General features: G+C 43.4%; 2 protein-coding genes across 4 annotated transcripts; one reads left to right on the top strand and one right to left on the bottom strand.

The window, feature by feature from the left end:
• The first annotated feature begins 10,665 nt into the window (after positions 1-10,665).
• Positions 10,666-86,164, top strand: arhgef19 (Rho guanine nucleotide exchange factor (GEF) 19). Of its 3 annotated transcripts, none has more exons than XM_052039620.1 (16): positions 10,666-11,140; positions 46,541-47,155; positions 58,938-59,369; positions 61,451-61,583; positions 62,098-62,171; positions 63,084-63,331; positions 64,079-64,239; positions 66,162-66,314; positions 66,646-66,775; positions 68,516-68,590; positions 69,020-69,109; positions 70,607-70,770; positions 76,837-76,995; positions 80,146-80,228; positions 82,143-82,247; positions 83,261-86,164. In XM_052039620.1, exons 1-16 carry the CDS (start codon positions 11,086-11,088, stop codon positions 83,416-83,418), a joined length of 2,835 nt encoding a protein of 944 aa, XP_051895580.1. In that variant the 5' UTR covers positions 10,666-11,085; the 3' UTR covers positions 83,419-86,164. The 3 variants fall into 3 exon arrangements, with proteins under 3 accessions (XP_051895580.1, XP_051895578.1, XP_051895579.1); XM_052039618.1 differs by having other exon boundaries at positions 63,018-63,331; XM_052039619.1 differs by lacking the exon at positions 10,666-11,140 and adding an exon at positions 21,514-21,641 and having other exon boundaries at positions 63,018-63,331.
• A 3,082-nt stretch (positions 86,165-89,246) lies between these two features.
• Positions 89,247-106,934, bottom strand: si:ch73-15b2.5 (rho guanine nucleotide exchange factor 19). Its single transcript, XM_052039499.1, has 12 exons — positions 106,858-106,934; positions 106,522-106,605; positions 105,218-105,459; positions 101,840-102,000; positions 100,792-100,944; positions 97,226-97,352; positions 95,025-95,099; positions 94,035-94,127; positions 92,983-93,134; positions 91,845-91,991; positions 91,179-91,244; positions 89,247-90,248 (listed from the first exon to the last, which is right to left on the bottom strand). Exons 1-12 carry the CDS (start codon positions 106,898-106,900, stop codon positions 90,230-90,232), a joined length of 1,362 nt encoding a protein of 453 aa, XP_051895459.1. The 5' UTR covers positions 106,901-106,934; the 3' UTR covers positions 89,247-90,229.
• Positions 106,935-131,023: the final 24,089 nt, after the last annotated feature.

The raw sequence follows: 131,023 nt of genomic DNA, 5'->3' as shown, positions 1-131,023 counted from the left end.
GTGAACCAAACTGTGCAATGAGACAGTTCTGATACGCACAGGAATTTCTGCCTCTTTATGAAATTTATTTTTAATCTTTTGTACTTGTAGGGAGGTTATTTTCTCTTGCTTCATCTCAGAGGGCAGTTATTAGTTGGACCATAATGGAACAAGCTAACTGTTCAGAAATCATTGGAGATGAAATTTCTTTAATGCTGATTAGTACTAATGTTTACACCTTGATAGAGAAAGCAGCAATCTCTTATTTTGATCAAGTTGCAAGTCAGTGGGGGAGGCAACAGAAGACAAAACATGGAAAAACTGGGCAGCAATTATAAACTACAACCTTAGGGAAAAAATTCCATGGGGCAAATACCACATTTGTGTTTATTGTTCTTAGTGCTGCAGCAGGTATTCTGGCTGTTGGAGTGCATGATGCCATAGTTATCCCAACTGTGCATGGTGGCACTGTGGCACAGCTAGTAGAGCTACCTGGGTTCAATCCTGACCTCGGGTGCTGTCAATGTGGAGGTTGCCTGTTCTCCCTGTGACCACATGGGTTTCCTCCATTTGCTTCGCTTCCATCCTAAAAAGGTGCGGATTGGTAATTGTCCTTTGCAAATTGCCCCTAGTGTGTAGGTAGAACCTGGTGTGAGTTGTAGAAGCTGGGTTTATTGTTGAGAGTGCAAGGAAAGTAGGTTGCAGGCAGGATTTGAGAGAGAATGGGATTATTCTTGGAACCAGCGGGATTTGATGAGCTGAAATGCCTCCACCTGTGTCATAAGGAAATAGATTAAAAAATCTATAAAGCACTCAATAGTTCATTACAAAAGACCACATACCAGAAAAGAAGTGCTTAACTTTCTGTTTATGACAAGTTTCTGGAAAGGTACATTAGCATCCAGAAATCCTTCAGTCATCATTAAATTGTTCAGCATCTTGAAACTTGTTTTGCTTTAACTTTATCTGGATAAATAGTTTAAATATTAAGCAGTGGCCTGCCTTTTGAGGTGATAGGAGGATATTATGATAATAATTAAAGAGATTGACAGGAACAAAATTGGGTTATAATAGTCAGTAGATCACACTACTTTTAAGCTTATTAATAATTTATCAGAGTCTATTGTCCATCAGTCACTCTGGACAACCACCTTTGATAGCATGAACGTAAATATTGCTTGCAGAGATTCCTCCCACCTTCTGCTAATATAACTGGAATGATAAACGGAAACTGCTGAGCACTTCAGTTACAAGATTAATTTTTCCTTTGCAATTCAAACCATTACCTTGGAGATGGTATCACTGACTATCAGGTTCAAGTGTGGAAGCAGTAATGGTGTCTCATCCCAAACCTACATGTTAACTCAGTAATTTAAAAGCCAAATGTATGCAAACTCAAACAGAAGGAAAACTGCAGATTAACATTCAATTGTTTGTATGGATAAATGCAATAGAGTTTATGTATATGGATTTTTGGAGAATGTCCAATAGAGTGTCTCATTGGATGTCTTCTACCAAAAATTCAGGTGTATAATGCAAAAGGGGATGTAGCAGTATGGTGATATTTGTTGTCAGATAGAAGCTGGAGAAATGGGATAAGTGAACCTTATTTAAATTAGAGAATGAGGACCTCAGGTGAGCCCTGGATCCACTTTTACTCTTGACATACACCATTGATGAGGCTAGAGGGAACGGAGTGAAATACTGAGATGTGTTTAATTGCATGGCACACCAGATCTGCTGGTAAAGCTGCTGCCTCACAGTGCCAGAAACCCAGGTTCTATCCTGTCCTTGGGTGCTCACTATGTGGAGTTTGCATGTTCTCCCTGTGACCATGTGGGTTTCCCCAGGTGCTCCAGTTTCCTCCCACATCCCAAAAACATGTGGGTTAGTAGGTTAATTGGCCACTGTAAATTGCCCCTAGTGTGTAGGTGAGTGGTAGAACAGTGGGAGTTCATGAGAGTGTCGGGAGAATAAGGAACCGGGATTAATGTGGGATTAGTGTAAATGTGGTCGATGGTCGGTACAGACACAGTGGGCCAAAGGGCCTGTTTCCATGTGGTATCTCTATATAAACAATATAAGATTTGTCAAGAGGTGAGGAGGATGGTGAAAGTGTCCAGAAGTGTCAGGGCTGGCTGGAAGATTAGACAGGCAAGTGGAAGATGTAACTTACTTCATAAGACTGTGAGGTAATACATTTTGTAAGGGAAACCAAGGAATGGAGATTTACAATGGAGGGTTCAAATGGGCAGAGAACAATGAAGTGAGAGCATGGAATGAGAGCCATTCTGAGGTTTATAGACGACAGCATTAAATATACAAATAAAGAGATAAGAATTTTTGTTGCCTTGGGCCATCCATTTTAAACAAATTAGAGCATTTAGCTTAGGTTCACAAATTGGGCCAAGGGTAAGAAACTGTATTTATTGAGAAAGATTTGGTTTACTTGAAACTATTTGCATTGGAGTACAGATTGCCCAGAGAAGCTGTAGGAGACCTTTTCTTTGTGTTTTGATTAGGGAAAGGCCATTTTGTCTACAAGGGGAGACGGTGATGAGAAGCTAGCAATTTAAAATTGTCACTGAGAGATTGAAGGCGGACAGTAGGAGAAATTGCTTTGCACAGAGATTTGGAGCATGGAATGCTTTGTCATAAAAATTGATTGAGTTAGAGGCTGTTGCATAATTTAAAGGAAATGGATGAATATTTGAAGCATAGGAAAATTTAAGTCTATTGGGAGAAGGCATTGCAGCAGAATTTGCTTTGAAATGCTTTTTAAGATAGAAGTTGTTTTTAACAGACACATTGAGCTTAATGACCTTGTTTTATGCTTAAATAGCAACAGAGCTCAGGCATCACCAGACACTGCCTAGCCTCAGCTTATCTGCTGCTGAAATTCTCCTCTATGCCTGACTTATTGCTGGGCTTAGATATTCCAGCACTCTCAAAGGTGTCCCCCAAAGTTATCTTTGAGCGCATCCAAAATTATCCACTCATCCACTCAAAATTATCCTTGAGCTCTTCCAACATTCAGTGTGCTAACTCACACCCAGTCCCACAAGCACATCACCATTCAATTTTAAAATTCTCAAACCCAACTTCAAATCTGTCTGCAGTCTTGACCCTCCCTATTTTTTCCAACCACTTCCAGTCTTTCTAGCTTCCAGGAACTTTATGCTCATCCGTATTTGCCCCTTGCACATCCCTGTTATCTCTGCCATTAGCACCAGTTCTCAGTTACTTAGGCTTCCAAACTCTGGAATTACTTCCTAAACTTCTCAGTATCTCTATAAATAGATCTCTTTGTCCCAGACTTCACTTACCAAGACATAGAAGGAGGCCATTCAGCCCATTAGGTCAGTGCTGGGTCCCAGCAGATTAATCCCATCTGCCCCATTGACTCTTCTTACCTCCTGTACCCCTGCAACTCATTCTCACTCAACTCCCATTTAGTTATTTTTACCACTTGTCTACACTGAGGGGTAATTTACTGAAGCAGTTAACCAGTTAACCTACCAACGTGTCTTTTGGATGTACACAGAAAGAGGATCCCCTTATGTATTGTAGTGTCAAACTTCCATTTGGAGCACTTGGGACATTTTATGTAGATGCCGCCTAAATGCAAATCATTGTTGTTGCATTTTCTCTCTGTCCTATAAAGCAGTTGTTAGTTATCCCCAATTCTATGACTGATAAGGACAGCGTATACACACACACACACACACACACACAGGTGTGTGTGCATACACACATATGCCTGTGCTGTGAGTAGGTCTGTGTGTGAGGCTGTGGATGAATGTTGTACAATTTGAGAATTCCCAGGAGTATCATGCTATGTGTGAAGGTTCCAATGAGTATTACACATGAGTGACCTATACAGTGTAAGGATTTCCTTGAGTGCTGTGTAGTGTTTGAAGATCCCTCTGAGTGTTCTGCAGAGTGTAAAGGTGCACCTGAGGATTGAGCAGTGTGAGGATCCCTTTGAGTGTTGTGCAGTGTTGGGGATTGTTGGGAATTCTGTGAGGGTGTCAATGAGAATTATTGTCTATTGCATTTAAATTTGTAAAATTATCAAACAACAGGTAGCTAGTTATGCTTTGCTGCTTAGATGAATAATGTTAGTAAGCTGCTCACATACCATTCTTTCGAGTGTAATTTTGGAGAATTCCACTTATGTGTAAACCCTAATTAAATTCATGTCACATCAGAAATAATTCCAGGGCACTCCAACGTAACTTCAGCACACATCTTCGAATGGAATGCAAGGGTTTGATTTAACAAGGTTGCTGCTGACAGGCAGCCCCAGAAGCAGTGGGTTTGGGATAGAGCTCAGTATAAAATGGAGCAGGAGTGGCATACTCTGCCAGGAATGTGTTGCGTCAGGTCTGGTGCAGCTGTCGGTTTTACTGCCTTTGCTACAGGCAAGTCTGCACAAGCTCTGCTTCTCCTGCACAGGAAGGGTGTATTGCAGGTCAAGCTACGTTCTCTTGGTGGCTTGATGGGTTTATCATCATCTGACGTTCTACCAGACCACACAAACCAGAAGATCCTGGGCTAAATTGTGTTCTGAACTGCGTCAGCCAGGGGTGGGGGTGAGGTGGACGGAATATGGAACAGGCTTCAATGTCAGTGGGCTAGGGTTGGAAAAACATCAGTTTAACTTCCCTTTGCTGATCATTATCCAGTGACTCCTGCAAGAGGTGAACGTTAAGTGAAGGTGAAGTCAGGGTGGGCAGTGATGAAGTTTGTAGGAACTGTGTCAATCCCAAGCTTGATCTAGAATGTTTTCGGGGTCAGGAATATTTTTGTTTCAATGATTGAAGCATCAGCAATCTGTTCATTCTGCTGGTCCTTTGACTGAATGCACTCATTTCCTCCAGTGCATCATGATCCAGACTGGAGGCGCTGTCCGGCGCTGAGAGTGGCCTTACCCAGTTTACTATGGTGAATGCTAATGGCTGCCTTGCTCTGGCGTTCATGTTACTGCCACAAAATACAGCAGCAGATGTGCCCCCACATTGGTTTCCAATAGCAACACCAAGTGCAAGGTCTGAGTCATCCTATATCCGTATGCTAATCTACAACCACAGAATAATAAGAGTAAAAACAGTAAGAATTAGCCTCTTATCTAAACTGTAGATCCTCAGCACAGACACAAGCACTCACACTTACCCCATAATGAACAGAAATGGGAGCTCTGGCTAATTTTAATTCTGCTATCATTGTAATATTCCAATCGTCACTCCACCTATGATCAACCAGACTTGTTGGACTTTCACTGCAAGATGTCTGTAAGCGAATCCTGATGACTGGCACATTCCAAGGTGTGACAGTATGTGCTGAGGAGGCACTGAAGGGCTAGTGGAGAAGGACCACAACCTAGGGTCCTGTCATCACTAGACCCTGAGGGGCTGGGCCCTGTGCAACACCTTCTCAAACACTTCACAGGTTCGTTGTTTAAGGAGGAAATGAGAGTGACTTTGATGCATAGCAAAGGAATGTGTTGAATTGGTGGAATAGTGAATGTGGAGTAAGATGAGTACGGATTTATTTATTATATATATATTAAGAATAAAGCATGTATTTTAAATAATAAAAAGAGAAGTACAAGCTGGGACTCCCATTCATGAAACCTCTCAATTACTCGGGCATTGAATGGTGATCATATTAAAACAAATACAAATTACTCTGGGATGCAAGGGACTATGAGCTGGCCTAGAATTTGATCAATTCAATGGTTTTATTGAATTTGTGAAGGATAGGTCATACTTGATGAAACGGTTTGAATTTTATTTGAAGAGATGACTCAAAGTGGTGGGCAATGGATTATTTCTAAATGTTGTTTGAATGGACTTCCAGAAGGCATCTGATCAAATCCCTCACGTGGAACATTTAGCCGAAGTTAAAATGCATGAGACTGAATGTAGTTTATTGACCCAGCCAGGAAATTTGGCTGAGTGGCAGGAGACAAAGAATATGGATAATGAGCTAGCACTTAACTTGGTAGGAGGGTGTTACTGCTGTGATCCAACAGCAGTCTGTTGGCCCACAGTTATTCATCAATTCATTATGTGACTCAGATGACGGGATAGAAAAGAACACATGCACATTTGTCAATGACACAAAAGGGAGATGGCACAGTAAGCAATGTAATTGGCAGCATTGTAATACAGAGGTGTTGATAATGTGTGCATGTACAAAGCTGTAGCAAATAGATTTAAGCATGGGGAATCTGAGGTCATTCTCTACGTACCTTCCTAATAGTAGAACTAGTAAACGTCCAATCATAAAAACATCAGAAATAGGAGCAGGACTGAGCCATATGACCACTGTAATATGCCGTCATTCAATAAGATTACAGCTGACTTGATCTTGGTTTCTACTTTCTTGCCCAATCCCCATAATCTGCTCCCAGATAATCACAGTCTTCACAGCTCCCTGGAGCAGAGAATTCCAAAGTTTCTTGAACCTCAGAGAGAAGATATTCCTCCTCATCCCCGGCTAAAAAGATGATCCCTTATCCGAAAATCATGCCCCCCCCCCAACCAACCCCACTTCTACATTCCCCCAAGAGGGGAACATTCTCTCAGCAGCAACTCTGACAAGGCTTCTCAGAATCTTCCATTTCCAGTGAGTGCAGGAGTACAGGCTGCTCAACTCTTCCTCATAAGACAATTCAGCGGAACTTCTCTAAACTTCCTATGATGTAAGTATATCCTTCCTTAACTAAGGAGAGCAAAACAGTACTGAAAATTCCAAGTTTTGTCTCATTAATGCCCTGAACAACTGAATCAAGACTTCCCTACCTAATGCATTAAAGTGCCAAGGACAGGTGCAAATAAGTAACCTAAAAGGCTAATAGAATGCTGGCGTCTATAACTAGCGGACCGGAGTACAGGGTTGGGGGGCTGGGGGTAGTCGTTGTGCCCCAACTAAACTAAGTCTTGGTTGGATCCCACCCAAAGTTTTGCAAGCAATTCTGGGCTCCACACCCTAGGAAGGATAGATTGGCCTTGGAGGGAGCGCAGCATGGCTGACCAGAGTGATAGTTCAACTCCATGTATACCCTGGAATGCAGAAGGTTAAAAGGGGCTTTGATTAAGATGTTAAGGAAAGTTGGATGGGTAGATAGCAAAGAACTTTTTCCACTAGTTGATGGCATAGTTAAAAGACTAGAGCCAGACCTTTTGAAGTTAGGAATCACTCCTACATAAAGAAGGTGGTAGAAATTTGGAAATCTCTTCTGTAAGGGGCATTGAGAGATTTTGTGGGGGAAAGGCAGGGAAAGGGAGTAAATCACAGATTAGCCATGATATTACTGAATAGCAGAACAGGTTTGAGGGGCTGAATGTCCTCCTCTTTTTCCTATGCCTATATCATCGTGATACTGAAACTCTTAAATGTTAACATTGAGAAGTCAATAGTCCCTCAACAAGGCCAACCCTGTGCAGGTTCCTCCAATTATTGCTATGTTGATAACAACAAAAATAATGCCCTTTCACATTGTGCCTTTAACATGGATAAATGCCCCAAGGAGCTTCATGGGAGTGACTGTTAACTGACATAATATTATAATTGCAGCTCAGCAATATCGTAAGAAACATTAGATCAACCCTTTAAAAGCTATCTGAGCTGTTGGATTCAGTGACAATTCTCAACAGCCCTGTTTCTAGGATCTACTGAGGGGTCACTGCCTTGATTTACCCTGTGGTTCCATCACTGACCTCTGGAAGCTGAGGCTTCCATTGAGATTTGCCAGTTTGCTCTCCTAGAACAGCCAGGTCCATGTTGCCGCTATCAGCCTGAGCAGCTCTGCCTGGCTCTTCCTGTTTGTTATGTGGTGATGTGAAGGATTTGGCTGGTACCCAGTCAGCAGAAATGAATCTGTTGGCTGCCTGTTGGGGCTTGTACGAGGAGTACAGGCACCTCTCTGCTATTTAACATCAATTCCCAGGAACTGGGAGATAGAAATCCAAGCATTTAACGTCTGCTTTTGAATCCAGCCTTTAATGTTCGTAATGCGCTTTTTAAACTATGAACAAACTTTTAATAAGATGGTCCTCTGCATTGTATTGGTACGTCCGATCTTCACACACGTATGTCGTGCTAGACTTCCATTTCGGGCAACCGGGTTGATGACAGGATGGATTCATTTAGAATGCAATTAAATCAAATCTCCATTTAAATATCTGTGTCCAGAGAGAAGGAGTGGGGCAGGGGGTAGGTTACCCTGTTGTTAACAGGCAAACCTGAGGTCACTCCATGTTCCACAGCATTGTTGGGTGTTGCTGCGAGTTATTCAGAGTTACTCACCATTACACACTTAACGTTGCATGGCATCACTCAATGAGAAAGGATTTAATCTGGATGAATGGCGTTGCTACAAAACATAAGATACCATGAAGGAATGATATCTAGAAGTTTTATGGATGCAGCTGAGATCATGTCAGACTCTCAACCCATTGCATGAATTGCAGGCCTGGGTCCAGATCCATCATGATACCCCACAGCTCAAGAACTGAGGCAGACTAGCTTTGCCCCCTCCCATGGAGATATTCTGCATCAAACAACAAAAATCTGATGGAAATTATGAGCAGTACAACATTATCTAATCTGGTGCCCATTCCTAAATGCACGTTCCTTGTCAGTTGACATGTTGAGATCTATACCACCACAGCTCAAGTGCCAAACCAGGATTGCCGAAGTCTCTACTAAATAGGCTGTGCAAAATCTTGAATCTGGATACTTACACATAACTACTTCCAGAGCTTTTATGCTAGTAACTGCCAAGCAACATTTGAAAGAGTTGGCCTCAGCTATCTCCTGCTCCAGCTGGTTCTCATGGGACAGAATCAACTAAAATTCACACCCCATGTGGGCTTAAGACAGCAGCACTCAGGGCTACTGTGTGCTAACTTGACTCAGTTGGTAAACTATAATTCCAATCCCTACTCCTGTACTCTGGCCCATTGAACAGATTGACACTTTGTTACAGTACTGGGGTTGTCAGAGCTGCTGATTTATGCATAAGATAATAAACTAAGTCCCTGGCTGGCTGGTCAGGTAGATATAGCCCCATGAGAAAAGGGGAAGGAGTCTATTTCAACTTTATCATAACGAGATTGATGGACTATTCATTTTATTGGTAATTGTGGAATATTGCTGTGCATGCAGAAACAACTGTGTTTACCCGTTTAACAATAATCAGTGTATTTCATTGCAGTTCGTTGTATGTGATCACAATAACATTGCAGACATTGCCCCCATTTCTCTGGGACAGCAGTTCCTGGATGTGACTGCCTTTGTCATTCATAGGGCCTCTACACTGACCTTTTGATTCCCTGCCTGAAAAGTCATGTCCCTTTGCTTTGCACCATCACAGGAACAAGAAATAGAAACAGCAGGAGGCCATTTGGCCCCTCGTGCCTGCTTGGCTTCAATAAAGTCATGGCTTACCTTTCGGTTCCGTCTGCTTCCCTCTTCCTTAATGCCTCGATTCCCTTAACACCCAAAGATGTCTACCTTGAATACACTCAGTGACTGAGCCTTCACAGCCCTCTTCCAATGATTCACTGCTGTCTGGGTGAAGACGTTTTTTTTATCTCAGTCCCGGATGGTTCAGCCGGTAGTTCTAGACACCCTGCCGGGGGAAACATCACCCGTGCATGAACGGTGATAAACCCTATCAGAATTTTGCTTGTTTCAGCCTTCTAAACTCTAAAGAGTATATAATCTGGGGATTGATGGGGTGTGTGGGTAACATAAAATTCGAGTGTAAATGGGTGAAAATTGAAAAAAAACTGCAGATGGAAATCTGAGAGAAGAACAGAAAATGCTGGAAACACCCAGCAGGGCAGGTAACGTCGCTGGAAAGAGAAACAGTTAATGTCTCGGGTCGGAGACGCTTCATTGGAACCAGAGTATTAGTGTCACTGGGTGTTTGATGGTCCGCACAAACTCGATGGGCCGATAGTCCTGTTTCCGTGCTGTATGACTCTATGACCTGAGACACTAATTGTCTCTCTATCCACAGATGTGCCTGACCTGCTGAGTGCTTCCAGTATTTTCTGTTTTCATTTCTGGGGTTACTGTATTTGATTACAAATGAAGGAATTCCTTCACTCCCAGAGTGAGACACATCCTGACTGGATCTGCAACTTTCCACGATTTCTAAATCGAACCGAGTCCCAGCTCTGGCGGCTCACATTTAACACCCGCGAAGACTGCAGCTTCCTCGGAACTCTGCTGAATAAAAAGGCACATTTTTCGTAAAAAAAAGCTAATATGTAATGTGGTACATTCATGAGGCGTCGTTCGCAGTTCACCACAGATTATGTTCATCCTGTACGGCACATGTTAGACTCAGGTGCCTGTATAAAAGAGCGAAACGTTGATTAAGCTAAACAAAAACAGTTTATTAAATTAGAATGGACAGTTCGAGTGTGAGACCAGACAAGAACCAATCTCTCATGAGCTCCTTCCGCGTTGTCATGAGCGCCACGCTTCACAATGTAACTCTCGGGTGTCAAGTCTTGTTTGGTCTGAACGTCTTCAATGATCCGATTTGTCAATCGCGGCAGTATTTGTTATTGTTCCGCACTTATTGATCAGAGGTGGCGTCGTTTATTATTTATTTAGGCAAATTCATTTGCATTATTTACATTGTCGCATGTGGGGATTGGCTCCAAACTAGCACTGAATATTACCTGCAGATTGTACGTTAACATAACCTCTCTTCTGCGCGCACTGCTTCACACCAGTAGAACTTGTTTCAAACACTTTAGTGGGAGGATACAAGGCATGTTAGCACAGCACTCTCGTCTTGCGCGCAACCCGGAGAGTGAGAAAGAGCTCCTTCAACAGTGCTTGACGATTGCCCGGGGCAGGGGGAAGCTTCCCTCGCAGTCAGGCAGCAGGTGCTGAGAGCACAGATCTTGCGAGTCTGTCGATAAGGAATGTCAGGGTGTCTGCCGAGAGGTGGGCGAGCCGTTTGTTTCGGGTTTCAATCCTTCTGGTTTTCTGCTCCGGCGACGGCGTGTATGGGGACTTCCAGCGATTGCTCAGGAGTTATCAACGTAACCAACCCCGGGCACCCCATATGAAATGGACTTGGAGCACAGGAGGATTAGACAAGGCAGGAAACGACAGCGACTAAGAGGTAAGCAATCAATGAAGTCCGCTCATTTCAGTTTAACCTGTTGCGGGGAAGTGGGTTACATTTCTCCGGCAGGTAAAATATTTCCATTCCGGAGTCGTCGGCACTGTAACCCAGACAAGAGCATGTTGGTCGCTACTTGACTGTGATTCATGTGAGTGAGCCGTGTTATTTAGCCAGCTCATGCCCTTGTGAAAGCTGCAGCAGTTCTCTTGGGGAACTGATCTGAGTTTGTGCTGCGATTTATGCAAAGTGTTCCTTTATTTCAGCCGCAGCTAATAAAAAGCCAAGGCAGAGAGTGAGATTCTTGAACACCTGGTTCAGGTAGTCGGTGAACTCTGTCAGCTAATTTTCACCTCCATTCTGCATTCAGGCTATCGGAGATTCAACATAGCTGAGTGAAATTTTCTGTAAAATTTAAATGATTTATTTATTCACATAAAATAAAACAGCCAAGTTTGGAGGTAAAGGCTGAGATCTGGGGAGATTATTGGGTTCTATCATAGTTCTGAAAGGTAGCTTCTCTCGCTCAAAAACACCAACGCTTTTGTTACACAGCTGGGGTCTGACAGGTAGCCTCTCCACTGTATAAACAGAACTTGTGTTACACTGCTGGGGTCTGACAGGCATTTCTCTACTGTGTAAACAAAGCTTGTGTTACAAAGCCGGGGCCTTCCAGGTAACCAGCGGGTCGAGCAGATTCATTGTTGCTCCAGATTCCAGCATCTGCAGTCTCTTGTGTCTCCTTCCAGGTAACCTCTCTATTTGTACAGAGACTGTGTTATATGGCAGGGATCTGACAAGTAAGCTCTTCACTGTATAAACAAAGCTTGTGTTAAATGGCCAGGGTCTTCCAGATAACTGCTCCAGTGCATAAACCAGAGCTTGTGTTACACAGCCAAGGTCTGACAGTTAACCCCACCAAATGTACAAAGCTTGTGTTATATGAGCAGGGTTTGACAGTTAACCTCCCCACGGTACAAATGAAAAAAAAACTTGCATTAACCAGCAAGGGTCTAACAGACAAACTCTTCACTGTACAAACAAACCTGGTGGTATACAGATAGGTAACCTCTCCACAGTATAACCTGTACTGGTGATACATGGCCAGAGTCTGACAGGTAACTTCTACCCTGGATAAGGAGAGAATATGTTTATATGATGGGGGGTTGACAGGTAGCCTCTCCTCCGTATAACCAGTGCTCTTGTAGTACAGTCGGAATCAGAGAGGTAAACTCACTCCTGTCTAAGGGACAAGGGTTGGAGAACAAATGTTTCCTGTGAGTTGTGATACAGCAGGGCTCCCTGGTTTGATGTCAGTGCTGCCATGCCACCATAAGTTGTGATATTATTACTAGCATCCCTTTTATACTTCACCTCAATCAGTGATGCCCCTGAATTTAATGCCCCTGGCTTGTACCAATGGGAGGTGAGTACTGAAAAATAATCTGCCCCATTCCTGCTCAAATTCACCTGCCTGAACCAGTTGCCTGCCTCAGGTGGGGCTTTCTATTTGCCAACTGGAGTCCTGGAGGAACTCAATGGCATTTTTATGGGGAACTGAAAGGGCCAACCCTGGTGGGTGAAATCTCGATACAGAGCAAGAGATTCTCTTGTGATCTCCCTATTGTGTCTGGTGGGGGGGGGGGGAGGGGGTGTGGGGAGCAGGCTCTGGAACTCAGCTGAACAGACTCTTTCTCCTTCCCACCCTCACAACTTACTTCAGTATTGGCGACAACCTCTGCCGTGCAATTTTGACCAGCCCAAAGCTCACCAGCATCCACCCTCTGCCCTGGAGGGTGAAATGGGATGTAAACACGCCATGGCTGTTAAAATGAGCTCACAGCTCTCATGTTCAGCAAGTCTATTAGCTGTCCCTGGGTGCTGACATCCACCCTTGAGTAAGAGCACACTCTTCTAACGTGGGGTTACATCACTGGCAAAGCAACATTCTGCCCTCATCTCACATTGTCAGATCAGTGGCAGGGCCTCTGCCTGCCTGGCTTTCATCTTGCAAAGATCTCGTTGGCTGAGGGTCTGAACTCTCGGCTGAGTTTAATTAACTAGCACGATCTGGGGTCTGAACTGAAATCTTGTGAACCTGACCAAGGGGCATCCCAGAGCATAAGCAGCTGAATTTGCTCCATAAAGAGTTGCTTTATGAGGTTTTGCTTCACCGTGATTGAGTTTTCACTAATCCTTGCTGGTTTAGCTCCTCCCGAAGGAGAAACTGACTCAGAGTCTGACTCATTCCTCACTGCATTTAATCAGTGTATTAATTAAATTGCTTGCCTTGTCTGAGATGTCCCTGTGAAACAATAGGAATTGCATCGACTCTATTGTGGTCCCGTCAGTGGTGGGGCTGAACAGCTTCAGATCGAACCAAGATTGCCAATACCCAGGGTGACTTTTACCTGTCTATTAAAAGGAAATGTAAAAGTAGCTACTGGAGTCAAAGGACACAGAAATCCAGTAACAAAACCAAAGTCACAAAGCAAGTGTTTTAAGTTCCTTTCTGCAGATATGGATTTAATTCTATTCAAACTATCTTCCTATTGGATCTGCTGGGTTCTGAATTATTTGATCTTTGAATGTGAAATTATTTGACCTTTTCTTCTTGATTCCCCTCACATCTATTCTTTACAGTGCTGCAGCCGTGACCATGGGTTGTGATAGGTGCTTTATAGGTGTAGCCTCTTTCTTGGTAAATGAAAATCAGAAAACTGCAGATTCTGGAAATCTGAAATAAAAACAGAAAATGCTGCAAACACTCTGCAAGTCAGGCAGTATGTGTGGAAAGAGAAAAAGAGGCAATGTTTCAGTTAACTCTCACTTCCCATAGATGCTGAGTGTGTCCAGCATTTTCTGGGTCCATCTTTCTTTCATTTTCTATCATCAACTCCTTGCAGAAGTTTAACTACCTTGTTTTCCCCATGACCTTGCCAGTGACAAGATTTTTAGATCATCAAGGAATCAAGGAATATAGGGTTAGTGGAGGTACATGATTCCACAATAAAAGATAACTTAAGATCTGATTGAACAATGGAAAAGCCCCAAGGGGCTGAGTGGCCTACTCCTGTTTCTACTTCTTATGTTCATATGTAATACAAATGTTATAAAATGGTTTTAAGGTGCATGTCAAATCCAAGAGTTTGAATTTTGCTTGTTATTGAATATCATGTTATCCGGACTGCCTTCCATTTCAGGAATATCACTAACTTCCTAGTGTATTGTCTGACCTGAGTGGTTTGGATGCTGTAGCATTTCCATCAATATGTGCAATTGCTTGTCATCTTTATTCTTACACTTGCTTTCCTCCAAATATCTGCAATCATACAGCAGGTGACGTGACTTGAGTCACACAGGGGCTCCCCAGGTTACAAATGACCTGAGTTACGCAAGGCTGATGCTACGCAAATTCTCCTATACATCTTTAAAACAATTTTCATGGTAGCAATAATAATAATAATAGTAAATTCTTTCATGGTATTCATTAATGACTGGATGCAGTATATATTCCATTAGTTTAACTATGGGTAGTGGTTGGGTGCATATTCAATGAAATGAAAGGATTTATAGCAAGTGTATGTAAAGCAATACAATATGGTTTACTGTAGAAAGCTGAAATTTCTTACTTACAGAGAAATCGGCTTAGGGACAGTCCTCGGGAATGGAACCCTTACATAACCAGGGGACTGCCGGCATTGCAATCATAGAAGAATTAAACTCCTCTGTCTCTTGGCCCAACTACTTTAACAAGTGGTAACCTGACACTACTTGCCTTCTAGATGATCACTAACATTTAACAGATATTTGATAGATCAAGAGATTTCTTAAAACTTCGTGTGCCGCATTGTTTATGTCATTATGATGTTATCTTGGATTCTTATAGTATATGTTGCTTCTTCCATTGATTCCCTATGAATATCATATTAATCAATTCAACTGTTTCAATCAAGGGTGAACTGTTTCCTTGATGTATTCCTCCCCTTCCTTGGGTTTTATTCAGGGAGTAAACAGGGAGTATATAAATAATATAGTGTCAGGATAAAGAGGAAGGGGCAAGTCTGTTATCAAATCAGAACAATGCACACAAAGGACATTGTATCAGGATGAAAATAAGCAAGCTTGAAATGTGGATCATGTGGTATGACCAGGAGGCATCACTGACTTGTGTCTGCAAACAGGTAGGTGAATATTTTCTGGTATAAGGTCTTTCAAAGGACAGGGCAATTGGGAAAAGAGCAGTAGAAAGAGAAACAGTGGCGCAGGCAGTGCCATGGTGCAGCAGGTAGTGCAACTGCCTCACAGCTCCAGCAACCTGGCTTTGATGCTGGTCTCTGTGCAGTTGCACGATTTCCCCAGGTAGGAGGGTTTCCTTCCCACATCCCAAAGACATGCTGGTTGGTAGATTAATTGGCAACTATAAATGATCCCTGGTGTTGGTGGGTGGCAGGAGAATCAGGGGGAGTTGATGGGCATGTAGAGGGATTGGTGTGGGAATAGGTTTGGTGGGATTGCTTTGAAATCTAGCAGAGACTTGATACCATAAGAAAATATGAAATGTGGAATGGGATAGTATACACTGGAAATACACTGGGTAGAAAGGAGGAATGGAAAAAAGTAGCAAGACATTGGTGGGACATCTACAAACTTCCTGATATGAATGAGAAAGTAATGTGAGGGATAAGTACTGAAATTAGTTGTTGCAAAAGCAGATCAGTTAAAACTGGAAACTGCTACTTTTATATTGACTGAGTGAAGTAGGATCGCTTTAATCAGACAGGCATTGAATTCTTGAGTGTATTTGAGACTACTCACTGAATAATATGTTCTTAAACCAGTAAGTGGACAAGCCATATGAGATGTAATGATCAGTAATGAGCAAAAATCAGTCAACAACCTAACGGCAACCATTACAAGATGTCTAGGGGAGAAATGTGAGTCATGATCAAGATTTCAGAACAGGCCGAATTTTAAGAAATGTCACAGAAATTGTCCCCAGTTAACTGGCCAATTGTGTGAATGGAAGCATAGGTGGCACAATGGCACAGTTAATACAGCTGCTGCCTCACAGCCCTCAAGACCCGGGTTCAATCCTGAACTTGGGTCCTGTCTGTTGGGAGTTTGCATATTCTCCCTGTGACCATGTAAGTTTCCTCTGGGTGGTCTGGTTTCTTCCCTCATCCCAATGACATGTGGGTTGGTAGCGTAAAAAAATTGGCCAGTGTAAAAAAATGCCCCTAGTGTACAGGTAAGTGGTAGAATCTGGGGGGAGTTGATGAGAATGTAGGGAGAGTAAAAGAAATGGGATTAATGGAGGATCAGTGTAAATGGGTGATTGATGGTCAACGTGGACTCAGTGGGCAGAAGGGCCTGTTTCCCTGCTGTATCTCTCTACGAATAAACTACATTTGTAATATTACATTTATTTATATTTGTTTAACCAACTTTCCACTATTATGGAAATAAAGTACTGGTTAAAAAGTAGAAAAGATTTACTAAGGTGAGATCAGAAGGGAAAGGTTATACTTATCAGGAAAGATTGAACCTGAGAAGAGAAACTGGGGACAGTGTTGAAAGAGGTCTTAAATTTTCTGTAAGGGCTAGGTAGGATAGATGTTTCCACTTGCAGTGGAATGCCAGAACCAGGAGCCATAATTATGAGATAATAACTAATATGTTCAATGGAGAATTCAGGAGAAACATTTTTGCCCAGGCACTGATTAGAATGTGTAATGTACTATCACAAGGAGGAGGCGATTAACATGGATGTATTTAAGAAGAACTTAAACACAGGAGAAAGGAATAGTAAATTTTCTTGATGGGTTGGGATGAGGTTGCCTGTCAGGAGCAAAAAACACTGGCATAGATCTTTGGGCCACATGCCTGTTTCTATGTTGTAAATATGATGGAGAGTAGGAGGTGCAAACATTAATGATGAAATCCACCACTGCCTTCAATCTGCTAGCACAGCCTTCAGTCAGCTGAGGAAAAGTGTGTTTGAAAATCAAGAGACAAGCCTAAAACTCATGTTCTCCGAGCAGTGGTGGTCTCTGCCTTCCTATATACTTCTGAGACCTGGACTATCTGCCACCAATGTTTATCTTCGCAAAATCCTTCAGACTCACAGGAAGGATGAGCAAATTGATGCCAGTGTCCTCTTCCAGGCTAACTTCCCCTGCACTGAGACCCAAATAATACTCAGTCCATTCTGTTGGGCAGGCCATGCTGTTCACGTGCCCAACACCAGACTTCTGACACAGACACTCTGTTCCCGGTGCATCATGGGAAGAGATTACCAGGCAGATAGAGGAAAAGATTCAAGGATGTCCTTGAAGCCTGCTTGATAAAATGTAACATTCCACTGACTGTAGGGAACCTCCAGCCCAAGTCAGCTCAAAAGAATACCTGGGATGGCATTGAGAACCTTGGTTCCGTGCGTCAGGAGCACACTAAAACTCTGCATAAACGGCAGAAGGAGCACATCACCTCACTAACTCCCCACACATCTGCCCAACCTCCTGTCCAACTGATGAAAGAGCTTGTGGTTCCCACAGTGACCTCATCAGTCACCTAAAGATCCATAAAGGAAGCAAGTCATCTTTGATCACAATAGACTGCTTGAGAAGAAAAGGAGGTGCTTAAATGTATTTGTTACAATATGCATCTATGCAAAGGGGAAAAGATATATTCCTGAAATTAAACAACCAGGGCCAACAAAACAGGTGAGGGATAGGATAAAACTAGAGGTGCTCTTAAGAGCAGACTGGGAGAAATGCATGGAACAACAAGGTGATGCAAATAAAATAGTAAGAGCTGCAAAAAGGGAACGCAAGAAAAAAATGTGTGCATTTTATCAAGGACAATGATAAAGGTCTTTTGCAATGTATTAAGAGAACATAGATGTCTAAGATTAACAAGAGCTTCTTAAGATAGAATAGGTAATAACTGGTAATAAGAAAATGGTAGACTTTCAAAATAATTACTTCATGTCAGTCTTAAAAATGGATAAAGTACCAGAGATACAGAGAAATTAAAAATAGCAAGGGAGTGATGGAACTTACCAGAGTTAATAAAGGTTAAAAAAAAGTAATGGAGAAAATAATGGATTTCAGATAGACTAATTTCTGGGACCTAACAATTTGCATATAATAATTTTATATAAAAAGAAGTGGGCAATTTAGTTATGATTTTCCAAAATTTTCTTTATACTGGAAATTGTCCAATTGGATTGGAAAATTGCCAATGACACTTAAACTTCTGAGAAAGATAGGAAAGGTAAAATGGAAAATTATAGACCTGTTAGCCTAAATTTTGTGGAAAGTTACTAGAATTTGTTACTTGAAATGGCCTGACCCAGCACTTGGACTAACATGAACTGATCAGAAGGAGCCAAGATGGATATGTAAAGATTAGGTCATCACTACCCACCCCAGCTGATTTTTGGAGGTGTTCACAAGGTGATGAATAAGGGAGTGAATATTGTTGTTGTTCATAAGAGCTTCCAGAAGGCATTTGATAAGGACCCTGGAGATGGTGAACAGAATTGCAAGCATGTGATATTGATGTGTGTTCGGAATTGGTCAGACATTAAGAGATATAAAATAGACACAAGGAGATATACAATAGATGTTGGCAGAACTTGGGAATCTTCTCCAAAAAGCTGTTGAGACTCTAATTTTATTGAACAGCTCAAAGCTGAAGAATTTTTGTTTGGAGTAGGAAAAGAGAATATGGAACCAACTTAGGAAAATGAAGGAAAAAAGACAAGTTTATGGAACATCTTGATATTGAAAGGCCTGGATAGAGTGGATGTGGAGAGGATGTTTCCAGTAGTAGGAGAGTCTGGGACTAGAGGGCACAACCTCAGAATAGAAGGATGTCCCTTTAGAACAGAGATGAGGAGGAATTTCTTTAGTCAGAGGGTGGTGAATCTGTGAAATTCATGCCACAAGCGGCTGTGGAGGCGGAGTCATTGGGTATATTTAAAGCGTAGGGATTGATAGGTTCTTGATTAGTAAGGGCATCAAAGGTTACAGGGAGAAGGGAGGAGAATGGGGTTGAGAGGGAAAAATAAATCAGCCATGATCGAATGGCGGAGCAGACTCGATGGGCCAAATGGCCTAATTCTGCTCCTATGTCTTATGGTCTTATAACAGCTTTCATAACATTTCAGAATTTTGGAACTGTTGTTACAGTTGGAAATGTGACAGCCAATTTGTGCACAGCAAGATCCCACAAATTGCACTTTGGTCGTGAAATATTGGCAGGGCCCTGGGGATAACTCCCTCATCCTTCAATAGATGCCAAGGGATCTTTCTTACTTACCTGAGAGAGTAGACAGGGCCCAAGCTTAACCATTCATTTGAAAGACACCACTTCTAAACTCGAATCCACAGGCAGAGCTGAGTGCATTACCAAATGAACCACGGCCAACCCTATTAAAAGTTACAATATGTTTTAGAGACTGAATAACCCATTCCAGTTCTTGTACTTCTATTGTTCTTGGGGACACTTTGATTGTGTAGAGTTCTGTAATCAAGATCCATTCATTGCATGCCTACTAAGTTTCATTCTATTGTCTGTGGAAGTGTACCTAATGTGGTTAGTTTCCGATCACAAGATTATTTAAGGCTCACAAGACCCAGTGTTTGAAATGATCTCATGGTGCAGGACTATGGTTGGGCTCTTTCCATCTGCATGCTAATGTCTGTCAAAATCACAAATATCTCCCTATCGCAGGCATTGGAAACAAAAGTGTAAAAGGTCCCTTGATAAACAGCAACTATTCAGTTTTTCAGATGAAAACTGAAAGGCTACTGGGAGGGCTACAGGAAGGGCTACTGAAAGAGCTACACCAAAGGCTGTCAGTGTGGATCTCCAGATCAGAAGGGACTTCTCCTGGTGCCATTATGCGGAAAATCAGTCTTTGAGCAGCTGCTAGCTTGTTCAGAAGTGTTTGGCATCCAGCCCTACCTTGAATGCAAATCCTGCATTGCCAGCACAACTAAGTCATTCTGTACCAGGACACAGGCTGGTGCGGTGGATTACACATCATCATTACTCCTAGGATCCAATGTGTTTAGGGCTCTTTCCACTGTCAGCTGGAATAATTACAACTAAAATACTTTGAATTAAAGAAGAAACTGTGCACCAGGATAAGCTCCTTTTCTGTGAACGTTTCCTGCATTTATTCTGGATATACAACATGCAAGTTTTGAAATCTGTGGAACATTTCTAACTGGTTCAATTCAGTTTTTGGTGGAAGTGTGCAGGGAGTATGTCAGGATAGTTCAGAGAAAATTTCACCTATCTGATCTTGTGCTGTGCCTGATTTGGGACTCACTGACAGGGTAGTGGAGAGAGATATTTACTCTGTATTTAATCCACTCTGTACTTGATAGGGCAATGAAGGACAAATTATATGGTTATTCTGCATATAACCTATGATGAGTCAGGCACCTTGGACCTTGGAGGTCCTAACTAAGTAAGAGTATTTGGGGAAATACTCCTATACTCCATAAAACCTTATAGTATTGATGGAGTGATAGAGTACAGGTGTCTGACATTAAGGCCAGGAGAATCTGTCAATCTTGGTAATCTAGCCACTGAAGCTCAGGCCAATTTGTGCTTATATTTGTTATCAGCTGCTTTGTCCTGACTCAACTGTGTAGGCCTGAACATTTGGAAAAGATTATTTTTAATAGTATTGCCTCATTGATGGATAAATCCTAAATCATAACCCTAAAAGAGACAATTCAATCTCTCAAACCACTTGTGGCTTTTTTGGAATATGTACAGACTTATATCCCACTCTTTGTGGAAGACCCAACACTCCATGGCATGGACCAATTGATCTAGACAGGACTTGGATATCCCTAGTGTAAGAGAAGCTTCATTTTACATCCAGCCCATCCTTTGGACTCCCCTATCTGAGCTGGCTCCAGGAGGATTGACTCGTATCCCCTTTGAGGACAGTGTAGATGAGACTTGTTGTATCTTACACATGTTGCATTTAGGAGTATCGCATATACAGTAAATGTGCCATCTCCAGGCCCTTTCCTAAATGCTCAATTTTACTTTTCAAATAATTGTCCTCTTTGTCTTTAAAAGGAATTGTTTCTACCACTGTTTCTCTGAAGGCTTTCCATGCCCTGACAACCTACTATCTAAACCAAAATCATGGTCTCATTTTACTCTCCTGTTAGTGATCTTAAACGTATCCCTATTATTTCTATTTTTCCTCTCAAAATTTATATAATAATTCTATTATAAATATGAATACCTCTGTCATGTGTCCCCTTAACCTTTGTAGTTTTTCATGCCCCATCCCTGGGATCCTCACGGTAAACCTTTCCTTTTTATTCATTCACAGGATGTGAATGTCGCTGGCAATGCTTGCACTTATTGTTCATTCCTAATTTCCCCCTGAACTGATGAGACAGTTAAGAATCAACCGCATTGGTGGGTTGGGCTTGGAGTCATGTGTAATTCAGACCAGGTAAGAATGGCGGATTTCCTTACCTGAGGACGTTAGTGAGCATCAATGTGATAGTTTCATGGCTACCATTACTTAGATTGTCTTCCTTAAAACTCCATGTTTATTTAATTTAACTTAAATTCTCCAGCTGCTGTGTTGGGATTCAAACTCCTCTCTCTGGATGGAGGTCCAGGACTGGCTGCCCATCCTGTAATCTAACAACTACCCTGCTGTACCTGTTCTGTCCATTTTCTCCATGGCTTTAATATTATTCTTAAACTAGAGCACTCAAAATATTCAAATTGTACTGGAACATTTAACATCGCCTGTTTGCTTTTTCTCCTATTTATAACTTACTGCATCCTATGCACTTTTTTTCAGGCAGTTTTGTGCATCCAACTGCTAAAGTTTGTTGCCATTCCACTCCTAATTTTACCATTGTGTATACTCCTCCCTATTCATCCTTTCAAAATCCAGTGTCTCATGTTTCTCTAGATTATAATTTAACATTGTCTGTGTCCTGTTGAAATTTCTTATAATCTTCAAAATTAATAATTGTCCCTATTTTTATGATTGTTAATATACCCAGATGTATATTCATTAAGGCAAGGGATCTAACACTCCTGAGAATGGCACTCTGCCAATACAAAGACCTTCCATTAGCACCTACTCAACTGGTTTCACTCCTTTGGCTAGCTTTTTATATTTTTTATTATATTTTCTTTTAGTTTATATTTATTATATATTGTTTATTATTTCATTTGTTTAAGACATAGAAGGGGGGTATTTAGCCCCTTGAGTCTGTGGTGGCCCTCAGAGCATTGCCATTGATTGCACTCCCCCTGTAGCCTATACCTATTCTCACACACATGCCCATTAACACTCTCCAGATTTTCCTGCCACCCAGCTACACTAGGGACAATTTACATTGATTATTGCCCTTCATCTCCTCCATCCACTCTTTATTTGTACTTGCCTTTCAGTTTTCTAACCCTTGTGGTTCAGTTACTACCACTTCCAATCCTGAAGTGGAAGGCAGTGGGTTTATGTCCCTTCAGAGATGTGACTATGTGGATCACATATCTGCACAAGCACTAAAATCTCCCATTTCCTCCTCCACCTCTGCAACATTTCCATATTAAAATTCTCACGTTTGTTTTGGGATCCTCTGTGGCCTCACCCCTTGCTACTTCTGATCTCTCCTTCAGCCCTACATTACTCCAAGATACCTGGACTCCAGTTCTGGCCTCTGGATCACCCCAAACCATTGGCAGCCTTACTTTCAGCAGCAAAAGCCCTAAGCTGCCATTCCCTTCCTAAACCTTTCTGTATCTCTAACTCTTTTACCTCCTTTAAATTTCTCTTTCACTGCTTTGACAAAGCCTTTAGTCATCCGTCTAATATCTTCTTATGTGACGTGATCGAAAGTTTTGTATGATACTGTTTCTATGAAGCACCTTGGAATACTTTTTTTTATTTTAAAGATGCAATAGAAATACATGTTGTTGTTATTGAGCCCAAAATTTCAGGCTGGTTTTCTGGTCATTACTGAGATCCTGCCTTTCAGTTAGGTTGAGACTTCTGCTCTCTCAAGTGGATGTAGAGGATCCCAAGAACAATTATGAAGCAGGTATGGGGGTTAAAGGCAGTGTCTTGGGGATTATCCCTTGATCAACATCATTAGAGAAAAAACTGACTATTATCATATTGCTATTTGTTGGAACTCGCTGAGAGCAAATTAACTCTTGTTTCCTACATTATAACAGTGATTACACTTCAAAAGCACTTAATTGGCTGTAAAGTGTTTTGAGAAGCCCTGAGGTACAGGGACTGGTTGCAATAATTAGGAAGTTGGTGGCATTTATTTGCACAGAGGGCCTGTGTTATAGAAGCCTTTGAATTTGCTGGAATCCAACTTGATCATCAAATTGCAAAATTTAGTAATTTGTGTTGCTTATCAGATATATAAAGGCCCAAGTTGTGTAAAGGAATTGAGTTGGAGTGAAAGGTACTATATTTTTCTTTGGATCCCCCCCCCATATGCTGCTTGATCTTCTATTGTTATTTCTGCATATGTGCTGTGTGATATATTTTAATATTAATTTATCACTACAGTGAAGGAACAGCTTTATCCCTGCATGCAAATATGCCTAATTTGTTCTCCAATTATCTCCTAACATTTTCCGTTGTATCCACATTACAATGTGCAAATTTTTAATTCCAATTTATCTAACCTCATTCCTCTTTTAACTCACTGGTATTCTTGTTCTAGTTTGGTATCTTTATCCTTTTTCAGGTCTTTTAATGAAACCTAATTCTATTCTTTGCATTGTTGCCTGATGCTCCCCAATCCTTCACATTATCCACTTGTCTCACTTTGCTTTGTGCATCTGTTTCTAGCACTGCCTCTGTTCTTAATAGAACTTAAAACATACCTGATGTGGCTGCATTGTGGAAGCTCCTCCTCTTCTTTACCACTTTAATTACTTTATTGAAATCTTTCTTTGGTTAATTAAGTTCCTGCTGTTATGGCATTTTCTCTAATTTTTACATACCTGTAGCTCTATCTGATTCCCACTGTTTGGTGCTCTGAAATTGTAGCTTCCATCTTTTCTAAATAAATAAGTAGACCTTTTGCATCTTCCCTGATATCAATGTTATGTTCCAGTGCTCTATAAAAATCTTGGATTAATATTGCAGTCCTTCCATTGTTTGCATGCCCAAACTCCTGAATATTCTCTGACTGGGAATCTGCTCCAGCCATCCCCCATTTGGTTTTATACTGTAATACCCATAGGTTTATTTCTATCTGGAGCTCACCAATTTTATTCAAAACACTTTGCATATTTCCACAGTTAGAAATCAAACTATCTCCTTTTTGTTTGCCAATCCTCTTTGTATTTGGTCATTATTACCACTGAAACCTTCCCTGCTGGTACCAGTTCTTGTTGCCAGGAAGGCTCTTGTCACATCCTTGCCCAGAAGAATGTTCACCTTTCCTATAATTCACCACACTGTTTCAGGAATCTGAGTCATTCTCTTCTATGACATCAGCTATTTGTTTCACTGATAAATGTTTGATATCTAGAAGCACTGCCTTTCAATTTATTTGTATTTTCTAAGACATTTTTCAAGAGCTCAGTTAAATTTCATCTTGAGTTTTTGATTTAATGTGAACCACAATTTGTAGCTGTTGCATTTCATTCTTCAAAGTGTTTTGTTCCTACTCTGTGATATAACATTCCCATGTAACTGGTAAAAAATGTCTCATTCAATTTTTCTAATCTGTATCTAATCCATGCTGTATTGACTGGGGAGTCCTTGAGTCAACATTGATGATAGTTTCAATTCCCTCATTGACATTTTGAGCCCAAAAGTAACATCTTACTGAATAATTGCTTGAAATATTCTCAGTGCATTAGCAGTTCATTCACTAAGTCACTGGCTGTAGCGAGATACCTGGGACAGAGAAGGTGGCAGATTTGGTCTTCCAACAAGCCAAAAGTTAAAGATAATTGACCAATAACTTTCCAAAGTTTACTGACACAGCTGCCAAAAGGCTGATGACACAAGAGCAGCCTTAATTATAAGTCTACCACAAGGGAAAGCCAACAGTTTTCTCGGAGTTTTGAACTTAGTTATTCCTTCAGCATTCTTTTACTCATATTGAGGAAATAAAATAAAACTTAACTTGTACTTCTTTCTACACAGAAAGAGGCCATTTGGCCCAGTGAATCCATTGCCAATTCCCAGGGGAGTGTCCCATTTCCCCCTCCTTATTTCTCTTTATTCCTGCAACATATTCTCTTTCACACAAACCCATCAACTCCCTTTTGATTCTTTGTTCAATTAACCTATGTTAATTGCAGTGGCCAATTAACCCAGCAGTCAAATATCTGAAGAGCAAAACTGGTTCTGCATTTGGACAGATCTGTGCACATGCTGCCCTCAAAGGCTCTGCACTTTTTTATGAAACATTGAAATGCTTTGGCTAATTTTAAGCAATTCAATATTTTTAATCCGAAAGGGAGAAAATTATGGTTAGAACTGCTGTTAACAGCAGATCAAATTGTACATCACTCTCCAATTATTAATTTCCCACATTTATTTTCGTAATCTCATGTTCAGTTCAGCAAGAGCTTTCTGGAGCAAAACACTATGGAGACAGTCAAAGAACTGTCTATCTTGGATCTGGTAATGGGTAATGAAGCTGGTTTAGTAAAGAGCCCCAGAGTAAAATCTCTCCAAGGAAGTACAGCGTGATAGAATTTTGTATTCAGTTTGAGATGGAGAAGCTTGGGTTGAAAACAACTGTGTTTAATTTAAGGGATTTACAATAGGAGGATAAAATTGGCTAACATGACTGGGCAGATTGGTTAGCAAAAAGACTGTAAGCAAGCAGTGGCAGACATTTAAGGAGGTAATTCATGACTCTGAGCAAAATTATATCACAGTAAGGAATAAAAATTCTAAGGGAGGAATGAACAAACCATGGTTAACCAAAGAATTTAGAGTATATTAAGTTGAAAGTGGTAGTTTAGTGGTAGACCCAAAGGCTGGGATAAATTCAAAAACAAGCAAAGGAGGAGAAAAAGGGAAAGAGAATAAAGAGAGAGAAAATAAGCTACGAGGTTAACTAGAGAGTAATATAAAAAACAGACAGTAAGAGCTTCTTTAAGCAAATTAAAAAAAAGAAGGGAGAAGCCACCTTAGAGAACGGGGCTGGGGAAACAGAAATAGGGAACAAGGCAGAGGAGGTAAACAGATATTTTGCATTGGCCTTAATGGGAGAAGGTGCAAAGAACATCCCAATAATATTTAATAATGCTGGGGAAGGATGAACTACCATCACCATTACTAGAGAAATAGTCTGAGGAAAACTAATGGGGCTAATGGCTGATAAGTCCCTAGTTTGGGTCACTTGCTTCCTCAGCTCCTAAAAGAAATGGCTACTGAGATAGTGGATGCATTAGCTGTAATCTTCCAAAATTCTTTAGATTCTGGAGAAGTACCAGAGGATTGGAAGACTGCTGATGTGACACTCCTATTCAGAAAGAGAGGGAGTGGGTGGGTGGGAGAGGGAGAGGGAGAGAGAGAGAGAGAGAGAGAGAGAGAGAGAGAGAGGGAGAGGGAGAGGGAGAGGGAGAGGGGGAGAGAGAGAGACAGAGAAAGAAAAAGCAGGTAACTGTAAACAATGGCCAGACGTCTATTGGAAAAATATTGAAATCAATTATTGAAACATATTTGGAAAATCATGAACTAATCAAACAGAGTCAGCAAGGCTTCATAAAATGGAAATTGTTTCTGACAAATTTATCAGAGTATTTTTAAGAAGTCTCGACCGGAACGGATAAAAGAGAAACGTTGTGCAGCTGTTTTTGAATTTCCAGAAGATGTTTGACAAGGAGGTCTCATGAATGGTTAATTGACAAGAGCCCATGGTGTTGAAGCATGGATAGAGGATTATTTAACAGGCAGGAAAGCAATGAGTAACAATAGGGGGGTTATTTTCAGGTTGGAAACTGGTAACAAGTAGAGATCACTTCTGGGACTGCAACTGTTTACAATACATATCAATTACTCGACTCTTGCGGCTTTTGTGTTGATGGACAGAAGTGAATGTACAGTTCAGAGAAAATTCACTAGGATGATCCCGGGGGGGAGGGAATGTCCTACAGGATAAGGTTAAACAATTTGGAGTACGACTCATTGGAGCTTAGAAGAATGAAAGGCAATCTTATTGAAACAGTTAAGATTTTTAGGGGGTTAGACATGGTAAATGCTGAGAGGGTGTTACCTCTCCTGGGAGTCAAAAAAAAGGATCTAAGAATAAGGCGGTGCCCCATTTAAGACTGAGATGAGGAAGAATTTCTTCTCGTGGGTTGTGAGTCTTTGGAACTCCTTGACATAGAGAGCTGTTGGTGGAGAATCCTAATATTTATGACCGAAATAGAAAGATTTCTAATCGGGGGTAGGGCAAGAAAATGGACCTGAGAAGTATTAGATCAGCCATGATCCTGTTGAATGGAAGAGCAAGCTCAAGGGATGGAACGGCCAACTCATTTTTCCACTTTTTCATGTCTTGTGGTCTTTCACAAAGACTGTGGATCCTGTCCATATCCTCCACAAAGGCTCTCTTTCACCAACTGTTCTAGTTCCTCCCTCAACCCTGCTCTTCCCTGACTGCTCCACTTCAAGTCAGTTTAATAATCCCTTCATCCAATGTCGAAATGACACTTTATTCCAGCATCCTTTTCCACCTGCCACTCTTCTTGCCAACTTCCAGTTGAGACTGGAATGACTGCCAACTTGTCAAATCAATAACTTTTCAAAGCCCTCCAGTCTTCCCACTCCATATCTTGACTCAGTTCACACTAATACTTCTCACTCACCAGGTTATAACTCCCTGCAAACCCATTTCCTCTCCCACCTGTAACCCAAAACCACCCTTCCCCCAATAGTCTTCTGTTAAGACTGATGTCCTCCTTTCCTCTCATATTCTCAAACACCACTCCTGGCTTCTCCCTTCTTCTTCCCAATGAAGTATAACTTTAGCTCCCCTTTCCTTCCCTTCCAATTTCTCCTTTCTATGCCCCTTTAATTGGCATCCATTTTTCTCATCTGTTCTCTTTCATTTTGCCCCCCTTCTCCTCCTGCAGTTACTAAAGAAAATGATTCTGATTATTGCACAATAGAAAATATTTTCCAATTCCTGTTCTTGTGAAAATTTTTGCTTGCAGTAAGCAGTGGACAGAATCACATCCACATGTGGCTAGAGCCTGGGGATAAAGGAAAAGTCTAAAGTAGACCGGGTTCCACAACACTGGTGCATATCGTGCTTCATTTTCCTCCCCATCTCTGGACAGATCATGATGCTGATCACATCAGTTGTCAACAGCAGGGAAACTTACTAGCTAAGGAAAGCTGTTGGAACGTGTGTAGGATGTGGCACTGGGCCAAGAGCAGGCAGAGAATATTGAGACACTCAACAGCCCAGGACCTTTGAGAGTGTATGTATGAATATCTCAGTTTCTAGTTCAAATGCCATGCTCAATGGAAAGAATCCATGCATTATGATACTGAAACACATAGACTCGAATATCTTGGAGCACAACTTCTGCCTTTATTGTATTACTGAATCCTGGTTAGGATGGTGTAGTCAGAACTCTGGGTAAAGAGGAATAACTGATTCAGGGCTCCCCTTCCTGATTGCTATCTGCTCGAAGGTATTGGGAATGCCTGCTGGAATGATGCTGTTAGACAGGATCATCTTTTTAGGCTTCCCTGCCAAACCTCAAATTTTATTTTTGCTCAGTTATGGGCTGAGGCCCATTCATGCAAACCCAGAATTTACTACGCATTCCTAAGCGCCCTTGAGAAGGTGTTGGTGAGCTGTTTTCTTGAATCATTGAAGTCAACTGGTGAATGTAGTCACACAGTGCAGTGGGCAGGGACTCCAAGGCTTTGCAGAAGGAATCACAATATCTTTCCAATTTGAGGTAGTGTGTAGGGAAGAAAAAAAGTGCAGGTGGTTGTCTTCCCAAGCACCTCCTGTCCTTCTAGGTGGTAGAACTTGCAGGGGCGGGAGCTGTGGTTGAAGCAGCCTTGATGAATATCTGCTGTGCACTTTGTTAATAGTGCTCAGTGCACTCACAGTGGAGGGACTGAACGTTTGGAGTGGTGAACAGACTGAGATTCCTGCAGATGGCTTTGGCCTGAATGATGTTGTGCACTTTGCCTTGATGGAGAGGCGCTTTTACTTGCTATTTGCCTGCCTGTGGAAACCTGCCCTATTGCTCCTACGTGCTTTAATCTTTGGCAATGTCCCATAGCAACACCCAAAGGAAGTGCTTAGGAGCACCACAATAGTAATAAATTGCATTTATATGGCATCTTTAAAATTGTGAAGCATCCCAGACATTTCACAGGAATGTAATCAGGAAAATCTCGTTACCGAGCCACAGGGCAGGAGGGCAAGAACTTGGTCTTGGAGATAAGTTTCAAGATGCAATAAAGGGAAAAGAGGTGGAGAGTGGAATAGGTTCAGAGAAGGAATTCCTGAGTTTTCAGACTAATCAGGTGATGGCAGGTCAATGTTGGCTAAAGGAAGTCCAAAATGTACTGATGGCTGGAGGAGGGCAGAGTACCTGAACTGTTGGAGAAGTTCAGAAGAAGATGAGACCATGGAGAAAATATTGAAAACAAGACTGAGATTCTTTTAATTATTTTGTTGGTGGACTATAATCCAATGAGTCCTAGGTGATGGGTGGTGTGAGTTATGATAAAGGCAGATGAATTTTGAATGAGGATGAAACTGCAGAAAGTGGATGATTGGTGGCTGTAACTTTTCCAGTGTTGAATATATCGTAATTGTTATGTTTGGTCACGAGCAACATGTGGAAGAGGGCTTGTGAGCAGCAGTGACAGAGACAGGCGATGTTAGCACAGAGAAAACATGTATATGAAGATAGTGTGGAATTGGAAGACTGGGTCACAGTCATAAAGGGTGCTGAACCTTTATAATTCAAGCAATGCTCTGCACTCTACACTCCATACCCCGCTACCCTAAACACCTCCTTCAGAACATAGAATGTTAGTACAGTACAGCACAGGGACAGGCCCTTCAGCCCATGATATCTGTACCGATCATGATGCCAAATTAAACTAAACCTACCTATCTCTAGGTAGGTTTATTCATGTGGATATAGAATGCACATGATCTATATCCCTCCATTCCCTGCATGTTAATGTGTCTGTCTAAATGTTTCTTAAATACCACTATTGTGTCTGCTTCTACCACCACCCTTGGCAGTGTGTTCCAGCCACCTACTACTCTCTCTGTAAAAAAAACTTACCACGCATGTCTCCTTTAAACTTTCTTCCTCTCACCTTAAAGCAATGTCCTCTAGTATTTGACATTTAAACCCTGGGAAAAAGACTCTATCTACCCAAGCTATGCCTCTCATAATTTTATAAACCTCTATCAGGTCTCCGCTCAGTGTCTGATGCTCCAAAAAAAACAATCTCTGGATTGTTTCTCTGATTTGTCCAACCTCTCCTTATAGCTAATATGCTTTAGTCCGGGTAGCATCCTGGCGAACATCTTCTGCACCCTCTCCAAAGCCTCCAGTAATTCCTTCCTGTAATGGGGTGACTAGAACTGTACACAATACTTCAAATACGGCCTAACCAAGGTTTTATACAGCTACAACATGACTTCCTGACTCCTATACTCAATGCCTCAACCAGAAAAGACAAGCATGCCACATACCTTCTTTACCACCCTATCTATGCTACCTCTCTTCTCTTCTTTAAGACTTATCTCTCTGACTTTCTATTTGATAATTAAGTTATTGTTGATCTGCATGGCAGTCACCTCTCCCTTATTGTTTTGCTTATGATAAGTATCTAGCGAATCAGGATAATAAAACAAAATCTCTGCTTGGAATCATTGGAAAGCCAGGCCTGCTGGGCTCCACTTCAAGATGATCTAATTTATCTGTCTCTTTTTTAATTGATAACAGCAGTAATTTATGGTAGTACAGGTCAGAGGTCAGCATTGATAAGGTAAGATAAGACAAGGTATCTTTATTAGTCACATGTACATTGAAACACACAGTGAAATGCATCTTTTGCGTAGAGTGTTCTGGGGGCAGCCCGCATGTGTCGCCACACTTCCGGCGCCAACATAACATGCCCACAACTTCCTAACCCATATGTCTTTGGATGTGGGAGGAAACTGGAGCACCTGGAGGAAACCCATGTACAAACTCCTTACAGGCAGTGGCCGGAATTGAACCCAGGTCGCTGGCGCTGTAATAGCGTTACACTAACCGCTACACTACTGTGTGTATCTCACACAAGTGTGTTTCTTCACCATCTCATCGAGAAGTTAGTTTCACTGATCTCCACCATTTGGGTTACAACTGTAACAGTCTGAGGACATACGGTTATTGCACAAACTCCCTTTGAAATTTAAAATAATGCAGAACTGCTGGAAACACTCAGCAGGTCATGCTGCATCTGTGGAGAAACAGAGTGCATATTTCAGGCTGATTATTTTTCGATTACTGTTCTGATGGGAATGTTTCACAAATGGACCAAGTCTCTTTTGAAGTATGATCTTTACTATCATTAACTAAATGTAATAATATAACTCTAAGTCGTGATAAATTACTAGAGAATTTGTGGGGGGTCTCAGTGGACAGAAAAAAATAATGCACTATTAAATTATCTCCAGGCAATAAAAATCCTCCTTGTCTAAACTTGTGTGCAGATCAATTATATACAGAAGGAGGAGATTTTCAGGATGCCAATGCAACACAGGAGAAATCAAGCTCATCTTAACAAAGCAGACACAGTCCAGAATTCTTACAACCTGCATCACTGAGTCCCTGGGACCACAGCCTCTTGAACAAGAGCTGATTTCTCATGGAGTTCCTAGTCGGGTGAAAATGCAATTGGAGATCATGGAAAAGATATTTATTTTTTTTACTGGCTGGGCCAATGGGAAGCAGAAATTCACATGATAAAACCATGCCAGTCCCAGACATGGATGTGAGTTATTAGGTTTGAGGGTGCTGCTTTTGTTTAGTAACCAGGGAAATTGCCCCAATAATTCCAAATTGCTCACGAGAGACAGAGGGGACACATGGTATATGTTTAAAATGTTTCATAATGTGCTGTTTTGCTGTAAGAAATTCCCCTGTTGTCCTGGGCAACAGCCTTCCTTCAACCAACACAACAAAAAGCAGAATCACTCATCATTCATCTCACTGCTGGCTGTGGGATACAGTTATGTACAAAATGAATACTGTGCTTCTATCAACATTATTCTGGCATTCAAAATCATACACTTACAAAATGTTTTGAAAAGGTGGTGCAAAAATACAAATCAACCTTTAACTTTCTGTAGCCCAAATTTATGAAATTATCACTAAGGCAGCAGTATCGGAATAACAGTGAGAAAGATCCTAACTTATAGTAGCCTTTCTTACCAAAAGCCAGTTTGGATGTGGCCAAGTCTTAGCACAGCTTTGGTCCAAACATGAATCCTGGAGATAAGGTGAGAGTGACTGCCCTTGACATCAAAGCAGAATTTAAGAACCATAGAACCATAGAACAATACAGCACAATACAGGCCCTTCGGCTCACCATGTTGTGCCGACCTTCAAACCACACCTAAGACTATCTAACCCCTTCCTCCCACATATCCCTCTATTTTAAATTCCTCCATATGTTTTTCTAACAATATCTTGAACTTGTCCAACGTATCAGCCTGCACCAACACCCCAGGCAGCGCATTCCATGCACCAACCACTCTCTGGGTGAAAAACCTCCCTCTGACATCTCCCTTGAACTTCCCACCCATTACCTTAAAGCCATGTCCTCTTGTACTGAGCATTGGTGCCCTGGGAAAGAGGCACTGGCTGACCACTCTATCTATTCCTCTTAATATTTTGTATTCCTCTATCATGTCTCCCCTCATCCACCTTCTCTCCAATGAGTAAAGTCCTAGCTCCTTTAGTCTCTCCTCATAATCCATACTCTCTAATCCAGGTAAATCTCCTCTGCACCCTCTCCAACACCTCCACATCCTTCCTATAATGAGGCGACCAGAACTGGACACAGTACTAAGTGTGGTCTAACCAGAGTTTTGTAAAACTGCATCATTACTTTGCGGCTCTTAAACTCGATCCCATGACTTATGAAAGCTAACATCCCATAAGCTTTCTTAACTACCCTATCCACCTGTGAGGCAACTTTCAGTGATCTGTGGGTATGAACCCCCAGATCCCTCTGCTCCTCCACGCTGCCCAGAATCCTGCCACTAACCTCGTACTCCGCCTTGGAGTTTGTCCTTCCAAAGTGTACCACCTCACACTTCTCTGGATTGAACTCCATCTGCCACTTCTCAGTCCAGCTCTGCATTCTATCAAAATCCCTCTGTAAGCTTTGACAGCCCTCCACACTATCCACAACACCACCGATCTTTGTGTCATCTGCAAACTTGCTAACCCACCCTTCCACCCCCTCATCTGTCATTAATAAATATTACAAAAAGTAGAGGTCCCAGAACCGATCCCTGTGGGACACCACTAGTCACAGCCGTCCAATCTGAATGCACTCCGTCTACCACATCCTTCTGCTTTCTACAGGCAAGCCAATTCTGAATCCACACGGCCAAGCCTACCTGGATCCCTTGGCCTCTGACCTTCTGAAGAAGCCTACCATGTGGAACCTTGTCAAACGCCTTAGTAAAATCCATGTAGACCACATCTACTGCACTACCCTCATCAATCTTCCTGGTCACCTCCTCAAAGAACCCTATCAGGCTTGTGAGGCAAGATCTTCCCTTCACAAAGCCATGCTGGCTGTCCCTAATCAGTCCATGATTCTCTAAGTGCTCATAGATCCTATCTCTTAGAATCCTTTCTAACAGCTTACCCACCACAGACATAAGGCTCACTGGTCTGTAATTCCCTAGCCCATCCCTACTACTGTTTTTGAATAAGGGGACAACATTCGCTACCCTCCAATCCTCCGGTACAATTCCCGTGGACAACGAGGACTCAAAGATCGTAGCCAACGGTTCAGCAATCTCCTCCCTCGCCTCACAAAGCAGCCTGGGGAATATTCCATCAGGACCCCGGGACTTATCTGTCCTAATATTTTCTAACAGCTCCAACACATCCTCTCTCTTGACATCTACATACTCTAGAACATTACCCCTACCAACACTGCCCTCAGCGTCATCAAGACCCCTCTCCTTGGTGAATACTGAAGAGAAGTATTCATTGAGAACCTCACCCACTTCCACAGCTTCCAGGCACATCTTCCCACCTTTGTCTTTAACCGGACCTACCTTTACTCTAGCCATCCTTTTGCTCTTCACGTACGAGAAAAAAGCCTTGGGATTCTCCTTAACCCTACTTGCCAAAGCCTTTTCATGTCCCCTTCTTGCTCTCCTGAGCCCCTTCTTAAGTTCCTTCCTTGCTACTCTATATTCCTCACGAGCCCTGTCTGATCCTTGCTGCTTACACCTTATGTATGCTGCCTTCTTCTTCCTAACTAGTTGTTCCACCTCCCTTGTCACCCATGGTTCCTTCACCCTGCCATTCCTTCTCTGCCTCACCGGGACATGTTTATCCCTAACATCTGCAAGAGATCCCTGAACATCGACCACATCTCCATAGTACATTTCCCTTCAAAAATGTCATCCCAATTTACACTGTCAAGTTCTCGCCTCATAGCCTCATAATTCGCCTTTCCCCAATTAAACATCTTCCCATCCTCTTTGCTCCTATCCTTGTCCGTGACAATACCAAAGGTTATGGAGCAGTGGTCGCTGTCCCCAAATGCTCACCCACTGAGAGATCTGTCACCTGACCCAGTTCATTACCTAAAACTAGATCTAATATGGCATCCCCTCTAGTCGGCCTGTCAACATACTGTGTCAGGAATCCATCCTGGACACACTTAACAAACTCCGCCCCATCTAAACCTTTGGCACTCAGCAGGTGCCAATCAATATTTGGGAAGTTGAAGTCTCCCACGATAATAACCCTGCTATTTTTGCATCTTTCCAAAATCTGCCTCCCAATCTGCTCCTCAGTATCTCTGCTGCTACTATGGGGCCTATAGAATACTCCCAGTAGAGTAACTGCTCCTTTCTTATTCCTAACTTCCACCCATATTGACTCCAAAGAGGATTCTTCTACATTATCCACCCTTTCTGCAGATGTAATATTGTCTCTGACCAGTATCGCTACCCCTCCTCCTCTTCTCCCCCCCTCGCTATCCCTTTTAAAACACTGAAAACCAGGAATATTCAATATCCATTCCTGCCCTGGTGTCAGCCATGTCTCTGTAACAGCCACAATATCATAGTCCCATGTACTTATCCAAGCTCTCAGTTCATCACACTTATTCCTGATACTTCTTGCATTTGAGTAAATGCACTTTAGCCCATCCACCTTTCTACTTTTATACCCTGTACTCTGCTCCTCCTTCCTCAAAGCCTCTCTACCTGTTAGGTCTGACTTTTCCCCATCCCCTTCTTCCTCTGACCTACCCCTCTAGTTACCATCCCCCTCGCTAACTAGTTTAAACCCTCCCGAACCACCCTAGCAAACCTGGCTGCTTAAGTGTGGCATCAGGGATCTCTGGTAAAACTAAAGTCAAAGGACATCAAGAGGATAACACTCCTATGGCTGGATTCATAACTTGCACAAAGGAAGATGGTTGTTGTAATTGTAGATCTTTCATCCCAGCCACAGGACATTACTGCAGGACAGTGTCCTGGACCCAATCATCTTGAGCTGCTTCAGCAATGAAATCCATCATAATATCAGAAGTGAGGATGTATTCTGATGATTGCACAATGTTCAATCCCATTCACAACTTCCTAGAAAATGCATGCCTACAAGCAGCAAGACCTGGGCAACACTCACACATGGGCTGATAAGTGGCAGGTAACATTTGCACCATAAAGTGCCAAGCAATGACCATCTTCAATGATCGAGTGGTCTAACCATCTAACCTTGATGTTGATGATGAGAGCCCCACCATGAACATCCTGGGGGCGGGGGGGAGGGTCTTCACGGTTGACCAATAACTCATCTGTGGCTCCTGACAATCCAAATCTTTTCTAGCATGTGGAAGGCATGACTCAAGAGTGTGAATGAATACTTTCCACTTGCCTGAGTGCAGGTCCAACAACTCTCAAGATGTTTAACATTACAGTACAAAGAAGGCTACTAAACTGGTATCCCATCTACTGTTCTAAACATTCATTCCCTTCACCATCAGTGTTTACAGTGTGTACCATCTACAAAGTATACTGCATTAACTCACTGAGGCTACTCCAACCCATGGCCATTTAAAGTGGTCCTGGTCCTGTATTAAATAGCAAGGGGCAAATTTCCTTCATCTTTGATGGGGGCCATCCTTGGATTGTATATATGCATTACACTATGAGTGATCTTTGCTCAGAGATTTGCCTCTATGATAACAGTGTTGGTAGTACCTTCTGTATCTATTCCAAGGGATTCTGGAGTGGGTTAGGGTTAGGCCCCAAATTCTACATATCCAGCCATGAACCTTTGGTATTCCAGTCGGCATAGTCCAGGGACTTCAGGCGTACTTCCTAACTACTGGGTTGACCTGCTTAAATTTTGGGAGATTGGAAGCTTAGAAAGGACATTTTCTTAGTGGATTTGCCTCATTGAGGAATGAATCTAAAATCAGAATGCCAGTCAGTCATTATTAAGGTTGGGATTTAGTCATGGAAATCATGGATACCATGATTTTTTACTGATGCCATGATTTTTACTGCCATGACTTTTAAGAAAATCTCAATTTTTAATTCTGTAGTTTGAAGTTGCCCAATGGCCTTATTACATAGAAACATAGAACATTACAGCACAGTACAGGCCCTTTGGCCCATGATGTGCCGACATTTTATCCAGCTCTAAGATATACTGTATCTAAACCTTCCCTCCCATAGCTTCATGTGGCTATCTAAGAGTCTCTTAAATGTCCCTAATGTATCCACCTCCACCACCTCTGCCAGCAGTGCATTCCATCCACCCACCACTCTCTGTGTAAAAAAAACTTGCCTCTGCCATCCCCCTTATATCTTCCTCCAATCACCTTAAAATTATGCCCCCTCATGTTAGCCATTTTCGCCCTGGGAAAAAGTCTCTGACTGTCCACTTGATCTATGCCTCTTATCATCTTGTACACCTCTAAGTCACCTCTCATCCTCCTTCGCTCCAAAGAGAAAAGTACTAGCTTGCTCAACCTATCCTCATAAGACATGCTCTCCAATCCAGGCAGCATCGTGGTAAATCTCCTCTGCACCCTCTCCAAAGCTTCCACATCCTTCCTATAATGAGATGACCAGAACTGAACACAATACTCCAAGTGTGGTCTAACCAGAGTTCTATAGAACTGCAACATTACCTGGAGCTCTTGAACTCAATACCCCGACTAATGAAGGCCAACACGCCATACGCCTTCTTAACAACTTTATCAACCTGTGCGGCAACCTTGAGGGATCTATGGATGTGGACCCCAAGATCCCTCTGTTCCTCCACACTACTAAAGAGTCCTGCCATTAACCTTGTATTCTGCCTTCAAATTCGATCTTCCAAAGTGTATCACTTCACACTTTTCCGAGTTGAACTCCATCTGCCACTGCTCAGCCCAGCTCTGCATCCTATCAATGTCAGTTAGAATTGTTGCAACTCTGACAATGATACTAACATAATGAATAAAATGACAAATATCAACATGAAAGAGCAATCTGTGTGATAGTTGTGTGCATGTAGATACATATATGTGCATGTTATCACTTCCCATTACTTTATCCTCCCTTGGTCAATTTTATATGAATATATTATGACTGCTCCAAGATTTAGGTCCAATTTATCTGGGAGACCCTCCTAGCTCAAGTTATTATCAATGCAAATGGATCATACAAAGATACGTATTAAAAGGAACATGACTGTACACTTTGTAGATGGACCAAACAACTCAGAGTCTTCAGGATTCTGTTTTTATATAGGGTTAAGCTTGCATTTGTTAGAATATAAAACCCCCATTTATCACCCTGATCTGCATAACTGTGTTTCTGTTGCTAACTCTTATGTTTATGATTTACTCTTGATAATGATAACAGAGGGGAAAGGTTGCTATCTGTCCAGGGGAGTGGAGTAATGGAACCAAAGCGTATAAATACTGAAGGATGACAGATCATTCAGATGGAGGGGAGTGGTGTGTTGCCCTTAGCTACAGCCCAACAAATTGTGTAAGGACAGTGTAAAATCCCTGCTCTGTGCTTCTGGGAAGTTCCCAAACATGGAAACACTGACCAGAGAAAAGCTTTGTCAAAGCTTTGCTTTATCATTCCACATTTTGAAGTCTTCCACAGCCGGTGGGCACTGCAAGGGCCAGAATAAATAAATCAATGAGGGTTTTTGTTTTAAATTTCAGATTTCCAGCAGCTGCAGATTGCTTCATTTTCATTTACTGCTGGAATGCCACCTTGAACGAAAACGACATTTTAATTTGTATTAACATATTGTTTGTGAAATAGTTCAGTGTGGCAGAGTGGCACATCCTCAATTGCCTAATATCTCCAGTGACCTGGGTTCAATCCTGACCTCTGGTGCTCTCTGGGTGGACTTTACATGTTCTCCCTGTGACTGCATTGGTTTCTGCCAGGAGCTCCAATACATGCTGGTTGGTAGGTTAACTGATGACTGTAAATTTTGCCCCTAGTGTTTAGGTGAGTGAAGAACTTTAGGGAAGTTGATGGGTATATGGGAAGAATAAAATGGGATTAATGTAGGATTAGTGTAATTGGGTCAACAAACAATCTGCTGGAGGAACTCAGTAGATCAAGCAGCATCTGTGGGGGCAAAGGAATTGGCGACTTTTTGGGTCAAAACCCTGCACCAGTCCTGATGCAGGGTTTCGACCTGAGATGTCAACAATTCCTGTCCCGCCACATATGCTGCTCGACCCACTGGGTTCCTCCAGGAGATTGTTTGTTGCTGTAGATTCCAGCATCTACAGTCTCTTGCGTCTCTAGTGCAAGTGGGTGTTTGATGGTCAGCATGGACAAAGTCATAGTCATACAGCTCGGATACAGGCTCTTCAGCCCAACTCATCCATGCTGATCTAGATGCCCATTTAAGCTAGTCCCATTTGCCCACTTTTGACCCATATCCGTCCAAACTTTTCCAATAAGACCATAAGATATAGGAACAGAATTAGGCCATTTGGCCCATCAAGTCTGCTCCACCAGTCGATCATGGCTGATTTACTTTTCTCTCTCAACACCTTTCTCCTGCCTTCTCCCCGTAACCTTTGACACCCTTACTAATCAAGAACCTATCAACCTCCGCTTTAAATATACCCAATGACTTGGCCTCCACAGCCATCTGTGGCAATGAATTCCACAGATTCACCATCCTCTGGCTAAAGAAATTCCTCCTCATTCTCTGTTCTAAATATGGTCTATTCTGAGGCTGTGCCCTCTGGTCCAAGACTCTCCCACTACTGAAAACATCCTCTCCATGTCCACTCTATCCAGGCCTTTCAACATTCAGTAGGTTTCAATGAGATCCCCCCTCATCCTTCTAAACTCTAGCGAGTACAGGCCCCCAGCCATCAAATGCTCCTCTTACGTCAACCCTTTCATCTCTGGGATCATTCTCGTAAACCTCCTCTGGACCATCTCCAACACCAACACATCCTTCCTTAGATATGGGGCCCCAAAACTGCTCACAATACTCCAAATGTGGTCTGACCAACACCTTATAAAGCCCCAGCATTACATCCTTGCTTTTATATTCAGTCCCGTCCATGTGCCTGCCCATAGAAGGTATGTTAAAGGATGTTTCCATTAGTAGGAGAGTACAGGATCTGAGGCCACAGCCTCAGAATAAAGGGACATCCCTTTAAAACTGAGATGAGGAGGAACTTCTTCAGCCAGAGGGTGGTGAATCTGTGGAATTCGTTGCACAGAAGGCTGTGGCCAAGTCACTGGGTGTATTTAAGGCAGAGATTGATGGGTTCTTGATTGGTAAGGGGGTTAAGGATGGGATTGAAAAAAAATGTCAGCCATGATTGAATTGCAGAGCAGACTGGATGGGCCGAATGGCCTAATTCTGCTCCTGTATCTTCTGGTCTTGTGGACATTTGGACTTGGTGAGCCAAAGGACCAGTTTCCCTGCTGTATGACTCTATGATTATAAAATTATTTTGGAAAAGAGAAAGAACAACAGCCGTCACCTGATCTCCTCGGTCTGGGCGCCAGGATTTGCAGAAGGCGCTGATTTTCCTGAGAGAACTGTCAGCGGGGGAGCGAGGCTCCAGATGTCGCTCTCCTCTGTCTGACCGACGCCTCCGGGCGTGTGGGGGCGTGCGGATGCTCATATCAAAAGTAATTTTACACAAGTTCTTGTCACAGTTGCAAGATGTATAAGGTAGGTGTTACGTGTAAATCAGCAAGTGCTGAAATGTTCTTACAAACCAGTCCTGCTCCTTAAGTACTTCAGAATGTTTCGATCATCAGATAAAACATCTTCCCCTTTTCTCAGATTTGGCGCTGTTTTTCTGTCAGTGGAGCTCATTCAGAGAGCTGGTCACCTTGGCGAGGGGCGGACCGACTAATTTTTGCTTCTTTTAAACCGTACCGAATCATCTGAGAGCTGAGCCAAAAGTGTGGTAAATGAAGGCTCATGAAATTAAAAGAAAAGGGGCTTTGTGGATAGGTGCCATTAGCCTGGAGAGGAGCACCACACCCGGTCAAGTCGCAACAGGTAGCTGCGTGACCCGCACCGACAAGCCCGCGCGGAGCAGATGTGGCGCAGGAACCGACGGCGAGGCGAGGCGCGGCTGGGGAACGCGGCGGGCTCATTCCCGTCACTCATAGGACCAACGTCAGCACCTGGAGGCGGACAGTTCGCAACCCCGTCTGAGTTTAGGAAAGGCTGCTTACTTTTCTGGAGGAGGTGAATTAAAATTACTGACTGGTCGCTCCGCCTAGTTTTGGATCACATTCTATATTCCTTACTAATCCATTTGCAACAGTTCAAGTTTCTTGTCATAGGCAGACATACACAGGGTATAAATGCCATGAATAGTTAGCTTTCTGCAGCAGCAGCGCAGTACATTACAGGCATGACAAACAGAAGTTCACAAAAACTTAAATTAACATAAATTACACATAATTTACACGGCAAAATAAGCATAACGACACAAGTGCAAATTGAGAGAGAGAAAAAGGAATATAGTCCCAGGTACTCTTAGGGTTTTGCAGGTTGGTTCAATAAACAAACTTTATTAACCCATATCTTCACCCAGGTGATCAATTTACCAGTCCAGTGGCTCAGACTACAGCTTGAATGCTCATAATAATGGTGAAACAATGTCAATCTCACTGCCTTTAACTTTCCACCATTTGGATCCAACTTCTCCACAGTCCCTCTTCATTTAGTTCCCAAATGACACATTTCCTTTTCTGCTTCTCCATTTCTTATTTCTCTCAAAGCTTTATGCTCAGAATAGAATTCCAACCAAATGACCACCCTTCAGGTGTGATCATGGACCGTGGGTATACACAGGATCCCTTCCTATTGCTCATCCATGCCACTCCTCAGCCGCGTCACACGTGTTAACACTGATGGCTCCCAACTCCATCTCATCATCACCCTTCTGGAATCCACCTCAGCCTCCAAATAAGCTTTTCTTCATGTGAGGAGCTTGTACAGATTGGTCCTTTACTCGCTAGAGTTTCAAAGAAATTCTTTCACTAGGATGTTACTGGGACTGGAGGACTTGAGCTATGAGGAGAGACTGGATAGGCTGGGGCTTTTTCCCTGGAGCATAGGAGGCTGAGGGGTGACCTTATAGAGATGTATAAAATCAAGAAGGGCACAGATAAGGTGAATGGTCACAGTCTTTTTCCCAGGGCAGGCGAGTCTAAAACCAGAGGGCACAGATTTAAGGTGAGAGGTGAGAGATTTAAAGGGTACCCAAAGAGCAGGTTTTTCACACAGAGGGCGGTGGGTATGTGGAACAAGCTGCCAGAGGAAGTGGTAGAGGAGGATGCAATTACAATGTTTAAAAGGCATTCCGACAGGTACATGGATAGAAAAGACTTAGAGGGATATGGGCCAAATGCAGGAAAATGGGACTGGCTCAGGAAGGCACCTTGGTTGGTATGGAAGAGTTGGGCCAAAGGGACTGTTTCCATGACTCTAAGAATGAGAAATAATCTCTTTGAAGCATTCAAAATTCTTATTGGTCTTGGCAAGGTAGATATAGGGGTAATGTTTCCTATGGCTGGAGTGTGTAGAACCGGGAGTCACAGGGTCATGTCGGCAGTTCAGGACTGAGATGAGAAATGTCTTCTCGAAGAGGACAGTGAATCTTTGGAGTTCTCCACCCAAGAGGGCTGCGGTGGCTCAGTCACTCATTATATTCAAAACAGATCAATAGATTTTTAGTCATTTATGGAATCAACGTTATGTAGGAAAGTAGCGCTCAGGTAAAAAGATCCGCCATGATCTCATTGAATGGTGGAGCAGGCAAGAGGCCTGAAATGGTTTTGCTTCTCTTTCATGTGTCCTTGTGTCTATTGGACACTTGAGCAGAAATCTCAGGTTTATAAAACTCAAGTTATTGTCACCCCTTCAGAAACTTTCCAGCCAAGGTCAAGTAACTCAACCAATTACCACAGAGTCTTACCAATGTGCTTCCCAGGAGTGATATCAAATGATACCAAAGATGTTAGGATAGATGATTAAACACTTACTCAAAGGGGCAGGCTTAAAGGAGCATTTTGAATTCACTGAACAGCTGGGCTTAGGAATTCCAGAGGCGATGGGCCAAATGGTTGTGGGCATGGCTGCTGATGGTGGGTTGATTAAAATAGGAGATGTGCACCAGATCAGAATTGAATGAGTCCAGAGATCCTGCGGGGTTATAGAGCTGGAGAAGAATACAGAGGTAATGGTTTACAGTGCCATGTACAGATTCAAAAGGAAGGGTGAGAATGTCCAAATATACGCAAGACTGGACAGCAAACAATGGGAGCCAGGACACGGGCCAGAGGTTCAGATGAGTTCAAGTCCATCTGTGGTGAAAAGTGGGGAAGCTGACCAGAGGAATGTCAACTCAAGAGGTAACAAGGTGTGGAGTTGTGTTCTGAGCTGAGATGTGGTGGAGCTGGGTGATGTTACAGCGGAGAAAGTAAGAAGACTGAGAATCACAAGTGTGCACAAAGTCTTGGGAGGCAGCAAAAACTGCTTGATGGGATAGAACAGTATTCACCGAGAGCCAGTACCTTTTGTTACCTCTAGACTTGACCATTTCAATACCCTCTTGGTCAGCTTCCCTCTTTCCATCCTGCATAGATTTGAGCTCATCTAAAACTCTGGCTCCTGACATTCTGATCTGATCATTCAAACATCAGCCCAGAACTTGCTGACCTGCATTGGCTCTTACTCCACCAATACTGGAATTTACGTATTTGGACCCTTGTTTTTAAATCCTTACATGGCCTTGTACCTCACTATCCTCGCATTCACCATCAGCTCTACAACCTTTCAGGAAGGAAGGCATCTGGGGAGAAAAGTCATTAAAAGGCAATTCATCCTTATCTAGCTGGACCATGTGAAGCCCTATTGGGTTTTGCTGTCATCTGCCATAATAGCCCAAGATCATCCTGGATTGAAAAAATATATCCCCCATCTTCTCTTTAGATGATGCACTAAATTTATGTAATCCCTCTTAAAAGTTCCAACCCTTGCACCCTCTGCCCTTGCATACTAGAGCCCCTTCTCCAACCTAACTTTCCTCTCCAAACATTTTAAACAGGTTATCAAGTCCTAAGTTTCTGCCCCTCATTCCTGTAACTCCATGTTTGAACACCTACTTTCAGGTTTTAGCCCTGCCATATTGCTAAAAGATCTTTATCAAAGTCACAAATGATATCCAGTGTGGCTGTGACATAGTAAACTGTTCTTCTTGAACTGTGTGTGGTGTCCGACATTTGACTAGCCTCGCTGAATTCCTGTCCTCTGTTCTCCAGCCGGTGGGACTTCATAGTCTGGTTGCATTCCTATCTATCCAGTCATGGTCAGGAGACCATCATAAGCAGGTTCCCATTCCTGCATTCTTACCTCTAGAGTCTACCAAAAGTCCATAATTGATCCCTTTATCTTTTCACTTACATTCAGCCACTCAGTGTCATTGTACAAAACCACACTGACAGGTTCCATGCATGACTCCCAGCTCTATATCATCAATTAACTGTACTCCCACAGTGCCTTACATTTATTACTCTGCTTCTCTGACATCAAAGTCAGTCAAAGTTGAATTTATTGTCATATGCACAAATACATGTATGCACAGGTGCAATGAAAAACTTGCTTGCAGCAGAAACAAAACATTCATAAGAAAAACATAAATTAAACACAGTTTTTACAAGAAAGAGCAGCATTAGAACAAAAAAAAGTCCTGTATTGGATGCACAGAATCGTTTCCAATTAATTATTAGCAAGATTGAAGCCACAGGTTTCCATATCCATTGTAGTTTCTGTTACCCAGCCACTGGCTTCATCCCTCGCCTTTGCTACTGTCTAAGGCTGAAGCTTGCCATTCTACCTGAGTTCAGTTTCAGACCCTGTATCCTGTCCATTGCAAAGAACATTTGTTTCTGCCACTATAACATCACCTTCTCCTGCCTCAGTTAATTTGCTGCTGAAATCATCAATTACTAACAATTCCAATGTTCTCCTGACCAGCTTCTGGCCAAACCCTTATTGCCCATGTGAGAATCCGGATCATCTCATTCATCTCTCATGTCTGTGTTCATTGCTGTTCTGTTAAGCAATGGCACAGTTTTAAAATTCACATCACTCCATGGTCTCAATCTCTCCATGTCTGTGTAGCATCCTCTAGGCCCATTACCCCCCAAAACCTCTGTGCTCCTCTAATTCAGACCCTTTGCTCATCTCATATTTAATTTCCCCTACTTATTATGATGCAGGAGGCTGTTCGGCCCATTGAGCCCATTTTGGCTACCAGCAGAGCAATCCCATCAGATTACTTTTTATGCTGCAAATATTCACTCAGTCAAGCAACATTGGTGGAGAAATGGAGTTAATGTTTCAGGTCAATGATCTTTCATCAGATAGATCATTGACCTGAAATAATAACTTCATTTTTGTCTCCACAATGTTGCCTGGCTGCATTTCTGCTTTAATTAAAATTATCGAATGTGACATGATATTAGATTTTATTTGATAATGTGACCATGAAGTGCCTGCAGACATGTTACTTTGTTGAAGGTAGATGTGATGTGAGAAGATGGGGAGGAGCAGTGACTTATTTCCCCTTGAAGCATGCATGTTTATCTCATTGTTAGAACGACACTGGAGGGTTGAATACGGTGACGCAAGAGCAGGAGTTCCTTGGCAGTTAAAAATGAAAAGGTTGAGAGGGGGATAAAGGCCAGAAGGGCTGGAGGAGGAGGAGGGCTTGAGGCAGGAGAAGGGGTCATCAGTGGGGGGGTGGAGATCCTTGCCGAAGAAATAGGCGTGGAGGTGGAGGTGATGGAAGAAGAGCTCAACGCTGTTTTTGACCCAAAACGTTGACCCAGTTCACATGAAGGGACTCGACCCAAAACGTCAACCGTCCATTTCCCTCCTTAACTGTTGTCTGACCTGCTGAGTTCCTCCAGTTTTATGTGGGTTGAATATGGTGGCTGATTATGGGAAATCCAGATTTATTTATTGTAGAAAAATATCCTTTGACTTGAAACAATCAAAGCAAAACAATGGTTCATCCCTGCATGCCATTTCAACAGACCCACAGCCTGCAACCAGTGATAAACCTGAACAGAGCTCAGTCCCATTCTGATGAGTGCACTTGTCCTGGTAATTGGATTCATTCTTGTTTTTCTGTTCTCCGGCATGACTTCCATCAATGCCTTTGGATCTGTGTGTTGGTGGTCATTCCTGGTGGAGTGCACCTGCTGGTTATATCACTGCACTGTGACTTCCTCTGATATCCGTTCAAGTGCATTTTCTAATGTGATCAGGATAAGGAGGGGTGGTGGTACTGGACTGGGGAGATGTTGAGGAGGAGGGAGGGAGTGTGTTGTGAATTCTTGTCTCTTACCTCACTGACTCACACATGCTGAGCTCAGCTGTATTGCCCTGAGTATGAGCTCAAGCTGCGTTCAGCTGTTTGAGCAAAATCAGTCCTGGGATCCTTAGCCTTCATGTGGGGCAGTTGAATGAAGGTCACAATGTGTTTCCCCTCTGAAACTGTTGCTTTGTGATATGTGACTGACTTTCTGTTGGTTCTGAATGGAGTTTTTCATTGACATCCTGCAGAGATGCACATTTCCAATGGCGAGGAGATGGAAACCCTCAAGGACAACCTGATGGACACACCCTGTCTAAAGAACCACTTTGCCATTTGCCAAGAGGGAAGTGTCTCCTTTAATGAGCCGACAGAGCTGATGCTGAATGGTAAACGGAGGAGCAGCCTTGACCCGCCAAGCAGCGAGGAAGGGAAAGAGAAGGATGAGCAGGAGCCTAAGGCCCAGAGAAACCCCGGTACCTGTCTGTTCAGACAGCAAGGATTGAGACCCAAGGTGGATCTCACGAGACAGTTGGCCTTGCCGCTCAGTAACTGCGAAACCCAGGTGGACGCTCAGCTCCGACTCAACGGGGGCCAAGGGACTGCAGAGAGCTGGGCGCAGGCTGACGTGGGTGAGGACAATACAGTTGTCACATCAACTCCGGCAAGCTGCTCGCTGTCCGGCCGCCAGATCGTGGGCAAGGCCGACAGCTGGCCGCACCAGCGCCTACCCACGGACAGCAGCTTCAGCACTGCCTCCAAGAGTGACTTCTCACTCAACATGCTGCTGGCCGAGGTGGAGAGGGATGAGGCGGGTTCCAGGCAGAGGAGACCCTCACAAGGTTCGGACCAGGAGAAAACTGCAAGTAAATAACATTATTTTATTCTGCTTTCTTCTCTCTTGTTACTCCCACCACTGATTTTCTTTTCATAAGACTACACACCCTTTGATTGTCTTCCCTGCAGAGTTGAGACATTGGAAGACCACAAGTATGGCCTGGAATCCAGGTCAACAGGTCAGTTCCCGAGCGACCCGTTCCCTGCCTCTTCCTGTCATTGAAATTGAATCAGATTGTTCTCTTTGTGGAGAAAGTCAAAAATAAAATTCACAGGCTGGAAATCTGAATCCCTCTCTACCCTAACCTCGCTCACAAAATTATCCCACTGTGATAAATGTTCTTTGATATGAAACGTTAACTCTGATCTGCTGAGTGTTTCTAGCATCCTGGGTTTTTATTTCCGTTTTCCCAATGGTGTTGTATTTTACTCTGAGCTGAACTTCTGATCCACAGATGCTTCCTATCACCAACACACCTGTATCCACCTCTGTAACCTCTCTCAATTCTGCTCTGCCCACAGTTGACATGGTACCTGGACCCTCCTCCAAGCCTCTAGATTTAATTCTCTGCCAGCCTCTCTCCTTCTTTGACCTGTGACTTGGAGCAGTAATTATTACCACTATTCATAACAGTTCATAACTTAGTGCAGGAAATCCCATACCCAATGCCGCTACGTGAAACAGTTGTCCCCCACCACTTTCCTACGTGTTTACTTATTAACATTTTATTAATTTATTGGGATCTGGGTGTTGCTGGCAATGCCCGCATTTGTAGTCCATCCCTAATTGTACCCTGTGTAGGTATGTTTGTTTTCACCTATTCCCCACATATTTACATTTATAATCGTTAACATTTTATTAATTAAAAAATATTCTGGGAACATCCACTGAAACTCCTATCATAGCTGAAAATAACTCAAAGCAAAATTCTGTCACTTTGCCTTATTCATTGTGAAGTGTGTGTTTCGCCTTGCATTTGGCCTGCAACCCCCATATCCTAAGAACAGGAATGCAAAGGTAGTTCCCCAGGCTGAAAGCTGCTGATCTCCATCATCCCCATTGTAGAGGGAGGTACTCTGAATGTCCACGTTCATCCACCCATTACCAGTGGCAATCTCCAACCTTCTTCCCGGAAGAGAAGCAACAATATCAAAGCAATACTGTTAAAGGAAGCTGCTCCTGGCTGTTAGCGTGTATCAGTGGGAACATTGTACAGTGTTGGACCTTTTATTCTTGTATCTAAATTAGGATGGCAGATGGAGAAATTGTGAAGCTTGTGGTGACAAACCATGGGCCAAGTTGCCTCATACCATCAGAACCTTTAAGGGCTACAGGGTTTCTGCTAATGGGTGTGTGGATTTAACCAGAGGGTGTCTGTTAATAGATCTCAGGGAGAAGATTGGTTCACAGCTGTTGGTTTCCTCAATAGGGGCCAGAGAACCATTCCTAATCACTCTGAAAATGTGTGTGCTGGAAAGTGTGTAAGAGATTATATCATAGAAGGGCACACTTGGATTTAGCTGCAACATGACAATACTCACAGATGTGAAAAGTGTCCATTTGGACAAAATACTGGCAAACACCTGCCCTGTGTGGAAAACAAGTTACGGAGTGAGAGCAGGCTAATGACATTAACTTCTCCCATGCCTTATTGTTTGTGGGCTCCAACTAATTAATTCCTTCCCATAGACCTGCCATGGACATTAAACCATCTAAAGTCCTGAGGAGAAATTCTGCATAACTACTTCTTTGGTTACTAAAAAAAAGGGATAATTCTGTTTTGTTTAGTAACCTAAGGTTACTAAAGTAAAGATTAATTTATCTTTACATTTCCATGATTTCACACTAGCCTTTGAACTCTAGAAATGCTTTTCCTCAGCTCCAACTCTTAAATCCATATGCATTTATTAATGGACCTGCATTTTTCCGGGGGTCTGTTAATAATGGTTTATGTTGAACAAGGATAACAAGAGAGCCCAACCTGTGCTGCCACAATGTTACATTGTTTTTACTGGTGAATAGATTTCAAACCATCCATCCAATAAAGCCACGTACATCATCTGGCTCCAGTGAACTACCTTGTATACAGTGTGATCAGGCCAGAAGTTGCATAAGGATCCATGCAATGTATGCCTTCAAAATGTGCATATGAAAATAGGTATATGACTATGGACATAATTACTTGTGTGCCGGTATTTCTGTTCTCAGGTTTTAGCGTGTATGATTGTATGTTTCTGTATATGTATGCATATATATGCACCAGAATACGCAGACATGGATGTATGATAAACAAACATATATGCATGTAAGTCTATGTTTGCAACAACAATTTCCACAAAAGCATGTGTGCCTGGTGCATTTGTACATGAATGTTTTTGCCTATATGTGTGAGTGCCAGTGCATGTTTGGATCAATCCACAGTGCATATGCCCAGCGGAACATGTTTCTGCATATGTCTTCATTGGTGTGTACACATGCATATCGATAGGTATATCTGTGCACTTGCCTAGGTTTACATGAGTGTATATGAGAGCACCGATTACTGGAAAAGCAATGGGACCAGACAACATTCAGTTGTGGCTCTGAAGACATTCTCAGAATTGGATGTGTCTCTAATAAAAAAAACATGCTGCTGGAGGAACTCAGCAGGTCAGGTAGCATCTGTGCCAGATGCTGCTCAACACACTGAGTTTGTCCAGCAGTTTATTTTTGCTCCAGAATCCAGTATCTGAAGTCTCTTGTGCCTCTAATCAACTTGTTCCAGTTGAGCTCAACACTGGCATCTATCTGACGATGTGGGAATTTACCCCATCCGTGAAAAGTAAGACAAATCCAGTCTGGCTAACTTTTGCCCAATCAGTCTACTCTCAATTACCAGCAAAGTGATGGAAATGCGTTGATAATGCTATCAAGCAACAATCACTCATCAATAGCATGCTCTTCAGTGCACATTTTGAGCTTTGCCAGGATCTCTTAGCTCCAGACAACATCACAGTCTTGTACCAAGCATGCACCAAAGGGCTAATTCCTAGGGGTGAGGTGAAATTTATTGTCCTTGGACATCAAAATAGAATTTGGCCAAGTGTGGCATTCAAGGAAGCCAGGTGACACAGAAGTCAATGATATTCAATCATTCCAGTGGTTGGAGTCATATTGTGCACAGGTCAATCATCCCGTCCCCAGGATATCACTGCAGGAATTCCTCGGGATAGTGACCCAGATTCAAATATCCTCAGCTGTTCCATCTATGGTTTTCCTTGCATAATAAGGTCAGAAGTAAGGTTATTTACTGATGATTGCAGCCTCTTCAATTCCATTTCCAACTCCTCAGGAAGTAAAGCAGTTCATGTTTGTATGCGGCGAGACCTAAAGGACATTCAGGCATGAACTGATAAATGGCACGTAACGGTTGCACCACATAAGTGCCAGGCCATGTCTGTCTCCAACAAGAGAGAGTCTAATCACCTACCCAGAACATTCAAAGATATTGGCACCATTGAGTTCCCCAATGTCAATATCCTTGGGTAACCATTGGCCAGAAACTCAGGTGGATCAGCACATAAAAACTGTGGCCACAGAACAGGTCAGAGGCTGGGCATTCTGAACAAATGGCTCACTTTCTAACATCCCAAACTCTTCCACCATCCAGAAAGCATAACTCATTCGAGTGATGGAATACTTTTTACTCACCTGGATACGTACAACTTCAACAACATTCATTTATCTCAACACTGTCCAGGATCAGCATCCATTTATCACACTGAGCATTCATTCTCTTCACCAGTGGGTATTGAGGCTGCAGTATGCATCATCTATTGCATTTAGTTACTTGCTAAGGCTACTCTGACAGCAATTCTCAAACCCATGACCTCTATCACTAAGATGGATAAAGGGAACAGACAGAACACCACCATTTAGAGCTGCCCTTCCAAGCTGCACACCATCTTGATTTGGAAATATGTTGCTCTTCCAGCATTACTGCTAGGTCTAAATCTGGAAACTCCCTACTCGATAGCACTGTAGGAGTACCTTCAACAGAAGAACTGCAGCAGGTTATCAAGGTGGCTCACCACCACCTTCTCAAGAACAATTAGGGACAGGCATTAAATGCTGGCCTTGCCAGAAATACCCACATCTTGTAAAACGAATAACAAATGTGTTCTTTAGTGTTTCTGTGAGCCAGAATATGTATGCACACTTACACTGATGTGTTGACTATCAATATATGTGAATGCCAATATGTGTATGTGAGTCTGCATGCAAGTATGTGACAGTGTGCACTGTATTATGCATAAGTGTAAGCATATTTGTGCTTATCTGAGTTTACATGTGGAAGTGTGAAAGAGTGATTGTAATTGAAAATATATGAATTTAAGTAGCAGGGAAGATAAACAAGAGTCAGTGGATGGCGTGTAATTGGATTTCCAATAAAACACGTGATAAGGTATTACATGAGAGGTTACAACAGAAAGTAAGGGCTCATGGTGTTGAGGATAATAGCTTGGATGGAAGATTGGGTAATATTCAGAAAATAGACTAGTGATAAATGGATCATTGTCAAGTTGGCAAGCAGTAACTAGTTGGGTGCCTCGGGGATTGGAACTGGTGCTGAAGTTACTTAACGACTTTGATGAAAGGACTAGGTAACATTTTCAGGTTTGCCAGCGACGCCCACAAGCATCACATTCAGAGATAAGTGGGGAATATGTTGTGAGGAGGATCCAAAGAGTATACAAAAGCCTATTGACAGGTTATTGAATGGGCAAAAATATGGCAGGTGGTGTACAATACATCCTCACATTCCCTATGTAATTCATGTAAAAAGCAGAATATTATTGAAGTGTCGTAAATGTTGGTGTTCAGATAGATTTGGCTATCCACTTAACAACAGAGTGTTAGCATGCAAATGCAGCAAAACCAGGAATATTGGCCTTTATTATTGCACAAGAACAAGGACATCTTTGTACAGGGCCTTAATGAGTTGAAAGCAGGAAGACTGTATCTAATTTAAGGAAAAATACACTTGACTTGGGTGCAATGCAGCAAAGATTGGTCCTGGGATGAGGAAACGTAAGTAGGGTTTGAGTTTATTGGTTTTTATTTTTGGTTTAGTGTACTTTGTTTTCTCATTTTTTTATTAGTGTGTGGCAAAATCATTATATTTGGTTATAAAAATATCATCAATGGGATTTATACAACTGGTTCGCTGTGTATCATGGAGCCTTCTTCAAGAGTAATGGATTTTTTAATTATCTCTTTACCTGCATTCCCTCTTTACAATATTTTTATTAAATCCACAAAAAAAATACAGAGTACGTGCATCAAAAAAGAAAGTAAAAATACTACTGAATACATTGTGTTAAATCGTACTTAGGATTACAATACTCTAAATCAATAATCACATATAGTAGTTAGTTAATAAAGGAAGAAAAAAAATTGAAATATTTTATTACAAAAAAAATCTACCCCCACTACCAAAACTCGAAGCTGTTAGATAGAAGAAACAGCAAGGAAAAACCTTAAAAAAACGTAACAGTGTCAGCCAATATCTGCATTTTAGTCCCCAAATCAGAGATTTTGAAAATAATTCAAAAAGGGTCCCCACAGGGTTTGGAAGTCTAGGTTAGATTCAAAAAGTGAATAGCGAATCTTCTCTAGATTCAAGTATGACATAACATCCCGTAACCATTGAACATGCGTAGGCGGAGTAGCTTCCTCCCATTTAAGCAATACTGCTCTCCTGGCTATAAGAGAAATAGAAGCCAGAATACGTAAATCAGAAGCCTTCAAAGTTATATCTTTTTCTCCAACAATCCCAAATAGTGCAGTCAAAGGATTAAGTTTAAAAATTTATTTTAAAAAGTACAGAAGAAGTATGAAAGACCTCTGTCCAATATTTTTTAAGGCTCTGACACGTCCAAAACATGTGAATTAAGGAAGCCACTCTGTTATTGCATTTATCACAGTAAGGAGATATTGGAATAAAAACAGGAAAGTTTATCTTTAGACAAGTGAGCTCTATGGACCACTTTAAATTGAAGGAGAGAATGACGAGCACATAATGATGAAGTATTAACCAACTTGAAAATTTCATTCCAAGTTTCCTTGGAAATTGACATCTGCAAATCTTGTTCTCAAGTGTTTTTAATTTTATCTAGTGGCACCTTACTCATTCCTAATAATCTGTCATAAATATTAGATATTGAGCCATCCTGAAAGGGTTCCAAATTAAAAATTACATCTAATAAATTCTTATCAGGACACAAAGGAAAAGAATGTAATTGAGATCGAAGAAAATCTCTAATTTGTAAATATCTAAAAAAATGAGTTTTTGGTAAATTATACTTGGTAGACAATTGTTCAAATGAAGAAAGGTTTCCTCCAACAAACAGATCTTGAAAACAAGTAATACCTAATTTGTCCCACTCTTTAAAAACTACATCAGTCATAGAAGGTTTAAAAAAGTAATTAGAGAAATTAATTTGCATTCCATTGCAAATTAATGTAAAAAAAACACCCTGGTAAATACTGGTTGTGAAGTTCTTTCGTGAAACAAAAGTGGGCAGGCACGGTGGTGTAGTGGTTAGCGTAACGCTATTACAGCGCCAGCGACCTGGGTTCGATTCTGGCCGCTGTCTGTAAGGAGTTTGTATGTTCTCCCCGTGACTGCGTGGGTTTCCTCCGGGTGCTCCGGTTTCCTCCCACATTGCAAAAAAGACGTACGGGTTAGGAAGTTGTGGGCATGCTATGTTGGTGCCGGAAGCGTGGCGACACTTGCGGGCTGCCCCCCAGAACACTCTATGCAAAAGATGTATTTCACTGTGTGTTTCGATGTAAATGTGACTAATAAGGAAATCTTATCTTATCAAGCAGCTCAGCAAGTGGCCTGTCCACTTGATTCAGTGTGGTCCCAGACTACACCATTGTCCAAACAAATTCATCACTGATCCTTTTGTTTCATTTTGGTTAAAGATTCACCTGCAGTCACACCTACATTGGTCAAGAAGCTGAGAGTGGACTGTTTAGTTTCATGTGCAATCCACTGTATAGGTGCTCTGAAATTCAACAACAGGTTTCTTATTTTCATAAAGGAAGCTTCTATGGGTCGCTTTCCCCCTTATTTCCCTGCAGCTGACATGCCCATCAACTGCCCGTTTTTGATTATTCTCATCTACACTAAGGTCACTTGCAGTAAGGAGTAATCTACAGCAGCTAATCAACCCAACAGCACATCCATGAGACGTGTGAGGAAACCAGAGTCCCCAGGGAAAACCCTCACAACTCTAAGGAGAATGTGCAAACTCTGCATAGACAGCACCTGTGGTCAGGATTGAACCCAGGTCCCAGAAGTGTGTGGCAGCAGTGTTGCATTTTTGCTGTGACTCACAGAAGTGACAACTCTGTAAGGTTTACTGGCTAAGTTAGGCCTTCCTTTCATTATTCCTTTGGCAAAACCTGCATTTTCTTCCATGTAATCATGAACACTGTTTTCCATCCCATCTCTGCACTTTACTATTTCAATCCTTCCACCACTGTCACAACACAATTTAACAGCATTGTTAAACCACAATTTAACAGCATTGCCAGTTTTCTGTCTGCCTGTTTTGAAAGCCATGTGCGGTGTCCTGAAAGCAAAATATAAAATCTGCATAGTTGACATTTGTTGCTGGTGTGGAGTTTTATTGGCAGATATAAGATCTATTTTTCCTAGTAAGATTTTGGGGTGTATTTTCCCCTCTGACTTTTTTCATCAGTTAAAACTGAAAAATTCAAGCCCTACTTATGTAGAATAATGAAGACTGTGCACACTGGAATTTGGAAGAGTGAGAGGTGATCTTAACAAAGTGTATAGGATTCTTTTGGGGGGGGAGGTGAAAGATTAGATGCTGAGGTGATGTGTGGGGATGTCAGGAAACTAGGGTTGCCCATTGGAGTCCAAGATGGTGAAAGATTTCTTCTCAAGGTATGTGAATCTATGAAGTTATTTATCCCGGAGAGATGCAGAGGCTGAGCCATTGTTTATTCAAAGCTGGGTTAGATTTTTAGACTTTAGGGGAATGTAGGGTTGTGGGGAATGAAAGGAGAATGAAGGCCAATGATCAGATTAACCATGACCTAAGTGAATGCTGGAGCAGGCTCCAGGAACCATATCACCAATCCTGTTCCCTTTTCATGTTTTATGTGTGCACAAGGTTTGACAAGGTGCACAAAAGTGTATGTGTTGTAAGTTGGCTGTGGGAGTATTAATGGGCACTGCTTGAGGGTTTGGTGATTGATTTGTGCAAAAGGCTGGAGCTTGTGTGTGTGTGTGTGTGTGTGTGTGTGTATGTGTATGAATGCAAGGTGGAGTGAGTGTGAACTATGAGGTGATATGTTTGTCAACATCTCTATTTTTGATTGTATTTAACAGTTGCTATTTTGAGCCTTCCACTGTTGTGCCATATGCCAGACATGGCTTTTGCTGACTGTTGCCACAGGAATGGAAAATTCTTTGGAGGAATCGTCCCACCTTTACTTAAATTTTGAACAATTTCTGGTAGGCTAAATGTTGCCATAGTAACAGGACATTACTTTCAATGTTTTCTTAAGCTTACTTTGAGATCTTTCTGCATATGATGCTTCTGATCTCTTTAATCCATCTGGTACCCCTCACAGAGAGGAGGCTAGGTGGTTCCATCTAGGCCAAGAGCAGATTTTCACTAAAGGTGAACCTAACAGTGATTTTTGGAGCTTCTGGTGCAGCCTGGCTGTCTGGTGGGAAAACACGACATAGGTTGTCTTATTACCCTAATAATTTGTTTGTGTCTTATTCATTTTATGTCCAAGATTAAGCTACATGAGGTGCAGTTATCCCAGCTTCCATAGTGAAATGTAAAGTAGCCTTTTAGAAACCAACTATCACACTGGAAAATTTTCTTTATTGTGACTGTGCACAATCTGCTTGTGAAATGGAACTCATTGAACCCGTGAGCCCCAGCCTCTAACGTTTCTTCTCTTATTTCTATGAGAGATTCTTGAGCAGCACACTGATTTGGATTGGTATCCTCTTCAGAAAATGATTGAGGCACTTGGTCAATGCCTTAATCCTGGTCAGATACAGCCTTTCTATTTATTTTTCCTATCAGGTGTAATCACAACAAAATGGTCCTTCTAAAAAGGACAAAGACTTCTATGGATTTCTTGCTGATCCATTCTCGTATCCTCATACCTGGATATTATCCTATCCCCCCGGTCCATTCCCTTCCCACCTATGTTCATGACACATCACATGCTCTCCAACTCTTCCATAGCTTTAAGTTCTCTTGCACACACAACCTTATCTTCTCCATGGACATCCAGTCCCTATATACCTCCATTCTCCATCATTACGGCCTCACTGCCCTCTGCTTCTTTCTTGACCAGAGCCACAACCAGTCCCCTTCCACTAACACCCTCCTGGCTGAACTTGTCCTCACCCTAAACAACTTCACTTTCGATTCCTCTCACTTTCTACAGACCAACTCTTTCTCTGCTATATTGACGACTGCATTGGTGCCACCTCTTGTACCTGTGCAGAACTCGACAGTTTCATAATTTCGCCACAAATTTTTACCCTGCTTACCTATTCACATGGACTCTCTCCGACACCTCTCTTTCCTTCCTCAATCTTTCCATCTCCATCTCAGGAAATTCCTTATCCACTGACATCTTCTACAAATCCACTGACACCCACAGCTACCTCAATTACATCTCCTCCCACCCTGTCTCTTGCAAGCATGTGATCCCTTTTTCTCAATTTCTCTGCCTCCGCCACATCTGCTCCCATGATAAGGATTTCCACTCCAGGACATCTGAGATGTCCAACTCCTTTTCTAATCGGGGCTTTGCCCCGACTGGTCGAGAGAGCTCGCACCCGTATCTCTGCCATTTCCTGCACCTCTGCTCTCACCCCCACCCCTCCCAGACCCAACAGGGATAGGGTCCCCCTTTCCTTCACATTTCATCCAACCAGACTACATATCCAACACATCATTCTCCACCACTTCCGTCGTCTCCAACGGGACCCCGCTATCAAGCATATTTTCCCCTCCCCACCCCTTTCTGCCTTTCACAAGGACCGCTCTCTTTGCAACTCCCTAGTTCACTGCCAGGAGAATTCCAAGCACAAACTGGAGGAACAGCACCTCATTTTCCATCCTGGAACCTTGCAGCCTAACGGCATGAACATTGAATTTTCCCACTTCAAGTAATCCCCACTCCCCTTCCCTACAACACCTCCCCCCAACCATGTTTCTTCTTTTCTTCCCTTTCCTAGCCTATCTCTCTTTTTATACCCCTTTTTTTCCTTTCTCTCCTTACCTTTGACCCATCCCTCGGTGGATCTGCTCTCCCCATCTCCCCTGCACCTGCCTATCACTATCTTTTACCTGCATCTACCTATCACCACCTTGTGCCCAACCCGCCTCCCTTTTTTTGTCCACCTATCACTGCTCTGCCTTTCCCTCCTATATATTGGGCTTCCCCTTTTCCTATCTTCAGTCCTGAAGAAGGGTCCTGAGCCAAAATGTTGACTGCCTGCTTTTCTCCACAGATGCTGCCTGGCCTGCTGAGTTCCTCCAGCATCATAGTGTTTTTCATCTAGATTCCAGCATCTGCAGTCCTTTGTTTCTCAGAAAGTGCACAGCTTGGATGGTGCATTTATTAAGTAATACATTCCCTGGAAAGTGCATTCCTTACATTCATTAAATAATATATTGCTTGAACAATATATTCCTTTGACTATGCTTCTCTAGAACAATGCATCCCTTGGACAGTTCATCATTGGACAATGCATTTCTTAAAATACATTCCTTGGACAATGACCTCTTGCATACTGCTTTCTGCAAACCATATGTCTTTAATCAATACATTTCTTGGACTATGCTTTTCTTGAAGCTTATATCACATCCAGGGATGGCGAGGAGCAGCATGGTGGCAAGATTAGATGAGACCAGGTTCAGGTTGCAAGTAACACACACAAAATGCTGGAGAAACTCATCAGGTCAGGCAGCATCTATGAAGGGAAATAAACAGTCAATGTTTCAGGTCGAGGCCCTTCATCTGTCATGCAGTAGCCCAGAAGAGAGCAAATAAAATGATGACAGAACTAAAAGGTTATGATGGAGAATAAGCTTAGATGCTAAATCTGAGAGAGATTAGAGAAAGAACAGGAGGTAAAACGTAGAAGATTGTTATAGGGGTTGACGTGATAATCACTGAGAGTTTGTTTCCACTGGCTGGAGGATCTGGAACTTGGGAAAATGAGAGGTTGGCCATTTAATAGGAGGTGTAAGCATTTCTTCTCTCGGAGAGGGGTTGGTGTGCAAATCTTTGGGATTCTTTATGCCAGAGGGATGTTATTCAGTGCATTTCAGTCTGAAGTCAATAGGTTTTTGGGCACTAAGGGAATTAAAGAATTTACGGATAGGAAGGGAAAGTGTGTGTGTGAGAGAGAGAGAGAGAGAGAGAGAGAAAGAGGATAAGCCATTACCTAATTGAGTTGGTGGAACAGTCTAGAGGGGCCATGTAGATCTCCCGCTTCTATTTCTTATGTTATTAAGTTCTTTGTAATTTCATTCTCACTCTTGTCAAGCATCTCTGCTTATCTTGCTGTAATAAAGATGCTATGTTAGTTACTGCGGTGCTGTGAAAATTGTGAGATGAAATAACCTTCCTAGATGTGAAGGTTACAACTTCCCATGTGATACTTCTCATATTTCTCAATTATGTTTTGTTTTAGGTTGAAGCTTACACATTGTGCTTTTGCTGTTAAAGCCTTGTTAATTTTCCAGGGAGAAAAATGCGAGTGTACTCAACGGATAGTCCAAGTGAAGAGTCTTTCAGCAGTGGGAGCCTGGACTGTGAATCCATGTTTACAGGGACCCTGTTTGATGATGACTTGAAAGACAATGATTTCCTAAGCCAAAGCTTCTCACTGGATGATGAGGTTGGACCCTTGGACTCTAGTTCTGTTGAGCTCCCACTGGATTCAATGCCTGGACTGGAGCCTGAACCGGAAAGTAAAAGGGAATTAGTTGCCCGGGGTCAGAGCCAGCCCCTCGCTGCATGCATGGAGCAAGAGAAGCGGCGGTTCTCAGCTTCTGAACTGATAAACAGATTGCATCTCTCTCAGAAAAAAGTAGCACAGGCTTTGAAAATCAGTAAGTCCCTGTCAGGAAGATCTTCGTCCAGAGAGAAGTTGACAGCTACCATCTCCCTTGAAGGTAAGGTTTACCTGTAGAAAGAGAGGCACGTCCACTCATAATTGGCCAGAAGATGCAACAGAAAGAAAGAAATCTCATTTGTATGATATACTTATGAATTACCGTAGATTAGATCCAATTAATTATTTGTACAGTAGGAGAAAATGCCAAACATTTTGTAAAAAGCAAGATTTCACAAATCATCAGTGAGAAAAATAACCGACTTATCTTTCTTTTGGGGATATTAAGGAGAGGATATTGATCAGGTCAGTTCTGAATAGTGTCGCAGGATCCGTAACACCCTGCTGAGAAATCAGAGTGGCTAGACGGAGCTGGCAAGGTACAAAGGAAAGTACCTTGCTCAACAACTCGCAGCCTGAGCACTGCACTCAAGTGCTGGCATGTTTTTCTCTGCTGTTCTTTTCCACCACAGTATCCTCCCTCTCCCGCCACCACAGCACTCTTAATTGTAAACACACACGTTATTGATTCTTGAGCACTCCACTCTTCGAATTGGAGATCAGATAACTACTAATTGACTCAAGCATGGAATTTGCAGAAGAAAAGGATTGAGGAGCAATGTCAGCGGTGGTCCTGAGCAGAATTTCTCTGACCTTCTTGTGCTGTGGACTAGAGGGCAGTCAGTGTAGCACCTCTGTTCATTTATGGAGACCAACTACATAAGAGCTGGTACAGAGAATATTAGTTGTGTGGCACTTCCTAAAAATGTTTAATTATCTGGTATCATCCCAGCTTCTATCACCTGACAACATTTTAAATTCTTCCCAAATTGTAAATAGTACTTGTAAATAATAGCCTTGTTAGGTTCCCCAATAACCCCTTTTCTTTAAGCTATCGTACAGTGTGCTTTGAATGATTTTTCCAACAACTTGCCTCCCTTGGCATCAAACTAACAGGGTCTGTGTTTTCCAGCTCTGATATACTGTCCTTTTTGATTATTGATGTCGCGTGGGTCTCTGTCCAACTTTTGGGGATAATCCAGACTTCATCAAGCTATCAGATAAGGGAGACACAAAAGACTGCAGATGCTGGAATCTGCAGCAACACACAAAACGCTGCAGAAACTCAACAGGTCAGGCAGCATCGATGGAGGGAAATGGACAGTTGATGTATCAGGTTGAGACCCTTCATCTGGACTGGTCAAATAAGGGGCATGGAGAGAATCAAGGGGTTTGGGAATTGGGTGAGGAAATGGGAAGTTTCATTATGATGTTATTGAAAGGGAGATTATTGTCCTCTCCTCCTATTTCCTTACAATAATTCCAGGAATAGGAAACTGTAGTGATGATTATTTCCTCTGGAATAGAGAAGATAGGAAAAAGGTTGAATACAGGCAAAGGAGGCTGAGAGGTGATATGCTAGAGGTATGAGATAGGCATGATGGTTAGCATAGATGCAGTGGGCTGAAGGGTCACTTTCTGTGCTGTACAACTCTATGCCTCTATGACACACACAGCCATATTATAACGGATTTGATAAAGCTGAAGAGGAAAAGACTACTTCTTCCGGTTAGTCACCAGGAATCATCATTTTAAGGGATTGAGGAAGAAGGTTGAACGAATTTTCTTGATCGTGTTGTTATGACCATGGGGCAAAGAATACTTTGTTACCTGGAATATCTGAGCCCAAGAACACTAGATCTTTTAAGCACAAATATTCAGAGTAGGACAAGATTTAGCCTGTAGGGAGTGTGGGAGAGTGAATTTGTTCTGCATTGCAGAGAGCTGACCAAGATGTGACAGGCCAGCGGGTCTCCTGTTGTCAACAGTTCCATGTGGGAATGGAATCTTTCCTGGTTTTGTGGACCCACTCACAGCAGATGCAGTTTGTGTCAGATCCAGAGTCCTTAATGATGTTCTTTAACCCCAGTAACAGGTGAATGCCTCCATCTGCATCATTAGTCTTTTGCACAGTTGTCACCTTAAGTTTAGAAATGGTGAGTGAATATTTCCTCTTTTAAATACAACTGTGTCTCTGGTCATCACCTTTGGTGGGTAATGCCAACTCTCTCTCTCTGGGTATGGCAGAGCCTCTTTGCATTCTGGGTAATTCATTCTTCGCTTCTTGCATTTGGTTCTTAGGTAGACGGAGTGCAAAACAGAAGAGTAAATCTCTGATTGCAATCAACAGCAACACGTCTCCAAAGCCACAAAGGGATGGTCTCATCTTTGATAGTCCTCCACCCCACACATGGAGGTCAAGCACTCTTCAGAGGTAAGGCTCGGACCTGGTTTATGCCCAACACTCAGGACTGGCTTATAACCAGCCTCTGAACCTGAACATAGACCAGCTCCTGAGACTGGGTTACGTGCTCACATTGGGAAGGGGCATGAAGATGGTGCTGGGATTGAGGTTTATATTTGGTTGGCAGTGCAAAATGTGGGCAGGAGCTTCCTCAGTGGAATCGAATGCTGGGGACTGACAAAAGGCAGCTGAACCCCTCGCACATTTCGTACTAGTGACCAAGTATGAGTTTCTAACACACACACACACACACACACACACACACACACACACACACACACACACACACACACACACACACACACACACACACACTCCTTCAGTAACTCTCACACAGTCTGACATGAATATCAGCAATAGAAATATCACATATACAGATTCACAGGAAGCTCTGTAAAAACCAAACAGTAAATAAATCAAACAAACACAGTCAAAGAAGGGATGAAGTTAGCTGTAATCTTGATCCATTTCTATTTTTATTCAGGAGAGTGGGGTCAGAGGAGGAAATAAGTGCAAAACAACAGAGAGAAAGAAGGCACTCCAGGTTTCTGATGGGCTGTGAGTATAATAAATCTTGTCTCCATGTTCCTCATCTCATGCTGCCTTTTGACCCAGGAGAGAGATGCTTCCCAGTACCTTTCCGCCTTAACAGATGCTGGAGTGAAAATTCACCCTCAGTTCCTGTGATGCTGCACATTGTCCCCCTCTCTGAAAGTCAGTTCAGAAGTCAAAGGGAACAGAATTCCCAAAGTGGGAAGGATATCCAGATGCTACCTTATTATGTTTTAGTGTGAGTGATTGAGGGCAAATTTTAATCCCATCCATATTTGCTGTGGTTTCGTTTCATTCATGGTGCAACCAACCAGTGACTCCTTTAATTAATTATGGGTTGTGCATGAGTTACGATAGCAGATATTGGCAGGTTCTTCAACCATGGAATGAAGAAGAACCAAATTCACTGAACTCCCAACTCCCAACTGTTAACCTCCCTAATCCTGGAGTAGTGAGGTCAATTGTGGGGTGAACCGAGGCAAACAGGGGGGTCTTTGGGTCCATATGCCTCGGAACCATAGAGGGTACCTCAGTTAACTCAGACTTGTTCACAGTCAATCAGAAGTTAACTACAAAGTGGACAATTGATTCTGATGCAGAGCAGACCAGTTGTGAGGCAATCAGATTCAAAGGAGTATCTGGGATGTTCCAGCAAGACTTGCATTATATAGGCACCTGCAAGATGTTCCAAAGAATTTACAGATGGTTTGAACCCATAACTGAGATCTAAGATGTGAGATTATGCTGGGTCACTAGGGCAGTACGAAGCCCTTGGGAGTTCCACACTAGCTGTTTCAGAGCCTTTCTCTTTGGTACAATGTCTTGATTAGCCTTTGTTCTTGGTACTTACAGATTCACCAAACATGATCTGCAGTGCACACCCCAGTATTAGTGGCTCAAATGGTTCTGTTCCCACAGCAATCCTTTATCAGGAGTACAGCAATGTGGCGAGTGACCGTGAAATCCAAAGGCAGAAGCGGGCAGACACGGTTATTGAGGACGATGATGTTATCCTCCCCAGCAAGTGCAACTCCTTGCCACAGAACCTCTTCCGGTCACAACGGCCTGCCCGGGGGAATGCATTTGCTCTTTGGCAGGACATCCCAGATGTGCGGAGAAGTGGGTTACTGGACAGAATTGGCAATGAGCAGAGAAAGTTACAGGAGGTGAGTGAGCCCTTTCTGTGAAACACTGTTGGCTGGTGCAACTTCATGCAACAGTGGTGTGAATCTTCCCTACAGAAACAAGGCTTCTGAAAACTTCCGTTTCTCTAATTCCTTTCTGATTCCTTTATCTTTCAATTCACATTCTGTCTCTTCCTGTATCTGGATCCTTGCTTGATTATGAAATAAATACTTGTATTGAGCTGTTGAATGCCCAATCCAAAGTCACAACTTTTCCTCTGTCTCTTTCTGTCTTTCAGATTGCATTGCAGAGATTGAAAATTATTGTACAGTTCCTGAGGTCATGGACATTTGACCTGTTGTTGTGTCCAGTCAGTGGAACTCTAGTAGAGACTAATCTCTGACAGTGCATAGAGAAAGGGTGTCTCTTAATTGATCCAGTAAAATTAATATTTCAGAGACTGAACTGTCCCATTGGATTCCCTCGTCAAAATTGAAGCACAAGGAATTTGAAGCATTATGAGAATGATAGTGTGCATTGGCTTCATTGGAACTGGTGCCAAGTCCCTAGGCGGTCTCCCTCTGAAGGATCAGCCTGGGTTACTCTGCTTACACTCCTGCCAGCCAGTCTCTAGTTAACGATGTTTAATGTCCTACTCTTTGGGGCATGTCTTCAAAGGCCCCTTTCTGCTTCCTTCCTGTAGGAGTATGCTCCTGGATTGAATTCCTGTTGCAATGTGTTATCCCCAGTGTAGCTCCATCTCAATTGTGGTCTTTTGTTTCCATTAGGCCAAGTTTGAACTGGTCACTTCGGAAGGATCCTACCTTCATAGCCTCACCATAACGGTTGAACATTTCCAGAATTCCAAGGAGCTCCAGGAATGTCTCAATGCCCAGGAAAAGCAGTGGCTGTTCTCAAAACTGCCTGAAGTCAAGGAAGTCAGTGAAAAGTAAGTACTGCATCAGTGAAAAGTAAGTACTTCAGTGGGAGTAGGACCTGCAGGTTAAACAGAAGAACAGTCCATTCCTTCAGTAGGAAACATCTTTCCTTCATGTGGAACAGACCCGTCCAGATGAGAAACGGGAGGCTACACCTGACCTCAGGCGTGATCCTTGGTGGAGACTTTGTGTGTGTGTGTGTGTGTGTGTGTGTGTGTGTGTGTGTGTGTGTGTGTGTGTGTGTGTGTGTGTGTGTGTGTGTGTATGCACATACTAGTTAAGGCTAGGGGTTGTCGATATTTCAAAAAAGTTGTTTGGTTTTGAATGAAAATCACACTGGCACAGAGCAGATGGTAAACCATGGAGCCAGGGGTACGTGGCACAGATCAGTGGGAGGAAATATTGCAGCAGAGCACGTAAGCAGACTGGTTAGAGGGAGTGGGTCCAGGGCAGAGGGGTGGAGACAGCATTGAGAGGCCTGTGGAAGTTGGTATCAGAAGATTATCAGCAATCCCCTCACCTCACCAGAACATTGTCTGAATAGAGAGAGTGAGAATAAAGTGAGATGTGCTGGTGTGAAGGCCGTTGCACTCAGCGGGGAAGGTTATTCAACATGGAGGAGGAAAGGGGAGGTGGAAGGTTGAGGGTTGGAAAAGAGGGAGAGGTGGGAAAAAGAAGGAAGGTGACAGAGTAAGGGACGGGACTGGGAACAGGAGTGAAGTGTGGAGAGGGATAGAGTTGTGGGAGACAAAGAGAAGTGGGAGGTGATGGTGGAGAGGCAGGGTTGGAGAAAAAGAGAGAGATGGGGGGAGGGAGCAAAAGGGGTTGAGGGAGGAAGAAGATGGGCAAGGAGAAGGGGAGTGGGAGCCGCATTGTCCTTATATTTTAATATTGCTTTTCAGTTCATAATCTAATTTCATAAGGGTTGGAAAGGCGTTGTACACAGGTCTGGTTGATATTGGCAGGGCACAGAACTTGATAGGCTGTGACACACTGCAACTGCCTGGCAGCTCAAAATGTGTTTTCAGAATGAAAACTGAGCAAGTGTCACCAGACGGTCCAGAGAAAGCTGGTCACAGCACCGGAACCACGGATAAGGCTGTGCCAGTGAAGCCACACCCCAGGCAAGCTGGTGAGACTGAGATGACGCTGAGGCAGGGTGAACAGGAATGACGTATCTTCCTTGGTAAAGAGGACAATAATGAAGGGGTGGACTTAAGTTAATTGGTAGATGGGAGTAGAGAGATTTATTTTCCCTCAGTGACTGGTGGAGGTGTGGAACTCACTGTCTGGAAGGTGGTTGAAGTCAGAAGCACTCACCCCTTTTACAAAGGACCTGGTTTACCTCTTGAGGAGCCAAGGAGCGTCTTGGAGGTGGAAAATAAAACAGGCTCTCCCAATGTGCAACAGATAAAACTGGATGGTACAGTGCGGCAGGATGAAGTGGCAGACACAAGGGCAGTGGAGGGCTGACCACATCTGTTGGCAGTTCGACACTAAGGCTGGAGCCATCACCCAGGTGCCACTCAGCAAGAGGCAAGGCATGCAGAGGCTGCCTACCTCAGGTGCCCTAGATGTGATACTGAAATTCTGTTGGTCCCATTTACAGTTTGCCAATATTAATTAAGCTAACACAAAGAATAGAAGTGGGGTGGACCTTCCTCTCCCAAAGATTAATTGAATCATTGATTAGTTACCAGGGAAGGACGTAGATTAGAGTCAATTTTTGGGGAAAGTATTGAGGGTAAAGCTGAGAACTGGATGGGTGGGATTGGGGAATGTGATGAAAAAGACGGGCATCAACTCTAAAATTTATGTTTCATCTGCTGGTCAGATCACACCTCCTTTTTCATTCAGTTTGCTGACACTAACTAATGTCCACAATAGTAGACTGGGTCCTAGCTCGGAACATTTTTTCTGCTCTTGTTCTCAGGTTCCTGCAACAGCTGGAGGAGAGGCTGGAGAAGGATATCTTGAACTTTGATGTGTGTGACATTGTGTTGGCCCACTGCCCTGCTTTCAGGAGAGTCTACCTACCTTACGTCACCAACCAGGCCTACCAGGAACAGACATACCAGCGGCTGCTGTGCGTGTGAACGCTTCTTTCACTGAGTTAGAGTGAGATCCGCCACTGTGTGAGGCAGCAACTCTGTCTATAGTATTGCGTGTGAAATAATGGGAGATCTGGACAGTTCAGTGCATAATTGCCCATGTGGTACAATACCACTAGGAGGTCCCAGGTTTGGTCTGGCAGTGCTTAACTAGATGACATAAACCAGAGCAGACGCAATTAGCCATAGATGAGCAAAAGGGGATATCAGATGGAGTTCCTGGTCCTGTGGGCACTGGATGTGTGTTTTGGAGTCAGTTATATTTGCTTTGTGCTGATGAGGTTATTCTTTGGATCACTATTCCAGGCAGGAGAATCCCAGGTTTCCAGGTATTTTGGCCAGGCTGGAGGAGGATCAGATCTGCCAGCGGCTGCCTCTCGCCTCATTTCTAATCCTACCGTTCCAGAGGATAATGCGACTGAAAATGCTGGTGGAGGTAAAATCTGCACATCACTCATCTGTAAACCACTAATCTGCAAAATCCACGCCTGTCCAATCACAACTCATGCTTTCTCCAAATCAAAAGCCTACAGGTCATGAAAACCCACAGCTTGGGAGGCCTTTTGGCCCATTGACCTTGTGTTGGGTATTTGAAGGAGTTCTCCATTCATCCAGCCCTTTGCCTATTGGATCACACATCTTTACCCTTCAAGCATTTATCTAGTTCCAATCAGAGAGTTAGTTTTGAATTTGCTTTCAATGCCCTTCCAGGCCTCATTTTGGATCATGAAATAATTAGATCAGAAAATATTTTTTTCTTATTTCCTTCAAAACTTATAATAATTTGTAACACCTCTGCCAAATCTCCTCTCCAGGTTCTCATAAGGGTCCATGCCGACCTTCAACCACCCATTTGTTCTTTGCTCTAAGAGTGAACAGACCAGCTTCTCTACTCTCACAACTTAACTGATGTCCATTTAAAAGCCCTTGCCTAATGTCTTCTCATTACTTATTTATTCCCTTGTGGAACGTGGGCATCACTGGCAAGGGCACCATTCATTGTCCACCCCAATAGTACTTGAGAAGGTGGTGGTGAGCTGCCTTCTCTAACTGCTGCAGTCCTTGTGGTGAAGGTGTTCCTACTGTATTGCGGAGGAAACTTCCAGGATTTGAACCCAGTATTGATGAAGGAATAGTGACATATTTCCAAGTCAGGATGGGACGCAAATCGCAGGGCAATCCACAGGAGTTCCCAAGTGCCCACTGCTCTTATCTTTATTGGTGGTAGAGGTTGTGGTTTGGGAAGTGCTGTGGGAGTAGCCTTGGTGAGTAACTATGGTGCATTTTTAGGTAGTGTGAACTTCAGCCATGGTGTGCCAGTGGTGGATGGAGTGAATGTTTAGGGTGGTGAATGGGATACCAATCAAACAGGTTGCCTTGCCCTAAATGATACCAGGCTTCGAGTGTTGCTGGAGCTTCACCTCTCCTTCGTGTAACCAAGATCTTTTACTCTCTTGTTTGATCTCTTCTTCCCTCTGTATTGTTCATTCCTGTTGAGTGACTTCCCCCAACTTCCCTGAGCCAGACCTGGCTCTGGGCTTCTCTCGACCCCCACTTGCCATTCCTCCTTTGAAGGTTGTCAAAGGACAACTGCTATTTCTCCAACATCTTCTGTTTTCACACCAAACTCTATCTGTAAAGGCATCAAATAAAATGGTAATGTTGTGAAGTAAGGCACTGAGAGGCGGTGCACCAAATGTCCCCATAATAGAACAGAAAATGTTGGAAAAACTCAATGGGTCAAGCAGCATCTGTGTAGACTGTAACAGGTCAATACTTCAGGCAAAGGCCCTTCTTCAGAACTGGGAAAAATTAGATTCAAAACAAGTTTTAAGTACAGGAAAAGGGAAAGGAGAGGTTAAAAAGCAAAAGAAAAGGTCTGGTCAAGTATAGGAGACAATGGGCATTGAAAGTGGTGTTGATGCTGGCTAAAAGAAGGTGCTAAATTTGATGAATAACGCAAGATGTGTCTGAAGAAGGTGTAACTAACAGATGGATAAAATCTGAAGGTGAACTACCCAAAGAGAAAACAAAATTTTGGACCTGAAATGCTCTCTCAGATGCTGCCTGACTGCTGAGTGTTTCCAGCTTTTTTCCAGCATCTGCAGTAATTTGCTTTTGGATCCCTGTACCAGAGTGAAGTGACCAGTAACAGAGTGAACCATCTGTATTGCAGAATATACTGAAGCGGACCAAACAGGGATCCCGGGACGAGGAGACAGCCACAAAAGCCTTTGACAAACTCAAGAAGGTGAATGGCTCAGAACTTCAGAAAGCAGGGGGTTTGAGAATGCAGACCTGTGCTGGGCATTTAGGGGGTAGGCAAGGATGGGGGGTCTGTGCAGGATATTTGGGGGGGGCAGAATTGAAGGGTGATTTCAGAGAGGGTCTTGGGAGTTTAGGTAGGTTTTCGAGTGTCAGCACAGAGTGCATGAGGAAAAATTCATTGGTTTTATTAAATTTTCAGAGTTATAAACAAAACCTCACCTGGCACTTGGCACTCGGACAGGTACATGGATAGGAAAGGTTCAGAGGGATATGGGCAAAACACGGGCAAATGGGACTGGCTTGGATGGAAATCTTAGTCGGCATGGACCAGTTGGGCTGAAGGGTCTGTTTCTGTGCTGTGTGACTCTATCATTCAGCTCAACCCAATGACTCTCTTGTTTTCCTCTCTCAGCTCACACAGGAGTGCAATTCCAGTGTGCAGTCAATGAAGAGGACAGAAGAACTCATTCACCTCAACAACAAAATCCATTTTGAGAGTAAGGTAAGCTGCTGTGCACCATCACAATTCTCTTGGAAATTCAGCTCCTCAGTTTGCTGTAGGAACACACTTGGAAGACGGAGGGAGGGGAGAGCCAGAACAGGGTAATCCACAGCCACCCCCATGTAACTTCCATCAGTGTGTTGTTGGCGCAGTACACAAGCGTAACAATTTGTTAATAGACCTACTAGAAGCCAGCTGTGAGGGACATCACGGCACAAGAGCTTTCAAGCAGAGGGTCATACAGCAAGGAAACAGGCCCTTCAGCCCATCAAGTCTGTGCTGACCATCAAGCACCCATGGAAACACATTCCAGTTTATTCTCCCCATATTCCCATCAACTCACCCCAGATTCTACCATTCACCTGCAGACAAAGGGCAATTTACAGAGGCTAATTACCTATGTGCAGGAATTATCTGCCCTGGAGGGTTTTCAGAGGGCAGATCATTGGAGGTATTTAAAGAGGAGGTGGATTTTTTTTTAAGGATCGGGGAACTGAGGGCTATTGGGAACTGGCACAGAAGAGGAGTTGAGGCCTGAGACAGAAGAACCGTGATCATATTGAATGGCAAGGCAGTGTTGAAAGGCCGAGTGGCCTATTCCTAATCCTATTTCTTGTCTTCCTGTGTACCATGTTTCTGGGATGTGGAACGAAACTGGAGCACACTGGGGAAACCCACATGGTCACAGGGAGAACATGCAAACTCCGCACCGACAGCAATGGAGAGCAGGATCAAACCTGGGTTGCTGGAGCAGTGAGGCGGCAGCTCTATTGGCGTGGGCGCGATTTCACATGAGTACCACTTGCTCGATACAAACTGAGACAAAAACTAGAGGCTGAGCAGTGTGAAGAACAGTTAGTGACTAACTACCACCGTTGCCAGGTTGTGTCCCACAATGATATCATGCAGGTAAAACTTGCCTCGACAGTGCAGCCCAGCCTCAATCTCCCCGCAGCAGTTTGTGACTATCCAACCTAGTGGCAAGTGAGGAAGAGGTGGTGGGGAGGCTGGGGGAGGGGGGAAGTGGGGGCGCAGTGGTGGGGGGGAGGTGCTTTAGTGCCTTGGGACTATGCCCAGCTGAAACTGGGTTGCAAATACCCAGTCGATTGCTCAAAGAACCTTTGCAGCTGGCAAATGAAGGAGAATTCAGCCCATTGGGCTGGCACTGGATTTAGATCCATTTCCAAGATCATTTCTCCTTTCCACAATTTGCACTTGGAATCTACAACGGAGTTTGCTCCTACTCTGCATTCCAGTGAGCAGGAGGAAATGTGGTTGAGCTACATTCTGAGCCCAATGGCAAGAAGTAGACAAGACTTCTTGTGAATGCTGCTGATATGATGCCATTTGCCTGTGATGCTTGTGCATATGACAGTAAACTCGACTTTGACTATGGCTTAAGTTTGGAGTTCTTAATCACTGGATCGCTGAATTTGGCGGCTTCTCTCTCTCTCTCACTCTCTCTCTCTCTCTCTCTCTCTCTCTCTCTGTCTCCAGATTTTCCCACTGATCTCACAGTCCCGGTGGTTGGTGAAGCACGGGGAGCTGACTGAGGTGGATTCACAGACCAATAACACGGCAGGGTCAAAGTTCAAGCTTTCCAACAGACCCATCTACCTGCACCTCTTCAATGATTGTCTTCTGCTCTCCCGAAAGAAGGAGTAAGTGCACTTCTGTTTTTTTATGTTTATCCATTTTTCAGGACCTGGACATTGCTGTCATGGGCAGCATTTATAACCCATCCCTACTTGCCCTTGAGACAGCGGTGGTGAGCTGCCTTCTTGAATCATTGCCATCTTTATAATGAAGGTGTTCCCACGGAGCTGTTGGCACAGTGATCCAGGATGTGAACCCAGCGATGATGAGGCAACTGTGATATATGTCCACATCAGGTTATGGGTGGTGGGTGGTGTTCCTAAGCCCCTGAAAGTGATCTTGGTGGTAAAGGTCATGAGTTTAGTAGTAGTCTGGGTGAGGAACTAATAATGTTGTAGGTTTCTTGTCACTCTCACAACATTATTTCCATTTTTCCTTGCTTTATAAGGCCTTTTGGCTTAAAAATACGATGATTATTTGCACCACGTGATGCAATTTTTAGGAAGTTAAACCTTTGTGTAGATCACAAAATCAGCAATTTTACCTCCAGATCCTTCAAGTGACATGGGAAGTGTATGGACACGTCCTGTGATTTCCACTGATGTGTAACACACCTGATACAGTTCTGTGATTTTGCATCATTTTAGCACTGTGCCAACCCTTTCATGCAATGCAAAGCTGGCCTTTGTGTGGTCAGGCCTGCTTTGCCAAGGAGAATGGCTCGGGGAACCAGTTTTTGGTGGCTTCGTACTCATAGATGTCATAGAGAGGTACAGCACGGAAACAGGCCTTTCGGCCCACTGAGTCCATGCTGACCATCAAGCACCCATTTTTATACTAATCTTATCCTGACTCATTTTATTCTGCCCACCTTCTAATCAACTCCCCCCCAGAATCTCCATCTTACATGCTGGGGGAAAGTTACAATTAATTTACCAACTGCTAATTTTTCGGATGTGGGAGAAAACGGGATCAACCAGAGGAAACCCACACAGTCACAGGGAGAATGTGCAAACTCCACACAGACAGCATCAGAGGTTAGGATTGAACCGAGGTCACTGGAGCTGTGAGGCAGTGGCTCTACTGGCTGCGCCCTCTGTGGCCACAACTGCTTAAATTACAAAACTAATCCTGTTGACATCTCGCCCTCAGCTCCTCCCGCTTGGGTTGCAAACCTCTAACCCAACTGTGGGCCCAACCTTCATCACCCACCCTAACCATAACTTTTCCTTCAATGACCTAATGTGACCCTTAAAAACATTCTTCCCCCACCTTTCCCTCACAGAGACTCTGATCCACTGGAGACCAAAGGCCACATGAATAAAAGGTTGTACAGTGCAAGGTGCGCAAAGCCTAATCTATAACCCTCACCATTTTGGCACTCGTGTATTAATGGACTATACTGTTCTTGATTCAACTCGCCACCCACACTCATCCTGTAACCTTTCTTACCTGCTGTGGCACCAGCTGTCAAAGGCATTGTCATAGAGACATTTAAAACAGTTTACATAATTAAAATGTATTAAAATTTAGTTTAAAACACATTTAATTACTGCAATTAATAACTTAGGGATAATATTGGATCCAAAGAGGAGACATAAATTGGTTTGAGAAAGCAGAAAACCTGAGGACCTGGATCAGTTTAGAATGCAACAGGAGGAGGACCATTGGATTAATGTAGAGGGAGGAAATGGAGTATGAGAATAAGCTTGTCAGGAACATAAAAACTGACTGTAAAAGCTCTATAGATACAGTATATGATGAGAAAAAGATTGATGAAGATTACAGTCAGGACAATTTATAATGAAGAACAATTGTCCAAATACTTTAGGTTAGTCTTCACAAAGGAGGTCAAAACTAACCTCACAGAAATGTTGTGGAACCAAGGATCTACTGAGAGGGAGGAACTGAAGGGAATCAGTATTGGTAGGGGAATGGTATAAGGGAAATTGATGGGACTGAATGTTGATAAATCCCCAGGGTCTGATAGTCTACATCCCAGTATTCTTAAGGAAGTGGTGTTAGAAACAATGGATGCATTGATGGTTATTTTCCAACAGTCTTTAGACTCGGGATCAGTTCCTATGGATTGAAGGGTTAGTAATGCAGCCTCATTATTTAAGAAAGGAGAGAGGGAGAAAAAACAGAATTGGTAGTGGGAAAAATGCTGGAGTTCATTATTAAAGATGCAATGGCAGAACCTTTGGAAAACAATAACAGGATCAGTCAAAGTCAGCATTGATTTATGGAGGGGAGATCATGTTTGACAAAGTTACTGGAATTTTTTTGAGGATGTACCAAGTAGAATGGCTGGGGAAGAACCAGTGGATGTAGTGTATTTGGACTTCCAGAAGGTTTTCGTTAAGTTCCCATGTACGAGGTCAATGCACAAAATTAAAGCACGTGGCTAGAGCACTGGTTGGCAGACATGAAACAAATGGTATTATTAGAGTCATTAAATATAATATCTCCAAGTTTACAGAAGGCACAGAGCTGGGGGAGTGTGAGCTATGAACAGGATGCAGAGGCTCCAGTGTTATTGAGACAGGTTGAGTTTGTGGGCTAATGCATGGCAGGTGCAAAATAATGTAGATAAATGTGAGGTTACGCACTTTGGAGACATAAACAGGAAGATTATTATCTGCATGGTGACAGATTAGAAAAGGAAGAGGTGCAATGAGAGCTGGTTGTCCTTGTGCACCATTTGATGAATATATGCATGCAAATGCAGCAGGCAGTTAAGAAAGCCAATAGTATGTTGACCTTCATTGCAAGAGGAACAGGGATGTCTTATGGCACAGGGCGTAAGTAAGACACACCTTGAAAATTGGGTGCACATTTCCATTATTTCCTTACAACATAGAAAGATGCCATTCAGCCCATCAAGTTGATGTTGGCTGATGGAGCAATCCCATTCCCCCAATCTACTAAATTTCCCCGTAACTGATTCCCATCAGCTCCTTCCAGGTTCTACAACTCACCTGGGGCAATCTTGAAGTGGCCAATTAATATAGCAAACCCACACAACTTTGGGTTTTGGCAGGATACCAGGGGAATCCCAAATGGTGACAGGAAGAACATTCAAATTCCGCACGGACAGCACCAGGGCTCAGAATCGAACGCAGGTCAGTGGAGCTGTGAGACAGTAGCTCTACTGTGCCGCCCCCTGTGGTCTCCTTATCTGAGGAAAGATGTTCTTGCTAAGAAGAAAATGCCACAAAGGTTCACCAGACCAGTTCTTGGGGTGGAGGACTTGCAGGTTGGGACGATTGGGCTTATATTTGTTAGAGTTTAGAAGAATGAGAGGGAACCTCATTGGGAACCTCATAAATCTTGATGGGAGTGGACAGACTCGATGCAGGAAAGATATTCCCAGTGGAGGGGAAGGCCAGAACCTCGGGTCACAGCCTAAGGATACAAAGGAGGCCTTTTAGGACTAAAGTGAGGAGCAATTTCTTCACCTAGGGAGCGGTGAACCTGTGGAATTCTCTACAACTGAAGGCAGTTGGCCAAATCATTAAATATATTCGAGCAGGAGTTAGATGTGGTTCTAATGGAAAAAGGGATTTTGGAATTTGGGGCGAAAGCTGGAACAGGGTACTGAATGTGGATGATCAGCCATGATCATATTGAACGGCAGAACGGGCTGGAAGGGCCAAATGGCCTGCCCCTAATTTTTATGCATCATTTGAACCTGTCAAGACAAAGGCTGCATTGCTATTTGCTGCCACCAGATGGCACTTTGGCAGCACCCTATCCTGTTGAAAGGCTGAGATGAGTTTTGGCTGTAGACAAACATTTTACCAACTGGAGGCAGATGAAACCTTGCTGTGGTCTAGATCCAGAGCACCTCAATCAATCATACTTTTCATCATGAAAATAGATTGAATGTGTGCAGGAGATTAACTAACCCTGACCTCCTTGACCTGCACCCTGTTCACACACAACATACACATCTCCACGTGCACACTCCCTGTATCCAGACACATACACTCCCTGCACCCACACACCAGGTGGACACATGTATACACCAGGCCTTCATACTTGTACACAGCCAGTTTTCACACTCAGTATTAACACATGTATTGACTTGGCATGCACACTTATACACATCACTTATACAAACCCACCCTTCATTTGGTACTTACTCACTATACACACTTGTAAACATAAGATAAAATAAGATCTCTTTATTAGTCACATGTAGATCGAAACACACAGTGAAATGCATCTTTTGCGTAGCGTGTTCTGGGGGCAGTCCACAAGTGTCGCCACGCTTCCGGTGCCAACATAGCATGCATCTGATGTTCACATGTATTTACACTTACAGCATTCATGCTTGCACACTGCCAGTGTTAGCACACCTACCTTCTCAGTGATGACACATGCACTCAGCCAGCATTTGCACATTTACATGCATCATCTCGCACATATTTTAATGTTTAGTATGTTTTTCTTGTGAATGTTGCTTTTCTGATGTTATGTGCCTGTGATGCTGCTGCAAGTAAGTTTTTCATTGCACCTGTGCACACATACTTGTGCATATGACAATAAACTTGACATTGACTTTTTTGATTTAGACTTTGCACACTGAGCAAGTGGTGCCCAGGTTAAACTCAAGGGCTCTGACGTTAGACCTAATGTCTCAAACTTTACATCAATTGGTGTGGACTGTGGTAGCTTGCTGATTGACACGCCTGCATATCACATCAGGCCTTGCGCCAACTGTGCCTCCAAGTTTTTAAAAGTATCATCAAACGTTGGATCTCATGAACAAACAGATCATAAGAAAGAAGACAGCTGCTTGAGACTCTGCTGCAGGGGTCATTAAGCTTAGGGAGCTCACAGATAGGGTTATTTGCAAATGGCACTACAAGGAATATATTTATAGGAAAAAAGACCATAAGGAATAAATATAACTGAGGCAAAACAGCAGTAGCCTTGGCTGATTTAAAAAACATGCAAAGAACTGGATTGAAACCAAATCCCTGAGACCCACCACATTCACCATCTGAATCTCAAGGCTTGGAATTAAAAGCAAAAGCTCAGGAGGTTGAGGTTGTTTACCGTGGGAAAGAGGCAGCTACAGGATCACCAAACTGAAGCTTTCCAGAACAAGAAGCAATAGGAGAAAGTTAATCCATGGGAATTATTTATAGTAGTAGGGTCAAAACCCTGGGGACCCAAGAGTTCAAGGAAGAAGCGTGGAAAGGAGTTTGCTCTCCAAAGGACAACATTAAAGTGGCAAGTAGAAATGTGGTCAAAGGATGATTGGTGGTTTTCCTTGGACGAAGTAAGGTCTGATTGGTCCTGTTTGGGGTGGGGGGGGGGGGGTGCTGTAAAAGATCCCATAACACAGGAGCCTTGGAGTTATCCTGTTATTCTGGCCAACAGCACTGCCTCCCTAAAAGAAGGAATCAGTTTCATTGTGCCTTGTATAACCAGAGGACCTGCTAAAGTGCCCTGCAGCCAGTGAAGTATAAATGATAATGACTAGATAATCTGTTTTCTGGTTCTTTCACAAAAGCTCATCCAAACAGCAGCATCAGTGACAGTGCCACACTCCCTCAGGATTGCACTGGGGCATCAACCTAGATTCCTGTGCTTGGGTTTCTGAAGTGGGACTTCTAAATCTGTTGAGAGGTGCAACAATCTTTTGTGTTTGCAACAGTGCTAGCAATGGAGAAGCTCCTGCAGAATGGTTTGCAATGTCCTAAGATTCTGAAAGACATTTGCAAATCTTTTTCACTAAATTAAAAGAAAAACTGCATTCCTGGTTTAGGAATTGTATTTCTGAACTGTGAGCTCCCAACTAAAGAGAAGGTGTATCATGGAACTTTACAGCTCTCAGGAAGGCCATTTGGCCCACAGTGATTGTGCTAACTCTTTCCTACAACAATGCAAAGCTGAGCTACTACTCCATTCTCTCCCCAAAAGCTTACATTTTCCCTGCTTCAAGTAGTCATTCAAATTCTCCTCAAAAGATGCAAAGCTCCCCACCCCAGACGTTCCCAAAGTATTCCATGGTCCAACAACCTCTGTGTAAAGGGCTAATGCAGATGTGGCCGTGTATATTGTGGTGATGCAAATGTAATTGGTTTCAGTGACCACTGACTGATGTCTTTCTTCAGCACAGGGAAGTTTGCCGTGTTTGTCCACGCTAAGACCGAGGAGCTGAGGCCGAAGGACCTGAACATGAAGGTGCATGGGATCCCAGGGCACGTCTTCCACCTTCAGCTGCTCGGGAAGCAGCACGCCAAACAGCAGATCCTGCTGCGGGCCCGCACCGAGTGAGTGACCAGGCGCTGGGGCCATGGGGCAACCGGACTCTGCGATTGTGGGCCAACTATGACAGCACAGACCATTGTCCAGTGCTGAGTGTGGCATCAGGAGCACAGATTCCTGAGAACCTTTGTTTTTGATTCCATTCCATTATTGGACAGATCATTTCCTCACAAAAGGCAAACACAAAAGACCCAAATGACAAATTTGCTTGTGATCTTTAATCAATTTGTGATAATTTATTATAGGATCTGACCGGTCCCACAGAACCCAAAGGTACATGTGTCTTGTATTCTTTTGCTTCATTAAATAATTGGAGCTCGTTTAAGCTCCAGTCATGGCCTGTGTGAACGTCTCAGCATCTGTCACAAGTTTCTTTTCTGAGCTGTCATCATTACCCATCAGATTGCTTTACTTTCATTACAGCTGAGGAGCTCAATAGGGAGATTGATCTTTAAGAGCTTCTCCACAGGGCCAGTCCACCTGGGCTTGGATCCCCAACAACAAGGACTCATGGGTGAGGAGGTCAGGGAAAGGTACCTGGTGCCAGAGGCTCAGGTGCAGACACTTGAGGCAATTGCCTAGGGCCAGAAGTTCAAGGCCAGACATAGATGGCTTCTCTCCAGTATCCCAGTAAGTCGGCAGTAATTTGTGTATGAATGTCGGCACAGATGGATGAGCATACTTGCGTTATTATAGCACCACTCACGTCCTTTTTAGTATTTCCCAAAATGGTCTACTTTTCAAGTCTGGTCTCTGCTTGCGGGAAAGATACAGCCAATTTATGCACGGCAAACTCCCCAAAACAGCAAGGTGATAATGACCAGATGATTGTTTCAGTGACGTGGATTGAGGGTTAAACTTGGCCAGGACACCAGGAGAGAACCAGCCTCCACCTTTTCTAAATACATCCACTGATTTAGTGTCATGCCCAAAAAGACTGCACCTCCAGCAGTGCAGCACACTCCCTCAGTACTGTACTGAGATGGGTCTTGTTGGGGTCTTCACTGGAGTGTCTCTTGAACCGACAAATCTTGAGTCAGAGCCACAATTGATGCAAGTCCCAGAGCCTCGATAAATTTGCTAACTGTGGTGCATCAGACTACCCTGCGGTTCTGAGTTTTGCCCCTAATATTGAGCTGGAGTCACTGGAAAACAACCAGAGAACTCAAACAAGCAGTTCCCTTTCCTAACCTGAGACCTGCTATGGAAACCCAATTGCTTGTGTGGCTGAAATTGGCTAACTTGACAAAACCCAGTGAAGTAGGCTGGAAATGTAAGCCAGCAGAGACTCGCCAGAGCTCATTTACACAACTCCAGTTAACCAAGAGGTGGCACCAGATTCCAAAAATCTCTGCAGGCTAATTACCACTTTGGACTCTGAACTAAACTGGGGTAGCAACAGAGCAACAAATCACAGAGAGAGATTTCATGCAATGACTAACCTGCAAATGGCCCAATAGGAGGGTTACTATGGTATATAAAGTGATCTCCTCAGGCAAAGAAAAGATAATAAAAGAATGTTTGTGTAGTGAAAGGTTTGATCGACCGCATGCAAAGTAAGTGAGAAGAGTAAGGTAAATTGAAAAGAAAAAGGTGAAAGAACAGCAGCGCTGAAATGGAAATAGAAAATGCTGCCAGTCCCACATAGTTCAGCCTTTTGCTTGCCTCCAGCGCTAAACCTGACATGTCAATCAGTCTCCTCTCTCCTGGGAAGGTCCCAATCCTATCCCATGTTGCCAGAGCCGTTTGTTTTAAACAATACTAGGGGTTTGGGTTAGCTTGGAAATTTTAAGACCGGTGGTCAGACCCGAGGACAGCAGAGAGCCTGGGAGAAAGTAAACTTAGTGAACAACTTGTTGAAGCTGTTGAGAACAGTGTGGGGATGGGAAGGTTCAAAGTAGGGTCAGAGTGTTGATACACATTAACATGGCTGGTCTCATTAGCATCTGGTCTCCCTGCAGAGGGAGCGATGGTAGGGGTTGGCAGTAAATAGACTGTTGGATGCCAGTTGTTATTTCCTGCAGGAGCTGTGTTTGGAGCTTTAGATAATTCTGTGAGAAAAGCTGAATTTAATGGCCTCGTGCTTACTGTGGCTGCATAGGAGGGGAGTCAGAGGGATCTGCTGTGGGCAGTAAATGGGAAAAAGCCACTAAGTGCAGTAACTGTGGAGGGCAATCCAATGCTGTTCCCATACAGAACCCTTGTACCCAATGCTCCTTAATTACAGAGTCTATAGACCCAATGGTGCTCTATTACACAGTCCCACACCTGCAGAGGTGCTCTGTTACAGTCCCACACCTGCAGCGGTGCTCCATTACAGGGTCCCACACCTGCAGCAGTGCTCTATTACAGCGCCCCACACGTACAGTGGTGCACTATTACAGAGTCCCACACGTGCAGCAGTGCTCTATTACAGCACCCCACACGTGCAGCAGTGCTCTATTACAGCGCCCCACACATGCAGTGGTGCTCTGTTACAGAGTCCCACACCTCCAGTGGTGATACTAAGCTTTTACTCTCTAGGATCTGGAAGAATAAGAGATGATATTGGAACATACAAAATTCTTATGGGGCTGGGCTGGATACATGCGGGGATGTCTCCCTAGCTGGGCTGCCTAGAACCAGTGTTCAGTCTCCAATAAAGGGTTGGTCATTTAGGACTGAACTGTGAAGAAATTTCTTTACTGGGTTGGTGGTAAATCTTTGTAATTCCATGGGCTGTGGAGACTTAGTCATTGAGTACAGTCAAGATAGAAATGGATAGATTTTGTGATATAAGGAATTGAGGCATTTGGATTTAGTAGAGGAAAGTGGCACTGAGGGAAAACATCAACCATGGTCTCATTGAATGTAGAGTGAATGTGAAAGACCAAATGTATACTACTTGTTTCTATTTCTTAAGTTCCTGTATACACAGAGCCCACAGACTCATGCTCAGTGACAATGTACCCAATGGTGCTCATGTACAGAGACCACGTACCCAATGGTGATCACGTACAGAGACCACGTACCCAAAGTTGGTCATTTACAGTGTCCAGCTACCGAATGATGTGGACATGCAGAGCACCTGTATCTAATGGTATTCATTTGCTGAGCCCATGCACCATATTCTGCTCATATTCAGAATTCATTATATTTTTTCACCCTTTCCTCAGGAGTGAGAAACAGCGTTGGATAACGGCTATGCTGCTCACAGAGCAAGAGACTGAGGCGGAACAGATGGATCTGGAGCAGGATGGTGAGTTTCTCACGAGGTTATTTTCTGACTTTGTGCCAGTTTCAGGAAGTGGTTCTGGGCTCTTGGCTGATCACGGGCAGGCTGCCTGCAGCTCGTGAAGGGAAAGTTGTAGGAGGTGCACTGCTAATTTCTCGATGCATTCAGCTGGCGAGTGAGACTGACTAATAGAGGCTGGACTTCAATAATAAATTGCAGTGAAGCAGCACTGTAATGTAGTCAAGTGTTACTGTGCCGCTTCGCAGGGTGACTTAGTCTTAAGCCAGGTAACTCTCATTGCTCTGGAATGCTGTCTTAACCTCTGCCGCTGACAAACCCAACCCAGAGAACTGCACAAGGGGTAAGCAACAGGTAATGAAGTGGAGCAACAAACAATCTGCTGGAGCAACTCAGGTACTGATGCAGGGTTTTGACCCAAAACGTGGACAATTCCTTTCCCCCTCCCCCCACAGATGCTGCCTGACCTGCTGAGTTCCTCCAGCAGATTGTTTGTTACTTGAGATTCCTACATCTGCGGTCTCTTGTGTCTCTAGGTGGTGAGGTGGAATTTATCAAGTGTTAATGTAGGAAAACAATCTCAAATTATTCTGACGTGAAAAAATCTGACATTATAGAGGTGGGTTTTAATTAGAGACTGAAGGGAGGTAATGGAGATCAGAAAGACGTCCATAAAGCAAGACCCAGGCAGGTAAGAGCACAGATTCTGAAAGTAGGGCTGGGGGGGAGGGGGGGTGGGGGGGGGTGGGGGGGGGAAGGGTATAGAAGAGACAGCAGTCCATTCATTGGAGAATGTGAGGCAATTAATGGGCAGGAAGAAGTTCCAGAGAGTACAGGGACGGTGTGGGCAAGGCCATACAGGGAGCCAGGTACAATTTCAAGAATTGTGTGTTGGAGGCTGGGAGCCTATGAGGATGGACTGCAGGATAGGAAGTTGGTAGCAGAGTTTTGGTGTATGCAGGGAGCAGAAAGTGGGGGGAATTGAGCCAAATGTGGAGATTGTGAGAGGGCTTCAACAGCAGGTGGGCTGAGGAACAGGTGGATTAGGGAGAAACTACAAAGATAGTGGAAGATATCAAGCTCAGTTCAGGGGGAGTTAAACTTGCTGATTGTGGGGAGCTCTGCAGAAAGTGTAGAAAATGAGAAGGTGGTGGGACAATGACAATCAGTGTGAGCTGCTTTATTTAAAAGGGAACCATCCCATGAAACATTCTATTTATAATACTCCATAGTATAATACCATTAAATTGTGCTCTGGTTTATGTATCCTTGTACATTCCTGGAATTGTTCTCCATTCCCGAGCCTGGCTTTCAACATTACCCGTAAGAATGTAGGTAGGGGAGTCTAGTACAAAAGGGCACAACTTCAGGATTGAAGGGCGCCCATTCAGAACAGAGATGCAGTGAAATTTCTTTAGCCAGAGAGTGGTGAATCTTGTGGAATTTGTTGCCACAGGTGGCTGTGGAGGCAAAGTCACTGGGTGTAATTAAGGCAGAGATTGATAGGTATCTGAGTAGTCAGGGCATCAAAGGTTATGGTGAGAAGGCGGGGGAGTGGGGCTAAATGGGAGAATGGATCAGCTCATGCTAGAATGGCGGAGCAGACTCGATTGGCTGAATGGCCAACTTCTGCTCCTTTGTCTTATGGTAATGTGAAAGGTGCTATTTAAATGCAAGCACCTTCTATACTGTCTTCTGTTGTGAACCATGGCCAGGCTGACTCTCCCTCCCCAGGCCAGGTTCACTGTGTCTGAAACTAATGTTCCAGTCAACATGGTACAGGCCAAGCAATGGAACCTCTCCACCAAGTTACGGTCCTACAATTGTCAAATAAGAAAAGTTTTCAATAGTAAGCTAGTAAAACCTATGTGCAAACCATGAAGGACCTGACAAGCGGCTGTCATTTTACTTCCCGTTCAGACTCTCCGCAGGTTCAGTGCGTCAAGACCTACAAGCCCCTGGAAGCTGATGAGCTGGCACTGGAGAAGGCTGATGTCCTTGAAGTAAAGACAAGAACGAAAGATGGTGAGACCTGGAACAGGCTACACAGTCACTTTTGTTCTGCCCAAATAGTTGGATCAACGGTGATCTCCCACCAACTCCTCAACACTGCTTTCTTGATACCCTCACCCACCAAAAATATCTCTTCGGTCTAAATGTTCAACTGACCCAATCCACAGCCTTTAGGAGAAACGTCCAAATTTCCATTGTCCTTTTCCAGTGGTGAGGGATTTCAGTTTTAAAATAGACCGGGGAGACTGGGCTTATTCTCCTTGGAGTAGAGTAGTTTGAGAGAACATTCACTGGAGTGTTCAAAAGCATGAGGTTTAGTTTGGAGAAGTATAGAGAAGCTGCTTCTATTAACAGAAAGATTTTAAGTGATTGGCAAACGATCCAACATGGTGAGGGGAAAATCTTTTCATCCAGCAAATAACTATGATCTGGAAATCACTGCCTGAAGTTGTGATAGATGCAGGTTCAAGTATGCCTTTCTAAAGGGAATTGAATGTGGGGAAAGAGTAAGGGAAGTGAGACTGGTCAAATTACTTTGTATACAGTTGACACAGACTCGATTGGCTGAAGAGACTCCTTCTGCTATGATTTCACTAGGACTGTGAACACTTTCCATGATACTTTTGTGTGAAAAAAATTCTTCATCACTTTGCAAGTCTGCACCTCTTGTCAGTTTTTAATATTACACCAGTACACATCAATTCCCCCAGTAGAGGAGATAGTTCCTCTGCACCTAATCTTGTTAAAATGTTAAATATCTTCAGAAGGTAACTACTCGATTTTCTATGTACACTTGAAAGCAAACTGTCCTAATAATTTAAACTCTAGAAATTTTCTGGAATGAAGGGTTAGGGTTAGGATACTGGGAGTGAGTGTCTTAAAGAGTGGTGGAGTGGAAACATTAAAATCTGCTGTTTTTTTGGGAGATGGAGTCACGGTAACTTGGAACTCAGCAGGCTGAGCAGTGTCTGCAGAAGATCCAACGCTCACCCAGTTTTCTCACTGACACTGTTTTCTGAATCCAGGCTGGATAGAAGGGATCCGACTGTCAGATGGAGAGAGAGGATGGTTTCCAGAAAGCTACGTGGAGGAGATAACAAACCGAAATGCCAGGATACGAAATCTGCGGGAAAAGAATAGAATTAAGCATGCAACCCAGAAACTCCAGGAAGAACATCAGTGACCAATGGCAGTGCTGCTTTTAAGAACATTTGTGGAGTGTTGGACTATACACATCCCAGATTTTAGGAGCAAATAACAGATTCAAACGAGTCCCTGAGCAATTTGCACTGATTACGTTTCCCGGTGAACATGGTTGATTTCAGGTGCCCACAGCCATTGATGTAGGGATGCGATAGCTGGTCATAAGTTGAATTCCCCTCACCTAAATAGACACCAGCTGGCATCCTTATCTCTATGATGGGAGGGTGAAAGGACAAGTCTAGAGAGGCTACGTCTCAATGGGTTGGTGCAAGCACAACTCTGAATGGTAATGAGTCAGTCCCCTTTGTATCTGAAACCTGAGGTCCAGAGCTACCAGTTGGAGTGCTGGCTTTAGGTCGGTGGTTGGGAACCAGCAGCCAAGAGAATGCATGTGGTAAATAACTAACCATGAATTAAACCCTCCACATTGTCCTCCTCCTGTCCAAACCAGAGAGCTCCAGCAACAGTATGTTGCCCCCTTATTAGCAACAATTCAGATTTAACCTTAGACTGACAGTCTTCAGGGTTGCAGGGCTGTACGTCATCCAATGCCTTGCCCCCTGTGAAGTGGACCTTCTCCCACTCAGGAAGCGTGGGTAGGGAACAGACACATTCTGTTGCTGAAGGGAGGGTTTACTGTGTGTCAGGAAGCTGGTATTGCTGCCAATTCAGGAGGAACTAGGACTTTAGCATGACCCAGAGCTGTATCCCTCCACACCTGTAACATGGCAACATTTCCACCATCCAATGTCCTGCCAGTGAGGGCTACTGAGCAGCAGTTCCAGTCATTTGTTGTCATGGTTACTGAGCAGCCTATCAAACCAGCCTGATAGATTTAAGCTTGCTCGAAGCAGCTATTGGCCTCCCTCAGCTCCTAGGCTCCAAAGCCACAGCACTCCTGGACTTTGACCAAAAGCCCAACTCATGAAAACCAGCCACTGCTTCAATCACCAAATAAGACTAGCTGCTTCAGATCCCATCAGACCCAAATTAGACAAAGACTTTAAGATGGGTTTCACCAGCAATCAATTATAGTCACTCGATTCACTCCATTTAGCAATAGAACCTTCAGCAACTCTGAAGGAATGCTGCAGTCAGCCAAGAAACAACCTGGGACTGACATAAACTGCAGGAGAAATAAAACCCAGCATTGCTTCAGGGGGAGAATGCAAGTGCTTGAAGCGTTCTTCATGTTTACTGCCTCTGACATTATGGAATCCCCTGAGTTTGTGGGCAAAACTTTTGTTTCTGCCTTTATCCAGGCAATGGGGCTGCTGGCTCCTCGCCCAAAGGCCTAGTTGTAAAAAGAGGAGGGTACTGTTCTAGCAAAACCGAGGTCGAGGGCTCAAATCCCACCACGGCACGGCACGAGATGGAATTCCATAAATCTGATGCCAGGGAAAACCATTCAAATGCTCAGATGATTAGTTAACTCTTTCAGAGAGGGGAAACCACCACTGTTACCTGGTCTGCCCTGGGTGGCCAGCACTCTCTGAAGTGGCCTCCCAGTAAGCAATCACTCCAAGGATAATGAGCGATGGACAATATACATATGTTTGCTGTGACTACCACATAGTAACAAGCGAGCATCTGCTGACTGTGTCATTGCAGCAGCCTCCAAATCTCCTCACTGCAACATTTTGTATAATTCTTTAACAATTCATGGTGTCCATAACTGATGCTGGCTTAAAACTTAAATTCCCAGCAGCCATGGTGGGATTTGAACCCGCATCTCTGGATCTAATGGGCCAGCAACTTTCTCACTGGGCTACTGTACATTACGATACCCTATGCTAGCTCACTCTATCACCTTGTTCTGCATATTTGTACACTGTGTTGTTCATGACTGGATGATGTTTCCAAGGTAGCTATAAGCTGCATGCATCTAGTGCTGGTTACCCTGGTTAAGGTGCCATTTCTATGGAATAAGTTATAACATTTACAGATTTAAAGCTGTTCATTGTATAAATACATTGTAATTTTGATTGGGACTCTCTCTCCTGCTGTGTACATTTTAACAGGAGAATGCAAGTTTACTTGGTGACGGGACGTGATGACTCACTGACCTTTCACCTTTGGGATCTGGGCTACCCTGGAGGTGCAGGTGTTTATTTGTCAGAAGGTTGGCATTCATGTTTGCATATTTCTCAGAGGTAAAGAGGTATGAGACCCAAACCGGCCTGCCTGGTGCAGACTGCTAAGTTATAAGAGTGGGGGGAAGGTGCGGAGAGAGACATTCCTCCACTCTCGACCCTGGTTCAGGCTAGAAGCCTCCAAGGTCATCACTCGGATACTAGGTGTCTGTGCCACATCCTTCAACCTGTGTCTAAAGTCAGTGCATCACCTGTGGCACACTGACTGAAATTCATTGCATTATTGTAAAAGTTTCAATTGAATGATATATATATTATTATATACCACTGCCATCTTAAGCCAGCACTCCCTCCGGGGGTGCACCTGTGCAGGCACTTTGTATATGTACACAGGTAATAACTGAGCTACTATGCACGTGTATGCAGGCCATGTACACAGCATCAGCAAATATCTAAGCAGAAATATTTGATGCTTGGATCAAATATGGTTATTGACAGCTGATTTATACACTGGAATAGTGTGAGGATTTTCAGATATTATTGGATGTTTAATGATTATACACCATCAAAACACTGATGTAACATTTCTATTTGGTGTCATAATTAAAAATATCCTTACCATCTCATGATAAATTCTGATAAGCAATATTTTCTTTTCTGTGGCTACCTCCCTTTGACTATAGCTTCTGCTGCACATTACATTGGACACAAACTCACGTTCCCAGATTTAAAAGCTGTTCTCTATACAAAACCCTAGCAATAACTTTCAATGCAGAATCACTCCTTCTGTGTACTCTTTAACAGGAGAATGGAAGTTTGCATTAATTGGTGATGCAAGATGGTTCACTGAACTTTCACCCCAGGATCCAGATTTTTAAAAAATGCTGGAGGATGTAGGGGTTATTTAATAGAACATCAGTAATCATGTCTGCATATGTGTTAGAGAAAAATAAGGCCATGCGAAAAACTGGTCTGGCTGGTATAAATGTGAGATGCATTGAGAAGGGAGAGCCATTCTGCACAGTGGTCACAGTCTTGACAATCAAATCAAAACAGCTACAGTACTTGCTCAACTTTGTCACACACTCAACAGGTTTCCTGGCACAACAGTGGGGAGTAGGAACACCAGCTGATTGTAAACTCCCCACCCTTACTTAACCTTCCTTGGACCAAACATCAGGACCAGCAAAAATCAGCAAATGCGTGCATCGAGAATCAACCATGGAGCCCTGAACAACCTTGCTGGGTACTTGCCAACATTATGGTTTGTGGTTTATTTTTATTCCATTTGTAAGGTGTGAATGTGCCAATCAACTGTAGTGAGGCCTAGAGAAACTCTGTAACTGGTCAGGCAGCATCTGTAGAGAAACAGACAGAATTAATGCTTCAGGTCAATGGCCTCTCAGTTGATGACCTGCCTTCTATCAGGCTGAAAGAAAGGTCATTGACCCGAAACATTGTTTCCCTCTCCACAGATGCTGCCTGACCAGCTGAGCATTTCCAGCATTCTCTCTCTATTACAGCATTGGAACCAACTGATTCATTTGCAAAAGTTAGATGAATGAACAGCAACATTTTAAGCTGAAATATGTACGTATTTCTGTGTTCCAGAAATAAAGCTGCAATGTGTTCTCTCTCAATGTAACTTAAACAGAAGCTTGTTTGGATTGTCACCATCAGTTAAACTCTTGTCCAGCCACAGATGTGGTTTTAAAAATACAAATAATCCTCTGTTGGTGGAAGGATTTGCTCCCTTTCTTCCCCGGTACCAGTCACATCACCCTTCCTTCATTGTTGCTTGGTTAAAATCCTTGATCTCCCTTATACCTCCTTGCAAAACATCTGCCCCCCCCAACCCCTCCTTCTACCAATGCTCCCATCAATAGGCATGGCCCAAGGTGTTCACAAGCAGGTATCAAATTCACCAAGATAGGAAAATGGTGGCAACAACTTACCAAATTAGTGTGTGAATACAAACCAATTAATATCTATGATGCAGAACTTGAACAGACAAATCTAGGCTAGGTTTTTTTTAAAACAAAAATCACCTCCAGAATCAAGGTCACCCAACTTCCATTAGAGCTGCAGGACATACAGGGTGCTTGCATGTGCACCAGCTTGGAGACATAGCTGCAAGTCATGAGGGGGAAGAGGGTGGGCCTTACACTTGCATCCACAACAGGAGGATGCTCGACAAACCTGTCCCCATTGTACAACGTTCCCTCCATTCCCCCAAACAATTAAAGATCTGCAGCAAGACCAAGAAAACACAGCTTCTTATTTCTTGGGAGCCACCTCTCAGTGACAGCAGACATGGATAATGAAATTCCCAATCACCCGCCATACACCAGCACAGGCTTTGTCCAGCTGAGGGACCAAGATCAAGAATTCAAACTCAGTGCAAAGCTTACAGGATACCAGGAAGCAGTGATCCCTCCCCTTCCAGTATAATTCTGAGACATGGGCTTCCTACAACAGATACATCAATGCACTGGAAATAGAACAGTATTTCTCCACAAAATCTTCCAAATCCTTTGACCAAATAAGCAAACCAAGGTCAGGGTCTTCTCCCAAGCCAACATCGAGGCTCTAACTACAGATGGCACCAGTGGGCAGGCCAGATCATTCGCATGCCTGATACCAGACTCCTACAACAGACACTGAAATAGTCCGAGCTCTGAAATAAGTTACCAAGTGGACAGTGGAAAAGATTTGAGCACGTCCTCAGAGCCTCCTTGGAAAAAGTGTGACATTCCCACTGACTGGTGGAATTCTTGGTCTATGACCATTCAAAATGGAGCAGCAACAATGAAGGACTGGTGACTTATTTCCAACACAGTGCTTTATGACTTGGAAGGGAGCTTGTAGGCGGTAGCATTCCCATGTTCCCACTGTTCTAGTCTTTCCAGAGGGCAAGGGTCAGGGTTTGGAATGTGCTGTCAGGAACCTTGGCAAAGCTACTACAATCCATTCTGTGGACAATGTACACTACAGCCAGTGCTCTGGTGAAAAAGAGAATGACCATTTAGGATTGTGCCAAGACTGCCAATCAAATGGGCTACTTTTTCCAGATTTTGTAAAGAATGGATACTCAAAACTGCATAAAAATTGTGATATTACTCACAATTATGGAATACACTGAGAATGAACTTTTGATAAAGCACTGTTTCTCATCTAATTGAGAGGGGGAGAAAATAGGGTACAGAGTCCCAGACAACATAACATTCCATTTGTTTACTGTCAGGGAAGGGTGAGAAACACAAGGTAACACCACCAGTCATAGCCATTGTGAACCTGGTTACTGTAAGATTCCAGTTGTAGGTGTGTGACTGGGCCAGAGGGAAGTTGATTACCGTTGGTGACAAAAAAGGGAATGGGAAAATCCATAGCTGGTGAAGGGATTAGATTGTTCATTGTTTCTTGCAACAGGCAGCAACTCAGGACACTCCAGCAGTGTTGGTTCTATTGTTTACATCCCTCTTACATTTGGTTTTAAGTACAGTGTATGTTTATACAGATCATTACGACTGAATTTAGACAAACTGTCTCCACCCTCAAGTTATGGGAGTTTACAGTCACCCCAGCTGAGTTTGCTCTCCAAATAATGAGACAATCAAACAGGTTCCACCTTCCCAGACCATCCTGCCCCACCTGGAAGACAATCTCTTTTTATCCAACAGCAAAGTCCCTGCTCATGACTTGCCTTTAATCAAGCTGATCTTTAATCACTGCTACTAGGCACCAAGATCAGCAACAGGCAAATACATTTCCCCATTGGATGCAGCAGCTCACAATCTGCATTACAGTTCCAAACTCAAAAGGAACTATTAAACTGGAGGGCAGAATCTTGGAGAAATGGAGGTTGATAGAGTGAAGAGAACTTGTGGAAAGTTTAGTAAACCCTAAAATCTTTATTAGCTCTTTGCACATTATGATAAAAGAAACAGAAGCAAATTATTTGCAGAATTTCACAAGTGTGATAAATGCCAGTGTTCAGAAGTACCCACATGATTCTGCAAAGCCAGGGCCCAAGTTCTTCGACATAACACAAAACCTGGTTCATCAGAAGTCCAAAACAGGCAAGGTGCCACTGTGAGAAGACAGAACAGGTTTGTATTGGAGCAATGCATGTGGCTCATTAAGTCCAGGTTCCACAAGTCCAAATATCAAGGCTAGCACTGTCCATGAAAAGGAACTGGCTTCTGGGCATCTCCTTGGTCGTGTAGCCTAATAAAGGCAATTCCACAAGGACCTTTGTGTCAAAATATGGAATCACACTAATAGATTTGTGATATTGCAGTCTTCAATAAATGTTTATAATGGATGGACACAGTTTATCTCTGATCCAATGCCATCCAATAATAATCAATCAAGCACAAGGCTTTTTCCATCAGAACTAGGTTTTCCAATGAATTTCCCCAAATGGAACATGATCAAAGTTGCTCACTTTTACGTGCCAGCTTAATGTCCAATTTGGTCCTCAACCTTTATGTAACAGGGATTAATTTGTGACATGTTATAGCTTCATAGCTTCACTAACATACAGGAGAGTTAGACAGGGTTCAACCTAATCTGTTTCCCTCAGCATTGCAGTCATTGTTCAGCAGCAAGCAACACAACTGACAGGTGGATGGGGAAGATGGGCAGATCAGACACTGGGTCCACTTCATTCCTTCCGACACTGAAGCAGATCAGTGCTCAGCATCTCCCAGCATTCCTAAGGAAAAATAATCCAGAAAAGTTACAGGACAAAATAACAGGTGGCTACTCCAACTACAAATTCCATCCCTGCACTGATAAGTGCAACTACAAGCAAATGATGGTGCAAGTTGAAAAAGATAACTTTGCAGTGCTTGCCAGCCTGAAAATGACTTCTACAAATGAGAAAAGTTATCAAATGCCTTTTAGATATCCAAACACTATATCTCTGCTCTTAATTACATCCTCAGTTTGTCAAATGCAGCTTCCATTTCATTATTCCATGTTGACTGGTTAATTTTACTTATTTTCTCACTGGCCAGATATATTTCAAGGTTTACAATCAGACTTTTACAGGATCTAGGGAATTTTAAAAGATCACAACCATTTCATCCACTGTTTTTGCAGCCACTTCTTTCGTAATGATAGAGTGCAGGCCATCAGGTCCCGAGGACTTCTCAAACTTCAGTCCCATTAGTTGGCTGAGTAATTTTCCTCTGGTGATGTTTTAATTTCCTCTCACCCTTTGTCTTCTGATTTTTCTACATTTATTGGGATATTTTACACTAATCCTATTCTCTCACCATCCCATCAACTCCCTCAGGTTCTACCACAGTAGGGGCAATTAATGGCCAAATAACCTACCTAAATTTAAACCTTATGGGAATTTTAGTGGGAAAGAGTCAAGGCCAAGACCAGATCAGCCATGATCTTATTGAGGGTCAGAGTGGCCTCAAGGGGCTGCATGGCCTTCTTGCTCCTTAAATTCTTCATAACAAGGATAAAGGAAATAGGATTGAAGTCCAAAAAAATTAAATTGGTGGGGTGGGATTAGATGATGTCGTAGATGGGATGGAGTATCTGGAAAGTGAGTTTGATGAAGGATTGGCCTTTTCTCTATGCTTTAAATATTTGAACCATTTCTCCCAGAATCCATAATTCTACTCACTTGTTTTGTGATTCACTTTCAGCACTTTGAGCAGAAATGGCTGCCACCCACTCCTGGGCTTCAGACCTGCACAGGAGACAAAGAGGGAGACAACAATTCAGCCTACTCAGGTTGGTACATGAACATACTCACACAGGTAGATCACATCAATACACTAGAGTAACTCTGACCACTGAATGCTTTCAGAAGGCAAAGTTGCATGGCAAATTTCCCCATGGAGAGAAGATATGGAAATCCTGTAGCAGGATCACAGTTAAAAGAGCCAAAGTGGGGGGAGAAAAAACATGAAATAAGAACAGGGAAAGTAAGTGAACAATGGGGCAGTAAACACCTGAATGATAAACCATTCTTGCCTTAAGTGGCCACAAGTCCCATCATCCACTGATTAACCTGCCAAGCATTTCTCATCATGTGCAACAAACAATCTGTTGGAGGAACTCAATGGGTTGAGCAGCATCTGTGACCTGAAACATTGACAATTCCTTCCTCACCCCCACCAGATGCTGCTCGACCCACTGAGTTCCTCCAGCAGATTGTTTGTTGCTCCAGATTCCAGCATCTACAGTCTCTATTTCCTATTATGTGATGGGGGCTTCTTGGTTGTTTACCAATAAATTTTATGAATAAAGGTTATTTTTTGAAATACATTTAAAAATAAACACTTACTCATTTCCTGCTCCCAAGATTAAATTCCTGGTGACTCCTTTGTGATTCTCAGACAGGCACAGGTTAAAAACCAGTGATTTCCCATTAAGGCAGTCAGTTCTCACCCTGGAGGTCCTGGCATAGTCCACAACAGAAAACTTATCTTCTCTGATAGAAAGGAATCAGAAGTAATGAAAAGGAGGATTAAAACACAATCTTTCACATTAACATAAAAAGGCCCAGCCCAACCCCAGTAATGAATTTAACTCTGACTTAGCTTTAGTGACCCACCCACCCATCAAAGCTTATCCCTTCCTGATAATATTGAACAATGCTGGGCTACAGTTTCAAATGACTGTTCTCTATGTCTAATCCTCAATTACTGGCATGCTTTCAACAGCAAACATCATTGCCAAACCTTATTCTGCCTCATTCAGTTCCATCAAAGCATTTGCTGTATGATTCACTGGATAATAGTAGTATTGTTCCAGGTTTATATCCCCTCCTGATTTCCCCCCACTACTGCATGACAGAACTCAAGTAGTGATATAGGACAGGGATTGATCTTGGACCTGTGCAATTTATTGGCCTGAACAATTTCTAATTTAGAGAACACCGAGAAGGTGCATCGTGTGGGAATGTCACTACCTACCTATTCCCCTCCAAGTCACACACCACCCAGTCTTGGAAATATGTTCAGCCCAGTCATTAGCTTGACATTTCAAGAAGGGTATGCTTTTTAAAAAAAAAGATTGTTGTGACATCACCATTTCATCATCATTGGATCAAAAACTTGGAATGCACAAAACCTCTGCTTTCACCATAAGTGGTGTGTCATCACCACCTTCTTAAGGAAAGCTGGGGTTGGGCACTAAATGCTGAGCTTGCTAGTGCTGTCCATAGGTAGAGAATCAATTCAAAAATTTGCCTAGGAGCAGCCAGCCCAGCAGGGTGTAGATTTTTGTGACAAATTCTTTCTGGAATCTCCAAGGAGTTATCATTCAGCTGAGTTGACACCACAGTCTTGACCAACCTGAGGTGGTCACAGAAGTTATATTAATAGCCCAGGCACAATCCTACAATAGTTTGGACAAAATGCAGAAGCCCATTACTGGGCGAATATTATCCATCAACAAAATAGGTTAATTTGGGCACTTACTCTTTCTGAGACAGCAACAAGATGTCATTAAATAGATGAAGGTATATAGCTTTAGGTGCATTTCCCAGTTTGTGTCCAGATTCAGGGATGGACAGCTCATTGAGCTCCCCTTCTTTGACCAGGAAGCGAGTTTGGGAGATTAGAGGAAGAGACTGCAGAATGGGAGAAGGTATTTATTAACCAGCAACAGCATAGAATCAGAATGCAATAGGTGAAAATTAATCAGCAAAATCCTTTATTCCCCACAGTGCCCAACATGACCAGATATTAAGTTTTCATTTTGAGAAAATTAGTTTATCAACAATTGTTGATATCTCACCATTCCCAGTGAAAGCACAGCTGGTCCATCAAGTCTCTGCCAGCCAATCACCACCCCACAAACTGCTCTACACCAATGGTAATTCACTTCCTCCAAGGAGGTTACAGCTGAAACAATTGCAATGGGTCATTTTGGTATTGACTCAAGTTTTGATCCAGTCCCACTCATTTGGGTGCCCTAGCTGGCTGGGCACTGCAGTTGGCATGGACTGGTTGGGCCAAAGGGCCTGTATCCATGCTGTATTGCTCTATGACTATTTGTGACTAAGACAAAATTTCTATAGCAAAAAAGCAATTTCCACCCCCCACCCAGCATGGTTTAAATATCTTTTGTCTGTGTTGAGTGCAGAGCTGTTGGGAAAGGGCGTGGCTTCAGTACAAACCCTGGATCAGCAGTAAAGATGCCTTTTGTTAAACTAAGGCTGCAGAAAGCCAAGCACCAAATGTGGGTTGTGTTGCATAGCAATTGCCTGAATCATTGCCACTCTCCACAGATAGTGCCATGCTCTTCCACCATTTCTGTTTCAGATTCCCAGCACTGACTGGTCAAATATTCCCCACCCTTTTTACAACAAAGATTTTCAAGAGTAACTCTCCAGCATTAAGAACTTTATGCATTTAATGGATTTCCTTGTGAAGCAGTTTCTGACTAGGTGGCAATTAATAGGATATTTAAGCTTCATAAAACAAACACCTCCCTCAATCCATTTCAATTTCACTCTGCTAATGAATACCTTGGTACTGACAAATTCCAACCTCTTCTCCAGAGAGACCAGCTCCTCAATTTGTCTCATCATCTTTACATTCTCGTTACATGCATGCACTATCTGGGGGAGAAATCAGAGAAAAACATTACTTTTCCCCTTCCAGCAATCTTAGTCACTTTATCCCAAATGCTAGGTTCCATCCTCTGGTCTCTCCTACCCAGAGGTATCATGAACCTAGAAAACACTTACTTGAAAAGAAACAATATTTGGCAACAGGGTGGGTTTAAAGTAGTTTTTGTCAAACCCTTCACGATGCTCTTAGTAAATAGATCTCATGCACTGGCATCAAATTAAAACACTGGATTTTATCAGATGGTTGTTTTGTGACTTCAACAAGCAACTTCCTAGTGTTATAGAGTGGCAACGCTGACAGCATCAATAGTGCGGAGATCATTTTGGGTGACACAGCAGCATAGCTGGTGGAGCTGTTGCTTCACAGCATCAGCGACCTGGGTTCAATTCTGACCTTGGGTGTCATCTGTGAGTTTGCATGTTCGCCCTGGGACTGCTCTGGTTTCCTCATATATCCCAAAGATGTGTGGGTTAGGAGGTTAATTGGCCACTGCAAATTGACCCCAAGGTGTAGGTGAGTGGTAGAATCTTGAGGACTGCAGGTGGGGTGGGGTGGAAGTGTTGATGGGAACATGGGGAGCATAGTTTACAGGGTAAAATTAGAGGAGGATAGGGGTTGCTCTGAGAGACAATAGACGATGGGCTGAATGGCCTCCTGTAATGAGGAAATATGAAAAATATTGCCTGACCAATATTACTTTAGTCAGGCTCTTCAGCAGCAAGGGAACTCAAAACAGACAAGAGTAAGTTTTAAACTCTGTTTCACATGAGCAGTTGTGCAAATGGGAAATGGTGTCCCAAAGCCCAGGAGGGAATTGGGAAAAAAAACCACCCAGGGGCACCCTGCTGCCAGGAGGCTTCCAAACAGAAAACAATGAGCCTTACCTCACCAATTGTTTCTACAGCTCTCCTGACTGATTCCAACATCGGACATTCTGGTGAAGTCAACATCAATATATTCTGCAAAATAAGAAGAATGGTTGGGAGAGGACGGTTACAGATGGATCCCTCTCCTCCTGCTGTGAGCCAGCAAAGTCACACTGAACGGTGGGAGATTTCTCCCGTGACCGCAGCCAATGCGGAGATAATACGTTACACTGATGGAGTAAAGACACAGAATGTAAAGCCAGAAAAAGGAAAAAGAAATCCAACATAAAAGCAGCCAAAGTAACTCCATCCCAATCTACTCTTTATTCCAACATAAGAATACTGAGGGCGCAGGAAATAAAATAAAAACTGCTGGAAATACCCCGAGAGCAAAGCACCAACCCTATTCCTCCCTCCACAGTTGAAGTGTGGAGCATTTCCAGCTCCCTCTTATTTTTAATAAGACTTCAGGCTGGTAACCGGAACTGGAAGGGACAGCACAATGGCCCCCGGCTCTCAGGTTCTGGGTTCAATCACAAACTCGGGTACTGCCTCTGAGTTTGCACTTTTGTACTGTTACTGTGTGGGTGCCCCCAGGTGCTTTGGTTTCCTCCACACATCCCAAAGCTGTGCTGGTAGGTTAATTAGCCGAGGTAGGTGGGTGGCAAAGGGTTGCAGGCGGGGAATGTTCAGGAAACAAGAGGGATTGCTCTATGGGGAGCAGGCATAGAATTGATAGACCAAGTGGACTCCTCCTGTGTCATAAGTTACTGGAAAGTACCAGAAGTGTGGCAGTTTAAAGTACGGAGGCAAGTTAGAATGAGGGGGGAAGAACAAAGAGGAAGGTCACTGTTGGATTAAGTGGCAAAGGCTTCACAGTAGGAAAAAAAAGTCAGAGTTATAGAATTGTACAGCACAAACTTTCAGCCAACTCATCCATGCTGACTGTCATGCCTATCTATACTAATTCCCATTTGCCCACATTAGGCCTGGATCCCTCCACTTTCTTACCAAATACCTGTCCAAATGCCTTTTAATAGTATCTATCTCTACCACTTCCTCTGGAAGCTCATTCCATATAAACCACCACCCTCTGCCTCCTATCAGCAAGCCAGTTTTTAGATCCATTTGCCAATGCACCTTGGACCCCATATGCCCTAACCTTCTAGACTAGCCTACCATGCAGGACTTCGTCAAAAGCCTCACTAAAGTCCATGTAAAATTTGTCTACCAACCTAGTAACAAAACAAAAGAGCTCCAGAGGACCTGAAATAGATAAAAGCAACAACTGCCATAGAAGATTTACTTACACATATAGCAAGTGACATAAAATGTTGAGGTCATGTGAGCACTATATATTTATATATTTAAAAAAAACATCTTTTAGATCACAAACCAGATCAAGTTCCCCTTGTAAAGATGCAACTAATTTTGTTGCAACAGTGAAGCATCAGGGATTTCAAGCATCTCAGTTCACAAGAGAAGTTAGTTTCTGGCTGGTTCCAGTGTTGTTTGGCCATCATGCAATCAGCACAAACTCTGCTCAGCAGAACTGGTTGTTCACTGCAGATTGAGGGAAGTGGACCTGGGACCCTGCTGATCTACCTTTGCAGTGAGCAGTTGACACAGGAGGCCACTCAACCCATCAAGTCCATGACAGGGTCCATCAAGCTCTTGCCCCAGTTATTTCCATGGAAACCACCCCCCCCCCCCCCCAAAATTCTCTCACCAGCCACCTACACAAGGAGCAATTTGCAGTGGCCGATTAACCTAACAACCTGTATACCTTTGGGATGTAGGCAGAAACCAGAGCACCTGGAGGAAACACATACAGTCCCCAAGAGAATGCACAAGAGGGATTGTATGTGTTTGGCAATGGGACAAGCTCAGGAAGGCACCTGGTTGGCATGGACAAGTGGGCCAAAGAGCCTGTTTCTGTGTTGTGTAATGACTCTACAAACTTCACACAGGTGGCACCAGAGGTTGGAATCAAACCAGCATCACTGGAGCCAAAAGACAGTAAATCAACCTGCAGCATCACTGTACCACCACAAGCGTCAACTCCCCTCACACCAAGTGAGGTAGAAAGCAGGCACATTAAAACATCATCACCTTCACATCCAAAATGAAATGGTTGAGGGCAGGGAGGAAGAAGGATGACATTGGAAAGAAAAGGTACCAAATGCGCAAGGAGACAGTGATGATCATAGGTCCATTACCGCCAGCATGATCTTCATTCGTGTGATTCGTTGGAACGGCAGGATGAGGAAGGACTTCAAGGGCTGCCGTTGGCACAAGGGCTGAACTTCCAACTTCTTCAGGACCTGCACAAATTCATCATTCAGCCTGCCAGAGAACCAGGTAGTGTAAGGACACAACACGCTGGACTCTGCATAGACACACAATCAGAATACAGCACGCGTTCATTGCGATTCACTTCCATTCAACTATTAGGCCGGCTTATCTCATACTCAGTGCCCAGTTGGTTAGTGACCTTATTAAGCATTCTCTTGCCACTTTACATCCAAAGTTTTTCACCCAGTCTGAAGCCCAGTGTATTTATAAATATGATCTTGGGAACAGGAGGCCACCCATTGAATGGTCAGTCACACAATGTTTGGAGGTGTAGGGAAAACTGTGGGGAGGGAGGATGGATCTGGAGATTGCTTACGTAATAGGATTGGATGTAGAATTTGGAATCTTAAGATTGCAAGCTAGAAGTTTGTCTGTGCCCTTTATTTAGCTTTACCATGATGTTATAATCCCTCCCTAGAACATTTTTCTCTTTAAAACAGAGCTCCGAAAGGATTGGCATATTGCAGTGCTGTTTAAAAATTTGTGCTGTTGGGCTCCATCAGACAAGAGGGTTGTTTCAGCAAATGTAGGCATTACAGAACATTCAATTTTTCATTTGCTGAACACCACTGAGAGTTCAGCCAGTCCTCGCACAATACCACCACACTTCCAGCTGCTGGAAAGTGCAGTTCACCACCATATGACTTCTTCAGTAGTTCCCGAGGGTGGGGAATCCACTCCCCAGGCTTAGTGAAAGGAACCCAAAGAGGCTGATGAATCACATCACCCAATGACCGATCTCTTCTGTTTGGAGCCACAGAGCGCCTCCAGGGCTACCTCCAAGGAATGGTAGAGGGGGCTACCTCTGCTTGGAGCAACATTTGTCTCAACCAGTGATCGGTATCAAAGGAAAACAAAAATCAAGGTTCATCAAGGCAAGTCCTCACAACTCAAGACTATCTCATTACAGCCACACTGCTTGCCTTCATCTCCACTTCTGCTTTGATAACACCTTTCTTTACGTTGCACTTCCCTCATTCTGCTATCATGGAGCAGGCAGTCATGTGCCAAGGTCTACATGCCAGCCTTGGCAGGATAGCAGCAGCTTTGTGACTGTTGTGCAATCTGGGCAAGATCAGACACAACCACTCGTGTCATCACTGCAGTTTCAACGTCACATTTGGAGACAGCATGAGAACAATAGGACACTGTGGTATCAAAGTATGCCGTTAGGTATGTAATTGTAGAGAGACCAATTTACCTACCGCACTGATTATTGGAGAGATCTGACTGCAAATGAAGCCAAGAAGCTAGAGTATATTTCTTGATCAAGTGAAATGGTGACTTTTTTCATTATGACTTATTCGTTTTGATCAGGAGGTCAAAAGTCCTGATCAAAAGTCTCTAGATCAATGCAAAATTGCAGAGCCATACAATCTTAAATATCAGTGTAATGAAAGCAACTGTTCTCAAGTGGGCCATTTAAGGGACCTGCAGGGTCAGTAAATGGGAAGTACTGCTTCCTATGAAGATATTTCACCTCACTCATTCAGGAACCCACAGGTGTTAGTGCCTTTTGTTTCCAAGCCTACCTGAACAGTGAGGAATTTATACTTTCCACAGCTTCATGACAATAATTGGATGTTCAATCAGGTCTTTGATCTGAGCAAGCCCTCACTGCAATGTTTGGCTGAAACAGAACTGAATTGAGAAGCTTCAGTTTGCTGTTGAAAGGGAGAGAACATCTTTATCCATTAAGCCAAGTAACATGCTGTGAAGTATTGTTAGTTGTACAATGGCTGCATTGAAAAGGTGGAGATAACCAGTTGCATCACACTGATTGACAACTATTCTTATGACATTGTACTGGATTATGAACTTGCAAGTGATTGCAGAATGTGTGTACAAGGGGATAAAAGAATCTTTCCTGGATCAAACACCACCTCCAAGACTCTGCAGAAAACTGTCACATTGGGCAAAGCCGGTGATAGAGCTTCTGTGGTGGAGGACATGTGGTGCAAGTGCCTCCTCTCCTTCCTAGTGCAGCAAAAATTACACATTGCACAGCAGGGCCGTACAAAGACCACCAGCCTGGCTGCTGAACGCTGTGGAGCACTGCCTGGGCAATCTCATTTTCAGCAGCCACTCAGCCACTGGTGGGGTGGCTGTGATTGTCACACAGCTGCAAACTAAACAGATGGGCAAGTAGAGTGATCAGCTATTAAAACCAGGGCTTGCCATGAACCCCCAGTTTAGCCCTAAAGAGAGGCAGCTGTGACTAGCCAAGGATGAATTGTGGGAGCTACTAGCATTCATGGAATTGACCACGAGTTAGGTCCTCCACTGCTCTACATGCCTTCAGAGAATACAGTCTCCTCCTGTGTTGAGGACAGGAGCTGTCTTGGCCACAAGTGCGGTTCCCCACGAATGGCTGCATTTTGGGGAAGTCTGCAATGATAGCAAGTGTCTGCTGGGCTGCTAGTAGAAGGTAAAGTTTGACCTTGTAGAGCAGGGAGTACCAATAGCTCCCCAGTGGTAGTGGGGAGCACATGTCAGCAGCTGTGGCCTGGAATGATCCCAAGGCTAGAAGAGTGAGGGCGAGAACAGTATAGGCACCCAGGCGAACTGGTTCGTCAGGTTTTTACATCACAGATGTGCAAGCAAGGACTACCTTGTGGACACTTGGCCGGCACAGACATCGTTACTTTGAGGTAAGGGCATAGCTGGGTGAATGAGATGTTGATAAGCCCTCATACCTCTAGTGAGATGGTCCCAGTGGGTGCCTGGGAGGTGTTTGGTTATCCATAGCAGTGCATTAGGTCAAGACAAACAGCCCTTGTGAATCAGTTTAGTGGTTGAAGATACAAGGAAGGCGGTCTTCCATGTGAGCATTGTGCAGAAAGGCGGCAAGCACATGGAGTGGTGAGCAGACTGACTGTGCATGCAGGTATAATGTGGGAGGCCTTGATAAACGTATTGTCTGAGTCTTCTCATCGGCAAAGGCTGGTCGTCCAGATGGAGAGAGACTGTCGTTCTTCAGACCAATGGAGTCAAAAGACAAATTTCACCATTGGTGAATGTTGTGCATCACACTAACATCGGACAAGTCTGACACTAGATAAACAGCAATGCCAATGCACAGAAATTTTGCCTAAAATGTCATACGCTGTTAGCAACACATACTAAGAGGCACAGAAACACACACAAAATTGGCTCACTTTCTGTGAGTGATTTCCATGGTACTGTTTGGTGACGTGCAACTAAATTGCTAGCCCTGACTTCTGAAAGAAAAGCACAGCAGTAAATGGGCTGCAAGTACTTTTGAACACAGATAAGAGAGGAAGCTGACCCGTTACTTCCAGTCTCTGGCACAACAATGCAGCTTCAGACTGGACTTTTCCTGCACACCCGAAGCTGCTTTCAGGAGGACTAATGCTGTGGTGCTGTTAAATCAAACTAAGGTAGATGGTTGTAAGTGAGCTTCACTCACATGAGCTGCTGCAGCATCTTCTCCTGGTACATCTGATTGGTGACATATGGAACATAGACCCTGCGAAAATCAATGCAGTGCCGCAGCACAATGTCACTGATGTCTCTGACAAAAATGTTCTCCTCCAGACGTTCCTCCAGGTCCAGCAGAAACCTGTCCAACAACCACAAAATACAAGTTAACCTGCAGGCTAAACTGCACCTATCAAAAATACAGCACATAGCATCAACTGGCATATTCCATGCAATTACATTTACAGCATGAATGACAGAAACCAGTAACTCCCCACTGTCAATGGCTTGTGAAGAATTGTCTTGCAATCAAAACAAGCTGCCAGACAGTCACCCCTCCCCTTTGTCTCCATTCTTCTTTCAACAACACCAAGTATTATGATCCATTTCCAGACTTCTTGGAAAGGCATCTGTGTGGCCAATGGCTTTTCAACTTGTGTTAGCAAATCATTCAACACCGAGGATTCAGTCAGGATTGTTTTATTTTGTTGTGCAAGTTGTATATAGTTAAATTTGTTAACTTACACTTATCATGTTTGTAATGCTGCTGCAAAAAGCTAATTTTCATGGTATTTGTACTTTGGGTATGTCTGCCTACAACAATAAACTTGAACAAGTCTGACCCTTTCCCTCCACCTGCAGTTCTCTTGGCTTGTGTAGAGAAGGTTGTCTCAGTGTTTGCTCACAGAATAGCATTGAACTGACAAACCCTCAGTTCCTGCTGACACTACCAAAAAAGTTCAGTCGTACATTTCTTAATATTTACATCACAAAGACAGTCATCAATGCTGGACAAAGAAAGAGCAGCTTTGGATGTCCCCATGTTCCATCTCTCAGTTGAAAGTTATTGCTCAAGAGTTGGAGATTGTGTCTACCATCCTTTTAAACTAGGGACCTGCTTTATGTACTACACAAAGGTAGCATAATTAAATAGAGCATCACTGCTCAGCATTTAAATGCTGCGTAATTCATTAAAAACAATTTTCTCTATTTGCTTTCTGGAGGCACGAATGTAGATTCAGTGAGCTGTCACCCACCTCTCACTTACTTCCTTCACTTCCAGCATGTTGGAGAACAGTGTGTGCCTCTCTGTGGGAGTCAGTATGTCCAACAGTTCCGGACACTTACTGAAGTGATTGACAGCCACAGTCAAACTGCGCAGGTAAGAAGCCTCTGATGTAATAACTTCAAACATTGCCTGGAGAGAGGAAACAGTGCAGCTGACAATGTTTAGTGGAGCTGAGTAGACTCAAATCCAAATTCCCAGCTATCCAGCAGTGGAACAGAATTACAAACCAGAATCTATTCATTTCTCAAATTTAGGTTGCAACAGGGAGGATCTGGAACTGCAACTAGATGCATACCAGGTCCAACCGTCACCCCTCCCACAAACAAAGACGTCTCTACTCATGATCTGGAACACTACTACCTTTAGGTTATTGCAGTTCAGGTTTAATAACCACCTTAAATCACATCTGATCAGTATCTGGAGAATCTCCAAAATGTCCACATCCCAATAATCAGGTATCAAAAAACTAAAGTCATTAATGTAGTAATGATTCATCAACATGAGACGAGCTTTGTCAAGACTAGTCTAGACATCCTGCACTAAGCCCCACTCACTTTTCAGACGCCGACCTCAAGGATTTTCATTGCTGTTTCCAAACATCCCTACGTCACATTAAACTGATATTAACCAAAGGGTCTACAATGGAATGTCTTAGTGAAGACCAAAGTCAATAAGGGCTGTGCATTGCCTCAATCTTTCTTGCTGTAACACTGCATCTCATCAAACTTCAGAACTGCTACAAGGCTGTTCACTTGTTGCAACTGCACCTCAGAACCAAGGTTACCCAAACTCAGGTGAGCTGAAGCATACAGATGGCATTTTTGTTGGCATCACTCAGAGGCCGAGCTCCAAGCCCTTGTCGACACCTTCACTGAAGCACAAGGAGATTGGCCTTGTATTCCACACAAGGAAAAGGTCCTCTGTTAACCTGCCTACAACAATGAAGGTTCACAACAAGACCCCCCCTGGACCACTACCCATATCATGAAAGTCACCTCTCAGCAAAGGCAGATACAGATGAAATTCACCACTGCCTTCAAAGTGCCAGCACGATCTATGGTCAATTGAGAAAAAAAATTATTCAAAACCCAATTCCTCAGCCCAGGCACAAACTCATGGTCAACCAATGATTCCCCACATCTCCTGCATTTCTGGGACCTGGATTATGTTCAGCAGGCATCTCAAGACACTTGGAAAATACAACCAAAAGCCTCTACTAAATCCTCCAGTTTCACCGGAAGGCCAAGACAACTCTCCCAGGCCAACATCCCTAGTACTGAGACAATAATTACTCTCAGCCAGCCACATTGGGCATGTCAGGACATTTACATGCCCAACACCAGACTCCTGAAACAAGTACTCTCATGGGAAGGGATTACCAGATGGGGAGAGAGGAAAGGTTCCAGGATGTGCTCAAAGCCTCTTCCATGAAGCCAAACCCACTACCAGCTCCTGGGAAGCTCTGCCCCACCACCACTTAAAAGTGGAGTAGGATTGTTCAGGATGGTACTGAGAATCAAGCAAACACATCAGGAGCACACACAGCGTCCTGCTTAAGTGGTGGAAGGAGCAAACGTTTCATAAACAATCCATCCACACATCCCACCGGCCACCATCTATGGAAGAGACTGCAGCCCCCACACTGGCCTCATCAGCACCTCAGAACCCACAAATCTGGAGCAGGAATTAGTCACCTTTGATACCAAGGGACTGCCTAAGAAGATTTAAAAATTTAATCATGAATTGCCTTACTCTCCAATTGTTTCTATTCTCCATTCTCAATCCAAATACTGTTCTCCTCGCATCCCTTCCTTAACCCATTATTAATGGCAGCACCTTCAACATCTTGGCTCTACTGCCTAAGTTCCTTCCCTGAAAATTTTTCTGCTCCTTGACTAACTTCCTTTATATACAATTCTCCACCCAACCTTTCCTTTTTCCCGCATCTGTGAAATTTCTTGGGACCTTCTAAGATTAAAGTGATCCTGGCAGCTGCATTTAATTCAAGCCATTGCTTGAAAGATGGAACAAGGGAAACTGGCTACAAAAATCAAATGTTCACTGCATGCAAACTCAGCCAATTATTTCACAAATTGAACAATGCTCCCAATCAATGTCTGACGATTGCTTCCTAACAGTGACTGGGATTGATTTTACATGTAATTTCCATCAACTATCCTTATCAGTATTTATTAGAGAAGTAATCCTGCTGTCCTTGGGAAACTTGTTTAGGTTTTGGTCCCAAGCTCAAGTTGCAATCCTTCCTCCAATTCAACGCCGACATCCTTGTGTCAACCATTCACTCCAGTTAAAAGGTACAACTTCCAATCTCTCTTAGCAAGCTCTTAATGCAGTCTCAGACAAAAAGGTAGACATTCATTGCTGTTCACCTTGACATGAGGAATGATCAAACAGGTCCACAAAGTTTTCAGGATCACAGGGATGCTTTCCATTTGAAATCTGTGAATGCTTTGAAGGTGTTATCCTTTCGTCAGCTTGACGAGTTCCCAAGTATCAAAGCAACCATGGTGACTTTATAAATGGAGCACCATTTATAAACCATATCATGAGGAACTGTAGATCAAGACAATCTATGTTCAAACCATTATAAAAAGAAGTGGGCTCACTATTGTTGGAGAATCAAACAGCTTGGACTGCAAACTAGTGATCTTTGAACCAGATTTTTACTGAAATAAGTAACTTTTATAGTCTCCAATTCCATTTTATTTCTGGGTAGGTATTGGTAATGGTTCTCCTTTTCACACCTGACCTAGATCAATCTTTTGTTTCAATTATTCAGATTACTACCACTGACTTTTACCATGCATCATCGCTATTGTTACTTATTGGCTCCTTTTTACCTAATTACAGACCTGCATTCCTTTTCCTAGGCTCTGTACAGAGAGAGCGAGCGAGAGAACATGGAAACAGGCCCTTCAAGTCCTGCCACACCTCAACCACCCATTTACACCAATCCTACATCCTCAGCAACTCCCGCCAGATGCTACCACCCACCTCTGCACTAGGGTCATACATCCCACACGTCTTTGGGAAGTGGCAGGAAGGACATGTGGTCACAGGGAGAATGTGCAAATTCCACACAGACAGCACCCAAGGTAAGGATTGAAGCTGGGTCTCTGGGGCTGAGAGAATGCTCCACTGTCTTATAGCACTCTTTCCATCTTCAGTTCTCATTAAAAAAGTCATTCAACCAAAACTCAGTTTCTTTCTTCACAGATGCTGCCTGACCTGCTGAGTTTATTTTCCCTCCTCCAGCCCTCTCACCACACACAAACAGCGACCCTCCCCGCCGCACGGTCACGCCTGGTTATACAGCACTACGCACCTCCTGCAGCTTGTGCTCTTGGGCAGTAAGTACATCCAACAGGCCACTGTTCTTCACCTCTGGGACCTGATGCCAGAACATGAAGCTGGAATCTTTGGGAGAAAGCTGGGAGGAAGAATTCAGTATGGAGGATGCAACAAAGCCAGCCAGGGACAGAGTTGCATCCACTACAGAAGAGTCTTGTGCAGGTTTTGGGGGGGTTCTGTGCATGGTCTGCAACCAATAATTCTGGTACAATGGCTCTAAAGGAATTACACACACAAAAACAAAAGATGAAAACTTGTCCACTGACTATTATACCATAAAATGTCTCACAGCAGAGAAAGAAACCACCAGCCCTTTGTGTCTATGCCTGTCTCCACTGGGAAGAATCAGATTAGATCTCACTGTCTGGTTCCATTCTCATTCATTTTCCTTTATTTTAAATGCTTACTCTTTAACCTTTGGATACATGATGGTTCATACCACTGACCATATATTCCAAATAATTTTCTGTATAAAGAACTCTTGCCCACCCTTGCATTGGTGGTGAGGAATTTACACTGATGAGCTGACTCCTCAATGAACCCCTTCACATTAATAAAGCCCATTGAAAGTCCTGTTACTCAAGGAACCCTGGCTTAAGAAGTGTTCATAAAGCATCTTTCATAATAGGAAATTTGCAGCAGCTCACCTTGCATACAAATAACATTGTGATAAACTTTTATACGGCAATAATCACGGAGGGACAAACATTAGCCAGGGCCTCAGGGTGAATTCCCTTAAATGGGATTTAGTAGCCATCCAAGGGACAACAGAGGGTGACCTGTTACTGTGTCAGCCTAGATGTTTTGCACTCAATGCAAACCTAGCTTTAACTCACAAACCACTTTGGGACACAACTATCAGGTCCCAAGTTCTGGGTGAAGTTCAAACACTGAACTTTGACCTTGGTTTAAAAAAGGGGCCAGTAACTCAAGTTTTGGTATAGAGTTCACCAACAGTTATTCCAACAGTCAAAAGAACATGTTAGAAAAATAAACTTGATAAACACCACAAGATCGGGAAGCATTTGTGGAAAGAGAAGTAGTTTGCACTTCAAGTTAACAGTAGGATCTGTGACCTAAAGTGTTAACTGTTGTTCTTTCCACAGTTGCTGCCCGATTCGCTGAGCATTTCCAACATTTTCTGCTTTAATTAGTTGCATACAACTGTACAGTCCACATATTAGGTAGAGAATATTTAAAACAAACTAGCATCTGTGGCAAGATAACTTATATAGGATAGGGACTGAACCTTCGCATCAGATTGCCCTGTCCACTTACGCGTTTTGATGTACTTGGATTTTCTTTTCTGTAAAGATTCTCTTATTTCAGACATTTCTCTTTCTCCCATGGAATCTTTCAAGTCTGTGAAGAAAAGCAGAAATAAAACCGCACAGGGTTCAAACTGAAAACTAAACCGTATCTTTAAAATTGTGCAGATAGCTGTGTGGAGAAATAAGTATCGTGCAAACCCAGATGATGCGTGGCCAGATCTTAGCCGGAAAGGACAGCGTCCAGCGAGGATCAGCCAAACTACAAACCAACCAACCTCAGGGAGTGAATATAAAAATTCCTCTACAGCTCGGGGGCCGCCCTTAGGTTGATCCAGTGGCTCACCTGACACCTGAACCCAATCTCCAATTAGTCGACTGGAATTCATAAATCCCTTCTCTGAGGAGTTAAAAGCCTCGATAAAAAATTAACAGAAGGCATCAGCCACCCACTAAACACGGCTAGCATTAATTATGCCAATACATCAATAGATAAATGCTCCCTCATAAACCTCCACCGTGAGAGATGCCGGTTGGAAACTGCCTTCGTCAGGTTAAACATTTCCCTTGAATTCCCCAGAAACATCTAATTAACACGGGCTGCCTGATGCCATTGCCACTAAATGCAATGCAGAGTGATTATCATCTTCACACGCTGACACTGCCACTTTCCCCCGTCTGCTTGCACAGTCGTGCTAATTCTTCCAATCTGTAACACTTAGCTGAATGGCGAGATCCAATTAATTAATTCCTCCCACAATTTACAGCTTGCTTTGGCTTTTCCACTTCCGGGGTTTATTCTCAATGTTTGTTTCGCTGATACCCTAGTCTCGACCTTTTTATTTTAGTTATTGCAAAGGTAAGATTCACCAACGATATGAGGAGTTGTTTTAAGCGGTGACTTTGCCACGGGCAGTAGCCCATTGCCACACCACCAGCCGCTTCCATCGGGACGACACCATCACAATTAACGTGTCTGCTGCGTTTGCAAACTCTCCAGATTGTTTCACACATTTCAGCACGCATTGCCTCTCCCCATGCTTTTTTTACACACACACAGAACAGTTACTATGGTTACTGCTGGAATTGAAGGTGTCCCTTTGAATTCTGTGCTTGCACTGTTTTGATCATCAGCCATCACAGGCAAGACTTCTTCCATTTTATTACAACAACGGTATTTGTCAAGTCCCTGTTGGGAGACATGGATGTTCTATTAGAAATGGAGAGAGGGTAGGGAGGAGGCTCCAAAATGGGAAGCTAAATTTGCATCACAAAGCAACAATTGTGTGTGTCATTTGTAGTGGAAAATCACAATTCCCTTAAATATCTGAGCCACAGAAAGAGAGGAAGGTAAAACTCTTCAAGTACAATACTTTTTCAATTTATTCAAATAAGAGCATGATAGGCAGATCTTTTGAATGTAACAGTTAAAGGAGTTTATTGAAGATCACTTTCCTGAAGATGGTTGTTTCTGTAGGGTTTGTTTGTTTGCAAATGGAGGAGGTCTATAACAGTAACTTGAATCGCAGGGCACAGTGGCACGGCCTCACAGCTCCAGTGATCTGGGTTCAATCATCATCTCTAGTGCTGACTCTGTGGAGTCTACATCTTCCCTCTATGACTGTGTAGGTTTCCCTCAGGTGCTCCAGTTTCTTCCCACATCCCAAAAATGTTTGGGTTAGTTGGTAGATTAATTGGCCCTAGATTATCCTCCATTGGAAATGTATTGTTCTTGCAACATCACTGGGTCTAGATCCTGGAATTCCCTGCTCAACAACACCATGAGAGTATCTTTCCCAAAAGGACAGAACCACTACCTTCTCAAGGGCAGTGAGGGATGGGCAATAAATGCTGGCCCGTAAATAAATCAAAAACAAAGAAGGGTCTCGGCCCGAAACATCAACTGTTTATCTCCCTCCTTGGATGCTGCCTGACCTGCTGAGTACTTCCAGCACTTTTTGTGTATTGCTCCAGATACATCCAGCATCTGCAGAATTTCTTGTTTCTCTAGTTATTTTATAACCCCATTCTGCCTCCATTAGGGGATCAGCTGTACTTAGTAGGTAACTAGCATTGTTTTGGTGACCATTGAAGGTTCTACACATGTAAAGAGGCAAGGATACAATCAAGGTACTTTTTTCTGTTCAATAATATTGGTTTAATCCCTCAATCAATTTAATTTCCTTTTCTTTCCCAGCATCTTCACTGTCTTTAGCTGCTCACTTACTCCATTGTAAAATCATTTGCCATTTCCCTTTGGTCTTTCTTCATATATTTCATGGTCTATTTTTACTGCCCATTTATATTTTCTAAATTCAAATTGATTTTCTTGTTTTTTTAGTCCTAAATTAGGAAATTTTAATATTATATCTCCTTCATGCTATGCTGTTGACTTATCCATGGTAAGTAACTGTAAAGCATTTTGTTGATTTTAATTTCTCTACTCATTCACAGAACATTTAGAACATAGAACACTGCAGCACAGTACAGGCCCCTTGGCCCACAATGTTGTGCCGACCTTTTAGCCTACTCTAAGATCAACCTAAACCTTCCCTCCTACATACCACTCCATTTTTCTATCATCCATGTGCCAACCTAAATTAAATTTCCCTAATGTATCTGCCTCTACCATCACCCCGGCAGCGCGTTCCATGCACCCACCACTCTCTGTGTGTAAAAAAAACTTACCTCTGATATCCCCCCTGTACTTTCACCTTAAAATTATGCCCCCTCGTGTTAGCCATTTCTGCCCAGAGAAAAAGTCTCTGACTGTCCACTCGATCTATGCCTCTTATCATCTTGTACACCTCTATCAAGTCACCTCTCATCTTCCTTCGATCCAAAGAGAAAAGCCGTAGCTTACTCAATTTATCCAATCCAGTCCAATCCAATCCAATCCAGGCAGCATCCTGGTAAATCTCCTCTGCACCCTCTCTAAAGCTTCCACATCCTTCCTATAGTGAGGCGACCAGAACTGAACACAATATTCTAAGTGTGGTCTAACCAGGGTTTTATAGAGCTCCAACATTACCTCGCAGCTCTTGAACTCAATCCCCTGACTAATGAAGGCCGATACACCTTCTTAACAACCCCATCAACTTGCACAGGAACTTGGAGGGATCTATGGACCTGGACCCCAGGATCCCTCTGTTCCTCCACATGGCTAAGAATCCTGCCATTAACCCTGTATCTTGCCTTCAAATTTGACCTTCCAAAGTGAATCACTTCACACTTTTCTGGGTTGAACTCCATCTGCTACTTCTCAGCCCAGCTCTGCGTCCTATCAATGTCCCATTGTAACCCTTGACAACCTTCTACACTATCCACAACACCACCAACCTTCGTGTCATCTGTAAACTTTCTAACCCACCCTTCCACTTCCTCATCCAAGTCATTTATAAAAATCACAAAGAGTAGGGGTCCCAGAACAGATCCTGCAGAACACCACTGGTCACCGACCTCCAGGCAGAATATGCTCCATCGACAACCACCCTCTGCCTTCTATGGGCAAATCAATTCTGAATCCATGTAGCCAAGTTTCCCTGGATCCCATGCCTCCTGACTTTCTGAATGAGCCTATCATGGGGAACCTTATCAAATGCCTTACTAAAATCCATATATACCACATCCACTACTCTACCCTCATCAATGTGTTTTGTCACATCCTCAAAGAATTCAGTCTGGCTCATGAGACATGACCTGCCCCTTACAAAGCCATGGTGACTATCTCTAATCAGACTATGATTCTCCAAATGCTCATAAATCCTGTCCCTAATAATCTTTTGCAATAATTTGTCCACCACTGAAGTAAGACTCATTGGTCTATAATTCCCACGGTTATCCCTACTGCCTTTCTTGAACAAAGGAATAACATTTGCCACTCTCCAATCATCAGGTACTACTCCTGTGGCCAGTGAGGATGCAAAGATCATCGTCAGGGGCTCAGAAATCTCTTCCTTCACTTACCGTAGTATCCTGGGATATATCCCATCTGGCCCCGGGGACTTATCTATCCTAATGTTTTTCAAAAGTTCCAGCACATCCTCCTTCTCAACATCAACATTTTCTAGCTTATCAGCCTGCTGTATGCTGTCATCACAAACGTCAAGGTCTCTCTCACAGGTGAATACTGAAGTAAAGTATTCATTAAGGACCTCCCCTACCTCCTCCGATTCCGGGCACATGTTTCCTCCTCTATCTGCATGATCTTTATTTCTTTTGAGGGCATATCTGCCCTGCACCTTAGTTGCCTCCAGGTTGAAAGTCTCCCATTGGTCATGCACAGTATGTCATTCTATTTTACCTTTTATCTAGCCTAGTCTTATCTCTTAGAAACTGGCTTTTTTTCCAGTCATGCACTTGCTCAGCACCACATTGGGAGGTCCACACACTTCAGTTGATAGCAGTTCCTCGACAAGGGAAGTAAACTAGAGATGCCAATTAACAGGACAACCTGTCACAACCAGTTTCCACAAATACGATTCAGCTGGTAACACGTCTGCCTCCAAGTCAGGAGGTTGTGGGTTAAATTCTGACTCCAGTGACATCAATGCAAAATTTAGCCTGATGCTGAGGAAGCTCATTTTAATGAGAGTTTAAATAGAGGTCCTGCCTGCCCTCTCAGGTAGATGTAGAAAAGTTTACACAGGAAAAGGCAGTGCACTATTTCAGAGAAGGTAAATTAATTCCCTGTCTGATTCTTCAATCTACATCATTAAAAAATAACACTTTGACTGAGTATTATCACATTAAAGTTCATGGTAGCTAGCTGTGTGCAAATGGCCAGCTACTGTGCTTTCTTCATTGCATCATTGCTGACACTCCAAGTATTGTAGACAGTAGAAGGCGGTATAGAATTGTAAGTCTTTTTCTAAGTAGGCATTTTTAAAATATTATTGGAAATACTCGTCAACTTGACACATTAATCCTGTTTCTCTCCCCAGAAATGTTGTCTGATCTGTTGGCTATTTCAAGCATCTTCTGTTTTTGTTTCAAATTTCCAATATTTTGTTGAGTTAGGAAATTTATTTTTTCATCTTTGTTAATGCCTTTCCTTGGGTACCAGTTACACTCCCCGCATTCAGTCCTAATGAGAACCAGAATGGTGGATGGACCCGCTGTTCCAAAACTTTATTCGACTGACGTCACTCAAGGATATAACAATGGATGTATTTGTAAGTTGTGAGGAGAATGCAAAGGGGTATAGATAGATAGTTGTGTGTGACCAGGAAAGTGGCAGATAGTGTATAATGTGGGAAAATGTGAGGTTATCCACTTTGGAAGGAAGAATGAAAAAGCAAACTTTTTAAACAGAATTTGAGTACAAAATGTGGTACATAAGGATATGAGGTTCGAGTATATGAAACACAAAAGATTATTATGCAGATACAGCAATTAAATAGGAAGGTTAATGGAATGTTGGCTTTTATTGCAAGGTTTTGGAGCATAAGGGTTCTCACAACGTATAAGTCAGTGATAATAAACCTGATTCTGATTCTGAAAAGCGGGGAAGTTTTAATGCAGGTGCCTGTGAGACCGCACCTGGAGTACTGCATACAGTTTTGCTCTCCATGTTTAAGGAAGGACGTGCTAACACTGGAGGCAGTGCAGAGAAGGTTCACTAAGTTGTTCCAGAGATGAAGGGATTGACATACAAGGAACAAATTCTTTTCTGAGATCTGTGAACCTTTGGAATCCTCAACCACAGAGAGCGATGCAGGTGGAGTAATTGAATATATTCAAGGAGTAAAATGGTTTGGGGAAGGAGAGCAGGAAATTGGTATTGAGGCCAAGGTTGGATTGGTCATGATCTTATTGAATGGCAGAGCAGGATCGAGGTGTCTGACTGATGTACTGCCACTCCTGTTTCTTGTGTACTAGTAACCAGGTCCACACTCAGTTCAATAGATCCCATGACACTAAATGATTAAAGATAAGGGATGACCATTAATCTATTTTTCTTACCAAGGATTCAGAAAGACCATTAAACACCTCTATTGATTACAGCATCAAATTGTTTCTTGTAGTTTCACAGTATTCTTCTCCACTGAATGAAAATAAGAAGAAACTACAAATACTGGAAATCTGAAATAAAAACAGAAAATGCTGGAAACCCTCAGCAGGTCAGGCAGCAACTGTGGAGAGAGAAACAGAGATAATGTTTCAGGTTTCAGATCTTTCATCAGAACTGCTTATTTCCACTGTATAGTTTCATGGCCCTTTGCATTTTGGGCCATGTTATCCTTCATGTCCGCATGTATGACTTGTGTGAAGATCTTCATGATGTCAGTCCAAAATTGCCATTCATGACTTGGAAGCTGAGTGCTCTTATCTATCTCTCACTTTACAGCAGGGAAACAGGCCCTTCGGCCCAACTGGTCCACACTGACCAAGATTTGTTTGGTTTGAGGTAATTTTTCATATTTTGAAACTTTTGACATTCTCCATATTGTTTGATCCATCATCTCTTTCAGCTAGCTTCTCACAAGGTGGGAATGCTCAAGTCTCTCAAGTCTCCCCCGAAAAGTGACACATCTAATGGTAAAATAAGCTTTGTGGCTCTTTGGTGGTTGAATGTCTGAGCCTGTGTCTCAGTGACCATAACTTGCTCATCCTTCAGGGTGTGGCCCAATCAGAAACACTACAATCACTCATTCAGAGATGCTGCTTGGCTGTCTGATTTCTTCCAGCACTTCAGATTCCAGTTGCAGATTGCAGTTTTATTTGTTTTCCGCAGCTTTTTCTCATTACCACTGTGGGAGTTCACTATGTGGATAAATTAGGGTTTAATAAAAATTAAAGCACCAGCAAATGAACTAAATAGATGGGCCTCATGTCCCAGACTGGATTCATGGTTTGTGCTGAACCAAAGTCTAGGTACATTAGATCCTCCTTAATTTCTGTTTGCCGTAATGGAAAAATACATGGAAATTATGCAACAGTAGGCATGAAGTCACTTCTGAGGTCTCTCCTGCTCAAGTAGCGTTTGCTTGTGTGAAGAATGGCACTTGGCTGCAGGTGTTAGTTGAACATTGTTCCATCGCCTTCAGGTGGAGAAAACTTGAGGGGGTTGAGAGAGGGGGGGCGCAGTGGAAAAAACAAATAGCAGGTAACACATCGTTCAACCAACCGTATAAAGAGAACTGAGAGAGGAATGGAAGACATTAATTAACATTTACCAAATACCACAGCAAATCTGTAAACCAATGAACATTGCCAAATGCCAGAAAAGTCATGTTGAAACATTAAGGTTAACTAATTGCCAAGACATATGTACTTAAGGAAATAATAGTCATTATTTCTTAATGATCCACAACACCCTACATTCAATGTGACCTGTTGGGCAGACCTCATGGTTATTGCAGCTTTACCTCAGCAGTAATGTCTCGGTGATAATCATATGCTTCAGTCTCACAGAAAGTCTTTGTTACTTAAGTGGACTAATAACAATTATATTCAGTCAAATACCAACTATGATCATTGAAACAAAGCATTCATTGTCATCCACTGCATCTCTCTCACCTGATAAAACTCCTAGGTTTGGAATGGGTAATTAATCCTGATATTCTGTATTGTAATTCCAAGAATTAAAATACCAAGATAAAATGACAAAACAGAGTACTTATGCCTGTGGCTTGTTATATTTAATAACACAAAAATCCTGTTGAATAAACAACAGCCACCCTGATTTTAAAACTATCTGCAACTGCAGAAGATCTTTCACAAGAACGCAGGGATAAACTCAGCTGTTGGCAGGCAAATTGTCAACATCACTTAGATCTATAGATTATCCTGCATTTAAATACGGTTGCCCGATAATAAATCCATCACAATGGGAGTGAAGCGGAAGAGATTTCCTCCATATCATAATCTTCAGAACCTTCTCAAAATGATTATGTCACTTAATTGCTTTGAAGTGCAGCGATTGTTATTCTTTCTGCAAACAAGGGCAACCTTTTGTACAAAGTCTCCTGCAAAGGACAATGAGTTGAAGATCAGTTGATCCAGTACTGATAGTGCAGGGCTGGGAAGGAATTGCTGACTTGTCACCACATGATCTTCCTGTGCGTTTCTGCCTGCCGAAGAACTTGAATGTCCGCCACAACCATCAGAACCATTGACCCTGGCCTGAAATTCCTTCGAGCAGGAGATTTCAAGAATTCCAATTACTTTTTGACTGTAAGAAGTACAAATGTACCTTCAGAACTTGCTGCTGACAGGCACTGAGTTCCAACTCCTGAACTCTTACTGAAACCCAAACTGTAGGTTAGAGAATGCCCCTCTGGGAGCCAGGCCAGTCTCCAGGGCTTCACATATGACATAAAAGGAGGCCATTTGGCCCATCCAGTCTATGCCAGCTCCCAGAGTAGTCTCTGTCCTATTCCCCCACTTAATGGATGGCACAGTGGTACTGGAAGTAGTGAAGCTGCCTCACAGCTCCTAACCTATTCAATCTTTCCCTGTAACCCAGGTCCTCAAGTCCCAGCAACATCCTTGTAAGTTTTCTCTGCACTCTTTCAAGCTTATTGATATCTTTCCTGTAGGTCGGTGACCAGAACTGCACACAATGCTCTAAATTCAGCCTCACCAATGTCTTGTAATACTTCAACATAACACCCCAACTCCTGTACTCAGTGCCCTAATTTATGAAGCCAAAGTGCCAACAACTCTCTTTACGACCCTATCTACCTGTGACATCACTATCAAGGAACTATGGATCTGTATTCCCAGGTCCCTCTGTTCTACTGCACACCTCAGTGTGTGAGTCCTACGCTGGTTTGTCCTCCCAAAGTGCAACACCTCACACTTGTCTGCATTAAATTCCACCTGCCATTTATCTAGCTGGTCAAGATCATGCTGCAAGCTTTGATAGCCTTCCTTGCTATCCACTGCACCCCCAATCTTGGAGTCATCTGCAAATTTGCTGACCCTGTTTACCACATTATCATCTAAATCATTAATATAGATGATAAACAACAACGGACCCAGCACTGATCCCTGCAACACACCACTAGTCACAGGCCTCCTGTCAGAGAGACAATCATCCACTACCACTCTCTGGCCTCTCCCACTAAGCCAACGTTGAATCCAATTGCCTACCTCATCCTGAATGCCAATTGACTCAACCTTCTGGACCAGCCTCCCATGCAAGACTTTGTCAAGGTCCATGTAGACAACGTCCACTGCCTTTCCCTCATCGACCTTCTTGGTAACCTCCTCAAAAAACTCTATAAGATTGGTTAGACATGACCTGCCACACACAAAGCCATGTTGACTATGATTATCATTAATCAGGCCCCGCCTATCCAAATACTTACAGTATTTATATTGTGCCTTAGAATGTCTTCCAATAATTTACCCATGACTGACATCACGCTCACCGGCCTATAATTTCCAGGCTTATTCTTAGAGCCTTTCTTGAACAATGAACAACATTAGCTGTCCTCCAGTTCTCCAGTACCTCACCCGTGGCTAAGGACATTTTAAATATCTCTGCCAGAGCCCCTGCAATTTCTGCAGTAGCCTCCCACATGATCCGAGGGGACTCCTTGTCAGGCCCTAGGGATTTATCCACTTTAATTCACCTCAAGACAGCCAGCACCTCCTCTTCCATCATCCAGATACGGTCCATGACCTCACTACTTTTTTGCCTCAGTTCTATAGTCTCTGTGTCTGTCTCCAGAGTAAATACAGATGCAAAAAATTCATTTAAGATCTCCCCCATCTCTCTCGGCTCCATGCATAGATGACCACGCTGATCATCAAGAGGACCAATTTTGTCCCTTGCTGCCAACAACAGTGGTGTCATAGGCAAATTTATAGATGGCATTTGAGCAGTGCTTCGCCACAGTCATGAGTGTAGAGAGAGTAGAGCAGTGGGCTAAGCACGCATCCTTGAGGTTCGCCTGTGTTAATTGTCAGCGAGGAGAAGTTATTACCAATGGAGATGTTATACCATGGAGTCATTCTCAGCACCATCAGGTATTGTGAAAGTAGCTCTGTGTCAGGATGGAGTAGATGGGTGGAATGGCCCCTCTTATGTCCTGATGTTTGTAGATTTTTATGAATTTTTCATGAGACTGGTGCACCATTTACGATTTGACGTGGCTCTTCCAATTCAGTTAGACCAGAGAGAAACTCTCAATCTGAGAGGTTCGCTCTGTCCTCGGTGATGAAAGTGTTAAGCTGTGTGGGGCAGTTTCACTGGAACATTCCAGTCTAGGGCCTGTGCTCTCATTGGTCACAGCACAATCCTACGATGCGCTGAGCCAGCTGTTCTCTATGGTCAGGGTGTTTGTTTGATGGAGCGAGACTGCTCCACATCCCCGCAATGTTGTTTCTCACAGCACAAACAGGAAGTTCAAAGGTCGAACAATGACTGGGATCTTGTTCATTGTATGCACATGAAGTGAAATGTCCTGATTGTTATCTTTCTATCCATCCCACTGTGCCACGAATTGTGTCGTTTCATCTCTCTGTCCACAAGTGCCATCTAACTCTGTTTTTGAGTCCTTCTCTCTCTCTGTTCATTCAGGTATTTCTCTGGTGTGTCAATCTAATGAAAGGTTAGTTATCTCTTTATTGGTTGAATAAAAACCGAGTGTAATCTCGCCTGTATTTACAGTATATAAAGTGAGAACATTATCTGACTTAAAAAGCACAAACATTCACAGCTTTGTGAATGATCATACTCCCCCGAATAGTAGCTAAATAACAACAACTTGTATTTGTGTAGCAGCTCTGTTACTTAGGAAGAGTATTGTCATTAAAAAGATTCTTGATACCAATGGTAGTGTCAGGTGAGACACCAGAAGCCCAGAACCCTTTCTGATCACAGGAATCGTTCCAAATTGTGACACCACTTTAACTGACAGCTCCATTCTTAACCGTGCACCTATTCTAAACCTTGAGCCAATTCTGAACTCGGTTCTGTTCATAACTGTGGCATGATTCTGAATTCTAGATTATATAATGAGCTCTGGGCTAATTCTAAGCTACGGCCTCATTCTAAATTCCAGCATTACTCTAAAGACTCAGCAGGTTCTGCACTTGACAGCTTGGAACTTTGATCAATGCTAGTGCGTACTCCGTGACAGAATATTTCCAAAAAACTGATCATGAAGCTGAACACCGTCCAAATGGTCTGTGATCTTCCCTTTGGGTCCTCTGTACATCTGATGCACGAACCTACTGTCGTGGCTGGGGTGTCCAACAGTATGTAATGCATGTCTGGACACTATTCCTTGATTTTCACTGATGTGTCCTTAGCCTTTCCTGCAGGATCAGAAAGATGAGGCCGTTTTCAGTATAACTTAAAGGGGATCTGCCCGAGCACTCAGCCTGTTGTTGGGAACCATCCTCAGGGGCTCATTCTGATCACCTCTCAGCTACCCCCCATTGTGATCTCCATCCCCAATCCATTCAAGAGCCTGATCCTCACCACCAGCCCATTGTAACTCCCCACCCGATGTACTGTCCCAACCCTGAAAATCTTAACGCCCTGCCCCAATCCTCCCCCAGTCTGACCAGAATATTAGCCATTTCTGCACCCTAATGCTCTTTCTGGTGTACAGTTTTCTGTTTGGTTTACTTGCAAATCATTTTTCTTCATTGTGCTTTTTCTATTTTTGTAATGGGTCCCACTCCCCTACTCCCCACTACCTGCTACTGTCCTGTTTTCCTCCCCTGACTTTGCCATGGTGGAGCAGGCAAGTAAAAGGCCTTTGATCCCATTACCCATGTAAAGTCTGTTCTAATATACACCTCACCTTGGGCCTAATGAGCAATTGGAATTTGCATTTGGGGGTGGCAGGTGAGTACTTGGGTTTTTAATGTTCCCGATGGGGTAGTAATGAATTTCTAGTGGTGCAATTCAAAGACATAGACCCATTCTTGGACGCTATTCTAAACCTTGGGTGTCAGTCTGAATCCTAAGCCAACTTCTGAAGTCTGACCAGAATATTAGCCATCACTGCACCCTAATGCTTTTTCTGGTGTACAGTTTTCTGTTTGGTTTACTTGCAAATCATTTTTCTTCATTGTGCTTTTTCTATTTTTGTAATCTACTAAATAAACATGAAGAGTTTTCCCTAATTACACTCTCCCTAACCCCGCCAATATTTTCCCATAATAATATGTCTCTGGTTGAGACTGTGGAGAGCTCTGACCTTTGAATGGCCTCCCTCCTGGCTGAGCAGATGGTTTATTTACTGTAAATGTGAATGGGACAGTGACTGTCAGAACAAGGAGTAAAAATAGTCTTAATTGGTTATGAGTTGTTATGGAAACTGCCACCCTTGCATTACTGGGGAGTTGCAGTCCATCATGCAAGTACATTCATACCTCTGTGTCGACACAGGCTAGTCTCTCTCTCCCATTCCTAGGGCTCCGCGTAAAACAGGTTGCATAGTCTTAATCCAGTTCCAAAGCATGTCAGTGCACACCTCAAATTTGCCCATAATTCAGTAATAATTAGGAACCTTACTCAGAAAGGCCACAAAGATGGTGCAGAGAATGGGGTGGGGAGGGTGCAGAAATCACATACCAGAGATTCCAAGCTTTATCTGGAATCTCAACAAAGTATGGATCATTTGGAAAATAAAAAAAGCCCATTCACACAGAAAGCATTTGACTATTATCTCCTAGAAACACGATTCTCTGAAAAGCTCTGTAAGAAACAATGCATATCTGTCAAGTAACCAAATTCAGTCAAAGGTCCAAGTTTGCTATATATGATTTTGCAGGCTATAAATAGTTTATTGAGACTATTAGTTCCTCAGCTGTTCTGGCTGTTGTGTTCCAGAGTACCAAGGGTGATTAGAGAATGACTTTCCTCCGATCAGTAGAATCCTGAGCAAGGGGACCTAAAATTAAAGCTCAGACACTTAAATATTTATCCAGTGACTATATCTTTATATGAGGTCATTTACAGTAAGTCATGTGCAACATTAATTAAGGTGGTTTAAAGAGTAAATACATACTTGGTAAGTGAGTTAGGGGTGTACGAACAGGGCAGAGAACAGAGAATAAGAGGTGTCAAGGCTAATTAAATAAAGGAAACCAGCTCTCATTGGCCAGTTTCTGTATCTCATGAATATTACCTGATTCTGAGGTAACTGCAGCCAATGACTCCTCACTTAGTGTTGCTAATGGCATAAGTCAAATTTCTAATTTAAAATCTAAATACCAACCTAAATTTCAGGTTGAAATCCATTTCCTCAGCTATTCACATGCTGACCAACGTTCTCTGTTAGCGCTCGGTTAACACTGCACTCTGTATGTTTGCTCTTTGTGCCCATTCACACTTCTGTGAGAGCAGGGCTCCCTTCATCAGCAATGGGTGAAAAGCATTGTCAAACATTCCAGGCACACAGGGTATGTTTGTGAAAAAGTCCAATTCATGAGGAATACTGCACCTCATCATGTTATAGCTGCCTCCCAACTCCCACCCATGTCTGTGCACTTGAAATGTCTGAAAACCTGTCTGGTCTTTAGATATTTCTCGCTTAAACTGCTGAGATTTACTGTAGAATCCAGTGTCCAGTTTAATAGGCCTTCCATTGTGTCATACAGAGCGTACTGATTTATTTTTCCACAGAAAGGCAAAACTATTGAGATTGATCTTGCACCCGATAGTGTGTATAGCAGGCACAAGTTCAAAACTGAGAATCTTGCTGATACTTTTTCCCCCATCTCTTACTCATGAGTTGGGAGCAATGGATCTTGTCACACTGTCTGTGAGTTCCCAGTTAACCAGGTACCTAGACTCACTGTCTGGGAATATAAATAATCCACACAGTAAATTAATTTCCCAACAACAGTCTCAATCAAATTGGAGATTTAAAAAAATTCCCAGTGCCAACGTCACCTATAATACCCATTCTAGGCTAACCGAGGTTGAAGTCATAATGGAAACACATTTTTCAACTGATCCCAGTTCCCTGTTCTGAATCTCATCCAATTATGTGTGAGTTTACTCCCAGCGGCAGAATTGTTTCATGGAAAGTCCTGCTTTGGTCTAATGCCTTTTTGTGGGAGATTTCTCATCCCTGTTTAGAAACACCATTTACTTGGCCACAGGGAAAGGAAGCATTTAGTAAACAGTTTAAAGGGGCAGTGTTTCAAATTATCTGCCCCACCCTGTAATGAAGCTAATAGCTGAAATGTACAGCATTTCAAAGAATCAATTAAACTCAAAATCTAATCCAGTCATTTCCTTTCTTGCAAGCTTGCAAGGATCAGGCCTGCACATGGCAAACAAGAGATTTTCATACAATGGACATGCATTATAATTGGAAGTATTTTTTTATATTTCATAAGATTGGGTGAACCCAAAGGTGGACACGAGAGACTGCAAATACTGGAACCTGGAGCAACAAACAATCTGCTGGAGGAACTCAGTGGGTCGAGCAGCATCTGTGGAGGGAAAGGAATTATCGACGTTTCAGGTCAAAACCCTACATCAGGAATGGAGAGGAGAGGCGGCCGGCATAAAGAGGGGAAGGGGAGTGGCGAGAAAGGATTCTGAGGTGACTGGCGGACTCTTGGGGGAGAGGGGGGGGTTTGAGATGGCAGGCTGGTAGTGCCAGGTAGGGGAGGGGTGGAGTTGGGAGACAGTGGCAAGTGAGTGATAGATGGAGGCAGACAAAGGGAGAGAGGGAAAAGGAAATAAAGACGGTTGGAACAAGATGGAGGGAGTTACTCCCGTCTCCTTCTGATCCTCCTCCACTCCTCCCATTTTTGTCCCCTTTCCCACATACCCTCCAGCCCCCCCTTCACCCATCTTTGTTCCCCTCCCCCTCCTGGTTCCATCCACCCACTACACACACAGATCCTCCATTACCCCCCCACCCCCCTCTCTGCCATACACCTCTCCCCTGATGGTTCCCATTCTCACCTCCTTTACTTGAGTCCAGCACTGGGAGCTCTTTGTGTTCCTGCCTATCTCCCTCCGGCGGCCGTCTCCTATCTTCACACACCCCTTCCATGCCCCCCCCACACCTCCACAGTCTACCAGTCGCCTCGGAATCCTTTCTCACCACTCCCCATTCCCTTTATAGTGGCCACCTCACTTCTCCACTCTCAGTCCTGATGCAGGGTTTCGACCCAAAACATTGACAATTCCTTTTCACCACGGATGCTGCTCGACCTGCTGAGTTCTTGCAGCAGATTGTTTGTCGAACCTAAAGGTAGTTGTCTGGAAGCACCATGTGCTGAGATAGGCTTTGCCTGGAGAGGAGATGATCATCCCAGGTCACCCTGCCTGAGAGTTACCATGATACCACAGTGGTCCTAGGGACTGATTGTGACTTTTGGTGAATAGCTGAGAAGTTCAGAATGCAAAGTAGCAATGGGCACCCCAATTGCTCTCAGTTTAAACTGGCATCCTGTAAGCTGGGGTCATTTCCTTATTATTACCTTGAGTCATATTTTGAGAAAGTTGTACAATCAGCACAGCATGGTTCCACTCCCTCCAAACTAATCCGCTCCCTTCCTGAAGAATGCCGAGTCCTATCAGTTGTGAAGTTTCACCAATGACCGAGTGTCAAACTCACCTTCCAAACTTGGCATGAACTAACATCCTGACATGTGGTGTGAGTCACTTTCAGCCAGATTAATTAAAATAAAAGCAGTTAATGAGAGACCATATTAGTGCTTTCTTATCTAGTTCTATCAAGTAATAACTGCATAACGTAAGGACTAATAAACTCAAGGATTAATAAATTGGTCTAACAGATCTTTTAAATGCAGTTTTCTTTTTATCACAGTATCTACTCGATTTGCTGAGTTCTTGCAGCAGATTGTTTGTTGAACCTAAAGGTACTTGTCTGGAAGCACCAGGTGTTGTCTGATCTCGGAAGCTAAAAAGACTCTGGCTTAGATGGCAGATTGGCTGAGATAGGCTTTACCTGGAGAGGAAAAGGCAGTGGATAACATGACGGGCCATGCTGACGGAGTTCCATTAGTCAGTCTTGGCTCAGTTTGTAGCACTCTTGCTTCTGGGATCGAGTCTTGTTAGACAGGCTAGGCCGAGATAGTGTAGAGAGTCAAAATCTTTTTCCAAGGGTAGAAGTGTCAAGTGCTAGAGGACATGCATTTAAGGTGAGAGGGAGAAGTTTAAATGAAATGTGCAGGGCAAGTTTTTCACACAGAGAGTGGTGGGTGCCTGAAACAGGCTGCCAGGGTTGGTGGTGGATGCAGACACAAAGTGCATTTAAAAGGCTTTTAATAGATGCGTGAATATGCAGGGAATGGAGGGATACAGTATTGGTATAGGTATTGGTTTATTATTGTCACTTGTACCGAGGTACAGTGAAAAACTTGTCTTGCATACCATTCGTACAGATTAATTCATTACACAGTGCATTGAGGTAGTACAGAGTGCATTGGGGTAGTACAGGGTAAAAACAATAACAGAATACAGAGTAAAGTGTCACAGCTACAGGGAGGTGCATTGCAGGTAGACAATAAGGTGCAGGGTCAAACAAGGTAGATTGTGAGGTCAAGAGTCCATCTCATCGTATAAGGGAACCATTCAATAGCCCTATCACCGTGGGATAGAAGCTGTCCTTGAGCCTGGTGGTATGTGCCCTCAGGCTCCTGTATCTTTTGCCTGATGGGAGAGGGGAGAAGAGAGAATGACCCAGGTGAGTGGGGTCTTTGATTGTGTTGGCTGCTTCACCAAGGTGGCGAGAGGTATAGACAGAGTCCATGGAGGGGAGGCTGATTTTTGTGATGCGCTGGGCTGTGTCCACAACTCTCTGCAGTTTCTTGTGGTCCTGAGCAGAGCAGTTGCCATACCAAGCCGTGATGCATCTAGATAGGATGCTTTCTATGGTGCATTGATAGAAGTTGGTGAGTGTCAAGGGGGACATACCAAATTTCTTTAGCCTCCTGAGGAAGTAGAGGTGTTGGTGAGCTTTCTTGGCTGTGGCATCTACGTGGTTGGACCAGGACAGGCTATTGGTAATGTTCACTCCTAGGAAACTGAAGCTCTCAACCCTCTCGGCCTGCGCACCGTCAATGTAGACAGGTGGATGTACGCTATCCCCTTTCCTGAAGTCAACGACCAGCTCTTTTGTTTTGCTGACATTGAGGGAAAGTTGTTGTCATGACACCATGTCACTAAGCTCTCTATCTCCTTCCTGTACGCTGACTCATCATTATTTGAGATACGGCCTACTATGGTGGTATCATCTGCAAACTTGTAGATGGAGTTAGAGCAGAATCTGGCCACGCAAGTCATGAGTATATAGGGAGTAGAGTAGAGGGCTGAGGACGCAGCCTTGTGGGGCACCAGTGTTGAGAATAGTTGTGTCGGAGGCATTGCTGCCTATCCTCACTGATTGCGGTCTGTTGGTCAGAAATTCAAGGATCCAGTTGCAGAGGGAGGTGTTGAGTCCCAGGTCTTGGAGTTTGGTGATGGATATGGATCATATACAGGCAGAAGAGATTTACTTTAATTTGGCATTGTGTTCAGCACAGACATCGTGGACTGAATGGCCTGTTCCTGTGCTGTACTATGTTCATTGAGCATCAACTTCTAAGATGACCCCTAAATGCGGTATTGAGGAATGCTGCTCTGTCAGATGTGCTACTTTTCAAATTAATGTTAAACAGACTGTCTGCTCAGGTGGATGTAATAGACGCTTTGAAGAAGAGCAATGGAGATAATGCCCAGTGTCCAGGCCAATATATATTTCTCATTATCTGGGTATTTTCACATTACTGATTGTGGGAGATTGTCTGTTGTGTTTTCTACACTTCAAAAGTACTTGAGTGGCTTTAAATTGTTTTGGAATCATCCAATGTGATAAAAGGTGCCGTGGAAATACAAGTGTTTCTCTCGATACGAAATTCAGGAGGTAGTGATAGGGTGACATGAAGAAAGGATGGAGGAGGCTCATATTGACCATAGACACCAACGTGGACCATTTAGGCTGAATGGCCTGGTACTCCACAATGAATTGTGTGTAATTCCGTCTAATTATGTTTCAGTCAGAAACATTTCCTTAACAGCCGTTGGTTTAACAGACTTTGATGCAACTTAATTTTCTTCTACTCACGATTCTTCCAACTGACGCCAATAGTACATTCAAGTAACAGCGCTGACTAGTGTGAACAGCTACAATTACTAAATGAAGAACACTTGCAAAGGTGTAAATGAGGCTCCTGTTGTAGTTGTTTCTACAATGGTTCCTTAGACAACTAATTCTTGTACTTTATTCTCGCCAACACAAGAATTGAAATGTTGCCTTCAGGCTATTCCCTGCCGGAAATCTATCATATTATGCTTACATTGGAAAGAATGTCAAATACCTGCATTCTTAAATTCATTGCAACTCACCATTTCTGGCTGCAGCTTTAGTGTTAGAGGGGTGGAACATGCTTTGCAGGACCTTGTGCTTAGCATTGTGCTGGGTATGGGGTCGACAATGGGCTGACCATTTTCCTGGACATTTAACATCAAATGGGCCCCCTACCTACCACCCAGTCAAACAGTCTTTGATTCCTCAAACAATATTTCTGTAGCTAATGAACTAATATGCACAAAAAGCAGTGTTTGGAAGTTCTAGTACACTGATATAAGTCACTGCATGGTGAGCCTGTGACCACTTTGGTTATTGGTCCCTGCTGCTACAGAACCTATAGGGGTCCTGCAGAGTGAACAATCTGCCATTTGGGACAGAAGCTGAATGTAGGTGTTGGGGGTTTACTTATTCACTTTTTGGGATCTGGCAGTGATTTGTTGCTCATCCCCAATTGTCCTTGAGAAGCCGGTGGTGAACTGCTGCAGTACTTCTAGTGAAGGTGTTTCCTTAGTGCTGTTGAGTTAGGAATTCCAACATTTAGACCCAGCGATAATAGCTGAATGGTGATATATTTCCAAGTCAAGATAGTCTGCAATTTGGAGAGTGACCCTCTGGTGGCGTATTCTCACGCTCCTGAAGCCCCTTTTCTCCTTGGTGGTAGAGATGATGTATTTGGGAGGTGCTATCGGAGTACTCTAAAGGAGTTACTGCGGTTAATGGTATAAATGGCATACACTACAGTTAGCATGTACCAGTGGTAGAGGGAATGAATGTTTAGGGCAGTGTCAAGCTTGAGGGTTGTTGGAACTGCACTCACCCAGGTCAGTGGAGCACCTCTGATGTCCTGTCAATAATGGAACAGCTTTAAGTGTTTGGGGAATGAGATTGGCTGCTGCTGGATATCTAGTCTCTGCCCTGTTCTCGTGGCCGCACTTGTCTTCCAGTGCAAGGAGACATCAGCAACCGGATGTTGCCGACTGAACATTCCAGAGTGCAGGAGTGCATGCTGAGGGACACACTGAAGCTCGATGCAGCCACTGCAAAGACTCTGTGGATCTTGCTACCACTGGATACTGGAGCTGGGCCATGGGTAACAACCTAAGAAGATAAGATCTCTTTATTAGTCACATGTACATTGAAACACACAGTGAGATGCATCTTTTACGTAGAGTGTTCTGAGGGCAGCCCGCAAGTGTGACCACACTTCCGGCACCAACATAGCACGCCCACAACTTCCTAACCCGTACGTCTTTGGAATGTGGCAGGAAACCAGAACGTTTTACTGATACAATGTTTAAGGATGAAACATTAGTGATGTTGATATAGTAAGTGAGTGTATTGAATTGCTTGGTTCAGTGAATGAAGAGAATAACATGTCCTAACTGCACTTCTGGACGTATTATGAATGAAGTATATTCTTAGAAAATAAAAATTATACATTGTTGGATAACTGCCGGTGTTAGAACCGTACTGGAACAGCTTGATTGGAGGTGCAGCTAATTCTAGAACAGAGGTCTTCAGTACATTGGCTCAATATTAGCTGGCTTCTTTGCCTTTGCTATATCCAGTGCTCTTAGTCATTTCCTGATATAATGTGGAGTGAACAGAGGTGGCTGGTCTGACTTCTGCGATGGTGAGGATCTCAGAGGAAGCTGAGATGAATCACCCACTCTGCGCCTCTGGCTGAACATGATTGCGGATCCTTCAACCTCATTGTTCATTGTTGAGGATGTTCTTGGAGTCTTTTCTTCCTGTTAGCTGTTAATTGTCCACCACCATTCATGACTAGCTATGTCAGGACTCCAGGAGTTTGATCTGGTCTGTTGGTTGTGAGATTGCACACAACTAGCTTGTTGAGAAGCAGGTCAAGTAAGTTTACCCTTCATGTTGTTGAGATTACTATCTGCCCTGAACCCAGTCTGACAACCATGTCATTGAGAAAGTGGCCATCTTAGTTCTACCAAGCCATTCTTGCAGATGGACATTGATGCCTTCCAGCTAGAGTACATTCAGTGTCCTTGTTACTTGCAGTGCCTCTTCTAGACATGGCAATCAGGAATATGTCTCCCTGCCCATGTTTGTCTTTGTGGCTTGAGACTTCCTGGGGCCTGGAATCAAGATTGAGGACTCCCAGGTCTACACCCTCCCATCTGTTGTGTCTGTCCTGCCCCAGGGAGAGGATGTACACTATGATTGTGATGGTGGCGGTTGGCACATTAATCACAGAGTATGGTTCTGTGAGTGCAGGTAGATACCAGTGCCCTGATGTCTGTGAGAAGAACTTTGCAAGGTTGACTCCAAATCGGGTGACAGGTGAGTTTGTGCTGGAGGAGAAAATGTCAACGTTCATACCAATGGGTGGTAAGCTGCCCAAGTGGAATATGAGATGTTGTTCTTCCAACTTCCATTTGGCCTCTCCGTAGCAAAAGAGAAGGCCTAGTCTACACTTGGCTTCACCAATGTAGAAGATCCACATTGTGAGTAAACCAGGTTGGAAGAGGTGCAGGTGAACCTCTGTCTCACCTTTAAGGGGTGCTTAGGTCCCTGGATGGAGGTGAGGGAGGAGGTGAAGGGACAGGTGTTGCACCTCCTCTGGTTGCTGGCAAAAGGGCCAGAGGATGGGGTGGGAGTCATGAAGAGACGATCCCTGTGGAAAGGGGGGAGGGGAAGGGAAGACGCAACTGGTGGTGGGATCTTGGAGCTGGCAGAAATGGCAGAAGATGATGTGTTGGATGCAGAGGCTGGTGGGGTGAAACGTGAGGACCAAGGGAAGCCTATCTCTGTTCTGTTTGAGGGACAGGGGTGAGAGCAGACAGGCAGGAAATGGAAGAAATGCGAATGAGGGCAACACTGACAATGGCAGAGGGGAAGAGGGAGGACATTTCAGGAGTTCCAGAGTAGAAGGCCACATCTTAAGAACACTTTGTGTCAATCAATGACTCCAGGATCCCTGGCATCTAACATCCTTGTATCACGAGATAGCTGAAGGTGTAATTGGAACAATGTTGCTGTGGTTTTAACTGTAGTAGAATGGGTACCCTGGCGTAGCTGCTGTCATTTGCTTTGATAACAAGTGACGTGTGGAAGTCTTTCTGAAGTCTTGGCCAGGGGGACTGGCCCTGGGATCAGTCAAAGTGGCTTAATTTCAATGTGACTCATTGTTGTATCTCCCCACAGCTGAGGAACACAGCATAGCACAGGATGAGTGGAGGAGGAGCGGACGCCAGACAAGCACTGTATCTCCAAGATGCTGGGTATCCCGTGGCGAGTGACTCATCTCCTGACACCCAAAGCCTTATAAGGCATGAGGCAGGAGTATGATGGAAGACTCTCCACTTTCCGGCTCCAACAACATCCAGTGGGTTCCACACCATCCAGGACAAAGCAATCCATTTGATTAGTGTCCTATTCACCTCCTTAAACTTTTATTTCCTGATGCTAGTAGCTGCAGTGTGTGCCACCAACAAAACGCACTGCAGTTACTTGTCTAAGTGCTCTATCACTTCATTAACCTGTAACCTTTACCAGCGGGAAGGGCAAGGACAGCAGGCCCCCCAGAACACCACCACCTGCAGGTTCCCCTCTAAGACACACAACATCTTTACTGGAAATATTTCATTGGTCCTTCGTCTTCACTGGGTCTAAACACTCCCCATCAGTACCATGGGAGGACCTTCAGCAGGACTGCAGTGTTCAAGAAGGTGGTTCACCACCACCTTCTCAATGGCACTTAGGAACATACAATAAATGCCAACTTCACCACGTACTGGAAAATAATCAATAAGCAAAAATAGTGCTGCCCAGATCCACTTCACTTTGAGGGACCCCAGTGATTCAGTTGAGCAGGTGGGTGAGTTTTCAAAGACTATTTGTGGCTTTGGTTCTGAACAACGGGATAGACTCTGTTACTGAGAGGGGTGAGAATAGACGTGCAGGAAATGGAGGAAATGTGTGTGACGGCTCCTTCAACCATGGCGGGGGGGGGGCCACGTTTTCAGAACATAGAGCGGAAAGCCTCATCGTGAGATCAGATGCTGCAGAGACTGAGAGAAAGGGATGGGGTCCTTACAGGATGCAGGGTGGGAGGAGCAGTGGTCAAGGTAGCTGTGAGAGTCTGTATGTTTATAGCAGACGTCAGTGGCTGGTCTTTCTCCTGAGATGGAGACAGAGAGATCCAGAAAAGTAAAAGAGTCAGAAATGGTCCAAGTGAATTTGAGGGCAGGGTGGAAGTTAGTAGCGAGGGTGATAAAAGCAACGAGTTCTGCACAAGTACAGGAGGCAGCTCCAGTGAAGTCATCAGTCCAGTGGAGAAAGAGTTGACGAATGGTGCCGGAGTAGGTTTGGAACAAAGACTGTTCCACATAGCCAACAAAATGACAGACATAAATAGGGCCTATGGCCACACCTAGAATGTGGGATGAATCAAAAAAGTTGTTATATGGAACAGTACTTGTTCCAAACCTACTCTGATACACATCCACCCCCCCACCCCCCCAAGTCTCCCACTGCATCCATGACTGCATTGGTGCTGCTTCCTGTCCTCCTCATTAGCTTCTGTTCATGTGAGTCCTGTAAATAAATCCAGCCCCGGCACTGGTATAGTAACTACAAGGCAAACAACATGAAATTGGTTGAATAGTCCTAGACAGACCAAACACAGGTTGGGTGATCGCTTTTTGGAACACCTGTGTTCATTCTGCAGGGGTGACCCTGGGCATCCCATTCCTCATCCCACTCCTATAGATATGTGGCCTCCTCTATTGTCACAGAGAGACCCAACATGAGCTTGAGGAACAGCATCTCGTCTTCCTTCTGGGCACATTGCAACCTCTGGACTCAATCTTGAATTCTACCACTTCAGTTCCCTTGACTTCTCCGTCTGTATCAGTCATCCATCCGTGATATTGGCTCAGCAAGTTTTTTCCCTTTTTCCCTTCCTTTTTCTCTCCCTGGGAGTGGAGGACAAGCCCAGCCTGACCTGCTGGGCAGGTCCTCCTGCTCTGCATTTGGGCAACTCACACATTCTTGTGGCTTGGTTCTTTTGTCTCTGTTCTCACTCTCCAATTGTTCCCATTCACCCTTTGACCAGATAACCTTATTTACAGTTTGCAGTCCACAATGACCATCCCGAACTCCCAGCTGCAGATCATTTCGACTCCCCCTCCCATTCCCACACTGCCATGTCCATCTGCTACTGCCAGGATGAAGCCCGACGCAAACTGGAGGAACATCACCTTATATTCTGCCTGAGTAGTCTACAACCCAATGGCATGGATAATTTTTTCCAATTTTAGGTAAGCCCCCTCTTTTTTCTCTCCCTTCCCCCCCCCCCCCGATCCTCCTCCAGTCCCCCCATTTTTGTCCCTTTTCCGCATGTGTATCCTGCTTATCTCCTTCCAGAAGCTGTCTCCTATCCCCACACTCCCCTCGTCCCACCTTGCTCCATCTGTCTTTTATTCCCCTTTGTCCCCTCTCTCTTTGTCTGCCTCGAATTATCATTCACCTGCCACAGTCTTCCAACTCCACCCCCGCTCACCTCCCCTACCTGCTGTGTCTCATGGCCTAACCAATGTTTTATAACATGATGCCCCGGTTTAGCTGTGAAATGTGTTCCGTGATACAGATATAATCTGAGGGTTGGTGCGATTGCCACTTGTGTCCTTGTTCTTCTGCAATGAGTCACTGAGAGGGACTCAGTGTCACTGGACACCTGCTGGTGTCGAGGAGGTATGAGTCCTGAACTCTACCTTATGATGTGACGAGAGGGTTTGTGTTATCATTATAAAATTTTATAATTTGTCAGAAACTCAATATATTACTTCTCAGCATTAAATTCTATCCTGCCTGCAACACAGGAGCTGCTGCCTGCACTATCAGCAGATGCCATCGGGTTGACAGTTTATACGTGAACTCTGAATTGTTCTGGGTGTAGAGTTGCTCAATTTTGTCGCATTTGCATTGCAGTGATCACCATGGTTACGATACCAATGCTGAGAAGGGATTTAAATACAGGACTTGCATTAGACTAGTCTTCACAGGCGCACCCTCCAGCTCATTTTCTTACATATTTTCTAATGGTGCACACAGATATCCGATTGCAAATGTACTACCTCAGCTGTAATTGAGATCGGCACCCCAGACGTCAGGAGGGAGGGGTGGGATCACCCAGGATCCCTCCTGCTAATTGCCCGCTCTGATTGA

The sequence above is a fragment of the Pristis pectinata genome, chromosome 26, assembly GCF_009764475.1.
Source record: "Pristis pectinata isolate sPriPec2 chromosome 26, sPriPec2.1.pri, whole genome shotgun sequence".
NCBI lineage: Eukaryota > Metazoa > Chordata > Chondrichthyes > Rhinopristiformes > Pristidae > Pristis > Pristis pectinata.
This window is presented reverse-complemented; position numbering and strand designations above follow the sequence as displayed.

Excerpts from the sequence above, each read along its gene's own strand:
- arhgef19 (XM_052039618.1), top strand. The coding sequence starts at position 11,086 with ATGGACTTGGAGCACAGGAGGATTAGACAAGGCAGGAAACGACAGCGA. Across the intron at positions 59,370-61,450 it reads AGCTACCATCTCCCTTGAAG|GTAGACGGAGTGCAAAACAG; the intron begins GTAAGGTTTACC and ends TTTGGTTCTTAG. Across the intron at positions 62,172-63,017 it reads CTCCAGGTTTCTGATGGGCT|ATTCACCAAACATGATCTGC; the intron begins GTGAGTATAATA and ends TGGTACTTACAG.
- si:ch73-15b2.5 (XM_052039499.1), bottom strand. The coding sequence starts at position 106,900 with ATGAATTCCAGTCGACTAATTGGAGATTGGGTTCAGGTGTCAG. Across the intron at positions 94,128-95,024 it reads CTGTAGAAACAATTGGTGAG|ATAGTGCATGCATGTAACGA; the intron begins GTAAGGCTCATT and ends TTTCTCCCCCAG. Across the intron at positions 91,245-91,844 it reads ATCTTGGGAGCAGGAAATGA|GTCTGAAGCCCAGGAGTGGG; the intron begins GTAAGTGTTTAT and ends TCTCCTGTGCAG.